General features: G+C 34.8%; 3 protein-coding genes across 3 annotated transcripts in view; 2 read left to right on the top strand and 1 right to left on the bottom strand.

Annotated features, from left to right (window-relative positions):
- The window catches only part of Grp170 (hypoxia up-regulated Grp170 co-chaperone protein), a 9,643-nt gene extending 7,073 nt beyond the window's left edge, over window positions 1-2,570 (top strand). The window contains exon 9 of the mRNA XM_073074171.1: window positions 1-2,570. This exon is cut by the window's left edge and continues 1,362 nt beyond it. Within this exon, the coding sequence (XP_072930272.1) occupies window positions 1-30 (30 nt within the window). The 3' untranslated portion in view covers window positions 31-2,570.
- Window positions 2,571-8,700: 6,130 nt separating this feature from the next.
- boi (brother of ihog) lies at window positions 8,701-95,065 on the top strand. Its single transcript, XM_073074162.1, has 16 exons — window positions 8,701-8,890; window positions 50,378-50,445; window positions 57,724-57,962; window positions 60,861-61,055; window positions 61,436-61,608; window positions 64,469-64,673; window positions 65,918-66,134; window positions 66,582-66,712; window positions 67,548-67,632; window positions 69,158-69,264; window positions 69,726-69,844; window positions 74,941-75,097; window positions 78,285-78,485; window positions 79,619-79,826; window positions 92,855-92,946; window positions 94,214-95,065. Exons 1-16 carry the CDS (start codon window positions 8,871-8,873, stop codon window positions 94,322-94,324), a joined length of 2,328 nt encoding a protein of 775 aa, XP_072930263.1. The 5' UTR covers window positions 8,701-8,870; the 3' UTR covers window positions 94,325-95,065.
- On the bottom strand, window positions 91,284-92,654 carry LOC140757722 (uncharacterized). The gene is made up of 2 exons (XM_073093606.1): window positions 92,375-92,654; window positions 91,284-91,930 (listed from the first exon to the last, which is right to left on the bottom strand). The coding sequence occupies exons 1-2, from the start codon at window positions 92,568-92,570 to the stop codon at window positions 91,284-91,286; spliced, it is 843 nt and encodes a 280-aa protein (XP_072949707.1). The 5' UTR covers window positions 92,571-92,654.
- Window positions 95,066-129,863: the final 34,798 nt, after the last annotated feature.

Genomic DNA, 129,863 nt, shown 5'->3' with positions numbered 1-129,863 from the left:
GATGGCAATGTCGAACATTCCGAATTATAATAGTGATGTGTGAAGTAACGTAATTTATTTAGTCTAATTTATTTTTTACTGTGAAACTAGGAGTCGCGTTTGCTTTTTGTATTGGAACGTTGATATAGGATAGTTGATGCACAAAACACTAGTACGTTAATGTATTGTGTCTTTACTATGTTGTGATTTCGTACATTGTTAACGTAAGCCCTGTTACTTAACAACAAACATTTCTGAGGGCTTCCTGTACAAGTGTTCACGGAGTATCCTACTCCATTGCGCATACCGCGAATTTCCTCAAAATCTATTCCTTTTATGAATGATGTTGTGAATGAACACTTAACAGAAATGCGTACAAATTGTGAACTAATTTTATTAAATGTTAAACTAAATGAGGCTTCCCTTTTCTTAACACTAACCGATAAAGTCTGTAGCTTATTAGGTGTAATGTTGAAATTACGGTATAAAGAGCAAACGCTTCATTGAAATTCAATTTAAAATCTCAAATCTGTGACCGCTTTCTCAATCTCTGACGTAATATGGACGCGATATGTAAAAGTTATAATCGATAAATAGTTTATAAAATATAACATAAGGTTCAATGTTAAATGACGTAATTTTAAAATTTATTTAATGTTGTAAATTATTATTGCAATATATTGCAAAGAAAATCGAAAAAAAATGTAATATTAGTAGCTTTTATGTGCATTGGTAAGTCGTTTCGCGTCTGATTTTCTGAACATACATTAATTTAATTATACTTATCGCATTATCTTTTTGGTATTATATTTAGTTATTTTATCTGAAGTTACGTCCCATTCTCCTAATATTACTTAATTTTGTACTTCTTCTATAAAACATATAAGATTATATTTTTACGCTCGAAAGTCCCAAATCCTTTCATCCTAACAGAATGTGCATTGGTATACATTTTGAGATTTTGAAACTGATCTTGTTATGTTTGAACTACTTTTATGAATCCATAATTTGATTCTTGTGGAATTATAAAGATGGTTGGTATTATAGATATTTTGGTCTTTTTATTGGATTGTTAAGGTTTCGCTATTTATCTATAATTATTGCAATGACCCCAAGTCGGAATGGAATGTGTATGGTATTTTGAATGTAAACATTTATGTGATATGTATAATGTATAAAATGTGTGGAGGTTTGTGAGAGCAATGTCTTTTACGATGTAGTGCCTGTAATGGTTCTAGAGCACGGATCTATAGCAATGAAAGTTAATTTCGATACTCGTCGGTTACCTATTACATCGTACGGTCTATTTCCATACTTGCACGTCGCGATATACATTCATTCGTCGAGGTATAAATGTATGCAGTCTACGATGACACCATCCTATTGCATCAAAAATTTGTAGCATAAGATCGTAAGATACTATACGCCTTACGATTGTATGTGCCACTTGTTCCACACTGCATACAAACTTACGGTCAGATATGATACATCACATACATTTACGTGTCTACTCCGACACTATCCTGTAGCATTGTATGATGGCGCAGTCATTTTCAGTTTTTTTACCGAGTCGACTGCCGCTTTTTTTGATTATGCGATCAATTTTTAAAGTTGCATTTTATGGCATATAAGAAAGAAGGTATTTCCTACGACTTCGATTGTGAAGGTTATTCGGGTGTCGAGGGTATCTTTTTCGCCCAGGCACCTCTGAAGTAGGTAAATACCTCTTGGTATTCAGTCGCCTATGACACTTGCCCATAGCGGCATTCAGAGAGAAAACAGGTGACTTCTGTTATTCAAAGTGCTCAAGGACCATGACGGGAATTATACATGTTTGTGAGCAAGATTGTTGCGTTTCCTTTTCATTCGTAAGATTAAATAGATTTAGTTACAGGCACTTCAGTACAATTAGTTACAGTTACAATATACATCTTCATCATACAACATAGCAAGTTTAATTCCTCTTTCACTCAATTTCTATCTACAATTAATCTTATTGATTTACATAGTTATACATTTAGTAATATACTCATGACTTAACAATAATTTGTATTCTGTTATGAAAATGGCCGAATGTTTTTCTGTTTGTGTGTTTTCACGGATACCATAGCTACCAGTAATTTTCAAAATAGGACTGATGCTTCTTGAGATACCACCCGATTAATAATAAACTTTTATCTATCTTGAACAAGGTACTTAAAGTTTGCGATCTTTGTTCGCGACTCACTTGTACTGTTATTGTACTTCATTCTTTGCAAGTTTCAATAGAACCATAAGTTAAGTTCCTCTGCAATCAATAAAACAGTTGTAAGGCTAATACCGCACTTGCGTTTATGCAATGCAATAATACAATAATATCATTATAACACTTCTTCCAACTATTTTATCTTAATTTTTTAAACGAAGGTATTATACGTTTGTGATAAACCTTGGGATGAAATAAAAAAAAGTATTACTTTCATAAATATAGGAAAAAACAGGCGATGAAAAACGCAATGTGGCTTTAGCCTGAGTGGTTGTTATGTTACGTCTTAAGTGAGATTTGTTCAGTACCCAGTCGCAAATGGAAATAAAATATTGAATGAAACAAAGTGTAGTTTCAATTACCAATCATTATTATTAATTAAAGAGAAGTTGCAAGTATTGGAACATATTTAAAAGGTTATATATTTGAAAAATAATAATTATTTATTATTGAAAATTGGTCTTGGTAACTATAAGTATTGGTTTCAAATAAATATTTTCATCACAGTGAATTCGACTTTCTTTCTTTGCTTATGTTTTACACAGTTACACAATAATGTTCATAACTTAAATGAAATTGAATAAGTTACTATATAGATATAGAGCAAACGAAAACTGTCTAAACTACTAAAACTACAGTTTAAATTGAAATATAAGAATAACTGAAAACTACATGATTTGTAAAGATACTTTTTTTCTAAACTTCTACAAGCTCTAATGTTCGACTTGGGAGCCACCACTGCTACATCTTTCTGCCTAATAACAGCAGTGCACTGCCTTGATGTAGTAAGGCGTTTCAATAGTCTTCAGGGTGCCAACGCATTTGTGGTCAACCTCCGGGGCTCTAAATCTTATCTGGGATTGATTCATCAACAACCCATTACGGTCCCGCTGCTGGGCACGGGTCTCCTCTCATAATGAGAAGGATTAGGCCATAGTAGGTATTATTATTATTATTATATAGTCTACCGCGTTGACCAAGTGCGTGTTGGTAGACTTAACATACCTTTGAGATTTTTTTTTATAAATCTCTCAGGTATGCAGGTTTCCTCACGATGTTTACCTTCACCGTTTAGCAAGTGATAATTAATTTCTAATACGCACATAACTTTGAAATTCAGAGGTGCGTGCCTGGGATTTGAACCTCGGACCCCTCGATCGAGAGGCCGAGTTTCTTAACCACTAGGCTATCACTGCTTATCTGGGATTGATTACAGATTTCTATAGGCGGCAGAGGCTACATATCGTCAGATAGACTGTATGCTTATATGCTTATCCTTATCCTTACTTCCTTACTAATATTATGAATCCGGAAGTAACTCTGTCTGTCTGTCTGTCTGGTTGTCTTTTCTTCACGCCCAAACCACTGAACCGATTTTAATAAAATTTTGTACGAAGATAGTCTGAGACCCGAGAAAGGACATAGGATAGTTTTTATCCCGGAAATCCCACGGGAACTAGGGATGGCGATCTAAGATCGATTAATCGCAGAATCGATCTTTTGGACCCAAAACATCGATTATTTTAATCGATCGCAAAGTTGAACGTAAGAATTTTCAGTTTTATGTATGTTAGTATGTTATATTATTTTCCTTTAAACGCGGGCGAAGCCGCGGGCAAAAACTAGTTCTATATTCTTCTCGACTTTTTTAGTCCTTTGCATTGCAGGAGTACAATAAATGCTATTTTCTACTTCAAAAATATCTTTTAAGGAATTGAAAAAGTAAAGTAACACAATGAAAAAAATTGAGGAATATTTGAATGAATTTTATTACCTGTTCGTTTTGTAAGCTGGCAATTTTTTGTTCAACTTTTGCTTGGCAAGTAACTGAAATATAATTTGCAGCAAAGAACGCGAAATTTCTTTTGTTGTATCATCATACAATTTTTATACATTTTAGGTGTTAGATGTGTCAAGAATGTAGAAAACCCCATTAATGTAGAAACTAGAGGCCACACAGAAGTTACATAAAAATAAATTTATGTTGAATAAGTAATTCAGCTACATGTCCATTTTACTCCCATATTAAAAAGGTAGTAAAAAATATATTCTTAGTTACTTGCGTAATTAGGCACGACTTATTCAACTTCCATTTGTGCAATAAACAATTCCTAACAAAACAACATAAAAAGTATCTTTCCAAGTTAAAGTGCACACCAACTAAGTGTTGAAGAAAGTACGAAGCGAGCGTAATCTTCCTTTTTCGTTGCAAAAAGAAGCAATGGTTTTCTAAGTAAAGTTGCCGCCAAGTTCATGCAAACTGCAGTTTAATCTAAACGGACAAAGTTCTGACACCCAGATTGTCCCCGCGATACCCATAGTTTCTTAATGCTTTAAGACTATGTATTAAAATTATTGAATAATCATTTTCTCAAGAACCACTCAATATTCAGTGAAAATTCGCCTAATGTGTGAATTGACTGAATTAACTTATTAACTAATAACTTAGTAGAGTCATCTACAGGTTTATCGAGCTTATAGAAGAGCCGTTTAAGCTTCTAAATAAAAATAGAGGAGACTGTAGATTGGCCTATGCGGGAATTAATTTTACTTTATAATTAGGCTCCTACTACGCGCTGATAAGTAACTGCTACTAAAAGGCTTGGCAGAGATAAAATACAAAGACAAAATAATTTACACAATAAAAAGCAAAACTTTTAAAAGTTGCTACTAACGCGAGGCACAACTTAGTGTCTAAGAATACAGACGATCGCATCTAATCTTATTTTCTTGCTGAAAAAGACTCTTCTTTTGTGTCTCTTGAACTTTTGCTGAAGTTTTGCAACTTGGCATCGAAGTACAATTTAATGTAAAGTGCCGAAGTTCACACACTTGGCTGTCTTTCGACAAAGCGCGTAGCATCAATACTCCAGGTTACGAGACCACCTGTCTGTGCATTACTTGCACATAAAAACTTGTTTGCGTGAAGAAAATGCCTGCAGACTGACGGACTGCAGTTTTTTATGAAAGTTAAACATTTCCTTTCCTTATTAGTGCGTAGGCTTTTTGATTACTTTGATATATCGTTTCACAAAGATAATATAATCAAGACTAGCGTATTTAATAATTTAGGATTGGTATTAATCCTGAGTGATTTTTAATTTAGAGCCAGTATTAGCTAAGTGTGCTTGGTCCGATTCATTTCATGTGAGGCAATATAAAAAGTAAAAATACATTCCGGATTTAAAATATCAACGTTGAAAATCGTTAGCGTTATTTAATGTAGCTTCAAAGGTTATTTCAATAAACTAGACGTGTCGTGATTGTAGCTGAGATGGAGCACAAATGACTTCACAAAGGCCCTTTGAGAAAATCCTTGTTGAAGTTTAATTAGTTTAAGATTGCTATTTACGGTAACAACAATCATCAAAGCAAAAAGTAGATTATTCCTTGAGGCACTTGACAGAATTATCACAGCGATCTTAAAATGAATTCGTCGGAGGCCGAATGCGCTGGAACTCATAAAATTACAGAGGACCATTAAAGTTACTTTTTGTCGCAATCCCATTGAGTATGCCGTTTTACATAGATTTAAATTGCAGGTGCGCCCAACGGAAGTACGGTAGCATTAAAGTTGACAACGATATTGTAAATGTTAATGTAGTGATAAAGAAGTATTATTGTAGCTCAATCTAGTGTGGTTTAATACAAATACAATAAAAATCTCATAATAATTCGCTAAGTGCAAGTCGAACTCGCACATGGATGATTCCATACCACCAAAAGTTACATTTTTTTTTATTTTTAGTACTTGTTATTAGGTACATCAGCCATTGAAGTAAATGCATTGTGAAAATCTGGAGTGTTTATTTTTTAAGGTTCAATAGACAAAGCGAACACGTCGAAAAATAGCTAGTAAGGCGACCCCCATTTTTTTTTTCAACTTTTTTTAGTATCTGTTGTTATATCGGCCATCGTTAAAAATGCTTTATTAAACAAGTATTTAACTAGTAATATAAATAACAGGAGATAGAGTCCAGTGACAGACGGACAGACAGCTGAGGTTAAGTAATAGGGTTCTGTTTTTAAAGTAACGATTCCATATTTATTATTGTAAAACGCGTAGCAATAAATTCTTTGCGAAAATAATATTAAATACCTAAACATAATAATTATTAATATTGAATCTCACAGAAAAAAAGTTCAAACATGTCGTTAAACAAACGCCATAGCGTTTACACATATAAAAAAGCGTTCTATAAACTAAGTGATTATTTGACTGACAAAACGGTGTGGTCTGAAGTAGTTCCAGCTCCACATGTAGGTACCATTAGGTTAAGTTTAATATTGTAAAATCCATTTTTTTAAAAGATGTGTGTTATGGAGTTTCTTTCGCCGCTTCCTCTCCATAACGAAACACCTTGTGAAGTGGTGGTAGTTTGACATTCAAAAAGTGCTCTGTAAAGAACCTATTTTGAATTAAAAAAAAAATGATTTGATTTGATTATGTGGAGAAGGTAGGTATGCCCTTGTTCGTGCATAGCCATAGCACAGTATATCTTTATACTGTGGCCATAGTATCTATGACATGAAAAAACTATCGTTGACCTTTCTTCGAAGACATATCCAGTAATTTAACATGACATTGTTCGTTTGCACTGCAGGATTGCATGCTGTGTTCTAAGAAACCATGCGACGATATTAAAGTTGTCATTCGTTTTTACGTTTGTGCAGATGTGCTGGCGAAAGCTAGATAATAGTGTAGAATTTGATTCATGATTCCGACTTGTCAATACTCTACCACCTGGAAAAAATATACTTGTCCATAATGCATTGCGGATGTGCCGTCGTCGAAAGAAACGGAGAAATCGGTCGGGATCACATTCTGTTGCTAGTTAGTTATTGTATCACCTGTGGCAATATCTTTCATAAAAATGTTTAAGGTGAATGCTTTCAGAATTCATAATATGGGAAATCGCGTAGGTTGATAAACTTATATAGGTACCCATATAAATATATTATGACCTATAGACGCTACTTGTAGCGTGGGTAGAAATCAGTGAGACCAATATGACTTGTCTCTAATTTCATGAATATAGATTACATTGGCTTACACATATAGATAGATAGATACATATTAGTAAGAAGTTTGTTAAGTAGTTATCTACTCACTTATTGTACTACGATACGAATAAAATTAAATTGAAATTATTAATTCAAAGTAGATTCGTTAGATAGCTTCTTAAGGTGTTTTGTTTTTTTGGTAATAAGCTGCGATATTTATACTTAAAATTTTGGAATATAAATTAATGGTGTACCTACCTAGCTACTTACCTAGTGTTGGTACCTAATTATTTATTATATTTTTAAAATGATAATTTGTAAATATTGTATGTAGCATTTATGTAAAAGTGTGTTAATAAAATTACTTGCTAACTTATAATTTCTAAAATTAATATTACTAGTAGATAATATTACAGAATACGTTTTTTGCCTCTTGCAAAACACGTCTTTAATTCAATTTTTGATGTACCTTTCCATTCCAGCCTTACATTATCTATTACACTGTTATTGAATATTTTAAGGGATTCTAAATTAAAATGTAGGTACACTTAACTTTAAAATTAACGTAACATTTTGTTCGCATAATTATTATGGATCTTCATTTCATAAATAAAGAGCAATTAAAATTGTATAGGTATTAAGCGTTACTGTTATCAAATAGAGCATCGTGAGAGAAATGGTTGGCTAGGCTGGCCCGGGTTGGCTACCTCACGATTAGATCTCTTGGCCACGCGTGGGAGTGATCGAATCAACACTTCGAAGATTAACGTGTGAACGGAATCTTTATTAGGCCGTACCTACGCTTAAATTCCTTTTATCTGTAACTCTACTTTTGACGTATATATTTTGACCAGACCAGTTTTTTTAAGTACCTACCAATCTTAGGCATTTTTATTAGTAACCGATTAATAGTTAAACAGTGCTATATTTTTATATTTAGGCGGAAGAGTTCGTTTATGCGCTAAAACAACGCTTGGTAAACTTAAGTATTCAAATTTAGATAATAAATATTTTTTTTATGAAGAAATAGAACAAGAAGGACCTATCAACGAAAAAGTCAATAACTTAAAAACCGTGACCATTTAAACAGGCTACAAAAAAGAAGGACAAACAGGGTTGATACGTATGAAGATGAGATAAAATTCCACGAGCAAACATAAAGGTTGTCGTCGCATTTCTTTCAGCATTTATCTACTTGGTTTAAAAATATTTATCAGGTAATGACACGCTTATTTTAAATTTATTTTAAATCACATAGTACTTGACGGTTGACGGGCACCTGAGGCTTCAAGCCCCATTAACTGTAACTTGTTTCAATAGAGCTTTGTTTTGTTCGAACCCATCCCGAAGGAAGGAGTCGGCGCCCGCGCAGCGCATTGGCGCCTTTCTCCGAGCGAACGAGATAGCGAAACCTGCGCCTGGAGTTAAAAAAGGATAGAACAATAGCATTCCGCGCCGGACGGACAGGCCAAATGAATCCAGTTTGGTTGTTATACGTCGGGCTTTCGGTTGTGTATGTCATTGCGCTCCGGTTTTCGGCAGTGATGTCAAACAAAAGAACATAATTTGCGCGTGTGTTCAAAACAGTTTTATGAAGTGACATCTGAAAATGTGCTAGGAGTGTGCTGTTGAGGTTGTAGTGATGGATTTAAAAGGGAAACGGTAAGAATAACTAAGAATGCAACCCATCTATTCCCTCTCCCGTCCCTCTTGGAAGAATGCAGTGCACGATGCCCGACTCGAGCGCACCTTGCGTGTGAGACTTTATCGAAAAACTGCTGAATCAATACAATTATTCCTCTGATCGATTTTATTGTAGCTTTACAAGTCAGCTTTGTCTGCACCTTTTGTACCTGTAGTCTTTTTTATGATCGGTATTTTAATTAGTAGCTTAAAGCTAATAAAATATATTAACTTGTTTTGTTTTATTTAGATACTCAAATGTGTAAATCTTTATGTATAATAGGTATTTTAGGCTATATAGTGCTATCTCTTTTAAGGAAAAGTATAAACAACATCAAGATAGGCATTCCGGTACATATTTTTGGTACATTTATTGGAGTATAAGACTACTTTTTGTAAAATATTTGTCTCCATATTGCAGGCAAGGAGCTTTTGATGATTGGATTAAAAAGAGATTTGTTGCAAAACCTAAAACCTAATGTACATCGCTTCAAAATGATTTTTGTTTTACAATAGAATCCTATAAAACTGACAAATGAGCACAAGAGTATACGTAAAACTGCTAGTCCGCTCTGAATATAAAAAAATGAATCGCGTCGTCATAGCAAATTGTATGACTACACCTGCTCGCAACAACTTCAGAGCGGACTAGCAGTTTATAACAACAAAGCCGATGGTGCTACTGTGGTCGAAGCATAAAAGTTATTAAAATTTATCCCTCTCTGATATCATACAAAATTCTTAAGCTTACTGTTTGTAATATAGCAATATGTTGTGTGCCAACATCTTAAAATTTGTCCTTTCTTCACAGGACATTTGATGTGCTTTGTACCGAAAACTATAGAAAATATATCTAGCTATCTAGGGTTCCTAAAATAAGATGTAAAACCATGCATTTTAATTTTCGCACACACCAATGAAATACCACACAAATATCACTGAAACTCAATTTCGGGTTAACATCTTAAGGCAAATGAAACACCCGGTTCCGCTTACTGCAAATAAGCTTCGCTTCGTACGAATGTTATTGAAGCTCCGATATCACATTCAGGAAGGCACGTATGACAGGCTAATGCCATAAAAAGGCAGCAAAACTACATCAGATCACATTACATAAGTGACGTCCATAGAGTTAAGACTTCCTGGAATTCTGTTGGTATACGAGTACATCCCATTTAAAAATATGATTTTGGTATATATTTATTTGAATTTGCAACTAGAAGAGTAGTCGTCAATCCATTACTGTCCCACTCGTGGGCACGAGACTCCTCTCAGAATGAGAAGGATTAAGCCACCGCGCTGACCAAGAGCGTATTGGTAAACTTCACATACTTTTGAGAACATTTTTTTAGATCTCTCATGTATGCAGGTTTCCTCACAATGTTTTCCCTCCACGTTTCCTTCACCGTAGAAGAGTATTCTCATAATATTTTCATACGAACATATTATTTCTAAGAATTCCATCATCTCTCTTTTCATCACATGGATTTTTAAATGATTTTTTAATCACGCAGTATGGTATGATTCGTTTTTATCATGAAAACAAGGTGCAGGACTATATTTTGGTTTTTAGCTGTTTCAAACAGGTCTACTAATTATGATCTCCGAGGTCAATAAGAATCGTTACAAACGCAATCGTGAGTTTCTTCTTGATCTTACTTGGTACATCATTTGTAAAGTATAATGGTAGGTATCCGTATTCCTTTAGAGTCGATAAAGCTAAAGATTTTCGGGGCCCAAAAAAATTAATTTAATTTTAAATATCAAATATCAAGTAGGAAATATCTACTTTAAGGAAAGAAATGGGAATAGATACTTCCATTAGAATGTCTCTTGATTCTTTTCAAGCAGCATCAGCTTAAGTTGAAAATCCAAATATCGTAGATAAGAAGATTAGCCTTATTGCCTTTTAGTGCACTTTAGGATTGCTCGTTGAATTGTCGAGTATTCTTAACCAGAATTCGTTTGATGCATTTTAACCATAGTACTGTACTGAGAGGATCATGATTTAGATTCCCGGGAATATGAGAATTTTAGGGATTAATTTTGATATTTGTTCTGGATCTAGGAATTGAGTTATGTTTCTGGCTAAGATGTGATCATTTTTAAAAATTATCGTTTTTCGTTTTCGTTTTCTTATCGAAAAAGAAACCTGTTTATAATTACTGATGATATTAATGTATAGTCTGTATCCCACAAATATGTACCTGCTGACTAATTTGTACTTTTCACCAAGTCACCAAGACTTTCCATTTATGAAGGTTGTAGATTCGACTCCGGCGGAACCACCACCACACCATTTTTTTCCTCATTACAGTAGTGTTAAGCGCTGCCGTTTTCTGGTTTGAAGTGTGTGGTAAGCGAGACATACTTTCTCGAGGTATTCCAGCTTAGTCCTGACCTCAGGTAGGAATATGTAATCCTTTCTTGGGTTGATCACAGATGTCTATGGGCGGCAGTAGCCACTTACCATCAAGTGGACTGCGTGCTAGTCTGCTACTCCTATATTATAAAAAAAAAACTATAAAGTTGGCGTATTCATGGTGTTTACTGGAAAACAAATTAAATACAAAGTTTATTAAAAGAGTAATAAAAGGCATATTTAAATAGCCTGCAGCTATGATCTAATCGTCAAAGAATATTATGTATCTATCGCTAGTTTTCATTAAAGCAGTTTCATATTAGTTTCGTTTGCTTGACTACGCTTCGACGTATTAATTATTTACTGTTGAGCTACAGTAATTTCTGTACGCTGATTTATAAGTTTATATGTGTGTTCTATAATATAAGTAACTATAAGTTGGAATTCCTCGGATAACCGTTACTACCTACCGCACACTTCAAAGCGGAGCACAGCAATCCGTAACACTGCTGTTTTAGGGAGAAGTAGATGTGGCGGTGGACTAACGAGTAATTCTACCACCTTCGCTAATAAGACTACAGTTATTAATAAGAATCAAAACAATTTTGGCCGTACCTTAATAATGTAACCGTATTTCTAAAGTAAAGTCAAGTACATAATGTGTTAAGAATGGTACCCATCCGGCGATTCTTCGTAATCCAACCATTTTTGGAAAGGTTGTGGTAAATTAGCGTGAAATGAACGCATAAACATCAACATCGCTAATTGTCTTGTCAGATTGTTTAAAAAAATTGCGAGTAGGTACACGAGAACTTTGGAGAACGAATGAATTTGAAATGCCAGAATATACATGTCCAGTATTTGTAAATAATGATTACCAATAAACACTGATTCCACTCAAATAGAAGAACAGTGTACTAAATTATTTAAACAGTGCAATTAAATTATTCATACCTATTAACACCGAGACTTATGACATTGAAGGTGGTAGAACCGTTTCTGGTTTGTCTCCAGCGACATCACGGCCACATCTATTTCTGCCTAAAAACAGCAGTGTTAAGCGCTGCTGTGTCCTGGTTTGAAGGGTGTGGTAAGAGAGACATACTTTTTCGAGGCGTTGCAGCTTGTTCCTCAGGGGTAGCGACGCATCTGTGGCCGACCTCAGGTGGTACTATCTATTCCTACGTGGGGTTGATTACAGATGGTCATGGGCAGCAGTAGCTACTGACCATCAGGTCGGACGCATGCTCGTCTGCTACTCCTATATAATATAAAAAGGCCATAAGTTTAAGTGGAAGATAACTGCAAAGTCATAAGCATCAAAAATCATGATGAGGTATAATAACTTGTTCGTCTAGTCTAGATAAAGTTAAATGAGTATGAACGAGCAGAAAGTAAACTCTTGCCGTGTCGAGCACGCGACTGCTGTGCTTATTAGGATGTATTTGTATGGGGACCTCCTAAGTGATAACTAATAAGGTGTAAATTACTTATCGGATGTTGGCCTGTTTACAGATGATTCTGTACTTTATGTTGTAGGAGTACCAAACGAATTTCCCGAATAATCATGTTTTGAGGTAAACACGAATCATCGTAATATTACTTACCGTGCTTTCTAAATGTCGTTTCGAGGTAAAGATTTAGTCAGACAAACATTAAGGATGATCTAGACAGTTGTTAAATTCTTGAGGCGTTTCACTGCATTCCACAAGAACTTCGTCATCGGCTTCAGACGGGATACCTATTTAATCTGAGGTGAGTGAGATCTATGTATTGCTGTGATTACTTAAAATCAAATAGAATCCGTATAATATCTAACAAGGCAATAGCGCAAGCTGTAATCTCGCAAACTGTATAAATAAATAAATAAATAACAAGTCTTTAAACTCACGAAAAAAAAACAGATCGTTAAACAAAGGTTATGTAAAAAGCGTAATATAAACTAAGCGATTATTTGACATATAAAATGGTGAGGACTGAAGTAGCTCCAGCTCTTGATGTTCAATTAGGTTAAGTTTATCATTGTAGAAGACATTTATTTTTTAAGATGTGTGGAGTGGAGTTATGACCTTTCTTTCGCCTTTCCGCTCCATAACGAAACACCTTGTGAAGTGGTAGTAGATATATTGACGTTAAAAAAGAGTTCTGTAAAGAATCTACTTTGAATACAACATTTTTAATTTGTTTTAGTCTCGCTGGTATACAAATATTTATTTTATATAACGGGAAATTTTGTATTTACCCAGAAATCATTCTCGTATTTATTTTAAGCAAAGACGCTATGTCTCTCAAATCACGTACGCATCTCCTTATCTAGCCCACTATATTATAAACAATCGTCATTCATTACCCACTTATGTGCTCGGCGAATTACTACGTTTGCGTCATAATTACTTATATCTATATCATGTACCTAATATATTTCTTGATGTACAACTCAAATTATGAAGATTAACATCTTAACACTTTTGCTACAAAATTGATTTCGTGGTTGCAAATATATTGATTGACTTAAATTAAATTAAGAAATTGACACTTAGTTCATTCTATGTTTTATATTTTCCTGAACATTGGTATTTAAATCGATGTTATATTTGGCCGAAGATCTCGAGCATTCTGCAAGCTTAATTAGACCCATCTGAATCAAATAGATATATCTCAATTGATCTGAACACCTCACCATTGAAAATCATCTCAATACGCTTAGGTTAACGAATTAGTCTATGGAAAATATAGGCTTCAAGTAAAACACCTGTTCTATATAGGATTGGTTACAGATGTCCATGTGGGTAGCTATTACAAATAATCAGGTGGGCTGCAAGCTTGTTTGTTTGAATTTTACTTGTTCAAACTTCAAATGGTGTCGTCGGTGTTTGAAAAATATGAAATAGTTAGGCAAAAATGAAACGATAAAAATCCATGATAATATTATTATCGAAAGAGATATTTGTTTCTTTCTTTATTTTATCAAAGTTAAACACTTCATAAGATGTTTACTTACATTTCATTTTTCTATAATAGTAATTTATAGTAGGCATCACACAGTGTTTTACAGAAAAGAAATGAGTGTTCAAATTCTTTACGTGTAGCTTTCAGATGTTATTTAATTAAATACTTTCTTATGTGAGTAGAACAATGCGTCCAATTACTTCAGAAAAGTGAATTAAATTATCTGTCTAGACAGTAAAGAAAAATAATATTTATCTTTAGAATGTCAAGATAACAGTAATAAATATGTTGTGTATACGCAGCTTAAACTGCGATATTGATGTTTTACAATACTGTACTATAAAAGTCGGTTAATATCCCTATGTGTCGATATTTAATATTGAACAAATTAACTGTAATAACATTAATAAGAAATAAAACTTGTAAAATGTAAATGTTTTTTCCTTCATAAGAAGAATTAAGGAAAACTAAGTCATCGAGAATTTCATCAAATAAGGTATGTGGATTTTGTTGTAACATAATTATAAAGCTGTGTTTAAGTTCTTTGAAGTATAACAAATAGAGTTACTGTCTTTACGAAGTTTATTTCCTTAATTAAAAAAATAATAATAATCAAAAATCAATACTCTTTACAAAAATAGGAAGAACTGTAAGTTATACAGGTCGTATTTTTATTAACAGTGAGACAAATAGGCCTCTGGGATTTGAATCCGGAAAAGTTTGTATTGCCAATTTTTAAAACATCAGACTTCAGCGATAGATAAGTATTATATGGTCTTTAGCATCTTACATTCGCAAGTATAGTTAATGAAAGCAGCAGTAAGTGGTTTTACAGAACACAAGTATGTAATGATTTGTACTATACCATCTATGATATAACGTACAAGACATAAGTATGAAACTGAATGAGGGCAGCAAGCGAGCTACTGGCATCCGCTCGACAACTGTAACACGATCGCTTCTCACAGCTGCGGATGATGTTTCTACATCAATTGAATGGCGTTAGTCGCTGGAAAACAGCTAAATCAGATATTTTATGAAATTTCTTTTTTTTTTAATTTAGCCTGTAACTTTAAATAAAAAATATGAATTAAAATAAGTGAGAACGTATTTGATGTTCGTTATATGTAGATATTTATGTTATATAATAGTAGCTTAGTTCCGTGGTTTGTATAGATTATAACTTATCTACTAGTGTTAGGCGCGAAATATTTTAACTTTGGATCTACCGTGCGTCACAATTATCAAGTTTACTGTTTTAATTTAGAGATTCATATAGAGTAATCGAAATAGCGAGGACAAAAAATATTGAAAAATAAACTCTTCACTAGCTTCTAGGCGGGATTTCATCTAGCAGCAAGCTTATAAGGGCTGTTACTTGGTTGGACATTTTTTTGTTATTAGTCTTTTTCCCAAAGATCCAGTTGTGTAAGAACCTACGACACAACTACCGTCTAATGGCGCATGACGTTCGTTTGTATTGCCGCTTGTCATGTTCTGCCAATACGATCCGCACGCACTATTTCAATTGAACGGCTTCAACTCCTGTTTACGTACTTCAGAAAACTATACGAAGTTCTTTAAAATATTTCAAATGACGACGACGAACTTTTGCACATTTTTTTGAAATTATGCACCTTTCTTGATCAGTGTCCAAAATTATTTATGTTTTAGATTCATTTAATGACCAAAAAAATATGAATGATCAATTTTATTGCTATGTACAAGAATACTGTCGATGGAGAAATAAAGTACTTTTGCTCAAGATACAAACAGATTAATCAAATTAATAGCTCTGTTTCTAGCTGTAGCTAACTTACAGCAATACAATTTTCGTAATTTGGGAAGTATTGGCTGGTTCGTGCCTAATCTAGAATTCTAGGCCAGCTTTCATCAGGATAATCTAGCAGCTCTTTGAGTGTTAAATACTCTTCACGAATTTACAGACGCTAAGCAGAAGCTTTAATTATAAATATCAGAATTTTGAAAATTTGAAGAAACTTTCTTCCACCCGAAAAATGTACGTCAATACAAAATATTACTAATAGCTATAGTCCTATAAGTAAAATCTTTATAGAAAGATAGTAACAATTTATGAAAAGGTAACAAGTACCGTGCTTTCAAGAAATTGAAAACGGAGTGAGGAAACAAAGATATTTTAATTAATAGATATTTTCCTAAGTAATTAATACTAGACGGAAATGGAAAGACTGTAAACAAAAGTCTAGCGGGATTATGAATACTGGGAATTAATTTTACTCTTTATTTAAAAATATGCTATTAAAATTATTAAGTTCTAGTGATCGTATTTGTTGTGGATCATGGAAAAAAAATGATAGATTTGTCGCATTAAGTGTTTTGACTTTCGATGCAGATTATACAGGTTTAAATTGCATTTAACTATCTTTGATATCAAAGTTGTTAGAAATTAATTATTCCATGTTAAACGGTGAAGAAAATATGAGCATATCGCTGCCTTGCAGCTTTTCGTAATGTTTATAAGGTAATTATTCAGTCTCCTAGGATTTTATCGCGTGGTTTATAATCGGCAAATGCTCATTCTATATTAAGCAAAGGATGCATAATAATTCAATGATCATGGTCAACAGTGAGGGAGAATACACAGACGGATTTCAGAGTGGAATTAATTGCATACAGCTGGGCTGCCAGTCGCTCATTTTCAGATTTACAAATAATTTCATCACTTGCTTTACAACGAGCATACAGTCCACCTGATGATAAGTGTCTACTGCCGCCCATGGACATCTGTAATCAACCTCAGATAGGATTAGATATTCCCACCTGAGGTCGGCCACAGATGCGCCGGTACCCCTGAGGACTAAGCTGGAACGCCTCGGAAAAGTCTGTCTCCCTTACCACACCCTTCAAACCGGAACACAGCAGCGCCTAACACTTCTGTTATTAGGTAGACATAGGTGTGGCGGTGGTGCCGTCGGAGTCGAACCACAAAGGGTTCTACCACCTTATTTATTATTTACAGAAGTTATTTTTATTTGTCTATCGCTTTATAAATTTATTTCATATTATAACTTTTTCCTCTACGATATAGTTTATATAGTACGTTTTTCAGAAACTTTATATTTCATATTTTTTTTCCCTATTTAAAAAGTGTTTAGTAATAGCACTTAAACGACCAAACAAAACACTTAAAATAAAAATAAACTCCACGTTCTGCATCGTGAAAATAAATTGACCTAATAAATCCTCACGTAATTAAATCAACGGCAATTGCAACCCATCTGTTTGTTGCTAATTGTGCTATATTGCTTCATATATTTCAATTATCCGACAACAACGGTCCAAATCCGGCGAAAAATTTCGTCCCGGTATCGCCCCGGGTCGCAGATGTCGCTCGCTTACTTTAAGCGAAAAGGTATTATTTACTAGGTGTGCTCCTGTCCTGTGCCCTTATTTACAAAGTGTCTCGTAACCTGTCCTACGTATACATAACTCACATTCTATCTATATCTTCTTAATAATAACATTGTTAAGCGTTACTGTGTTCTCGTTTGAAGGATGTCGTTAGGTAGAGACGCGTTCCAATTTAGTCTTTAGGGGTAGCAAATCATATGTGTATATGTTTGTGTGGTAAGGGAGACAGACTTTTCCGAGGCGTTCCAGCTTAGTCCTCAGGGGTAGCGGCGCATCTGTGGCCGACCTCAGGTAGGAATATCTAATCCTATCTGGGGTTGATTACAGATGTCCATGGGCGGCAGGAGCCACTTACCATCAGGTGGACTGCATGCTCGTCTGCTACTCTTATATTATAAAAAAAAAAAAAAATATATGTGGCTGTTAAAATTAATAGGTAGTTCTTGGTGGGTGTGGCAATAGGTAGTTCTCTTATTCTATTGGAATTTCATTACATTCTCGTTGGCCACTTCTATAATTACAAAATCTTTTTTATTTAAATATATCTCTCTTGTGTATAAGATATTGCAGATAGCTCAAGGTAGTTTGTTTCAATATTACCAATTTTTATAAAATGGTCTGAAACCTTTTTCATTAAATAGTCTACTAAAATCAATAATGTTTTCTCAATTCTGTCAATAATTCTAAAGATAAGCTTGTTTAAAAAATCTCTTAAGCATTGTAAAATTAGAGTATAGGTAAAAAATACTACGGTGACAATAGCATAGTAGTTCAAAATAATTTAGAAGTTAAATCCCTAAAATAGGTCGTACAAATTATACAGCACATAACTGAATTAGCGACAATTGCCGGTGAGTAATTGATTGAAATAGAATTAGCTATTACCAATATCGGCCATGCATTATTACCATTTATCAATACAGTGTAATTCATTGTTGTGTTGAATAATCGCTATGAATACGGTAAACATGTAAGTTCACTTTCGACCACAATTCTACTAGTGGTCTTAAATACTAGTAATAATAAATGATATTTGATTTATCCAGTAATAAATTACTGGATTAAATTAAGTATAAAATAAATTTTATTTAATTCGATCCATATCAAGTCACCTATTCTAGTACACATTAGTAAATTACTTCCCTGGATATGGCGACGCATACGGATAATTGAAAAGGTCGTCATTGTAATCAAACACTTTGTTGCTAATGGTTCTATATTGTTCCATTTACATAAATTAAATTGCTTTGCTATATCGCTAGATTAAATCTAGCGAATAGGGACCAGATGCTGTGTACGATTTTAAGTGTAAATTGCAAATTGCAATCAACTCTATTAATTAGCTAACTGCCCTTAGCAGTAAAATTCGTAATAAGTAAGTTAATTTATTTGAAGAATAAATAACTTTGTGAAAATTAATTCTTATTACAAAGTCGTATACTACACAAGCTAGAAGAATTAAATTATTATGAATTAGTTAATTAATTCTTATTTTCTAGCTTTAGTCGGCTATTGTTGTAACATTCAATCCTATTTAATTGACTTAAGTCATTACATCTTTTCTAATCACAATTACTAAATTAGATAAATGTCGTAAAATTTTTAATTATGTTTTTCTTTACCTTGAGTAAGTGTATAAGTCTTAAAACGCATATAACTAAAAAATGATCGTCGAGCTTCGGACTTGATGAGATTGAGAGGCCGAATGAAAGCACTATTACTGCTGTAAGTATTATGCCATACATTTCAATGACCGTGATATATCGTCTGTGTATTGAACAAGCTCGCTCGGAGCGGGCCGCAGATGTCGCTCGCTCACTTTCTGAAACGGACCGTGTAGCGGAACTGCTACATGGAAGACACAAATCGAGTAGGCATTTTATTTACGATTAGCTGTATTGGTTAGCTGTAAATGTGTGTATTGGAAACGTTTCTAGGTTTCTGCAGTAATCTATTGAACGGTTTGTAAAATTGTACCTAACAGTTGTGTGTTGTATGTTAGTTACATATAGAAACAGTTTAGGGAATTAGTTAAATGGATTTAGAACTGCAAATGAATTCATATAATAATGATAATAAAAGTTCAATCTTTGTGCGCAGAAAACAAAGGTTTTGAAGGTAGAACCCTTTGTGGTTCGACTCCGGCGGCACCACCGCCACACCTATTTCTGCCTAATAACAGCAGTGTTAAGTGCTACTGTGTTCGCTTTTGAAGGGTGTGGTAAGGGAGATATGCTTTTCCGAGGAGTACCAGCTTAGTCCTCAGGGGTAGCGGCGCATCTGTGGCCGACCTCAGGTAGGAATATCTAATACTATCTGGGGTTGATTACAGATGTCCATGGGCGGCAGTAGCCACTTACCATCAGGTGGACTGCATGTTCGTCTGTTACTCCTATATTATATAGAAAAAAAAACAAATTTTAATGTTTCGGCCGTCAAGAAAAACTTAATAATAAACGATTCATTCATTCCACTTGAACGTTCTTTGAAAATTCCAAAGCTCGGAGATGTTATTGAGAAACATTATCAGATGGAATTGACATCAAATGAACGCAATATCGACAGGTAAAAAGAAATATGCTATTGAACACGGTGTGAGTGCTCCGTCGTAATATAAGTCTACAAAAGAACTAATGAATAAAATATCGATAATTTTGTGAATAAATCATTAGTTTGTTCTGTCGACCAATAATTCAAATGTATTAAACAAGAAAAGTTTTAAACTACATAACTAATTTTGAGTCTTCATAATATTTTCTTGAATGTATTAAATCTCCACTTGCACTGGGTCGGGCCTGAATATTGTCTTAATTATATTATTTCTGAGAAGAGACATATTATGCCCAATAATGGGGCAGTTATGGGTATGTTAATATCGACTTGTATACATGAATATGCAGTCGAACACTGCCTGAGTGTCTGATGTGATGAGACGAACATTGCATTTAAATTGAAGTTTATTAGTTGCTTTGTTTCTTTTGACGACATTTGTTTTAATTTACTGCGCCAAGATTGTTGTTTCAAAAAGATAAAAATGAGGAAATATAATTTTTAATATTGTCATAGTGAGAAAAGAAAATAAATAATATTGGGTCACATCAATAATAATAAAAAATCTTAACAGCTTTACGTAGGAATACTAGCTTAACCAAGGTGTGCTTCCTCAATTTCCATCTTAGATTGTACATACACTTAATTGAGATCGACCACAGAATTCTTTTACCTTTGTTGATTAATTTGTATTAATTAATGATTGATTAATTTATTTGATTGAAATGTATCGCATAAGCCACTCCCCTGGATAGTAATAGGTATAGGAAATCTTAGGAACGTGACTAATGTTACAAACATGACTAATTCTACTAATGTGACTAATACTGGCAATATTATAATTCAGGTCTAAATCTCATTAAAAGTGTTCGAGTTCCGTTAAGATTTTCCGGGAATTTCAATTTAGGGAAAACTTCTTAAATACTGCTATTGTGTTGTAAGATTGACAGCCATTATGCCGGATTGAATGATCGGTTATTAATGAACCAATTTATTGCTAACTTGAGCTGCGTTAGGTCGTGTTCACACTAGGCGAATATTGTTCACTGTTAATTCTTCAGCGTTTTAAAAAGCGCTGTTAGATCTCTATTTTGTGCAACTCTGGATTATTTATGTGAGCCATATTTGCTCATTTTCGGTTTTTGAGTGCCCTTTTGTGCCCTTCTTACTATTAAGTAAACAATAAAAGGTTAATTATTATTTTGTTTTATTTATCTGTTGGTCATTACAACGACTGAGAGTCCGAAAAAAGTATTCAAAGCTGTTCAAAATCTACCAATTCGCACTTGGCCAGTGCGTTGGACTATGACCAAACCTCACTCTGAGAGAAGATACGTGCCCAGACGTGGAATAGCTTGAGGCCGGCGACACTTTTGTGAAATTAAAATCCAACCAAACTGCACAGTGTAATCACAGCCTTCCTTGGAAAATTCAATTGAAGTCGGGGATCAAAGCGTTTCCCTGACACTCGAGTTCGCACACAAGGCTTCATGTCCCATTTTCCTCCCATTTGATAACTCTTTGACTTAGTGTATTGATTACGATGCTTTGGTTACAAGGGTAGGGGCTTAAATTCTCACCTTACATATTTTATCATATGAAACGGTATCATTAATATTTTGTTGCTATGGCAAGTGATAATTAGTTTGCTATTTAATAACTTTTCAGTCTCGTACCATGTTGTTTTGATGTTTTTGAGTCCATACCAGAAGTCTATTGGTATATTTTGTAATACAGAAGTGGCATGATTATCGGCCACTGTCGTCCATCTGTAATCAACCCCAGATAGGATATGTCCTGTCTAAGGTCGCCTACAGATGCGTTGCTATTCATGAGGACTAATTTAAAATGCCTTGTGTATGTCTCTTACCACACAATTATACCTGTCATTTCAGAAAACAGCAGCGCTTAAAGTTGTTGATATCAGGCTAACACCTAAATATATATAACCCAAAGGTGACTAACTTACATAGTGATCTATCAACGCACAGCCCAAACCACTGGACGGATCGGGCTGAAATTTGGCATGCAGGTGGATGTTATGACGTAGGCATCCGCTAAGAAAGGATTTTGATCAATTCTACCCCCAAGGGGATAAAATAGGGGATGAAAATATTACTTCGTAACGCGAGCGAAGCTGCGAGCAAAAGCTCGTTGTTGTCATAAGAGAGAAGCTATGGCAGTCGTATCCTTAGAGTTTTTTCATGAACGGTTCCAATCCAAACTTTCAAACTTAAGTAGACAAGTAGATTTAGGGAACCTTTTAGGGAAAATCGACTATTAACGATTGCAAAGCGTCGTTAGCGTAAAAAAATAATTGAATAAACAACAAACATTAATTTGATTCTCAAACGGTTCATAGACTAATGTATTTATTCTCGGGCGATTTACCGGGTTGGATATAGTTATAACCCTCATTATTCATCAGCGACCATTCGCATTTGTATTTCAAATTGGCGTCACAAATGTAGGGACATATGTTGTTTGTCAAATTAGTTAAACAACGGAAAATAATTCATAATGAATACGAAATTATCTGTCGGTTGATTCGCTCAATTGAACGCGGTAGTGATCGGGTTAATTTTAATTAAGTAAATTTCTGTTCAGAGAATAGACAGAGAATTTAATCAAAATTCAAACACCATCTATTTTGGCCAACCCCATAAAGAACAAGTCTAAAGCTATGAAGTCATAGCCTATAGAAGCATATAGATGTAACAATGCATCATAGATGCATTGTTACTTCTAAGCACTGAGGTAGATGTAAATCATCCAGCATCCACAGCCCTACCGCCAAAATGCAGTACTGTTTCACGCTAGAAATATGAGTGACGGTGGTACCAATTAGGCCAATTCTCTATTACGTAAGGTATACACATGTCATTTTTACTTTTAACTTAATGCTTTTCACGGAATTATTTTCTTGAAACTAAGAATCTGCTTTGAAGTAGAGGTATTTTTGAGTTGCAAATATTTTTAATCAATAGTGGGTAACCTGTAGAATTATCTTCTATTTAAATTCCTTTCGGCTTCGTTCGATTCATACTATAAATTAATACCGTAATGTTCATTCAAATTTTGCTGCATTTTAGTTACATATAAATGTACCTATTATCTTAAATATGACTAAGCTTACGCTTCATAAATTTAAACATTGAACTTATTGATCTTTTATCTGTCTCTATGCCTATGTAATGTTTCATATACTTGTAAAAGTACCTATGTGTTCTGTATAATAATGCAGAGTATTGTAATCGAGCTAAATATAGTTCAGTTACTCACATGTAATCAGCTCAATATTAATCTGACACAACTCAGACTCGTCGACTTGTCTTACCGCGGAATAATGAGTTATGTGCGATGAATACTTTGTTTAAAGTCTAGATATTGAACAGTTGAAGTATTTTTGATTTCGTCATCAGCTCATAATGGTTCCATTACTGGGCATTGCATTGTTTTATCAAAATCAAACTAATGACAACCATGTCCGCCATGGTGCCAAGTTAGGAATGTAGACCTCATAATATACACTAATAACACTGCAGCCTATTATAATATTCCATATTTCGGTACGACATAAGTTATATTCACTCAAACCAGCTTTATCAGACACATTTCATCCATAATAGATCTTTTAATAAATGTGTAACAAAATACCAAATTCTGCAAGGCGTTTTTTGCTAAAGCCTCCTGTCTATCCGAATGCCCGATGGTAATTAGCTACTGCTGCATTTGTCTACATGAAATAAACTCTATTAATGGACACCTTATTGGCGATCGACTAAACATGCGTTGCTACTTGGGAAGAGGAAGTTGGATTATCTATATTAATTTCTTCTACCTTCCCACGTTACATTCATGGATGGGAACCAGGAAAGCTTACTCGTTCCTCTTCATTGTTGAAGCACTAAAGATGTTAGCGCGTTGGTGTCACATAACCCGTTTATCTATACGCAAGATAAATTATTTACAGACATCGCATCACACATACGCCGATACGCTTTAATCGTAAGTGCCTGGTAATTCAATCAACCGATGAATTAATTATTGAATACATTTGAATTGCATGTTTGGGAATTGGCGTGACGATGGTAATTTTAGGAAATTCGATATACGGAATACATTCGGTGATTATACGGCAGTGATAGCCTAGTGGTTTAATTTCGACCTTTCAATCGGGTGGTCCGAAGTTCGAATTATTTTGAAGTGTAAGATAAACTGTTCGTAAAAAAATTGTTATCTAGTAAATAGATGGTCCATTTTCTCGTTTAAAGCCGAATAACGAGACTGGCATACTGTTTAACAAATTAAATTGAAGTAAGCTTACACAACAAAATATGAGAATCATTTTAATTATTTAGTCTATGACCTAAAAAGTAATTGAGGAGACGTCCGTGACATGGGGTGACACGATTCTTTGGTCCGACAAGTATCTGTAGGTATTTTAAAATGATGTAATGAAGTTTAGGTGAGACGACTATAGGAAAAAATCTCACGATTAAAAGTAATTACATAAAATTTAATAGTGCAAAGCCTATAAACTTTGATAGACGTATGCATAAAATACCTAGCGTTTAATACGAACGTTAACTTACGTTCGAAGGCAAAATTTATAGATAGCTATTAAATTTTATTGCTAACTGGTGCTAATTCGCCAATTAGTTACGCTATGAACGTGTGAGAATTGTTAAATAATGATCTAAGGTGTTTTCAGTACGTTTAAATAATATGTAACTGCTCGGTGTAAAGGTGAGTACTCACTGATCGAGAGTCAACAGAGTGATCCGCACTTGGACTTTATTAATTATGTCCTTAACCTTTCTCATTGTGAGAGACCAGCAGTAGAATAGTAATAGCTTGGGAATGTTCCAGTTTTAGAATTCGCAATGAATTTGATCGTGAATATAACATTACGTTGGTGCACTAGTTCTAGGTATAAGATTTAATTGTTAGAAGGCATATTCGCTTTGTAACATCGGATTCAGACATGTTACCAAAGATCTGGTTACAGAATGACATTTACTGATCGGTGAACGTTCAGGTACTCTGAATACTTGACTGTAGATGTTACAAGTGGTGGGCAATGTAACGTTCAGCTTAATATCCGTGTATGCATTTACTATTTAGCAAAAAGTTCTACTGTTCTGTCGTAGTTCGTCGTCTCATCATTTGTCAACTTACATACGTACCTTAACATCGCTTCAATAAATATTCCAATCATCTCGTTTTTGTTTTAAGTACTTATCTTTATATGCAAAGAAAACTTTAACCAGTATCTATGATCACAAAAAGGATTATTTGGGTCGTTTTCATTTACATTGTTGTGTCTATATTTCATCACTTCATTTACTTCAACCCGCAGACATCAATACCATATTCATGAAATAAAAGAATGTTTCCCTCCTTAAAATTACAGTTTCCAAAAATACAGTTTAGTATTTAAAGTAGAAGAATGGATTACTTAACGATTAACCGTCGTAGAGTCAACTTACCCTGATGATGCTCTGTTTTGAAGCGAAACACGTTTTAGTGGTGGTATGTATATTGTATAATGATATATATTTTTAATATTTTGCATCTGCACGCATCCTTTGAGCGAGGGAGGGTGGTATATACTGCATGGTTTAAAATATATACCATCATACATATTTGTAGCGGATTGTAACGAAGTAGTTTTAACTTAATAGCATGGGTTTCCGCAAAGTAACGCCTGATACAATTAACTATCTAACATTCTACATGTTTTTAGGGAGAATAATTCGCAACTTGTGACTAAAACGTCGAGGACCCGAGCCTGATAAATTAGTCAGTCAGCACATTGAATAAAGGCAGGTCATTAGGGTGGGTTATACGGGGAATAGAAAACATAAACAGGTAACATGTTAAGTCAGTATTATGTTCACTGAACCGTAGGTGCGTAAAACCTGTCACCTTGCGTTAGGGATGTCGATAATATGAGATTTCGGATCAGGATAACGAGATCTTAAACCGGTTTATATTATGGTTGTGGATCTTAAAATGAAAACCATGATTTTATCTGATTGATACATTTTGAAAATAATTGTTTGGGGACTAATTATGACAGAAAAGTTATTGTAAAAATTATACAATAAACTATTAAACTCATATCTCATTAATATTTTTAAAATTCATGAATTACTTTAACCTACTTTGAAGTACCAATTAAATGATTAATAGGAAAGACCTGTGTTTACCACTGACTCAAGACACTATGGATATCGATTTTGCGATTATTTGTTCCTGGCAGATCTATATTTATGAGGTAAATGAGGGAAAAGTAAATATAAGACATGGTTAAGATTTTTTATTATTACAGTCAGTCATATTCAATAGTTTCAGTTTCGGATATTCGGAACATCCCTACTCAGTATATAGGTACATTTTAATATGATTATGCGGTAGTCAGGCATGAAGGCCGTATGCATTAAGATAGGATGAATAAAACGTTTCTTACGCAAACTTGAAAACTGAGGCTTTATTATTTCTTTTTTCCATACTTGATATACCGCTTCAAGTGTTGAAGGAGCTCTATACCTTTTTTATTACATTATTTATAAAGCGCTATGTAAATATTGTGGTTTTAGTAAGCTCAGTACTCTGGATTTAAAATTAAAATTTCTTGATATACTTAGTTTTTTTTCCGACTAAAAATGAGATATCACTTCAGTAACATTAGGCATTTTTCTTGCTCTGCTTTAAAAGATAATACAGTACTTCATCCGAATACTCTGTCAGTTTTGCAATCATCGTCTACCTTGTATATAACATCTGACATTATAGAATTACAACAAAAAAACTTCAATCTTTTGGTTGTGTACTAGGAAAAATAAATATTCAAACTCTTTTCTTCCTATTGCTCCTCTACTGCCTCTAAATAAGCATTTTTGCATTTTTTATTAAGAGGAGAAATCAGTTGAAATAAATTTCCTATCTTTAATACAAAATTACCTGTAATGGGAGGTTTTTATTATCTTTGGCTTTCGTAAATATTCAAAATAAAATTGATATCTGTTTATAAGTGTAACAATAAACCTTTAGGTAAAACGTTCATTAAATCTATCAAGTAATTTTAGTAGCACTCTAACAAACTCGAACATCATGTTTACAATAGTATAGAATGCTAGAATGCTACTTTACCTAGTTAAACATCTTAAAATTACTTAGGCAATGTGCTAAGTCTGCTTCTACGTATTAATTCTCGTTATTTACTCACCATTAGTTACATGAGCCGTGTTGTTTGCTCAGACGAAAGTAAAAGCTCTAGTGTATGGCGGAGGTAATTAAGATAATAACAAGCAAAGGTAATTAGGTAACGCGGCTGAAACTATGTTACGATGTAATGTTATATTAAGATGTTATTGTTATCTTCTTGTTATAACATTGATTAAAAGCAAATGTATGCTATATTAGATATTTCCTATCATGACTTTCAATACTCTACACATTTTCCTATCTCTACCATATGTGGTTCGTCTTTTTGGTTCGACTGAAATGCATAACAAGTGGAAGTTTCGAACGAACAAGTAGTCCTAACAGTCAATCTTGGACATCTGACAGACAGACAGACGTGCTTGGCTCTGGTCTTGTAAAGCAGTAAGGGGACATCCAAATATTACGTTACATTTACATTGAAAATGCGTATTTCGAATAATACACGAGATTAGGGAAGAGGTACACAAATATCAAGACATCCCACAGAAGGGGCAGTGGGTAGAATTTTTTTTAAATCTCCTCGAACCACAATGACTTTACCTCTCAAAATGCATTAAATCGACCGCTTAATTCACACGTGTCATGCACTTCACTGAGGAGCTATTGAGAAAATCTCGCAAATTACAAAAGTAACATTATTCAATATATAACATCCCTTAACAGTAAGGGTCGTTAGTCATACTTCCTGTTTCGTGGTGGTCTCTACATAGGGAAAGTCGAAAATAGCACGTGGATGACGAGGCGGGGTGGTAAGGGCTGAGGGCTGTTTAGTTCAAGGGCTTAGGGCTCGTACACCTTTAAGTATTGAAGGGTTGCCGGATTATGTATTCGTATGGGATGGGTTTTTGAAAGATGAGGAATATCGTAGTATCGTAAATATATCAAATAAGTAAATATAAGATACAGAAATTATCCCTTCATTATGTTAGTAAGTGTAAAATATAATTAAAAAGAAAAACAACTACCTATATTAAATAAAGTGTAATTAACCACACTTGTCACGTATAACAAAAGTAATTTTTCATGATATACAATATTCTATACATAAAGAAACAAAGAAAAAAAATAAACTTACATTTTCTTTACTTGCGCCATTTAGCATAAAACACTTTGAGAGTAGACCCGAGTCCAGCAGTGGGACAGTAATATGTTGGCGACGTGTAAGTAACATCTCTAATCGGTAACATCGTGAACAAGCCCTGAGGTCTCAAAAGGGACGCGACGGGATCAGAAGGGCACTTTGCATTATGCAATCCGCACCTCGTCTCGCTTTGAGAGCGCTTAATTAAGTTTTTGTATATTCATTTAGCTGAAGGTTTGCTCGGAAGCGTAAACGAAGTGATGCTTGAGATTTGAGGTAAAATAATACTCGACATATTTTCGTAGTGAGATTACGGAGAATGATCGTCTAGTGATTTGAACTCGGCCTTTCAGCGGTGGGACGTTCGAATCCCAGGCAAGCATCTAATTTCAAAGTTGTGTGCGAATTAGAAATTAATTATCACTTGTTTAAACGGTGAAGGAAAACTTTGTGTGGAAATTTCTGAGAGGGCTTTAAAAGAGGGTTGTCAAAGATGGATGAAGTTTACCAATTTACTTGGTTATAGCGGTGAACTATGGCCTAAAGTCCTCCCACTCCGAGAGTAGATCACTGTCCAGTGTTGGGATAGTAGCGACTTACGTATCTAAATATACTCGTACATAACTCAAAAGTGACTGACTGACATAGTGATCTATCAACGCACAGCCCAAACCACTGGACGGATCGGGCTGAAATTTGGCATGCAGGTAGATGTTATGACGTAGGCATCCGCTAAGAAAGGATTTTGATTAATTCTACCCCCAAGGGGATAAAATTGGGGATGAAAGTATTTCTTCGTAACGCGAGCGAAGCCGCGGGCAAAAGCTCGTGTGAGATATAATAAACTTTGTTACGTTGTTATGTACTTACTATCCCATTGCGCGTGTTTACCTGGTGCTTGAACCACGGACCCCCGATTGAGAGTCCGAGTTTGAGCCATTTTGCAGTTGGCAATCGTTGCTTTGTGTCTCACTCTAACATTACTCGTATAATAAATATATCAGCCGTTCACTCCATTACACGTGATAGTGTCTCCAGCCATTATGGTGACACACAAAATGTATTAAGGTCCCGAATCAGATTAGTGATGTTGTTTGTAGCAACAGGAGCGTCTCCTATAAAGCTTTTACATATCGTACATCAAGTTCATGTGTCGTGTGTCGGAATTCACGCTATTTTAGTTTCTCCTGCTTTGGATTATGAACTAAAATAGCGTGATTCTTGCTGACGTGTGCCGTATGATGTGTGGTTTGCTGTATATTGTGTTGGTCCAACCTGCTTACAGACCTTACACTACGAGAATATGACGAGGATATGGGTAGAAGAGTAGGTTTGCATTACAAAGTAAAGTTAGTTTCACAAGGATTCATAAATTAAGAATTTTTAGAAACTAATTATTTCTGTTAAAAATTGGGACAAAGCTCAAATTTTGGTTGACATTTTTGTTTGAAATACATTTTTTACATAGTAAATAAAACCTATTAATTTTAAGTAGGAATTGCAGAATTAAATACATGTTCCTTAACAAGTATACATACGACCTACATAACATAGAGAAGATAACTAAGTTTCAGCGTATACGGAATCAAATCGGTTTGTAGTGAGCTTAGTAAAAGCTTTTACATATCATACAATGCACGACACGTTGTTATGAGCGGACGTGTTCACACTAACCAAAGACTTTCGACTGTATTGTATTAAAACTGTATTTACAGTAGGAACAGTCCGTTCATGGCGAGGTACTGTGTCATCCACGACTTAACTGGTAATATCTTGTTCTAGAATATATGTATATCAAACGTCAGTTAAGCTGAGGTGGTGTCTGAAAATGTACATTAAACACGATATGTACACTCATACCCCTCATTAGGATTCCTTGTGTCGAGGGTGTCATAGAATCACACAAAGACGAATACACAAACAGCAGACCTTGATCAAAAATCTGAATTCAACATTAAAATTTCTGTTTGGCCGGAGATCGACCCCGGAATCCTCTACGCTTTGGACCGGTATGGTGACGCAGATCGTCCCAATCGTTACTATGTCCATTATACAGCTATAAGTATTTAATCTCTTTGACCCTATATACGTCGCGAGGTTTTTTATAATTTTACTAAAATATACATAGTAGTAATAGACTCATGCCATTATACGACGTCAGAAAATTTACAATTACGAATTGAACTGGCTTATTCGATTCGAATCATTGGGATTACAACGTATTTGAGGGGCATTTTGTATTCAGTAACATGTTAGCCTTATGATATACCTACTTGATTCAGATGTAGCGTTGTCCTAAAATAATAAAATAATATTGTTATGTAGGCATATCAAAGGAATCTATTTCAGGTACAGAAGAGTCGTTAAATCGTTTTTATTGTACCTTTCATGAACAAAGTGAATTAGAAACTAGACACAATAAAACACACTAGAGTTATACAACCTTTATTCAACATTGGGGTCTATAAAAGTTTGGCATTTATTTAATTCAATTTAAACGTTTATAACGAAAATGTGCAATATGATCTTAGCTTTACCATACAAACACAACTTGGAAGATGAAATTTCAAAGTCTAAAGTGCTTTATTTGACTTTAGCAGTTTTTCAGTTTCTCATGCAAATTACATTGTTTGGTTTGTACCGGGTTTAACAGTGTAGGAACCGGTACATTTGAAACAATGTGTTTTATTATTGTAAAATTAGCATGGTCGTTTCGTTCGTAGATAGCAAGAACTTGCGACGGCCGTTTTTGTGACTGCAAAGTTTGCGACAGAAATAGTGTTGGTTTGTTACTGGCGTCGGCTGACCGGGATTCAAATTGTTTTACTTCGATACTGCATACTGCAAGCCAAAAATAAGTTAAAGCAAATATACGAGCGGAGACTTTGTAGCAACATTTTTAACGTATACTGTTGTTGCTAGTTGAAAGTTAGCGTCTAACTCGAAACACTCTGAAAGTTAGTACAACTAGCTGCATCTGTGTTATCTATTGGTTACACTGCTCTACACGACACTCAGTGTCGACACACTTGCAATTCAATTGGTTCTCCTGTGAATAATATTGTTCTATTTGACACTTTTGAAAACTTTACTTTATATTGAGGTAAAAATAAATGGTTTGTCATGTTTATTTGTAAATAGATAAGGTATAGGTAAAGGATGAAGATATAAGTAATTAGAGAGTTAAATAAAAACGTTTTGTAAAATCGCACAATATTTGGATGTTCGAGCTATACCTAACTCTTTTGGGGCGTTTGAATAAATTGATCCGATTATTTAGCTATTTTCGAAAAAGTCTCTGACTATTATAATTACTAATTATTAAGGAAAATTTAGCTTCATAAGGTTTATAGAAACTATTGGCTACAAACTAGCCAATATTTGGCTACAAACTAGCCAATATTTTTCATTTAAAGTTTTTAGTTCACCGAAAGATTACACTTCAAATGAACGCATTTATGAACTTCGACACTGTACAAGTACTGCGATGAATAAACGACAATCAATAAGTTGGGTTGTTTATTTTGAAACGTGATCGCGACATCGATATTGAAGACCGACCACACGCCGGTTCCGGGTGCGTTCGGGTTACCCCGCGATTGATCGGTGTTTGCTAACGTCAGTACTGGGTTCACAAAAAAAATATAAACTTATTGACAGACCGGCTAGAAATTCATAAATATAAAAAGAAATTAGTGTGTGTGCGTGCGTGTGTATGTGTGTGTGTGTGTGTGTTTGTGTGTATGAGATATAAAGCTATATAAAAATAGGCGTTACTGGGATGTACTGTTTTAAAAGTTTCGGTAACAGTGTGCCAGGTTCCAACTATGGTTCCAAGGTACTAAATATGAGTATTTAGATGACTTCATAAGTACAAAATCATCAAAATCGGTCAGTATTTTAGGAGAATAATTGCGACATATGCGCATGCATACCTATATAAACATTATTGTTGCCGACCAACTCTAAATAAAACAGGGGTGATACCTGAAGACAATTAAAGACGCGTTACTCATGAGGACTAAGATCGCCTCAAATGTAAACAGCTCTTCTAGATTTAATTGTCATGTTACGGTACAAGTAAAATCCATGTTCATTGTGTTTCAAATTCAAAATGATGCATCTGCAATCGACGTCAGATATAGTAGTACTTATGCAGTTGATTTGTTACTACTGACATCTAAAAATTACCATTTAAAAAACCAAGTGAATTTTATACCCACTTGCCACATCATTACCATAAATACCACACTTATTATAATACACTCACGCGGTTATAAGAAATCGTTCACATTTCGATGATAAAAATTTTAAATTAAACATTTATTCAAGCAGGTAACACCTTGTCATTGTGTGGTTTTTGTTGCTAATCAATATGCAATGGCGCCATTGGCCATAGCTACGTTTAAAGTCAATTCAACTTTCGGCAATAAAATTATACTAAGCATAATTTTATTCGGGTCGTAATCAAAAGGTACTAACATTATTTCGGGTAACAATTACGGAGTAACGGTTATAAGAATTATGTCGGATATGTGTTGGTTTGTAATGCTTATTTGGCTTCTAATAAATAGCTGAAGTTTTTTATGATTTTGAAGTGGATAATGAGCATGCACTCGTCCTGATTTTAAGTTTTCACTGCTGTTCATATTTTTATAAGGTTGCAGTAGGAAATGACTTTCAGTCCACCTGATGGTAAGTTGCCACTGTTGTTCATGAACATCTGTAAGCATCCTCGCACTTCAATAGGAACGCAAGAATTGCTTCACGCTAGAAATAGGTATGGCGGTGGCACCAAGAATGTGCTATATACATATACGTAATGTTAGGTACATATATACGTAGCGAATGCAGATTAGTGTCTTAAATGGTAATTGATTAGTTAAATGGTCCATTTATTTTGTGCAACGGACATAATATGGAACTATACACTGGTTTGAAAGGAATCTCGTATGTCTCAAACTGGTTTAAGCGGCGGGACTGCCGCGCCTATTTCGGCTTTTGTAGTTATGCCATTAAATGGCTTGGATTACGTGGAATGGAAATTTGTTTTTATGAAAAGCTTTCTACAAAATTGTATTCAACTTACCTTCTTAGTTCATTTGTATGTGAGAGTCAAATCTTGCAACATAATTAAAAAAAAGTTAAAATTTGCAACATATTTAAAAAAACAGAAATTTTGTACACATCTGGTTTGGCTGACAGTTACTTTACTTATCCATGTTAGTCGATCATCTATCTATTTATATAAAAATGAATATTTTTCTATATATATTTAACAGAATCGACAAATATATTTTATTTCTTTAAAATGCGGGCAAAGCCGCGGGCACCACTAGTACCAAAAATAAGTTGTTACTTTATTTTTAAAAACCTTTTTATTTTAAATATAAATTGTATTGTCATTTTATGTTACTCTACCTGTTTGGCTAATTAATCATTTGAATGGATTTTAACATTCGTAGAAAACTGTTCCTGTAGTAACATTCTTAACCCTCTAAGGATGACACCATAAGACGTAAGTATAGGTACACTATTCTATATGGTCTTATGATTAAAACAATTGCATTACTAATTCCATGATGGCCGATACTCCGATGCAAATTCGTATCGCACGACTATTATGTTCTGGCTAATTTATGATCTAGTTTAGTGCTTGTTTACGATGTATATGTTAAACAATTATAATCTAGAGTAATATTAGATGCTATAAATTTTATTATCTTGTTGCAGTTCAGTTGTAAATCTTGTACGATTGAATAATATTGGTAGTCCTTTGATTATCTTAACATATGTACATAATAGTGTAACTTATTTAGTATTAAGTATTAAGTAAGTAAGTATTAAGTATAGTTTAACTTAACACACATACATTTGGAACCATATTATCTAAATATATATAACTCAAAGGTGACTGACTGACATAGTGATCTATCAACGCATAGCCTAAACCACTGGACTGATCGGGCTGAAATTTGGCATGCAGGTACATGTTATGACGTAGGCATAAGCAAAGAAAGGATTTTGATCAAGGGGATAAAATAGGGGATGAAAATATTACTTCCTAACGCGAGCAAAACCGCGGGCAAAAGCTCGTTCGTTTATAAAATTGTAGTATTACACAACGATGAAGTCAACACTAAGATGAAGAAAATACCTAGGCATAGATATCGTCTGATATGCAGAGGGTAGAGCATTCGATCCTCTGTCAGTAAATTATTAATTAAATTTGGATTCTGTTTAAGCTAAACCTACCCAGGAGGAGTCGTAGAACGCCAATTCCACTCCGGGTTGACGGCAGATGTCACTTACCAACAGAAAAATGGCTTCGTTTCAATTTCAATTCCATGAAAACTATGCATAACAATGGAACATATAAATAGGTCAGCACAGCTAAATTTCAACCATTCTTAAACCCGTGTAAGCATTCACAATACGCTTTTAGCACCAATAGGGCCGCAATATCCTCGTCAATTTCCCGGACATCCTGTGGCGAGAACAACAATGTGTGCCAATTTCAAGCTCAGTCGAGAATACGTTTAACTTGACATTTTAAGACCTAAATGTCTAGTGGTTACAGCCGTTTTTCTGTCCTTTTTTATATCCTACTGCCAGGGTTACTCGAAGCGGGGGAGTCTTAGACCACTTGAGGAGCGTACTCCACCATACACACGTGGTGGAGTTTTGCGCATTAGTGGGTGATCAGTATTGGGTATTTTCAGTTTAGTCATAAGGCCTCCAAAAAAGTTAAGCGACTGTTACTTAGGGTACTGACGGACTTTGATGGCTCAATACGGTTGGAAGAAAGGCGCGTAGAATGTAGTCGGCAGTCAATAGAAATTTAGTAAATCATCATCAGTCCAACTCCCGATCGCACTTAACCATTGCTTATTTCTGTAGTTTTCGTTAATATTTATATAGGCCGCGGTTATGCGCTATTTAGCCAGGCTTTCCATGTTCTAAAATTCTTACAGCAGTCAAATTAACGTGACATACAATGCTTACCTTAATAAGCAAGAGTTAAACCAGTTTAACCCGGTTAAGTTTAATATAGTGCTTGTAAGCACAAAAGGCCTGTAATGGCTTTAAGCCATAAAATGTCTAAAGTGTGTCTTTACTCTTTAAGTTTGCGAGAAGTTTTATTATTTATTATAATTTGTACTTTTACGATGTCATTATTTACTTATTATGCTCTAAAAGGCTTTTTCTTTACTTGTGAATATTAATTGTATGCTAAATAATTTACCGCAAATCCGTCGTGGATAAATGATGGAATCTGCTCCCGTCTTCGTCAATTGTAAGAAGGAGGTTGTGCTCAGCAGTGGGATATGAAAAGGGTTTTAGCGATAGCTTACACTCATATTAGGGTTTCATATGTATAACTGTATACACGGTTGTTGTTAATGAATAAGTAAGCGTAATTGGATAAGACATTGTATTAAAAAAGATAGATTATATGTTCGTTGGATGGTGACAAATTGATTAGGAATAAGTTGGTTTAAAAGGAAAGGATTACTTCGTAGTCCGGAATAATAATAAAAAAAGTTATGATGTTGAACTGGACTGTCCAGTTTAAGCACAATAGTATGGGCAACGTGTATTCAATCAACATTGTTACAATTTTGTTTTATTAAACACGCCGTTATGTTGCGTTTGCGTACGCTTTGTTACAACAACGTTATTTACGTACTTACCTATTAATTTAGTGAGGTTCGTTCCCGAGTAATACGGTCTTACGGGACCCTACTTTTCATAATTAAGACAAAGGCATATTTATTGTGTATAACTAGGAGTGTTTGTTTCTCCATTATAACATTGTTAACATGCGCTTAAAGATGCGTTCTAACTTAGACCTTACGGGCTCGGTATGTAGTACTCCTATTCTATTTGGATTCATGACAAGTGTATTTGAGTGACAGTGACCACTTAACCAGGTGGACTGCATATTCGTTTCTTACTTGAATTTCATGTACGACATTATTTTATTAATCTGTAGACGACGGCGGGTGGTAACGTTTTGCGTCTGTATGGAAGTACTTTTTGTTATATAGTATCCCTTGCAACCCAAACGAACCAACGGATTTTAACAAATCACTATTATGATGTATCGTATTCGTTTCAATCTAGAGAATGACAAAGGCTATATTTTTAAACAGTCCGGTTTTCTGTTTACCCAATAATTAATTATCTATTTTATACTCTTAGTACCAATACCATAAAATCTCTAAATATTAATCCAGCGTATTCAATATTATCACATAAAATGATCTGCTATCATTAAGGATTATATAGGCTTACCTAGAAATGGTACAATTATACAATATGTTTGGAGAATAATTAATCAGATCCCATTTAATTACTGTGGATTATAGAGATCATGCAAAACAATTTCCCATATTGTTATAATACCTGTAATTATAATTATGGTACTTAGCTATTAAAATCACGGAAAAGGTCACCACGTAAAATATGAAATTAGCCATTTTTATTAATGTTTTATTTAAATGATTATATGCAGTATTGTAACGTTGATTTATAAACATAATAATACACCTATCTACTCCCTTCTTGCTAGGTAGGCCCATGATAGAACCACTTCTTCCTTGAGATTGGACGGAACTTCAGCCCAGATTTGTATTAGGAATGACAATCAAACTGACTTCATTTATATCAAATTACACACTAATTAAAAAGTTACTCGTGGAAAACCAATCAAAGCTCCATTGTCGTATAAGTTACATAAAAAGTACGATCATAGATAAGCATACTGCTACATAATTAGCCGATGTTCAACTGAGCGGGAACAAATTGGAGCTCGTGGGGCGAGCGAGCTGCCCATTATTGACCGGCTCCGAACTTCACTCCACTCTAATTGAACACGCTCTGAACAGCCAAGTGGAAACTTTTCAGCTAGCCGCTTATCGAATGGATTATTGTAAAAAGTGATGCTTTACGTAGTTTCTATTATATGTGGTATAACTCGACACTTATTTTAATTCTGAAAGGTTTGTTTGATTGTATAAAATTAAAATATTTTCAACTAATTTTAAACCTCTCCTGAAGTTATAATTAACACTCGTAATATTCAAAAATTGAAGTAGTTACCTGATATGTTTTTCATTTCATATTCGAGTCCCCTAAAAACGTTAAGAAATAAACTTAATTTAAAAAATATTCTTTTAGTAACATCATTAATCTTTTGCTATATTTTCTGCGATACCCTTTCATTTAATACCCGTATTAAGGAGTTGCATAAAAAATAAGCGGTCTGCCATCTTGGGGCATCCGCCAAATTGGATTTAGAATGACGTCACTGTGCTAATCATGCATTGTCATCTAAACCAAATGTGTATGCAATAATTAAACTCAAACGATGACGTTAAAGTGGTTTAAAATTCAGTTGCAAGTGTAAGTTATTCAAAACTCAGTTGTAGAGTCTCATATGCATACGATCGATACAAGCTAATAAGGCAAGATAAATAAAAGTTTGTACCTAAAATTGCCAGTACTTCGTTGGTTCTTAACAATACAGAAGAATATAATAATAGAAGATGATGATATAAGAATAAGAATTAATATAGAAGAATATAATAGGTTAACTTAAAAACCACCAAGCCGTCAAGAATGTACTAAATTGCATCACTATCGGGATGAAAGGCACAAATGCAGCTTAAAGTGTGGCAGTGAAGCCTTTATGAACTCAATTAATTAATTAAAACCATAGAAGAATCACCGACAATCTGTTAAAGCCTTATAGAAAGGGTACTCATGCTTTATTGTGACGTGGTAATTATACTTCATTTGAAAATTTAGCTCCATTCATTTACCATTTTTGGTAATTATTTAAAAAAATCCAAATAAAGTTGGAAACTTTTTACAAATAAAATTTACAATATCAGGCATTTAAATAGAGGAGGCATACTTAATATGCAGAGTTAATGTTTAGGATTAGATATTTATTATATACAACCAAATTAAGCAGATTGCGTCTAGTATAATGTAGAATTGGCTAATGTTAACTGTTTATACGAGTAAGCAACTGTAAAACATTTGAGCTAAGCATCGATACTCATGTGGAAAAAAATAATCATAACATTCATAACATAACTAAGGAAATTGTAATTATGCTGGAATGAAACCGCATACAACCGTTTTTCTTTATTAACCAGTAATAAGCAAGGAATAAGCTCGGATTTCAATAGAATAATATATCAGGTCACTGGTCAGTGCGATTCATTTCAATCGTTTAGCAAGAATCAATTTGCGCGCAGTCAATTGAACGGATTGTGGTTGGATTGTGTCGTGAGAGAGTGCATCTGATCGGCTTTATGAACCCTCTTGAATTAACCCTTATTGAGCATACATACTTCATTTTTTCTCTCTTCAACCTTTATTGAGAAATTATTGGTTTTTAATGTCATGCTTTTCATATGCATAAATCTGGAAATCTGTTGATTGGGTTGAAAATTTGTTATTATATTTTGTGAAGTTGTGATTCTGATTTTAAGTTATGAATTGACCTTCTATGTTACCCAATGCTGTAGGCAGAAGCCCCACGATACGATGTTTTTTTTGATGTCAGACAGGAAATGTATCAAGTTTGCTGGATGTAGACTGTAGGCGTCTATTCAAAAACAGAGTTATTTCGTAGTCAACGCGCTTGGCAGTGCGTGTTGATGACTGCTGTAGACTGTAGACCAATAATACCAGGAGGATGTCAGAATCCGTCTCCTGAATTTAACCCCGTATTCGCTTTTTACGACAGTAACAGGAAGGGATCAATACGGCATAACCTGGCATGTACAAATTCCTGTAATTCTATGAAATTCACAGACATGTCGCATTGAATGGTTTTCTCTTCACTACCATGTTTCGGCTTAGTACTAATTGGGAAATTCCTATCGTTCTTATAGGTACACAACAGTGCCATTGGCTTAGTAATGGGTGGATGATAAACAATATTTATCTTAAAGTTTTTTGGTTTTGGCAAGAGCTTTTTGAAATTAGTTTATTCAATTAAGATTCCACAGAAATTTATCTCATCCATTCTCACAGCGTAATTTTTTATTCTTTGTCTAATTAATGTAGGTATTTTAGTATACTTTTTATTATTATAACCTAAATTAACGCCACACACCGAGACTACAGAAATAAAATACTTTAAAACCCTCCGAAGCTTGTATATGATCGTTTGTGAGAGCATAAAACTTTAACGATCATTCGCGAAGTGAGATGAATATGCGGGCATCTTTTGTTTTATTGAATGCCATGAACTTTAAGTACTTCGTAAGGACCTTGTTGTAGCCTGTGAACCGTAAAAGTTAAAATTGAAGCGATAAGAGAAAAGCTAAGCTGTATTGTTACGAACAGTATATTCATTATGTCGCTTAAATTTAATTGTGTGTGTAGGTACACTTTAAATGCCTCCTGGCCTGGAAAATTATAATAATGTCGTTGAATTAAAATAAACGAAACGAAACTTGAATATTAAATAAAATGTGATGATTTTGTCAAACTCTGATCTCCAAATCAAAATAAATTTAATTTTTAACACGAGCTTCAGATGGTAACAAATAACAGTATGGCGTGTGGAATAGATGGCATAAAATCTTTCCGTTAACAAAATGTAATTGAAAATACAGAAGACACTTTATTTTAAATTTTAAAGTGTAAATGAAACAAAACTACACAAACGCATTTTAAACTCGATTCGGGAGGGTAATGTTTTCCTAGCGTATTTACGTATATTCGTAGTGTAAATAAGGCTTCGTTGGATTCGTTTGAAATGTGGGAGTAACTTAGACTATAATTTAAAGCATCGTTTTTACAATAATTATTAGTATAATATGTATATTCTTAATCGCTTGTCGCTTACTGTCGTGTTAAGATGAATGTCGATCGTTCTCATGGAAGTTAATAGTCCTTCATGATTTAAAAATGCTTTCATCAAGACTTTTTTAATGCTAACTTAATGTCTATCCTATTATGGGAATATCAAGCTATTCAGACATCCTCTTTCCTGTATTACGCATAATAATAAGTACTTGTTATGAATATGAAAATTATGATGGTAGGTGGGCACACTGTTCATGGGAAACTTCGATGTATTAAAAATATATATAAAAGGAAGTCTAATATTGAGCAAATTTAGAAAACGGATATGCTTGAAGTAGCAAAAGATGGATTAAGATCGGGAGACAATGTCACATAGACTTAAAATATCGAAATATGTAGTTATGAAAAAAAATGATAATTTTCTTTTAAATATTAATGTATTTAAGTAAGTGGCTTATGCCGCCAATGGATATCTATGATAAACCCCAGATAAGATTAGTTTTCTATCTGAGATCTAAAAATTAACACTACTCGCTACCTCTGTGGACTCAATTCAGACGCTTCGGCTACTTACTTACCTCACCCTTAACCTGAACACAACAGCGCTTAACACTGTTTTTAATGGGCCACAATAATTGTGGCGGTGGTGGCTCTAGTCGAAAAACAAACGGATCACGTCATTCTTATTTTCTTAATTTTCTCAAAGGTTATAAAGCTAGGTTCAAACAACTCACCCAAGTTAGACTCTGAGGAGACCCAGTGCCCAGTAGTGGGACAGTGAAAATTTCATAATGAACATAATAATAAGATTGTTGTTGAGAAGTAAATACGCAGACGGAGCTACGAGCAAAAGCTAATCAAGAAGAAAATAATTTTATATTTTGTACTCCCGACGACAGCCTCGTATTACATTTTCCTTTTAAGTCTTCTTTGAAAAGAATTACATTTTCTTCGCGTTCCTTCATTAACCCCAAAGGGTTAAGTTGGAAACTTCGGACGTGGAAAGTTACATAATATTTACTTAATTGTTTAAAAGGTTTTTTATTTTAACTTTTGTTATTCTTATTACTCAAGAGACAATATGGTTTAGTGTACTACTATATTAAAAGAAATTAATGCACTATTAAAGAAAATGAGATACTCTTGGCACTTGTTTTATGCTCTTATGTAGTTCAATGCATAATACTTTGCTGTCAACATTCGATGTATTTTTTTTTATTTGGGACGTAAATAAAATTTCTGATTCTATTCCCATGGACATTTCGGCATCAAATCTATATTAAACATTTATATTGAAATATGACGTTTTTTAAAAATTTCATGTCAAACTTTCGACTTTTGCGCACCGAAACACATAAAAACTGAATTTTTACTCATAAAAATAGATGACGTAATAATCCATCATTGTTTAATTAGATACAACAATTTATTATTCTACACTTCCAATATAAACCCCTTGTTAATGTTAAATACAAGATTATACATTCCTTAAACATTGTTGTAATCCATCTTTCTCTAACATTTCATTTTAATTGGGTTGGGACGTTGACTAACTTATCAGTACTTGTTACCGTCCATAATCGTAAAATATTAAAAGTAATATCGTGCACTGTTACGTAATTGCTATATGTATGACCCTCGAAACTAGAGCAGCGATTAACATATGACCTGAGCATGTAAATGATAATGTATCATACATTATCTCTTCATTAATGCATTAGTTATAAACAAACATTTGTTATCGGAAGAGAGCTCTCACGTATTCACAAATCGAGATGCCATTCATTAGTGTGTGAATTAATGTTTGGTACAGCAATGTAACATATGCATGATCAATGATTGTGTGCGAAATAGTTGTAGAGCTTTTGGACAGAATTGTTCAGGTAAATATGAATTTGTTGTTGTTGTTATTTCTATGAATTAGGAAAATCACAAGGATTACATGTGTGTGCACACCGTCACACGAAAGCGACAGGATCAATGAAATTTAATCGTAATCTTGCGTGGAAACAGCTTATTAATAGAAGATACATATTTTATAATCTACACTAATATTATAAAGAGGGAAACTTTGTTTGTTTGTTTGTTTGGTTGTAATGAATAGGCTCAAAACTACTGGACCGATATAAAAAAAAAATCATCATTCGAAAGCTACATTATCCACGAGTAAGCTATATTATATATGAAATATATTTTGTTTTGAGGCGTTACAAAGTTTGCCGGGTCAGCTAGTTTATTCATAAACATATTCGCATAATGCAAGAAGAATTATTATTCTTTGCTACGTAAACTCAAATACATAAATGTCTATAATTGTTTTAACACATTTTTGAGCTATATTTTTTGCTTTATAGCATTAGTGTTAGCACAGCTGTGTTGACTTGTTATTAATTACTGATTAGTTTCTGTTTTATTCTTGCAATGAAAAATTCGTAACTTAGAAACATTTTCGATTGTTACCCTTTTATATACAACTAGCTGATCCGGCAAACTTTGTACCGCCTCAAAATCTATTTATCAAATATATTTCATATAAAATATGGCCTATGTTACTCGTGGATAATGTAGCTTTCGAATGGTGAAAGAATTTTTAAAATCGGTCTAGTAGTTTTGGAGCCTATTCATTACAACCAAACAAACAAACAAAGTTTTCCTCTTTATAATATTAGTGTAGAAAACATTTAGAGCTCTATATTCAAGTTCCTTTCCATTGACATGCATAGATGTCAATCAACCTTTCCCTATTAAATATAAGTTGGCATGCATCCAGGAAGTACCCTGGCTGTTCTATGAATCGCTGTAAAGTTTGGTCGCAGGTTGGCAGTGTCAATCTATAACCGTTTCAGAACATGGTATTCAAATTTAATAACGGTATTGACATAACTTAGATAAACTCGAAGTTGGATAGACTCGAAATTCAGTTATCGATTATTGGCTTCGATACTAGGAATCGACTCCTAAGCCTTTTGAGGATAGAAGAGTACTTCGAGAATAGAAAGAGGCTATTAATGACCTGTTACATCAAAAAATAACATGATTGTTGTCTCATTAGTGTTTACGAGTCTCTGAACTAGTCGAATTGATGTATGTTTACACATCTTTTAGAATAAAAAGAAATCTTATGCATATAGATTTCCGCATGATAATTTTCATTATCATATAAGGCAAGTAAAAATTTTTTTTATTTTTTTTTGTAAATCAAAAATTATGAAATAAGACGTGGCTGGGCTTGGGATTACAACCAGGACCACCTATAACAACACTTTCACTACTTATAGAAAACACGATCGTTATCAAGTCATTAATTCGCATAAACATAGTCAGTGTTAATACGATGGAGCGTAACATCTATTTAGAAGCATTAACGGTATATAAAGCTCATGATAAACAGAAACCAGTTAGAGATTGTAGCGATTATCAGGTATTAAGAAAACTGGAAATGCCGGCTGAAGTATCCGATCGCCTGTGATATTCTTGTTAGTTGCATTAAAGGTTTAAACTGGAGAGTTGTTTGAACATAGTAGTAATAGATTGGAGGTAGCAGGTGTCTTTATGGTTCGACTACGGTGACAACCTACACATATATTGCTTTATAATATGTTTAAAATCTGGTATGACATGGGACAAGTTAGGGGTAGCACCGAACTTGTAGATTGTTTAATGAAGGAAGTAGAATTTGGTATGGTATAGTACACTTTGCTAGAATTAGTTATATCTTGATTTTATCACCATCTGGAATAAACTGCTGACATTTCTATTTTCAGATAGGTGTGACTTACTGTAATCTTGTCAAGACGACAATATTCTAGACAAGCGTGCGAATTTTCAGACTATTTTCCAAGAAAATCCTTTACACATAACTTTTGAACTTTTTAATAAATTCTTTAAGATTCTTCACAAGTCACTTTCCTTCTCTGGAAGTAGAGCCAAACGGTATTCTAATAAAAGGAATCCGAGTACTAAACTAAAGCGAAAGTTCGTTTTAATAATCATTTAGATAATACCGAATCCGACTTTTCGTGAGTCCATTAACCTCTAACCTTCTTACAGCGTTTAGTTACCCAAGTTCGCCGGTAGATTATTGCTCGTCAATCAATCAATCTTAGTATCGCGTTGTGACGGTGGGTCTCTAAGACGGAAAATGGAAATTTATTTAAAACTATTTAGAGATATTTTTCTTTCTTTTTTTCTTCTACCTTAATTATTTATTTCTTTATAGCGTTGAGATAATAAATAATATTTTTATTCACCAACTTCGACAAATATCCACAAAATTTGGTTGGTTTTTGCCTTAAAAGGTGTATGCCTGAAGCTGTATCATGCAGTTTGTTTTCAAATGTAAATAAACTAACAAAGTAGGTCATATGTAGTATGCATAATATTTTTTATTCTTAATTTTATGCATAACTTACACACACGGAAGCTTTTAGCACTAAGGATATACGAGACGCATTCCCTTGTGGGATTCGAGAATCTTCAACTATGTTACGATATGACATTCGGATGTCTTCTTTAGGATCGTATGTTTACGTCGTGTGTTAAGCACTTCCAAATAGTAACCCAGTCACGTGCGTCAAAGTAACTCCAGTAAGAGTGACTCGGAGTTCTTTAAAGCAATGGTGAGTAAGCTTTTTCTAGACAGGCGTGCCTCATCTAAGAACGCGCTTTTCATCAGGCGAGATGGAGGCCGAGCGTCTATTACAAAATAAAGTTTTTTTTTGTTAGGTTCCGTTGTTACGTAATCTTCATGGAGCGTTTAATTAACATAGTAGCTATGCGGCTTAGATGATACAAAGTTCTTTAATTGTAAATTTTGATGGATCAGTGTATTAACTGTTTGCCAAATAAAAAACTAACAGCTATATAAAATTATTCTTTGTGATGTGATCCAACCCAGAGGAGATACATAACGAACAAATAAAACTATCATAGAAACGAATAAACTGTTATTGAAGTTGTATATTTTTTTAAGATTACCAAATAATAATGGATAAGAAACGTAAGAGGATTCAGTAGATACTCAATATTTATTTTAGTAGATACTCAATATTGAGACTGTTATAGCGGTCGAACAATAGGTAAAAATAGTTTTCTGTTATAATAGTTTTAACATATAAGTGACTGTTAATACATAAAAGTTGAGAGAGCGTACTTGTTCAGGAAAAACATATTTAGCTAGTTTTAACTTTAAGTTATGCGAGCGGGATTGATGCTAAGAAGCTAGTATAACAATATGGAATTGAAAGAACGGACGGTTAATTAATTTACGTCCATCTTTTAAAGAGAACTGTCACTTCAATCCGACGTGGAGGATGTATTAAATTAAGGCCGGCCCAACTGGCAGATCAGCGAGGAAACGTCACTGTGTTAAGTCTGAAATACGTCCGCGGACACGCCGTCGTGGGGAGAATATTAAATCAGTTTATGGACGCAACGGCATAAAGCATGTACGTGCACCACATTCAGCAATAAACAATCCGGACAGTGTTGATGGAGTCATTGTATGAATTAGGTATGAGCTCGAGTGAATCTGAATGGAGTTTGAGTAGGCAAGAAAAATCAGTCACTGGATTAATGATGTAGTGACGGAAACGATAACTATGGTACGATTCTAGGACAATGAATTGAGAATGTCGATAAGATCTTGTGGGATTTTGCGATTTAGAGGAGATGAATGTAGTGAAGATCGGTGATGTAATAATCTGGACAGCATCAAGGTTGTTAGATGAAAGAGGAATTTATTTAGTCCACTTTATAAATGTTTCTTTGTTATCTCTGTGAAATTTATACAAAAGTTATCCTTTAAGACCTAGGCTGTCCTTAAATCCAAAAAAAACAGAGTCACATGAAAACTATAATGGTGAATGAATTGTTTTTACAAATGCGAAAGTTTCCTTTTCTAGTTAGCAATATTTTGAAAATTCTTTCGTTTATTATTTTCGAGCGAGAAACGTTCCGTTTCTAAACGCGATTGAAAAGCAAGTTTGTCGTAAGAGTTTGCAATTAAAAAACATCGTGCCCTGTACACACATCTGTTTCGTTTCCGTATACTTTTCTCGTCTTATTTTTCGCTCAAATAACTCCACGGGATTTTAGCTTTCCATTGAAAGGTGCTGCGTTTATATCGAGAATTATTTCGTATCACGAAATACATATTAGGTGTTTCACACGTACACATAAGTTATAATAACGTTTAATTTGTCTCTAATTGGATATAGGACAAAGCCTGGCATCCATGGCATGATCATGATACGAATTCAATTGCAACTTCGATAATTGAATCGTAAATTAGGCAAACAATGGTCAGTTATAATTAGAGACGTTACATTACACTACAAAACGCTTGTAATCTTATTGTCCCTGTCTTGTAATGAAAGCATCAAAGTAGTATTTAAAGTTAGTGATCTATGTGCGAAGACTAAGATGGAATGGCTCAAGTAAATACTTGTATCTCTGTCATGCACCTTTCAATAGCAGACGGCGCAGAAGTAATTCCAAATCATTGTAGATGCAATGTAAAAGCGTAATAGTAAAGTCAACTTAATGAGAATTCCAAAATGATAAGCATGAATCAACTACACTACGAATGGTGTTGGAGCTGACATCAGAAGCGCGTGACAGGAATGACGATGGTGGAGCCCGTTAAACCTGAGCCTAATTTAAATACGAATTACTTGAGAGTTTGAGACGCAGTAAACAAACCGCTTCAATCTTACCCACGCAGATTACATCGATTATAATCCAATATTATCTAAGCTTAGTCTGTAAACAGATGGTTCTTGAATTTATAACGATAGTCTCAGATTATTTATCTAAAATCGGACAAAATTGTAACTATTTTGGAAGTTTTAGTCATCTAGATTAGAGCGATTTAATCCAATATTATCTGAGCTTATTCTGTACATAAAATATTTATAAGATGTTTATAGTATTATTCGCAAACAATCGTAATTGTATTTTTTATACTGTTACGTATTTTTATAAATTACTATTTCATCTGATAATAAATTATGTCAGCATGTTTAGTGAAGGCAAAATATTTTTCTTTAATAGTTTTTCTTAAATAGACGACAGACAAATAAACCAGTCAATCTATTAGTAGTTTTTTTGAGTCTGGTTAAAATGAGATAGGTAGATACTATAGTAAAACTATTGCCAACGATGGTGTAAGCATTTTCTACGATATACGAAAACAATATTCTATGACGGAAAACGTTTTATAAAATATTAATATTGATTGACCACGACTTTAGTAATGAGTTTAGTAACTAACCTATATAAAACAACGTTATACAAAATTAGTTATTAAAATGTCCAATACTATGCGAAATTACTAGCGATGAACTTGTGTAGTGAGGTGGGTTATTAGCTGTAAATAGCGATTGATGTGCAATTTCTTCTACATTGCCTTATTGCTTGCATTAGTGTCAGATAGTAGATATAACGTTTAAGCTGCTTTTTGCGACCCAATCGCGATATATTATAACTATAAGCTTTAATTTAGTGGGGTTTTTAAGTTTTCCGTTAATTACTTTTTTATTTATATTCTTAACCTGTTATTTTACTTTAGTAATATCTTAAAGTCAGCAATAAATACTTTACATTATTTGGCAATTTATGTCAAATGGGTTAAATATTTTTTCAAAATTAAAAATACGATAAGAACATATTGATTTTTAAGTTACACTAAATAATTTTACATATCGTCACTGGAACGGCTAAAAGTCTAACACACGAGCCTTTTGCGACGATATAATCTTCTTTATAATAAACCAATTTATGTCATATAACGTAGTATAATCATAGATTAGTAAAGATTACTCACTCCTAACAAGAAAATGTACCCAGTTTTGAGAATTGAAATAGTTGCGTAAAAAAGTTTTGCCACGTCGCCGTGCTAAAATGTCCCTAAAATATTTGAAATAAGTATTTATTTATTACGTAAATTACGCAGTATTAGTTATTTATTCGTGAATTTTCTCTAAAAATGTTTTTAATTATCAAGAATTCAAAAAAAGAACTTACTAAAATAAGACGTTTGTGGCTTCATTCAATTTCAAGGCGGCGAAGTATCTTTACTAATCTATGAGTATAATAAGAAATATACAAAATGTTCTTAAGAAAATAAGCTTTACTGCGCCCCCGTACCGTTGCAATAGAAGCGGCTTTTCTCGTTACTTGTACATGACGAGATGTTTTTGTAGTTAATAGTACCTATCAGGCGTTAATTTGCGGAAACTAAAACCAAGTCGCATTAGAATTGTCACACTGCTATTATTTTTCACAGAAAGACTTTTATGTATATTTTTCCACACTTATAAAGTTTTTTAAATTGTTAATACATAAACTGCAAGCGCGGTTAGGTTTTACAGATCTTAATATACTGTAAATTATTTTGTATCAACCTAGTGAAAACTGGAAAACTCTTCTATCTAAAATTGGTTGCAATAACTTCAGTATTCCTACTCATTGAATTAGTTTCGTTGTTTTGATTCCCGTAGTAATTAGTGATATATTCACCAACACTTTATCTTCTTATTTTAAACGTTAATAAAAGTAGATAATATTTTGCAGAAATATTGCATTTGAACATATATTTAAGAGAATGATACCAATGTGTTATTTTCGTCAGGAATACGTGAGAAAGCACAACATAACATCAATTTAAAAATAGAACGCATTTGAAATTCGAAACCGACACGTGCTCCAAGTGCAAAAATATCCCGCAGCTATAAAAATGTCACGTTAGCCCATAAATATTACATTTTTTATTTTTAATAATTTAATGTGTAATAATTTAATAAAAAATCAGTATCAGTTATTTGAGTACCTATGTTCCGGGAATGAGTCTTTGAATATATAAACGTATGTACCAGACATAATCACAATATAGGTATTATTTAAATACTTTGCAAATACTTATAACTGTGTAGTGATAATAAATACATATGTATATTGACATAATAGGGCGACTACTTTCGTGTAAAACAGGCGAAATTTTAATGCTTTAATGAAAATGGAATACGGTTTCCGGATCAATCAACAAAATTTATTATTAATCTGTATCAGAATTACAATTGTACACATAAAATCAATTACTAACGCAGGAGGCGATTAAAATTTAAATGAAATTGACAGACATAATTGGGTTCCATGTTAGACGCCTAAGCGAGATGTTGGCGAGATTGCTACATACTGCGCGCCTAATTATTCAATACATGCCATTTAAATTTAGATTAGATATTATTATGCCATAAATGGAATAGCTTAACATTACTCTTAAGCCATGGTTTCATTTATACGAAGGAAAATAAGTCTATGGGCATTGTTACTTTTTGTCACTTTTAACCATAGATTAGTAAAGATACTTCGCCGCCTTGAAATTGAATGAAGCCACAAACGGCTTATTAATAAGTTCTTTTTTTGAATTCTTGACAAATAAAAACATTTTTAGAGAAAATTTACGAAGAAATAACTAATACTTACTGCGTAATTTACATAATAAATAAATAATTATTTCAAATATTTTAGGGACATTTTAGCACGGAGACGTGACAAAACTTTTTTACGCAACTATTTCAATTCTCAAAACTGGGTATATTTTCTTGTTAGGAGTGAGTAATCTTTACAAATCTATGCTTTCAACGTTGGCAGGAAAATAATTATCTTTTTTTAAGTAATAATATTTTGACAAAGGTGCATATAATATATTAAATATTTTTGTTTTTTTTTTTTTTTTTTTTTTTTATAATATAAGAGTAGCAGACGAGCATGCAGTCCACCTGATGGTAAGTGGCTACTGCCGCCCATGGACATCTGTAATCAACCGCAGATAGGATTTAGATATTCCTACCTGAGGTCGGCCACAGATGCGCCGCTACCCCTGAGGACTAAGCTGGAACGCCTCGCAAAAGTCTGTCTCTCTTACCACACCCTTCAAACCGGAACACAGCAGCGCCTAACACTGCTATTATTAGGTAGAAATAGGTGTGGCGGTGGTGCCGCCGGAGTCGAACCACAAAGGGTTCTACCACCTTTAAACACCTTACCTTTTTTGTTACAGAAATGCCAGGATGGGGGTTACGCTGTTTCTTCATCTGTTCCTTGGAGTATTAGCACCTGCAGCAGCTGGTAAATACAATTATGTTTAGTATTTTTTATGAATTAACGTTATTATCTATGGTTATTATATGACTGTTTATAAAAGTGATCATAATTTGCATAGATTAGTAAAGATACTTCGCCGCCTTGAAATTGAATGAAGCCGCAAATGGCTTATTATAGTAAGTTCTTTTTTTGAATTCTTGACAAATAAAAACATTTTTAGAGAAAATTTACGAATAAATAACTAATACTGCATAATTTACATAATAAATAAATAAGTATTTCAAATATTTTAGGGACATTTTAGCACGGAGACGTGGCAAAACTTTTTTACGCAACTATTTCGATTCTCAAAACTGGGTACATTTTCTTGTTAGGAGTGAGTAATCTTTACTAATCTATGATCATTTGATTTACAATTAATAAATTATATTACGCATATTCTGAAATAATAGTAGTCTACAGTTTTACAATTACTAAGATATTATAACGTGTAGATATATTTTTTTCTAGAATAAGTGGAAGTAAGTCCTTGGTTTTATTGGTGCCGAGCGTCAGTTGACTCTTACAAATCCCAGCTTTAATATAGAACAAAATTAAAAAAAATGTAACACACAAACGAAGTCGCGTATCAAAGCCAGTCCGTTTTATAAATAAGCTCTTATTTCTTATTTCGCGATACGGGAAAGCTACATAAAAGTCTCGCAGTTATTACCGAATATTAGAAAATTCTAAGAATATACGAAGCTATTCAATATGTAATTGAATTCTGTAGGTTATTTGAAGTTAGGTACCGCCCTATTTGCTCGTAAACAACTCATTTCAAAGTTAACGTTTATCTTTGTCCCTACTTATTTGACTTCAAGGGAACGTTCAGAATTTACTTAAGAATGGTTTGGCTTGGTAATGTGTTGTATTATGTTTTATGTACGGGTATACTAAGCTTAATAATAAACCTATCCGCGATTACTTTTACTAGTCCCCTTTTAAGTATAATTTTTTTATAGGACGGAGTTATGACGTCACTGCTCTAGGCATATAGATTGTCAAATATGAATAACACCGCAGGAAGAAGTTTCCGTCTATTTCCTGGATCCTAATAAGGTCAATTAAGAGTGCTATTCGAAAAGTTAAATGCACCTAATTTTAATGGCATCGTAGTTCATTTGTGACTGAGTTCTCAGTGGAAGCAACGCATCTGTGGCCGATAAATCGTTACATATCAATTTTGTGGTAATATTTGTGCATATTTTTTAATGAACGACGATTGTTATTATCATTTTGCTTATTCAAATTTTTTTGGCATTAATGTATGTACTGAGCATGGTTTTCAAACAAACAAAATGATATATTCATCGTTCAGACTGGGACCAATAACACGTTATTTATTAATATTGCGTGCGATAATGAGTATTGCGCATTAAACTAAAAAGCTAAACAGCTTTTACGGTTCAAACTTTACAGACATTTAGATTATCCATTAGCCAACGCCATTTGAACTCGGTGTAAATATGCATTAAACGCAACATGGTATCCGAAACTCGATTTGTTTGCTCATTAAAACTAATTGCTAACAGAATTATTCACATTTTTAATCCCGGATGAATTGATGGGCCCTGTCTCCTTGGGCCCTCGATTACGATCTCATCTGATGGGCTTTTCACGTCATTCATTATCCACTGCTGTTGGAACGCCGCGGCTTGTCAGAGGTATAGCATAAAAACCGGCATTGTATCATTACGAAGTGGTAAGTCCGGGTTGTTATTTATTTTGGAGCGGTTACCAGGGTTGCCAGCTAAATGTCAGGGTTTGGTCTAAAAATAGCTGTAGATTTCAGTATTGTTCGAAGGTACGGTAACCTGAAATGTTTTGTTACGTTGTTTAGGTAATATAATAATTAAGTTATTGAGAATTGTATATACCCAATTAAAGGTATCAAGTAACAAGTCTAAAAATATTTGTTCATGAACTTAAAATAGCTATAGTCCTGATATCGGTCACAAATGTCATATTTTTATGAGGAACATCATAGCGTCATATTCATAACATTAATAAATTCTAGATTAACACTTACTCTGTCTTTCTTCATTGTCGATGTAACAGTAACTAATTTCTAATACGATTATAACCACAACACTAACCCCAGCTATCTTTTACGAACCTTCATTACAAGCTTTAAGTAGTTTATAAGCTCGACACGCGTTCGTCTATGGGAACTTCTATGAAATGACTGTTTAGGACAAGGAACATACTTGTTTTCAACCCTAGATTTCCAGACTGAATTCAAATATAACCAAAATTCCTACAACCTATCAAATACACGTTATGTATTATCTAATCTGTTTACGGGGTCCACGCACTATCCAAACAGCGACGGTAGCCCTGTTAACCCAAGGGTCGCTCCCGGCGCAGCGGATACGGCAGGTAGTCACACACACAAATGTGTTTATTGTTGGTAAATAAAAGCCACTAATCCGTCCCGGACTGTAGGCCCGAGAATTCCGGAGACGGAACTACTTTGAGCTATTTACTCAGTTGAGTGAGGTTACATTAATGTTATTTTGTAAATATGAGAGGTTTGACGTATGTTCGGGAATTGCGAATACGCTTGGGTATATTTTTTAATATAAAAGTGGATTTCGATGCCACAAAAATACAGAAACAGAATAAAATATACCTATGTAACTTGAATGTCGGGAATTAATAACACAAATACAAAAAAGAATTTCAGCATAGTGGAAAAAGTACTACATGGTCTATATGATTTGAAAAAAGTAAAATGCGTCAGTCAGATACGTTACTTTGTTCAATTTTGAACAAATTCGAATTTACTTGCAATTCCTAATAGTGATAAAAGAAGTAGAGGTTTACACAAATCCTAAAAAAACTACAAAATGGCCCTAATCCGTGGCTTGAATGAAAGCTACACTTTTCTAAAAACCTCGGGTCCCAAATCTTACGCGTGTGTGCAGAAGCAATTTTACAGTAAGTCGTCATTATCCTATAGTCAGAGAGCCAGTTGTGATTTTGGAGGAGATATTAAATAAGTAGTGTCGGTATTTTACCCGAATGATTATATCGACAAAATATTTTCATGATATTCGAAACTATTTGATGAAAATGGTTTTTAAATTTTTATACGTACCAAAATGTTTGTTTTCTACGAAATGATGTATCAAACTAGGTTCTTTCTTCCAAAGAATAAAATAAGCTTATATAATTATATTTTTTTTCCCATATTTTAGTCTTTTATTGTTAATATTCAATCTCAAAAATATAACCCGAGTATTGGATATATTTTATTACTCAGTAAGGGATCATTTTACTAGTCAGTGATGTACTTATGATAAATCATTTTTCTTGATAAGTCAAGTGCTGTCTCTGTAGTATCCGTGAGCTTTCCCACTACTTGTGCTTACTACTTTGGTTCTTTTTTTATAATATAAGAGTAGCAGACGAGCATGCAGTCAACCTGATGGTAAGTGGCTACTGCCGCCCATGGACATCTGTAATCAACCCCAGAAAGACTTAGATATTCCTACCTGAGGTCAGCCACAGATGCGCCGCTACCCATGAGGACTAAGCTGCAACGCCTCGGAAAAGTATGTCTCCCTTACCCTTCAAAACGGAACACAGCAATGCCTAACACTGCTATTATTAGGCAGAAACAGGGAACACTGGCTCTCGGACTATTGTCCTGTTTGTAAGAAGTCATTAGCGGAGGGTGCCGGTTTCGATTTTAACAACTTGTTAACTTGTTATATTTGACTACGTTTCCAAATTTAGATATTAAATATTATTTTATTAGAAATACTAGTGTCAATTAGTGGGAACGTTTCTTGTTATTAATCCATAAATTGCTTTACGACGATAATTGTGTCACAAATAAGGGCACTTGTTAGTAATAAATATTATTGTTGGACGTGGTTATTAAAATACGCAATTAAATTTGTACAAAAATATCTCAAATGGATCTAATTCAAATATGATTATGGTTCCTTGTAGAGAACTTGTAAGTCACGGGATTTGTAAGCCACCGGTGTAATTGGTAAACGAAAAAGTTTACGTAACATTACGTTACGTTACGTTACGTAAAAATGTAAAAATACTATTGCAGAACAATTTATAATGTTCTGTTATAAAATACTTATTTAAATTGTTCTGGCAGTAAACAATAAAAAGCTCCTGATGCTTTGAAGACTAAGAAAATTCATTTTTTACAGAATCGGAATGGTAGGCATTCCTTGTAAAAGGTTGTACACTTCTACGTATAAGAAGTTCATGTTTAAATTCATTGAAACCTTGCAAGAATTTTAATGAGAAATGAATAAAGATTCGGACGCTACATTGAATTCATTGATTGATATTTATTATGATGGAAAAAGCTAGTTCTGGAATTTCAACTTGTTAGACGGGTGGTCGCTAATAGTAACATAAATGTGTGCAATCGATAAGATCGTGGGATTACGAGATCTACCTAAATAAATAAATGTTTAAAACGTTAGAGAGCAGTTCTGGTTTAAAGTATGTGGATAGACACTTGTAAATAATAGAATAGCTCTTTTTCCGAGACGTTCTAACTTAGTCTTCAGGGATAGCAACGCACCTGTGGTCAACAACAGCCTCACATATATTAAACTATTTGAGGTTAGTTACAGATGTCCATTGGCAGAAATGACCTCTTAACATCGTATGGCCATGCTAGTTTGCTATGCTAACTTGTGTCACACAAGTTCTAGCATGTTTCTTCAGGTAAACTTATATGTTGAAACAGGAAACGTATATATTTTTATCGTTCAGGTAAAAGCCGCTTCAATTCGCCTCTTTTGCACTCCATCCTATACAAATCGGCATAACTTTAAAAAACAGCTTTTGAGCTTATAAATACGCGGTATGTTGGGATCAGAGTTTCACGTCAATTCGTATATTTGTATAGACAAGATTAATATCTGCACAGTCGGCAACTACCTGTGCAAACGGTGCTAGTGTCAGAGGCTACGGGAAAGTCATTCGTCTTGCATAATCTCTAGCTTATTTCCCTCCGCACCGTGCCATTATTATTATTACGCATAGCGGTATCTTGTCAGCCGCATATGAAGGCATATAAATAATTGTCTAATCGTGTTTCTTGGTGAGAACATTCTTGTAAGTAACTGTTAATGTTATCTGCATAAGTAAGTCAAATGTAATCAAGTTAACTCTGCACTAATAGCGGTATATCCGCGTTCTTTGAAGGAACTACTGAAAGTATTTAGCAGCAGTATTATCAAACAAGCAAAAGAAATATCAAAACACTTGTGTCCAGAAACGGATTGAAGCCGACTGAACCAATCTGACAAAAAAATCTTTCTACGTAGGCGATGTTTCTTAACATTTTTTATGTAGTTTAATCTTAGTTTATGTTTTTTTGTAGCTTATAGATTGTGGTGTAGATACGTGGAATATCGCCTATAAAGAATAAAATTAGAACTTATTTGAATACCAATCCGACTGAAGCTGAATTTAATTATAAGTATTATTGTATGTATTCAATGTTTCCACTTGGGAGCGAAGATAACCTAGTAGGCAGTAGGCACCTACCTGTATGTACATACATAGTACATACGGGGAAACCATTAGTCTTCTATAATCTCTACCTTATCTTAGCAACATATATTATCGCACTGTAGCGGATACTACTTAGTTATGTGAATAAGATCTTGTAAGGACATCACCAGATGAGAACTGCAAGATTGCGTAGTGATCTGTTGAATCATGTGTTTAGTTTCCATACAAAAAATACTTATTCCTATATACATTTTAGAAGAGAGAAAAAAAGCAAATTTCAGCTGATGTTCTAATTGATTTTCAATAAAGATTAGATGAATGTAAAAGTACCGACTAATTATATTTTCAAGTTTACGGTTCAGTTACGTCGACATTCTCATGACAACACACAAACATGACAATAGGAATGCTTGCAAAATAGAGCAAAATAAAAAACCGTTCATGCAAAAAAACAACTGACATGATCTCATCCGGCAATAATCTTAATATCAAAAGTAGTTGTCTGCATTCTGCGCGGAGTGGAGCGTTCGATTGAGGAAGAGAATTCTTAGACCACACTCCAAGTAATAGGTTCAATCATGCAAATTTAATAGGCGATCGTTTGCAAAACACGACTTTAATGACGTGAGCCCCGCGCGCTAAGAATATTTCACTTTTATGCGAGGCTTACCAAGCTTTATGAGGTGTGGCAATTGATGTAAATTACTTGGAAACAGTTAATTGCTTATATCGTGCGTCCCATGGTTTATCGACGTTTTATTTTTACTGTTAGCTCTTCCGTGATCAAGAAATCAGGCAAATTGTAAGCTTTTTCATATAATATAATCTTAATCGAAATTTATTTTTCGTTTTAAAACATGATTTTCTAAAATAGTCATCGAGCAATTTTAAATGTACACAAATAGGTACTTATTTTCATAAAAAACATTTTTTTCTATAATAATAAATAGCTTAACTGGCTCTTATGATCGTGATATCATTTAAACTAAGCAATGATTCAAGTGAGATGAAGTTGTAACGTGAGATTCTTCTGAGAGCGGCCAATGGCACGTGAGATATCTCATACATTTGTTTCAAACAATGCAAAACAATTTGTGAATGAAAACATAGAAGTACACTGGGCTTTAGCCTAACGCTTTAAGGTTCTATTTAGAGTGAGGCCGTAGAGGTTTAATCGCGGATTGAGTGAGTCATTCAAGATCAAAATGTGTGGGGAAGAGCGTTCAAGGACGTCTGGATTTATTTCTTTCATTTGTATCCTCGGCTACATGACTTTATTCGTCTTAGGTATGCAAATAAAAAGCCTCAATAAGAACGTTCCTACACCTTAATGCACGTCGCTTTATAACGGCCGCTTAGCGAACAAAGATATTGCGAGTTGCGAGCTTTCGATAAATAGTGTGGGAGCAACATGTTGCTTCGGAGCAGGTCGTTTATTTTGATGCTGTGTTTTGTCTCTTTTTGTATACTAATAAAGTCAAATGTGTTATAAAACTCAGACCAAAACTTCACTCAACAAGCTTCTGTCATAACTTAACCTTATTAGCGCTAATAACTGATGCTTTTAGGGCTAATTACTGTTCCATTTTAACCATCAAAGAGATCCGTTTATTGCAATGATTACTATTCCAGCCACCATGAATGCTCTAAATGTGGATGTACTTATATTTCTTACAAACATAAATACAAATATCTAATATATCCTTAATCGTGTAAGAATGATTGTTACTGAAGATAATGACTTTATTGTTGTTTCAGAAATTGAAATGGAATTCACAAAATACCCAGAATCGGTAATTGCGCCCGTGGGAGATGAAGTTACGTTTGAATGTGCAGTAAGAGTACCTGGAGAGAGATTGGCCTGGCGATGGAAACCGGTGGTACCCGACGACGACTGGAATGACTGGAAAGACGTCCAGGTGACCAGTGCTGCTGATAGCATATCCACAAAACTGGTAGTGGAGATCAAGGAGGACACACCGACATCTCTGTATCAGGTAGGATATTTGAATATCACTACTAGTTCTAATACAAGCGTCACTTAATTACTTGTGGATTTCCTGTTAAAAATATATGCGTTCAGAAGTTTTAGTTACTTTCAATAAGTCACAGGTAAGGGATATTTAAGAGCTGGTTTTTATGTTTTTTATCGTGTAGTAAACTACATGAACTTAGACAATAGAATATATCGTTCATACATTATTCTTGTCTTAATTGCAATTGCAGCAAAAAACAAATTATATCGATGGTGCCAGTTACTGCTTAACATCAGGTGGGCTGTATGCCCGTGCACTAAAAATGCTCATCACAGGCACAAAGTTATAAGCGTTTTCGCAAGTTGCTTACATTAAATTAAGTATTTTAGGTGCGTTTCTTGTTAAAACCCTAAGCGTTACTTATTGTATCCATTCCCAAACTTTTGATAAGCTTCTTTGTTTAAAATCTGTTTTGTTGGAATTTTAAGCAAATTAGTTTGCCGACTTCTAACTTCGGGTCCTAAATTAGCTTTGAAATGTTAGTTTAGCGTAGCTTAATCCTTAATTGAGTTTTGTTTAAGATTTATTCTTGATTTCAAAATGCATGGAATATTTTTATCAAGATCCGGTGTTTGAAATATTAGTTTGAGCGAATTAAAATCTTTGGATTAGATAGATTCTTGTTTAACAATACTAAGGTTGGAAAATTAGATTTTGTGAAACTATAAGTTAAATTTCGCAAATCCAAGATTAAATTTGGATTCTTGAGCTTGTTAATATTTGTGGCAGATATGTTAACATATTTTTGATTATTTATGGGTTCTTAATAATCATATTGTGTAAATGAATTACTACAATCAATATTGAGTTAAAATCAATGACATAATTGCATAGTTTACTTCAGTCGACCGCCCCTCACATTCAATGATTAATAAAAAAATCATATTTTATGTGGAAATATTTATGGAAGAGTTCAAGAGGCTTCAATTACTGGGCTTTCAATATAAGCTCTATGTGAGCGCGATTCGCTTAAATTGAAGTGATTGACCGAAGCCAATGATTGCTCCAACATTCGATTCAATGCGAGGCTTGCATCGATCTGTACCGAGAATGGGGGAAACACAAGACGTAAGGAATGCCCAAAACGAAATTGAACTCGAGTTTCAGAGAGAATTCTCGCAAGGAGTCCGTTTAAATAGGATATTCTGAATTTTCCACCGTTTTGTCCTGGACATGATATCCCTCTTTATTGGATTACAAGATATTCGCAATTTTGCGCCTCCGGCTCGAAAAACAAAGTGTCAGTGTTCCTACGAAGAGATCCATTTTCTAAATTACGCCTAGATGTGGGTGGTCTGGTAGTAGACGATAGTAATGATTACCCGCGTTTGTAGTGACTTTCTACACGTATAACGTAGGTAATTTAAAATTATATCTATCCATGCTAAAGTGAACGAATACTTTATTTTTAAAATCTCAGTTTTAAAAAAAACTGGTATATCTTGAATTAGTACAATTATGTACGTGATTTTAATTGTATTCAAATAAAAACATTTTAGTTTCTGACATAATTTTCAAAAAAGACAAAAAGATACATAAAGTTTGCAGAAACATATTACGACTTACTAAATATTATAATATCTACTAAATTGTAAGTGACTATTTATAGAATATTCGACATTTGACCCTAAATTTAATAATAGGGTTGTATCGATTTTCTTCCATAACTAACTTTGTAGCTTCAGTCAGCAATTAGTGAAGTTGAACGGATGTGGTTAGGGTGCTCCGTTAGGGGACATCGTGTAATAATGTAACGTTTACTACGAATTGTACTTTGCTACTAGTTTACCATCTAAAGATCAGTAACATGGATTATATGGTTAATTGGGGCTTTACAAAACGTATAATCCTTTCCTATCGATAATTCATAAACTACCAGTCAAAGGCGGAAGTGGTGATAACGAATTATATCAAGCATTCATTTCGTTTTGGTAGAATTTGGTTGCGATTTTGAGCCATAGCCTGGGAAGCGCAACATCTTTCTACTTAATAAAGACTAGTTACGTAATTCTATTGATATTGATAATATAAGGAACTCTTTAAAAATTCCGGCATCAAATTTTTTCTCGGTTTTATCAAATATTTGCTTTTGCTACTGTTTGATATTTTACTAATATCAAACAACATCGTATCTTCGCTTCACACCAACACACATGTTTAGGTATATGTCGACGTGTGTGACATAATAACACAAGTGACTACCCTACACAATTTCAGAGAACGCCCTAATACACATATGAGAAACAGTTAACTAATAGAATGGTATTCTCTCAACGCAAGGTGCTATACATCAGCCGCAGCTCAACTTAACGCGTCATTTGATTTGGCAATAGTATGCCCGGCGAAGCAAAATAACAATGCGGTTTCCTGCCCACCAACTGCGGAAGGAAACCTTATGCAATGCGTTAACGGGCCAACAGGGACATTATTTTTAGGTGACACAGAATGAGTTTAAAATAAATGGGATGAAATCAACGGGATGTTGTTTAGAAAGATGATAAGCGTTGATGATCTATGAAAGTTTTGAAGACGTCCGTGTGGATTTTGATGTTACTGTATTATAAATAAAAGCTATATCTTTTATATTAGTAAAAGTACTTTAAAGTAGTGTAGAGCGTAATAGTAACATTATTTGAATTAGACCAAAATCATTATAATAAACCATTAATGCTGAAATATATCATGCTGAAATATATTACGGTAATTCCCTGGGGATTAATATTGAGAACCTGATTTTCTAGATTATGAATATTTGATATTCTAATTTAGTTTTAGTAACCAAATAGGCAAACAGTAAGTGCTTCATAAAATAGAAAAACAGTTTTTTAGGTTTTATTATACATTTGTTTTTATTTTCAGTGCGTCGTTTGGTACGGTGGTATCAGTTTGGTCTCCATTCCCGCTAAGTTGTCGATAGCGCGGATAGACCTCAGTCGGAATACCCAGGAAAAGAGGGTGATCTCTGCTCCTCTACACAATACTGTGGTATTGCACTGTCGTGAGCCGTTGTCTGAACCACCCGCGGTACTGAGTTGGTGGAAGGAGACTGGGAAAGTGAGTACATTAGTAAATGATCGGAAATAAATTTAAGAAGATTAGCTATATTACCTACATACAGTCTTACAAAGGTATGCTTGTGTGTATTATGGATATCAAGTATATGTCCTGTCTTCCGTTTCTATTTTGTGTGCATTTAAGCTAGTCAGCTTAGAATCCTCTTAGCGAGACCAGAGACCTATCTGTATGAAAAAATATTTCATTAAGTATCTAGTTAAGGATTTAAAATTGATATGTTTTGTTCATCTAGATGTAACATCCTTTTATTGTATTAATTAATCCTTTCTTTCTTACCTTAATTTTTTCATATACTCTATTTTGCAAAGTAAGATTAGGGTTGATATTTTCTTAACTTACGTTTAAAATATATTACTCAGGGTCAAAGAAAACAACTAGAAACTCCTCACGGCGTTCTGGTGATCCACAACGCGACGGTCGAAGACACCGGCACGTACGGGTGTGTGGCGACCAACGAGCTCAGTGGTCAAACTGTGGATCTGCCTGAACTGACGTATTTGAAGGTTCAGCATGAAGGCAATGGAGGGTACAGGTTAGTTTTAGAATTTATTTATTGTATTCTGGTGAAAGATATAAATGATAATGCATTTTTTCGAGGTAGGTACTCTGTCTAGATATTTAGACAAATGTGAAAAATTTTAATGTGGTAGGACCACGATTTGTTTTATAGACTTTTAGTAGTATTGACATCTCATACCCTTACGATGTGATTGTTTATATGAAATTAATAACAAATGTGACTAAAAATTGATTCTTACCCACGACGACGACGATTATAAATCCGCTTCAAATAAGACTCGTACAAGAACCAAGACTCATAATTCTTATTACATCCTTCAAATCCAAAAATGAATAAATATGATTTTCAAATTCACTTGTTTTGGTCCGGAGGCCTCTTATGTTTTTTTAATGAATCAAATGTAGGTACTTATAAAATTAGAGATACGAATGAATGTTTGTCTTAATGATATTTCGTCTTTAAAATCTTGATGTCTCTGCTCAGAATTTCCGGCTCAACAAAGAAGATTAAAGTAAGAATTTAAAACATTATGTAGCATGACTCCGGTATTGTTTCACTTAATTACAGTTCGCGACAACTTCCTCGTACGAGGAATGGAATTGGATTTATCTAGGACACTTCGCCAATTATGGACTTTCATTAGGCTTTGTTCTACCCACAAAGTTTTTTTTAAACGAACGCGTTTTTTATACAAGTTATGTCACTAGTTAAAAGGTAGAGTATATACCATGTTTTTATTTGGCGAAAAAGTAGCGTCAGAAAAATTTTATTGCTTTTTTTTCAATTTTTCGTCTGAACTTTCAATGGCAGCATGAGGAATGGAAAGCAACATAAATTAGTCAAAGGGTGCTGAAGGGTGGAAAAAAAAGTTTTGAAAGCGTCTATAAGGCCTTTGACAACGTTGAACAATTGGCATTAAATGATAACATACGAGACCCTTAAAATATTCACTAAAGCATGAAAGGATGACATATAAATTTGCAGTCCTGGATGGAATTTCTGCTTACACCCAATAGTGCTTAACTTTTATATTAGTTACAATCTACTCAAATTGAGGGGTGGCAGAATCCTTGTGATCCGACTACGGACGCAACTTATTTCTGTCTAATTACTGGTTTGGTAAGGAACGTTTACTTCACCGAGGCGTTCCAGTTTAGTGCGTAGGGGTATCACACACATCATAGGGGGATCATAAGAGGCAGTAGCTATTTATCATGAGGTGGACTATATATTTGCTACTTCAATATTATAAAAAAAAATACTCACGAGCTATACGCGCTTCATATGCTACAAACATAAATTCGTGCAAAGTGCAATGCGGTGATATGATAGTTGCAAAGTGGGTGATCCGAGCTGCATACGTAACAAAGTTTGCAACTATCGGTCGCTACGATACTGCGAACTCACTGACAAAGTCAGACTTCCCATTAGGCTAGTTGATCATGCTTAGGGAGCGGTCGAGCTCCTTTGGTCCAAGTTTGAGCTAATTCTGGCTTGGGATACGACGTGTGTAAGATATAGAAGACAAAGTGTTTATATTATCTTTATAAATCAGGATTTTAAGTCTGTTAACGGGTTAAACTTGTGTATTTTCATCAGTTCTTGACAATTGTTCAAAATTTTGAATTAAACTGACCGTTCAAAGTGGTTAAAAATCAAGTTCAATGATTTCGTTACATACCTATATACTACATACATACACAATATACGTATATGTCAATCTAATAAAAACGGAGTAAAAAGACACGCCCATACACAAACTATACATGCTTCAAGTAATTATACAAACATATATTGGTGCAAATTGCAATGTTGATATGATAGTAGCAAAGTGGGTGATCCGAGCTGCATACGTAACAAAGTTTGCAACTATCAGTCGCTACGATACGATACTGCGAACTCACTGACAAAGTCAGACTTTCCATTAGGCTAGTTGATCATGCTTAGGTAGCGGTCGAGCTCCTTTGGTCCAAGTTTAAACTAATTCTGGCTTGAGATACGACGTGTGTAAGATATTGCAGACTTAAAGTGTTTATGTGATATCTTTATAAATCAGGGTTTTAAGTCTGTTAACAGGTTAAACTTGTATATTTTCGTCAGTTGTTTCGTCAATTGGTCAAAATTTTGAATTAAATTGACCGTTCAAATCCGCTACATAAATATCTACAATCATACAGGTCAAGCTAATAAAAGCGTAGTAAAAATACACGCCCATACACGAGCTATAGACGCTTCAAATGATTTTACAAACATATATACGTGCGAAGTGCAATGGTGATATGATAGTTGCAAAGTGGGTGATCCGAGCTGCATACGTAACAAAGTTTGCAACTATCGGTCGCTACGATACTGCGAACTCACTGACAAAGTCAGACTTCCCATTAGGCTAGTTGATCATGCTTAGGGAGCGGTCTAGCTCCTTTGATCCAAGTTTGAACTAATTCTGGCTTGGGATACGACATGTGTAAGATATTGCAGACTTAAAGTGTTTATGTGATATCTTTATAAATCAGGGTTTTAAGTCTGTTAACAGGTTAAACTTGTATATTTTGAACAGTTCTTAATAATTGTTCAAAATTTTGAATTAAACTGATCGTTCAAAGTGGTTAAAAATCAAGTTCAATGATTTCGTTACATATATACTACATACATACACAATATACATAAACGGAGTAAAAAGACGCGCCCATACACAAACTATACATGCTTCAAGTAATTATACAAACATATATTCGTGTGTATATTCGTTTCAAAATTTCAAATAATACTCGTTGTATCTGCCTAATAGAGCTTTTATGAATCGACACCAATTGCTCTACAACTTAACACTATCGACACTATTAACGTTACTATATTATGTAATTCCCTACAGGTTCCTAGAGACAGAAGACTACGTAGGAACGATAGAAGACGGCGTGTTGACGAAGCAAGTGCGCCCAGACGGTTCCCTCAGGCTGTGGTGCGGCGCGGTCGGGACTCCTCCACCCAAGTTCACCTGGACTAAAGAGGGCGGATCCAGTCTGCTCCAGAATCATGATCATCTGGTCACCGTCTCCCCGTTTATACCTGAGGAAGAGGTATTTGATTATTTTAGTTATCATTTTTTCGTTCTAGAAAGCGAGAACTGATACAGCGTTTTTCTTCCGTGTCCGTGCCCGAACGCGGAATATTTTATGTTTTGAAAAACTCACGCGTACAATATGACAATGTAGGTGAAATATAGATGTCTTTTTCAAAATAAATAGAGAGTAGGTAATTTTTAGTGTGCGCGCAATTATGGAAGAATAAGGCTTCGTTTGTGGTACGTAACGTAAGTCTGTCTTTTGGAGTTTAACTGGGTAAGTAATCTAGACAAACTTGAATGAAGCGACAATGATATTTGTTTTAAAAAGTACAATAAAAGCGAATTATAGAATTTCATAAATCGGATGAAACGAATAAAACGAAAATAATTAAAGCCGAAATTTAGCTTTGTAATGCATAATCAAACGGAATAATGCCAAAAAGATAACGCTTAAAAGCGTTTTGGCTTCAATCCAAATTCGCTAAAAAACCTTGTTCGTTGTTTATTCATTTTCCCCGATGGAGGTTTACTTTAAAAAAGGTCATTTTTAAAAAGAATTTAACATTTAAAAGTATTCAGGCTTATAATATTTTACCCAATGGTATTACGCGGAAACATAAAATGGTATCACTGTAGTTTCATCAAATTCAGGAATTCGTCGAACCATTTGTAGCAAGTTTGTTGGATTATTCATTAGGTCCATTTCAACAAAAATATGTGTTCCTGCTAAAAGTAAAATTATTATTTTTGTCGGAATAAACCAGCGAACAATATGTATCATATCTGCCTTTTTACTACTGAAAAAAGAGTGCCTAATCTGAGAATAATAATAATCATGGTTAATGATGGTGACATCAATTAAATCATCATCACGATAATCTTCTTCGTTCAATTGCTAGAAGAAAGCTTCGCAACGTTGACACATTCGACTCTGCTGTTTTCATTATCATCTTCTGCAGCCACTACCAACTGATTCTGTTGTTGTTCCTGATATCATTTGTGGTTTTTCTTTATAATTCTTGATTTTCTAACACTGTACTAAGATGGAAAATGGTAAGTAATTTAATGTAGTTGTCTAACCAACTAGATCAATGTAATCGTACTGTGGTTCCTATTTAATTTCTTTGTCTTCATTAGGTATTATGGAAAGATCTAAATCGTGCCTGTTATTATGTTCAATGGACGTATGAAAAAAAAACTAATTTTATTGTCTTACGGTGTTACTAAAATAGTCCTTATTATTGATCTTTTTCGCAGGGCATATACTCCTGCACAGCGAACGGCATTCGCAGATCTTGGAAAGTCGTAGCTCTGCAGCCTCCTCATTGGGAGGGTTCAGCGGCGAGTGAGAGGGCCAATGAGGGAGCAAGTGCACACATATCGTGCGGTATGCCGAGAGGCCAACCTCCGCCGAAGGTTTACTGGTTGCTGAACGCCGTGGTCGTCAACAACGGCAAGGGAATTAAAACAACGGGTAAGTTTATAAATGATCGTCCACATATAAGTCTATTTATTACAATTTTGCAGAACATCAACGACTTATTTGATGGTGTTTCGCTGTCAGTTGCAATCATCATTAACCCATTACTGTGTCACTGCTGGGCACGGGTCTCCTCTCAAAATATTAGGCCATAGTCCACCGCGCTGGCCAAGTGCGTATTGGTAGACTTCACATACCTTTGAGATTTTTTTTATAAATTTATCATGTACGCATGTTTCCCCACGATGTTTTCCTTTACCGTTTAGCAAGTGATAATTAATTTCTAATACACGCACATAACTTTGAAAAATCAAAGGTGCCTGGGATTTGAAGCTCGAACACCTCGATCGAGAGGCCGAGTTTCTTAGCCACTAGGCTATCACTGTTGCTATCAGTCTGTCGTGTCAGTTGCACGTGGTTGGTTAATGTTCGGTGTTGCAGATTCAGAGTTGCACATCGCCCGCGCGGAGAAGCGGCACGCGGGCATCGTGCAGTGCGTGGCGTGCAGCGCGCTGGGCTGCGCGTACGACGCCGCGCTGCTCACCGTCGTGCCCGCGCAGATCTCCGACCAGGTACACTCCGAACTAAACTGAGACAAACTGCTAATCCGCTCCGAATTTTTTTTTATAGGAGTAGCAGACGAGCATGCAGTCCACCTGATGGTAAGTGGCTACTGCCGCCCATGGATATCTGTAATCAACCACAGATAGGATTAGATATTCCTACCTGAGGCCGGCCACAGATGCGTCGCTAGCCCCGAGGACTAAGCTGGAACGCCTCGGAAAAGTATGTCTTAAGGGAGACAAACCCTTTAAACCGGAACACAGCAACGAACTACAAGCATATACTCCGTAGCAACAGTAAGGACACACTAACGCAGCTATGTACCCGCAGGCGAGGGCGAGCAGCGGAGGGTGCCGGGCGGTCTTCGTCTCTCTAATACCTACAATTTGCTATTGCGACGCGACTCGATTCTATATTCGGATCTGACTAGCAGTTTGACGCAGACTCTACCGAGCGGCCCGCGGGCCCGGAGCGTGGGTCCCCTCAGAGAGCGCCACGCTGATCGAACAGTGCGTGGCCCGCGGGCCGAGACATAGTTTTGCTTATGAACAAGTGTGCTAATTTAAAGACAAAATTGTCGTTATCATTTTATAAAACTATCAAAAATATTGTCATTGATTCATTTTAGTAAAAGTTATATGTGGTTTTAAAATATCTGATACATTGAAATGGACTACAAATAATGGTACCTAAATATCCCGTTTGCTTTATAAGTTAAAATAATCTATCTTGTTATCATACCCTACAGAAGACGTTTGAAAAATAACATCTTTAAATACGTACTCAAATCAAAAGACTTAGTAAATAAACACAATACTATAAATTTAATTTTTTTCACTGTAGGAATACTCCGCGGAAGCACCTAAGACGATGCACGTCACGCAGCAACCGAAGAGGCATCACAAGAAAGGCTCACGGAGAAATAAAGGTAAATATAATATACAAACCGTTAGAATGAATCCAGAAATATTTAACTTTTAACAAATGAAAACGGAATTACTCATTTGTCTTAAAAATAAACCAAAATAACAATTAGACACTCTACTGCAAGTGACAGAGTCTTTCAAATTGTCATGACTCTAGAATAACAACAACAATGTTAGAAACACGAGAGATAAAATAAATTAATTTCACTGTCCACATTATCATACACGTAATTACAAGCTAGGAACATTACCATAACACTACAACTAAACAAAGATTCCCACGAGCAAACGAGAAAGTTATTTAATGTCGCAAGTTTATCAACAAGTCATTAGTTTAGATCGTAATGTTTACAAAGTTGCTGAGGATTACGAGTCAGCTCAACTATAAATCAGCGTAACACCGGCAACTTTTGACAATGTTTGTGTTCTTGAAACTTTAACGATTGTTTAAGTGACTCTCGCTACACATATAAATAAGAGACATTTCCCATTATATTCATGTTTCATATTGTTTGTAAGTTTCATTTCATAAATTTTCTTTCAATATTGTTTGTAGATTTCAATTGTAAATGTGTAAGATTCTAAGAAAATAAGTCTGGATTTAATGCAATTCTACAAAAAAATATTCATTCATTAATACGTTCAGTGAGGGAGTATTTATTTTCTCATTCATTCATTATGTTTATTTATTTACTGATAGTCCCACAAGTGTAAAGTACTATAAGGTCTACATTCTACAATATTGTACACATATTTTATCAAACTATATTAAGTAATCGGTTAATATGTGTGAGTACCTCATATATGTTTCAATGTATAGCGCCAGTAGAGCTGTTTGGTGAGTTGTGACTCGGTATTAAACGACGATGCAACTATATACTTGCATTTTGTAGTAAGTTTACTCATTAGTTTCTTGTATTAGTTTAGTACTTTGAGCACATAAACTAGCGAATAATTAATTACAATCTGTCTTTTTCTATATTTATGCAGTATTCCCAATTATTGTTAGGGTGAACATATGGCTTGAAGTTTCTCCTATTCTTTAATTCTTCTGTCCATTATAAATATTGGGACAACTGATCTTTTTGCTTTTTGGTCATTTTACTCCCTGGACATTATACGTATTGGACACTTTGCCATTATTTGTATTATCAGCATTTGGCCAAATTGCTACAATAGATAGATCTCAATGATTTCAGTTAATTGTTTTTTTTATAATATAGGAGTAGCAGACGAGCATGCCGTCCACCTGATGGTAAGTGGCTACTGCCGCCCATGGACATCTGTAATCAACCCCAGATAGGATTAGATATTCCTACCTGAGGTCGGCCACAGATGCGCCGATGCACACCGTTCGAAACGGAACATAGTAGCATCTAACACTGCCGTTATTGGACAAAAATAGGTGTGGCGGTGGTGCCGCCGGAGTCGAACCATAAAAGGTTCTACCACCTTCAAATTATTATAGCAATGTACTCTATGACTCTTAATATAAAAATGTATACTAACTGGTATTTTTATTTTCAGTGGTACTGATACCTCCGTCTCGTCCGAACGTGACGCGGATGTCGGACGAGAGCGTGATGGTGTCCTGGTCACATGACAATCACGGCTTGGCCATACAATTCTTTAAGGTAAGGAAATATTGTATTTATCTCAACATTTATGTGAACTTTTATGTGACCATTATGTTGTGTGAGTGTTATATTATTGACACATTATATTTTTTTAATTTTTATGTGATTTGTTTAAATGTTCCAACTAGGAGAAGGTCTTTCGCTGAGGCGATAAAAGGAAATAATGCTAACATGTAGTTTTGGTAGAGATGCTCGAATGTATTTTTGTACGTATACAGATGAATAAGATATAAGATAAATTATACAATCAAGAAATTCATAAACAATGCATTTCATCTGATGTTTAGTTGTATCAATGGATATCTATGACCAACTCAAAATTTAACAAAGTTATATTTAAACCGAATAAGTTATTGTTTCGTTGTCATTTCTAGCACACAATATCCTTGGTCTAGTGGTCGATCTCCAACTAAGTGGTGGTACCAATTTGTTTATATATTTTATTTGAACATCCACAGGTACAATATAAAGAGGCGGGCAACTCTTCAAACGCGCCGTGGCAGACCTCCAACTACGACATACCCTCACACATACACTCACACGAGATAGACGGACTCACTCCTAACAAGTATTACAAGTAAGTTTTTATAATGTGTATTTATAGGCAAGCATACGGTTTCAGGTTCAATTAATCATGTATTAAGTATTAAGATTATTATTTTTGTGGGTCAATTTTTTATATTTTTTATGAGTTATTTTTTTTGGGTCGGCCCCTGATTGTTTATTCGTTTTTTGTATCTGTGGAACCCAGGAAACAAGAAGTCGTTGTGTGGTAAGTAACAAGCAATACACGAAATAAGAAAAAAATGTGTTATATCGGCACGCGTAACTTTGTCCTATGGTAACTCATCTGATTTCGTTAAGGCGTCATAAATTCAAACTTCCTTTACCCTTATAGGTCTAGTAAAATATATTATGTATTTAGACATCTGGCTGGATAGAACCCGGTGCTCTCAGCTATTCTAGTATGACGACCGCTCCGCCCTCGGGTCATAAATTCGCATCGATTTAGCACTACCTAAAGCTAGTAAGCTTTGTGACCGAACAAAAAGGTAGGAGCGAAAAATCCGATGTGGAACGAATTCACAGTAATCCGTTGAGAGCTTTTAAAATTCGACAGAGGATTCCACCGGCTCTGATGACCTTTAACCGGGTACTGGATCTTTACACGGGTACGTTCACGTATTAGTGCTCATGTTCACTTTTTGCGTAGTATCGATGACGTATCGAAAACGATAAGTGTTGAACAAGAACTTGGTTCTTTTATCGGTGTTTTTTTAGTATTTCAGTTTTTTTTATAATATTGGGGTACCAAACGACTATGCACCTGAAAATAGCCACAGATAAGCTAAATGTTCTCCCTGAGAACTCCTTTAAGTTTAAGAAGTAGGTGTGGTGTTGCGGTTATGCCTTCGGAGTTAAATCACAAAGAGTTTTACCTCTTTTACAGACTGCGGTAACTTGGTTAATGTAGATAATATGACAAGTGTTTAATCTACAGACTAATCTGCAGACAGCTTAACTGGCCACTAATAGTAGTTCTTTCTTAATCTGCCGTAAAGTATGATCTTAGATTTGCTCTTGGATATGTGAGAATACCACAAATTAAATGAGTGTGAGATTACTTAGTACATGAATAGCAAATATGTGTAATTAATGAACACTGTAAGTATTTAATTACGTATCTGTGGTGTTGTAGCTAGATATAAACAAATTTAAGTACCAAAGTAAATAACCCAAACCAGGTTCTAATTCCATCATTTACATATTTGCCTAATCGGACATCGAACTTACAACCCTTTAGTGAAGCAGATCGGCATAAATGTAAACATTTGAGTAGTTTAATTAAATTTGACAAAGGTGAGCAGATAAACAAGTATTTTAAATGTAGTTTAGCGTACAGACATTAGACTAAACTAACTTTATAAGCTGCTTGCAAACATAACTTCGGAAGAAAAGGGACGAGCTTGATTTACTTAAAGTTCTAAAAGCTTTAAGCACACTTTACATCGAACAGACGTCGTCGAAACTTTTGGTGTTTTCCTATAAGAGATCTGAATTATAAATATGGATCGCGAGATTTTGATAGGCCATAAAATTTTCGATATTATTTTTTGGTAAAACAATAGATAAAATAGATATTAAAATGCGTACGCTCCTAGTTTTGATTCCCATAACAAACATTTAAATTATCGAATTTTCACGTATTTATATTTTCTGTGTTGGCGACACTATTCTTTAATTAAGGTAACCTAGTTGCCTTTTTAAAATGTTCTATTCATTATGCCAAAATTAATGTAGAAATTAATCTGGAGAACCAGAGAATCAAACACTGTTAATTAATATTTGTGTTCTTGATATATTTTTTACGATCCCATAAGGAATCATCATGAGTATTTCGAATCACGTTATCGAAGTTTTACTCAGTTTCTCTCAAATTACAACCCTATTAAGTTAGTCCAAACATTAAAAGACAACAATATCAAGTAGCGAACAAACAAAGACCGTTTTCAAACCAATCATTAAAATACACTCAATCAAAATGTTTGCTTACTATTAACGCGAATTGGTCGCACAACGAACTTGTCGGTCGTATGTCAGATCAACCGCAATGAAGTTGTCCGTTAATAAAAATTAAAGCAATTCACTTTAACAGTAATTGGATCTTTATTTGCGCTGTGCAATAATAATAGTCCAAATATTTGCACCATATAAGGACCGAACGAAATGCAAGCTCGTTCAGTCACTGAAGTGGGTACTTTGGCTCGTGAATATGCAACGAATACGTAAACAGTGAAGGTGTAAGTTAACTTTAATTATTGGTATGTACATTTTACTTGACTACCCTAGAAGAGAGGTAAGCTTTTCAAATGTATACTAAATATGTACTTTGCATATTAAAAATACTAATGTACATGTGTTTGCGCTGGGCAACATATACTCTGTAGTCTGTTTGGGCACTTTATTCTATAAAATGGATTTTATGGTATCACGTGTTGTTAGAGTTATTTTCACATGAGAATTTTCTATATTTTATAGGACTGGATTCAATTGCAAGAATTTTATCAGTGAAATATTTCACATTTTTGAAACCAGACGCTACGAAATCTCGAGAGAAATAGAAGCAAGAAAATATTAGCATTTATATTAATTTATTATAAAAATGGTTTTATCAAAAATCATGTATAAATATGCTATACAATGTACATGGTAATAATTATATTTGTACATACTACAAGATAGTATCGTAAAATGATTAAAATATACACACATGCAAAAGTAAGCGTGCATGTGTGTATATTTCCTATTTAACTATTTAAAATACCGACGCACTCATTAATTAACTCTACGCACACATTAACAACGTCCATATATCAGGTTCCAACAGTCCAGTACAACCTCAAGAGAAAATAAATAACATAAAAGAGCATCAATAAAGTTACTATTTATGTAAATTGGTCGCGTCGAGCATCTGTCCGTCCGGCTGTACGTCAGAGGAACCACAGAACAGCTGTCCGTAAATAAAATTGCATTCACTTGCCGGTAATTGGATCCATACTGTACTCTGCATTCATTATTGTTGAATATTTACACCGTATTAACTGACGGTAAAGAGATTTGACAGTGATAGTCTGTTGGTGTGTATTTTGGCCTTTTTATAGGACCTGGGTTCGAATTCTAGGATCTTACTTTTAATTGTATAAAGACAATGATGACTTGCTTTTACGGTGAAGATAAACTTGAAGAGAGTCTTTATGCCTTGGTTTGATCTGCACTTGTTCAGTTTTGTGTCAACTATAGGTTAAATCTTGCTTCCTTACCAGAGCCCAATTGTGAGCCTATTCCAATTAGAACGAGAGATCTAAAGTCAATAATCTTTGTTGTTCCCTAAGAATTGAGTTAGAAAAATTTTGCATTAGTTCATCTGTCTTACTATGTTTTTCAAACAACACCTTTCCATATCTGCATTACCTCCTTTGAAACCGAATAGAAGTTTCAAAAGTATACGATAGAAATAGTTATGTTAGCGATGTCGCCGTAGTCGAAACACGAAGAGTAGGTAACAACTTTTAAAATAATATAGCCTTAAATATCAGATAATACGCCCTCTAACGTGTCCACCGCCATCTGAACGCTGCACGCATCGCTAACTACAATAATTGGCATCTCGATCTTGGTTCGTTCATTATTAACCTCTTCCATTCCGATTAACAATTACACTTCTGCTCGCGAATGAGATAGCTCAGTCGTTGATAATTGTCAGTGAATGTTTACCGCGGAATGCTGAACGCAAGGTTTAAGATTGCAGCTTATTCAGCTGTATGGTTTAATCGTAGCGGGGTCTACGAAGCTACGCTGTTGTTTTAAGATAAGATTTATAATAATGTATTTTGTACTTCATCAATTTTCTAACAATCCTCTTTATTATTTTATGTGTCAGGATAATTTATTGAGGTATATTTCGTAAATTACTTTTCAAAAGCAAACAAGATTGAATTCTTTAAAACAATAATGTTAAGCGCGGCTGTATTCTTGTTGGACTATGGGATAGAAACAACACCACAAATAATTTAATCTTAGTCTTTGAAGGATCTATGATCTACATCTATGATCATCTACGACATCAGGTAGGATTATATAGGATCTTATCCTATTTGGGATTGATTACGTATCTATGAGACAGGTCGACATCAATTTGATGGAAAAACGTTATTATCCTCTACATACAAAACCAGGCTACTATTTAGCACCAGGCTACTATTTAGCATCAAGCCTTTAATAAATAAAATAGAAAGATACTTCACCGCCTCAAACATTTACCCAATATTTTATTATGTAACGGGTACTCACGATATGCGTTTTTTATTGCCGATATTTCGACCCAGTTGCATGGATCGTGGTTACGGCGAAACTGAGGTGGAGGGGAGAAACCGTTGACAAGTACTAGTGGTAGATTAATCTATCTACCCTACGTCTAGTTCGTTTTTCTTTTCTAGGTTTCATATCACGACACACAACACTGACAATATCCTTACGCTCCGTACTTTGCACTATTTGTGACTTGCATAAACTAACCACTGGATTCCACGTTTGGGCTAACTTAAAACCATCTTCTCTATTGAAGTTCCTAGGATGTTTCTTGATCTCTATTGCTTCTCTTACTAAACGAGGAAAGTAATGACGCTCAGTGGAGATCACCTGAGGTTTGTGTAATTCAATCCAGTGGTTACAACCTGAACTGAGGATGTGTTCGGCTACCGCAGATTTCTTAGGGTCATTATTTTTGACTGCGCTGATATGTTCCTTAATGCGTTGTGATATGGCTCGTTTTGTCTGCCCAATATACTCAGTTTCGCCGTGACCACGATCCATGCAACTGGGTCGAAATATCGGCAATAAAAAACGCATATCGTGAGTACCCGTTACATAATAAAATGTCTCAATTCCGCGATAATTTTAGTCTAAAATCATATATTTACCCAATAAATGAAAATTTCAAACATTTTAGGGACGTTTTGGATCGGAGACGTTGCAACACTTTATTTAGGCACAAATTTCAATTCTCAATATTTTCCTGATAGAGGTGATCAATCTATGTATTTTACTCATCTAAGCATCAAGCAAGAAGACTATATACATTTGCAACTACATAAGCATGTATCTTTCAACCAGGTTCCGCATAGCAGCAGTGTACTCCAACCACGACAACAAGCTGGGCAAGAGCAGCAACAAGTTCTTCCTACAACGCGGCGGCTTCCAGAGCCCCTGTACTCCCGTCCTCGCTGAAGCCACGGCGCTTTCACCACATAGTATTCTACTGAATTGGACGGTAATATATTTTTTGTTGTTGCAATATTTGTTTTGTCTATTTCAGGGATATAATCTAGGCCATATGTAACAATGTTTTTTTTGTGAAGATACCCGTAAATTGATTTTTTTCTACTACTGAAATTTCTAGTAGTTTATTGCATTTACCAATAGGTGTACGGATAAGTTCTTTGTAGGGTACACCACCCTTTTTGTAGAAGAGTCTATGACTAGCAGTGAATCGTCCAGGACTGATGTGTCCCAGGAATCTATTTGTAATGTGCATATGTGGTTACCGTATGCCCATAGACATCTGTAACCAATTCTTTACAGAAGGCGATTTCTACCTGAAACCGATCTTTGATCGAAGCCGACTTCTGATGGTCTTATGATAGATGGTCCCATCATATATTTAAATATAAGTCATATACGTATTATGTATCCATTATAGCATACTTACTAACAAAATAATCATTATTGCTTAAATTTTGTAACAACTATTTAAAAAAAATCAATAATGATATGAATTACCCATAAGTACGTGTCGGTCTTTGTTCAGAAGTTAAAGTTTATAAACAGCAGAACGTGTTTTATCAAACACAGTACATGTAAAGTGATTGCCGGAGTCCCAATACGGATCCGCAAGACAAAGCCGTTCGCTTTATCTTTGCTTATTCGACCTGTCTTGCAGATCCACGGTGCACCCGCTGGGAACACACACAGGAATATTTTATTCCGTATTTTGTATTCTGTCTTGTGCAATTCATCTGAGATCAGTCACTTTTGAAATAACTATTATTATTTTTATTTGAAGTAACTACATTTTTTGGTTTTGAAACAGACATTGTTATTCGTCTTTAAACGAGACTAATTTAAATGTAAAGTGATATTACTAATGTATGATAATACACATAAGTTTGAAAAATTAGAGGTGCATGCCTAGAATCTGAACCTCGGACTCCTTAGTGATGTTATTGAAATGTCTAATTTAACCACGTTAAATTAGCCAGTTACTAAACTAGTTAATAAACAAGTTACTTTATCCATACTTATCCGCAATAGGTAGGCAATATACAAACACACACTCTACAACATAAATATCATTGTTAAAACATCCTTTATCATTGGTTATTCAAAACTCCTGTAGAACTCTTCACGGCTAGCACTCCTCCGGGAGTGAGACAAGAATATTTTATTCCGTACTGTCTATCAGGATACATCTTACATGGCTTTGAAACTTTGAACAAACAACCATTAATGTTTAACTTGTAACGGGTACTTCATGTACCTTAATACTTGCCTTACAAATACTGTATATTCGTTAAATACATATAATTTTGTTTGTAACGAAAGAAATTGAAAAAGGGGGCTTTGGTTTATTTTTCGCTATACTTTATATTATTTTTATACGGTGTGGTAAGTGAAATACACTTATAAGAGGTGTTCCAACTTAGGTCTCAGGGTTATTAACCCGTCTCTCATTGACCTTAGGTCTTTAAAACTAACTGGGGTTGATTACAAGTGTATGTGTAAGGGTAAAAACACATTACGGAGAAGTGTAAATCGAGATCGAATGAAAATTCAAATATTATCGTGTTCAAACATAGATATATCAACATTCAACATCACATAGTAGTTAGTAAACCACTAACCTTCTAAGTTAAGCGAATAATAATAACGTTTAAAATTCGAGTTGTAATATTGAACGGAAAGAATAACAAACTTTAGAGATAACACCAGACGAAAGTTGGTAACCGTGAAATTAATTTAAAAATCTAATGGTAAGTTAGCTAGCGTCTAATATTTCTACTAAACAAACTTTGGTATAACTAAAACCGAACTCAAATTACGTGCTTGAAATTCGTTACCTTCAAATTTGTTGAGATAGAGCGTGTTTTCAACGTCTATTATTGGAAACATTTCGATGTTGAGGATGTTGTTAAACATTCTCCATCTAGTTATCAGTCTAACGTTACAGCATACTTCGAAATTTCGGACAGGCTCCGAACACTTGGCAAGATTCTCTTCGTACCGGTTTAGGAATTAATAGGAGGTAACACGATCTTACGAACGTATCAGCCAACTATCCCGATCAGAATTCGGGCATTGGCCCTTTGCCATGCAATTTCTTGAATGGCTTAAGAAAAGTAATTTAGCGATCATAATTTTAAATTCTTCCCCAGATAATGAGGTTTGAAATTTTCTCGGAAATTGCCTCGAAAAATCTACACGGAAAGTCAAAGCTTCTTTGAGTTTAATAGCGTCCTAAAAGTTTTTGTTAAATGAACACCCAGTGTTTTATAGTAGGGATGTAGGTGTAGGCCTGTTTTCCTTTTTGTGGTGCCGCAAAAGTTGTAAAATTGCTTTTCGTAACTTACGTATTCATAACATCTAATGCTATACTGTGCTAGTATAAAAATGTATTGGAACCTTTTATCATGTTTATAAAGTAAATAAAAATACGATCGATTAATTTATTACGAGTAGAGCTGCTGAGGTGTCGATCTGCTAGTAAGCGAAGGGAAATATTATAGAAATTAATTGAAGACTGGATTACTTTCATATCAGATCTATTGATATTTTCAGGAGATCGCTATCACAACTTCACACAGCTCATAAGTTTTGTAGAAAAAAATCAAATTTCAATTTCCAACATCCAGTAGACACGGAAAAAATTAACTATGATATACTGACGGGATTTTTTACCCGACTACAGACGGTAATTTTTTCGAGCGTATGTATGTTTTATGTTCTGACGTGCTTCAGTTCAAACGGCTTGAATAATTTTAGCATATGATGTGTCGTTTGATTGGTTTAAATTTAACTTTAAGCTGTCAAGTTTGTTTTAATAATAATTATTCCTTCTATAAAATCAATGAAATTTTGAAAATATTTATATCCGAGGGTGGTAGAACTCTTTGCGGTTCGACTCCGGCGGCACCACCGCCACACCTATTTCTGCCTAATTACAGCAGTGTTAGGCGCTGCTGTGTTCCGTTTTGAAGGGTGTGGTAAGGGAGACATACTTTTCCGAGGCGTTCCAGCTTAGTCCTCAGGGGTAGCGGCGCATCTGTGGCCGACCTTAGGAAGGAATATCTAATTCTATCTGGGGTTGATTACACATGTCCATGGGCGGGAGTAGTCACTTACCATCGTGGACTGCATGCTCGTCTGCTACTCCTACGTTATAAAAACATGTTTTTGAACAGTGGTCAAGCGAAGGCGGTGTAGAAGCGGAAGGTTTCTACGTGTACTACCGCGCGGTGTCGTCAGCGGGAGCATACGAGAAGGTGACTGCGCGGGGCGCCTCTAGAAGTTTAGTGCTGGAGCACCTCACGCCAGACACCGCGTATGAAGTCAAACTGCAAGCTTACACGGCTCAAGCGCCTTCGGACTTCAGTAGTATACTCGTAAGTTGCTTTTTATTATAATATTTAGTGTTAAGCGATGCTACATTTTCAAGGGTTAGTGCTTTTTTATAATATAGATGCAGCAAACTAGCAAACGGAAACGCAGTAAGTTAAGATACTTCTCAAGGTCGGTTATAGATGCATAGACAATTAGACATACTTTTCCGAGACGTTCTTACTCTTACTAGTCCTAAGGAAATCAACACCTTGAACAGCCTTTGGAATTTGGATGACAGAGGTGTCAAAAGTTACTTTGCTCGTTTTTGAGCACTTTAAGAAATTTACATACATGAAGTATTCAACTTAGGCCTCGGAGTAGTAACGGCTACATTACAATGACCGACTATAAATGTGACTTCAAACCTATTCAGAGTTTATGACAGAAGTCCTGCGGTGGCAATGATGATTTACCTTTAAATAAACTGCATTCCTATGTCACTTCAATCGTATAAATTTACAAAGCAAACAAAATCACTAAACATATAAAGCGATCGTATATTTAGGTGCATTTGTGAGGCAAGCAATATATTTACAGAAGCTATCGTTATATCATGCGTAAAGTCAATACGAGCGAGAGTTTATTAGTCCACCGTAATATTTGGCAGGGTTTTGTATGCATTGGTAAGGAATATTAAATCAGTTTTGAATCAGAAATGTTATTTAAATATTTGGTTCACGTAATATTTACTCTTCGAAATGGATATAGAATCGAATTAAATGTTACAAGTATTAGTACTAGAGTATTAGTAGTCCAAAAAAGAGAGCTAAAAGAAAGACTAAGTTTATATTGTTTCCTATTGGTTTCAGTCTATGAAATAACATATTTTTTATTGTGTTATGTATTGTATAATACCTATCTATTTACTAAAACTTTATTGTACTTTAAAGAATGGTTGGTAGAAAAGGGAATATTAATTCTAGAAGCGTTCTCTAATATCTTCTTTAATATCGATCTTTTATTAATGCATCGAATCGTATCATCATTATTGTATTATTTGTATGTATTTAAAATACGGCGTATTATTTACAACAACAAAACACGCCAATCTAAGGCAACTTCTAAAATTACTTGTACTTTAATTAAAATTATTATTTTTCTGTTACAATTATTTTAAATCGTATTGTAAATGTAGGTAGCGAAAACCCATCGTCCAACGAGTGCGGGCAACTCGAGCGCGAGCGTGCCGGGCAGCACCACGAGCGCGCCTGAAGACGTGAAGTCTGGTCGCGGCGGCAGCGCCATGGTGGCCGCCGGGGGCGCCGCGGCGGCTGCCGCTGTGTTACTCGCACTTGCTGTCACTCTGCCGCTGTGCAGGCGGGCAAGACGACCTGCTGCGGACAGTGAGTACCTACCTCCATCCCACATTTGTGTGTAAACAACTGGGTATTTACCGTGATTATTCGTCGGGACTCCGCGCGGTGTATGGTTTTATTCACGAATCAAATGATTATTTATTTTTTTGTGTCCGGATTCAGACACGAATTATTCGATTAATTAATTCAATCAGTATTAAATAATGACCATACTGTACCAAACAAAGATATTGGAGTAAAGTTTAGTAGTAAATTTAAAAAAGTGAAGACCCACCGTCTAATGAGTGCGGGCAACTCAAGCGCGAGCGTGCCGGGCAGCACCACGAGTGCGCCTGAAGACGTGAAGTCTGGTCGCGGCGGCAGCGCCATGGTGGCAGCCGTTGGCTCTGCGGCGGCCGCGGCTGTACTGCTCGCACTCGCTGTGACGCTGCCGCTAAGCAGGCGGGCAAGGCGACCCGCTGCGGACAGTAAGTATTCTTAAATAGCAATGGAAACACGGAAGTAGAAATTCAAGAAGAAATAAGAAAAAAATGCCACAGTGTGTAGATAATTTATTCGAGTGTATTGGGTACTTGGTACGAGTATTCGTTGGGATTGCGATCAGCGTTTGTTTTTATTCGCAAATCAAAGGATTATTATATCTGTGGTCGAATTCAGGCAAGAACTATTCCGTAAATTCATTGCAATCAATATCAAATGGATCCAATTAGCATATTTTATCATACAAATATATAGAAGTTAAAGTTAGTAGTAAGTTTATAAAGAGGAGACCCACGGTCTAACAAGTGCGGGCAACTCAGGCGTGAGCGTGCCGGGTACCACTACAAGTGCTCCTGAAGATGTGAAGTCCGGCCGCGGCGAGATCTCCAAGATGGCAGTAAACATTCAGTATCTCTTGCCTTACTGTGACTAAAGCCGACTAATTAGGGCGTATTCGATACTCGCCTTGCTATATTGTATAAATATATGGAAGTAGAGAGCAGTAGAATCAATGAAGAGGAGACCCATAGTAACATGGTCGCTGGTTGGAATCAGAACTCAGAAAGATGAAGATGTTAAATATCTTGGATGGACGAATGGAAATGTAATGAGAATTATTATTACTCTGTGAGGAGTACTTTGTTATTAAAAATGTACTCCTCGCAGACTTGTTTTACTGAAAAGGTAACAACTATAATTTACGCACGTGAATTAATAACATCTGTGCTGAGTATTCGATTCGAAATTTCATAAGCCCTAATCACACATCACTATGTCATAACATAACAAACACGAAAAAGTCCTATCTAGGCCAAAGCCACATTTATCAGCATACGGCCAGTATCAAAGAAACACATTACCGGTACGTCAAGAACAGCGTTGCACTTCTTTGATTCAAAGCGCGACCACTACGTAATTATCTTTGTGGCGTATTCTCATTGCGAATGTTCACATTTATCCCTCAGTGATTCCTGGGGGCCTACTACCATCTCTTAAAGCAATATTATTTTAATCCTACATTGAAATTTCGTACCACGACCTCGTTAAAGTAAGATTGTTTTTTATAATATTACAATAAACAGTTTTGTATGCTGTCGGTCAAAATCATTACCGGTACGTCAAGAACATCGTTGCACTTCTTTGATTCAAAGCGCGACCACTACGTAATTATCTTTGTGGCGTATTCTCATTGCGAATGTTTAGATTTATCCCTGAGAGATTCCTAGGTATTTAAATTGGTTGCTACTCATCTTTATTTAATAGAAGTAGTTAATTGTTAACCTGTGTTTGTTTATTACTACAAAGCTAATTTATTAAAGTCAAATAGGATAGGAATTAAACTTACGGTCGATCATATACGTTCTTCCAAAGTTCGAATACTTAATCAGTAATATCATAACAACATCGTTATGTGACAGATACAACAATAACATACGAAAAAATATTTTTGTAATCTGATAGGATCGCAAAGACATATTATAATATTAATATAGCAAACGAGCATGCAGTCCATCTGATGCTAAATACCTTCGCCACCTATGGACATGTGTAATCAACCTCAGATTCTTGTCCTATCTGAAATCGGCCACAGATGCGTTGCTAATCTTGAGGACTAAGTTGGAACGACTCTTGTAAATTGGTATCTCTTACTTCAAAGCTGAACGCAGCATCGCTTAACACGGTTATTAGGCAAATACCAAAGTGTGGCAGTGGTACCTACTTCCGATGTTCAAACACTGTAAATACATTGTATAAAACATAAATAATATACATGCAGTTTCGTTCGGACCATGGATAGTTGTCACCTTTAAAACTTATTTCCCAAACTGTCGTACACGGCACCGACCAAGCAACTTTATCAAGAGATAGCTTCCCAGTTAGGTGGTTGCTTCGGGAAGGTGGGAACTTGTAAAGTTTGAACTTCCGCGTTAGTGCCAAAAACCACAAGCGCAGTCTAGTTACCAACTAGTTTAGTGTGAGCTGCCATAATTGTTTTCTATCAGGTATTTAGACCAAATAGATTTATCATTGGTGTCGATAAAACGTGTGCCAATGTGTAGCCAAGTTCTACATCCATGGGGTATTTAGTAACGCTAACGTGTGAAATAATATACCTAGTTCATCCAAATTAAACATTGCGAATTCTAAGTAACGAAAACGATCATGATGTAGGATTTTGTACGAATATACAGCTTTCAATCGATCATTGCTTTTACATTTTCTTTTGAATTAAGTAGAATTCTACGTGGTTCAACTTCAAAGGGATCATAGTCAAACTTTCTATCTTACGACATAAATGTTAGGAATGGTCGTGTTCTACTTTAAACGATATCGCTGGATGAATTCGTATAATAAAAAAGGCCACAATTTGAAACATCAGTCATGTCGGCTTTCTTTGCAGAGGGTAATCACGAACGGAGCCCAGTATAGGACCATAAATCCAAAATCCATATGAGCAGTATGAAGTATGCACCACAATATTTGTTGCTCATTTTCAGATTCAAAACGGCTAAGTCAAACCCGAAAAGCAAATCCCAACACAAATTCTAAAATGCATTCGAACGTATCATAAAATGCATGAAATATGAGCTGGAAATAACTGCCATGTTACCGCTATTCCATACAATTCTGCAGTTAAATTATTTAACAGTCGATACAGAATGTTTATGACTCGCACTGGGAACAATTGAATGAATGTTTGAACGAAGGAGAGGCAAGCAATCGAAGGGATAAACAAAAGTGGGTTATGTGAACGGATTTGCAATTCCAATGTGCGTTCCTGTTAAAGGCATGTGCTGAGTACCGACTTGTATTAACTTTGAACCGATATTGGATAATATGGTACTATATTAGAATTATTTTGCTTTGTACTAACTTTAACATTTTTTTAATTGATCCTTGAACGACCATACCGTGATCGTTGTTTCATTTTTCGACAATCAAATTTACTTTTGGCATATTTTTTCAAAAAGTAATATAAGGCGCGTGATAGCCTTCTTTTTGGTATTTTGGTGACTACCGTCGTAGACACTGAATTTTTGAAGTTGCCAATTGAAGTTATTTTTAAGTTAGTTAAGTTAGTAAGTTAAGTTCATATATTTACACAGATATTTGACGTTTGACTTTATCAAAAACATCAGGTTCATATATTTATTAAGATTATTTGGAAAGAACAAACACTATTACCAATTCTTTTATATTACAGTCAGCACCAAGCGTATATCTCATCTTATATAACGCGTAAACAATGAGAAATAAACTACGCGGGCATTTATATCTCGGTCGTAAAGCTAACCAAAATAGATGCCATAAAGTGTCAACTGTAGAAGTAATGAGGTCACGATCCTTATTTAGGCTAAGAAGACGCGACTGCATATAAATCTTGATACTGTATTTAAACCAATTCCGAGTTTTAAGCGGAATGAGAGTTGGAACTCACTCGTATAGTACATTTTGATCGTGTTAGGGATTTATACTTAATGGTAGTTATTAGGTATGTTTGCTTAATGTGCTGTTGATGAAATAAATATTTTTAAAAAATAATTATAATTAGTAGGAGAATAAACTTTACTGATACATTTTGATTCTGTACAGTGTCTAAGTTATTTAAATTTCCATTACGATAATGAAAAATTTAATAGCTAAGACTAACGTTTTAATCTCATAGCTAAGGAAGGAAGGCTTAAGGAAGTCAGTTAAAATACAAAAAGTGCTCTCCTTCAGAGCCGGGGATTCATTGTCAACTCTTTTTCTGTAGCAAATATCTGAAGACGATAGTAACTACTTTCATTAGGGAGCCTACCGTAAAGATTAGGTTTATTTATAAAACATAAAAAAAACCATTTGGGTTTTGCGATACATATCAGTTTATGTAACCACACTTATTTTTAGCGTGAAGTATTTCTTGAGTTTTGGTAAAAGGGTGCGGATGACGTCTTAGTTTCAGGAGTGGGAACGCCATCGGTGGATCGCATACTAGTTTGCTTGTCTTACAAAAATAGATGAAGGTAGTATAACCTTTTGTGGTTCGACTCCGGCGGCACCACCGCCACACCTATTTCTGCCTCATAACAGCAGTGTTAAGCGCTGCTGTGTTCTGGTTTGAAGGGTGAGCTACAAGTGTCCATGGGCGGCAGTAGTCACTTCCCATCAGGTGGACAGGTGGACTGCATGTTACTCCTATATTTAAAAAAACAAAAGTGCTTGTACTGAGAGCTAAGCCAAGTTGTTTACCTAGATCTTTGCCGGATCTCCCAATTTCGGTTCTTATCCTTTATGATTTAGTATGCAGTCTCAAACAAGATTACTTTTCTTATTTAGTACTCAAGGAGACTTAGACGCGGTTCTTGAATTTGTATTTAAATCAAGTTTAAGCTCGCCAAAAGTTTTGAGCTACTTACAGTAAACTCGTATTTGGGACTGTCGTGTAAAGATATTTAACTCGCAACGTTTTGTACGAAGTAGGATATGCATTTTATTTATTTAACTGCGGAGGGTAGGTAGTGTACGAGCTTGTGTATGTGTGCATATAAGTATGTATGTATGTTATATCTTTTGTCATGCTCTAGAACCCAAACGGCTTGACATATTTTAACATATAAGGTGTCGTTGAATGAGCCTAAATTGTGGGAGAGACATAGGACTTACATTTCCTACTTCCTTTTAGTGAATCATTTTAATAAGTTAGGTTTTATTGTTTTTGTAATGATTACTAGTTAAGTACATCACTACAATTTAATTCATATATTTTATTCAGGTATATTAAGGAGTAGGAAGGTAGGTGAAATCAGAAATATAGTGAAACCACTTATGTCATTAAAGGTAGTGAAAGAACTCTTTCTGGATTGACTATGATGGCATTCTCGTCATGCAATATTTCTGCCATAAAGTGCTATTGTACTTTGGTTAGGAGGATGAGGCAAGGGCATATTTGAATTCCATTTATTTCGAGGACAGCAATTTCTTTGCGGTGGATCTTAAGACTCCAAGCTTTCGGTTCGGTTACAGATGTGTATGAGTCGCAGCGATCTAACAGGAATTTTCATGAAAAATGCACTATTTAATATGAAAGGCATCTGCGATGAGATTTAACCATAGCGCTGGTAGCACAGTCAAAGGATAGAAGCTAGAATTCTTTAAAAAAACGTAGAAATTTATTTACTCTAAATGTGTTCAGAAAATATTTAATACAGTGTCGACTCTAGTAGAAATGGGTCACGATGCTTCTTTAACTCCAGTAGGAATAGACGAGACGGGGATAAATCTTGATTACGCATTTAAAGTTGCTTCAAGTTTATTTAGATGCTGAGTTTCATTTCATTCCTTTATCATTGAAAAGTATGTAAATCATGCGATTTACATACTTTTCGATAAGTAGAATTGAATTTATAAATATTTATGTTATAAATAATGAAAGATCTATCTACCTGTTGTGCGAAAGGGTCCGAGTTTGATCCTTGATCAGACAGACTTATGTCCATTACGAATAAACAATTTTACTCAATAAATTATTGCCTACCAATGTTCGTTCATTTTTTCTAAATAATAATTGTGAAATTTAGTACTTTTGGTAGGCACAAATTAAATAAATCAAACAATAATTAGATGACTTTTCTCCTAAGGATGTTAGTGTACTCTTAAGTATTTAACCTATTTACTTATAAGTATTTGTAATTATCTTCAAATGGAAAATAATATATCTTAGAAATAAACATCTAAACTTATTCAAGTTTATATCAAGCTTATATTTATACCTACATACCTACGTATTTCTATATGCTTTGAAATATCGTGAGACCTATACTATATTTGCCATGTCGCATTACATAAGACTTATGTGATACAGTAAGTAAATAATATTCGTAGGCGTCGCTTTACATAAGATCAAGTCGATTTAATTACTGAAAGTACGTGTGCTGCGTTAGGAGTCTAATTAGATATCTAGTCTATATTCAATACACACAAAGTGACAAGCACAGCGTGACACCGCTTGAGAAAATAATGAGGTCACGATTCTCAGTGTTAGGGATGAACACTTTCGAAAATATCGATATTTCTTATCGAAGTAGACAATGCCCCGAAAATATCGATGTTTATAACGAATTAGAAAATGACCGAAAATATCGATGTAGATAATGTAATTTCTCGTGTTATTATGTGTGTACAGGACATTTTGTCGTCGATAAAGTTAAAATAATATAAATTTTGAAGACTTTTTCGCTGAGCTAGTCCTGTTACCACGTAAAAATTAAAAGATTTTGGCAATTGATACTTAAATGTTTTTTTGATACATACTAATTACTCTGTATGAATATCGATATTTGGTTTTATACGATCGAAAATTCGATATATTTCTCGTTGCATCCCTATTTAGTATTTAGCGGGCGGTTGGATACGAATAGTCTTGATTTATATTAACGCTATGAAAAGTGTTTATTAAGTGTTTCCAAGTGAAGTGTTTTCACAGAGCGTGTTAATGCTGGACTCGGTGAAATAATTTGTTTTGTCTTTAAAATCAACGCCTCTTAATGTAAATGTTTTGTAATTACAATTATTTTTTATATAAAGAGTCAAAAATACACTTCGTAAGTTTCTTGTAGATAAATGCTATTATACAATTGACGAATTTTTGAATGATAAAAATACTGATAAATGATTAATTAATATACATAATGACTTTAAATGAGTTGGTCCGTTAATGTTTAATGTTAATATTAATAATAGTTATAATTTTCTGTAATAATATTAATCTAAATATATAAAACTCATGGGTGACTGACTGATATAGTGATCTATCAACGCACAGCCCAAACCACTGGATGGATCGGGCTGAAATTTGGCATGCAGGTAGATGTTATGACGTAGGTATCCGCTAAGAAAGGATTTTGATCAATTGTACCCCCAAGAGGATAAAAAAGGGGATGAAAATATTACTTCGTAACGCGAGCGAAGCTGCGGGCAAAAGCTCGTATAATATAAAATAATAATATTGTATGCCCATGAGGCCGGAATATGACGGATAACTACCCAATGCACACCTATGTTTTTAAACCTATGTTCCACAATAAAGTTATTTAATTTGATTTGATTTGAAAGAAACACTTCTGAGATTTTATTAGTTACACTTCTGTGATCGACTTTGTCTTAAGATTTTGTAAGGTACATCTGTATGGTTCGAGCGTGGAAGTAAAAAATATTAGGTGTATTTATCAATGGGATATTATAACGTCAATATCTTCACCATATTCACTTCTTAGAAGACCATTGTTGCACACATGTGGGATTACTTTTTTAAAAGTTATGTTTTGCGTTTATTTGCGCGTGACGTAGGTAGATGAAAAAAATCGTAAAAAGAAATACAATATAATAATACCTACTCTTGTTCATATTAATTATATGATACTAATAATTAGAAATTAAACGAACTTACCTAAGTGAAGTTCCATTTCAATTGTACGAACTGCATAGTCTCGAAATGATAATGTTGACTTGTAGTATACCGCATCCGCCAGCCTTGTGTCACGAGTATTCAGAGCTAAAAACCTCGAATTTAAATCATTTAAAACAATATACAACATACTCATAACGCCCCCTACCGATAAATGTCATTTAGTTCAGAGATCCCGAAAAACAAACAAGATGCATGTTCTTTGGCTTGATTATTTTACAACATGGGTACATGATGATTAAGGGTATTACTTATTGTAAATAAGTATGGGTGGGTGGGTTATAGTATCATTTCGAGACTATGCAGTTCGTACAATTGAAATGGAACTTCACTTAGGTAAGTTCGTTTAATTTCTAATTGTACTTCACTGCATAGTCTCTTCAATGATAATGTTGACTTGTAGATGTTTAGAGATTTGTAAAATAACAAGCAAATAAACAAATCAAAACAAGTTTTATTCTAACATTTAAATTCAAATTATTACAAGTTTCTAACTAAACCTAGATCAGTCTAAATATTTGTACTTAAACATTAATGAAGACATTTATTAATTATTACAAGTTTCTAACTAAACCTAGATCAGTCTAAATATTTGTGCTTAAACATTAATGAAGACATTTATTAATCACATGAACTTAAGATAACAGAAAAATCCTCAGAAGACATAACATCTCTGTTATAAAATTGAGCAAACACTCTAGAAGAACTGCTCCATCCGGCTGTTCTTCTAATGGTGTCTATGCTGACCCCCATACGCTTAGCTGCCGACGTAGCAGCATGTCGCGTACTGTGCGCTGAGAATATTGATATGTCAATACCACTTTTTTCCAAAGTTGCCTTAATCCAGCGACTAAGCGTCTGTGAGGTCACAGCATTATAAGGTTTCTTAAAAGCAATAAACAAATTATCACATTTTCTAATCTTACTAGTCTTGTCTATGTAGCTTAACAAAGCATTTGCCGGACAAATATTGGGATTACTATTAAAAAATGGCAATAATAAGCTAGGTTGTATGCTACCTACACGTGATGTCTTAATATGATCAGGTATTTTAATGTATATCTTCTCTGAAGTTCTTTGTATATAAGATAATTTAATGAACGACAAGGTTTGAACTCTGTGAGCAGTTATAATGGCCAAAAGTGTAATCAATTTCTTAGAGAGATCTTCTAAGGAAAGTGTACCATTTTCTCCTTTATTCGCTAAAAAACTTAATACAGTGGATGTATCCCAGGTAACATCATACTTGGGATGTGGTGGGCGAAGCCTAAACATACCTCTTAAAAAACGAGTCACTCTATCATCATTACTTATCTTAGGACCTAAAACAATGGCTAACGCTGACCTGCAACAGTTAATAGAGCTGTAAACAGCACCATTCTCATATAATTTAGTCAAGAATGATAAGATCTGTGGAACTGATGCTTCTAAATAATTTATATGTAAATTAACACAATATTCAAACCAATGTTTCAGATATGAGTTGTACTGCTTCAAAGTGTTTTCAGACAGAGATGCCAACATGATGTTCATTGTAGCGTCCGACATTCCTCGGCGAGAAAACGCTTCCCGGACAAGCGCGCGGCAACCAGGGTAAGGCGTTGACAGAAAAGGGGACTGCTGGAATAAGATTTTACTAAATTTACATGAGGACCAAAACGCAACACTTCTGAAGTAACAAGTTTCATAAATACAGGGTACCAAGGCTGCGTTGGCCAGTCTGGTACTACCAAGATTCCCCCCGACTGTTCAGAGATAATTTTTTGCAACACCCTTGCTATTAAAACAAATGGAGGAAAAGCATAAAAATAATATGGTTTCCATGAAAAAGTAAATGCATCTATCTTAGCAGCATCTGGGTCGGATTTCCAAGAAACATACAAGTCACATTTCTTATTTGCATGACTGGCAAATAAATCTATTTGAGGAACCCCAAAAGAACAAACTATTGCATTAAAATATTCATTTCCCAATTCACATTCAATGTCAGCGTGTAATTTTCTAGACTCTCTGTCAGCAATAACATTTAGAGAAGACTTAATGTATGAAGCAAAAACAAACAATTTCCTGCTCTCACAATATTTCCATATGTGTTTTGATAATAAATTTAAATGTGGGTATTGTACACCGCCCATGCGGTTAATATATGAAATGGCTGTAGTGTTGTCAATACGTAATAAAATTTCACAATTTTGAAGATTATTGGTGAACGCCTTTAATGCAAGAAATGCTGCATTTAACTCCAAATAATTGATATTTTGTTGTCTATCAATCTCGTTCCACAACCCTGCAGCCTTTTCATTACCACATGACGCGCCCCAGCCAGTTAGAGATGAGTCTGAAAATATTTCGAGTGCATAATTACCACATCTTATATTATTAACTGATGTCTCAATATGTGACAGCCACCAACTAAAATCATCCCTTAGTTTGTCCACCAGAGGCATATTCGCCTCATAATTATTATCAAATCTATTCAAATATAAATACTTTTGTCTTTCTAATTCTTTAGTATATAAAAAACCATAATCAATAGCCGGGCATGCTGAGATTAGCAGACCAGTTAAATGTGCAAGTTCTCTAATTTTACAATATCTTAAGTCATTAAATTCTTGTATTGTATTTTTAATCTTTAACCTCTTATCTTGTGGCAATGCTATAGAAAAATTTTTCGAGTCAATCAAAAACCCCAGAAACTTAACAGTTGTCTTTGGTATCAATGAACTCTTTTTATAATTAATTATAAATCCTAAACTTGTTAACAACTTTATGGTCTCTTGCACATTGTTATGACATTCTAAATAAGATCTGCCACAAAGCCAAATATCGTCTAAATATATAACGGAGACAAAACCTCTTGATCTTAAGTCTTGAATTACAGGTTTTAGAAGTTTGGTAAAAACATATGGGCCGGTGTTCAAGCCAAAAGGTAGCACTTTAAATTCATAATATTTTCCTTTAAAAACAAAACGTAAAAACTTTCTAAAGTCATTATGAATTGGTACTAAAAAATATGCATCCATTAAGTCAATAGTACTCATATAACAATTTGGTGACAATAATTTAATTAGAGTGCGAGTGTCTTCTAGTTTAAAATGTTCAGTATATGCAAATTCATTAAGACTTTTAAGATTCAATATGAACCTACAACCACCATCAGGTTTTTGAACTGTAAAAATCTTTGACAAATATTGTCCCTCTGATGGCTCACACTGAACTACGGCACCAATAATGAGAAGCTTCTTTAAACACTTATTTATGTTACAAACCTCACTTTCTGAGAATGACTCATTCCTTGGTACTATAATTTGCTTAGGTGTCCGTAAAAAGGGAATTTTATAGCCGTCAATCCAGCTTAAAATTCTAGGGTTGGATGTTAATCGTACCCACTGATCTTTAAAATAAAATAACCGACCACAGTAAGGATGACTAACCTGAGTCAATTGCGGTTGGGGATTGACCTCAGAGGTGCCTTGGATTGAGCCCGAGCCTTCTGTGATATTGGTACCTGAGCACGAGGATTCTTGTAAGTCTGGAAATACTTCTGTGGCCCGCCCTTACCTCTGACTCCTGGATGGATTTATCACCGGGCCCTTGAAGTTTAAAGACCTTCGTTGTGTCTGTTGTTGAGGTTTCTTCGCCTTGCTTATACTTATTTCTAGCCCAGACTTCTTTATAGCTTTTGCAGCTTTTAATTTTTCAGAAAAGCTTTCACCGAAAAGCCATTCATCGATCTTTGTTTCTTTTACTGCGTCTTTAGTTGTTTGATCCAAACTTTGCAAAATAAAGTTCCTTCTTGTCATGGATTCCTGGTATTGGTGATCACATAACAAGCGTCCAGCATCGTTGATCAGATTAATTGCTTGCAAATTCTCCTTGTTCTTAATAACTTCTCCAAATACTTTAGCAAGAGCTGCAAGGGCGCACCCAACTTGGTCTTGCTTATTGGCTATGGCCTTGTCCCTCTTAACTACAATATCTGTGACTGCCGCTTGAGCTTCCAAATTAAGCCTTGGGGCAGCTGTCCTACAATTTTGTGGAGGTAGATATTTCTTCTTTATTGCAGCCCTCGTTTCTCTTGCCAAACCATTCCTTATAACATCAGTCCATCTAGATGCCAACTCCTTGTGAATGGACGGCCCAAACTTACATTCCTCGGGAGCGTCACCCAAAATATTAATTATATCTTGATCCAAGGTCTCCTCTGTAATTATAATTACTTCTGTATAATTGGTTTAGGTGATATACATAATCAATCCATCTTTAGTATACTACTCAATAGTAGTGTCTTGTTATATGGGTAAATACCCAATACAGAGGGGATAAAAAGAAAAAACCCTATTTAATTATCAATAATGGATTCTTGATATCCCGTAGAAATGACCGCATCTACTTAATAGTAGCGTTTTATCTTATAGGTAAATACCCTATTAGGTATGGTGAAGAACCATTGAGGGGCTAAATAGCTCCATTGTCAATATTATTTACTGACTGACCATAATAACTAATCAAGATCGCCTAAATAGGTGACAAGCTTAGCTACATGAAAAACATCGTGCTTTATTTCTTGCTAAATAACTAAACAAAATAAGAACGCAAAACAAACAAAAAATACCCTGAAAAAACGAATACATAAGCGTAAAATTACCTTCTTGTTCTTCCTTATCGTCCTTATTATTTGAGATTGACATTTCTTCATTGGATGATAAATGTATTACATCCTCAATTGGTGTCGGCGAACGCAATGGCCGCCTGTTACGCATCTTCAAAATCTTTTTTTCATATTTTCTTATTTTCCGGTCAAATTCTTCTTTACTAATATCACTCCTACGTCTCTTAGACATTATTAATCTAGATATTTCCGATTATTTGATAATATATTATCAGTAAATTACTTATTTTTTAATTTATCAATTAAACGTAAACCACACAGGCTGCACGAAAAACGATAATGACATTTATCGGTAGGGGGCGTTATGAGTATGTTGTATATTGTTTTAAATGATTTAAATTCGAGGTTTTTAGCTCTGAATACTCGTGACACAAGGCTGGCGGATGCGGTATACTACAAGTCAACATTATCATTGAAGAGACTATGCAGTGAAGTACAATATACATTTGTTCCCAGAGGAGAAAGCGCCGGGTGAGAGTGGTGCGGGGAATGGCTACATCCCTGCGAAGGTGCCCATCACCATTACTGGCAACCCTATGCACGCTGAAGTGAGTATAAAAACTGTGGTATGACAGATTTGTTGAAGAATCCAAACTTGTCTTCAAGGGTAGCGTTTTCTGGATACAGAGGTGTTTCTATCCAGAAGGCATCTGTGGCTTATTTTAAGTAGGATTCTAATCTTTTCTGAGGTTGATTACACTATCGTTGATTACATTACTATGTCTATTTTACGTATAGGGCCACAGTAGCCACTTACCATCATATGGACGGCTTGCCCGTTGCCTACTCCAGCAATATAAAAAGTTACAGATCCCTAAACTTGATATAAAAAGTCAAACAGAAGAAAATATGTTTCCATTTTCTGATATCATGCAAATAGTGTCATTTTAGTTTTTGTACAGACTATTCACTTTACGAAATTGCTCATGTAACAATCATAGTACGAGCAGATTACTCTTATTAATCCCGTGAACTATGGCGACCGGACTCAAGGGATTTGGCGGAGCGAATCGTAAATTCTATTAACTGGAGCTCTAAGATCACAGGCTATGGAATATTCTCGCCTTCTATGCAACCTCATGATTACCCATTTGTTGTTACATTACACGATTTGAAGAGTATATTTATTTTTTCAGATAAGTACTAGTTTAACAGCTGACTGTATATTAATTGTATATTTAATGAAACAACATTTTATATTTCCTTAAATAATGAAAAAAGATTGATGTTGATTGCGTTACATATAAATCGTAGCATAGGATGGGTTTCGGGCCATTCGAGGCATAGGTTGCAATTTGCATGCTGTGTATGAGAATTGCGAACGCAACCGGAGTCCTCTACTCGTAAGTGCGGTGTCCGTGACTGGCTATGTCGAAGATGAACAATTTACGTTTCGAAATTAAATATGTAAAAATATAAATGTATTGTATTTGTATTTGCAAAATTAAATTTCCTAACGGTTGACTGTTCCGTTCGTCTGTCCGTTCGTCGTTTTGTACTGGTCTGGAGACAACAGGGCCAACATTTATACTTTACTTTATATTTAAAGATCAAATTCTGTACCACATACGTATAATAATGTTAAATGTACTATACTCTCAGAGTAACGGAATATGCGGGCGAAATTGTTTATTACAAAGGTATAGTTCGCGCCAAACTGCCAGTCCGCTTTGAAGTTGTCGCGACAGGTAGTCATACAATTTACTATGGCGACTGCGACTGCGATCATTTCTGTATTCAGAGCGAACTAGCAGTTATTCGCTGTCTAAAAGTTATACGCAGTATAAAATAATGTCAATTTTACTATCCCCTTAGGGCGGCGACGCGGGCGTGGAGATGTCGTTCCTGCACAACAACAACTGCGGCGGCGCCGGCGACGACGACGCGCCGCCGCGCAAGCCCGCGCCCGCGCGCCAGTACGTGTGAACACGCCGGTCACACCCCGTGTATGTGGCGAACTATATTATGATCTATAACACCCTATTGTGTATACTGAGGACAATTTAAGTGACTCGGTTTTGTCATTCTACTACATCCGGTGAAGCAGCACCTGCTGCAACCTGCAACAACCTGCAACTTTACATGTCCTTCTAATAGCTTTGGTAAAGGAAGATATAGAGGGGAGCATCTGAATTTTGAAGAAAAGAGTGTCCAATACATAGTCTTGGAAGAACTTTCTGTTAGGAAAAAAATCTTTTCTTCCCTGTCTAGGGATGGGAGTATATTAACTGCAACATAACGTTTTCAACGTATAATATGAAGACAAAAAATATCAATATTTGCTAGTGATTGAGTTTCGTGATTTCATCGTCGTTAACGACGAAGATGCCACTAAAATATTTACGACCTTTTTTTGTACACTACTAAGGCCGTTTTTATTTACAATTGAATGCCTTTTGACATTACTATTAAATCAAACTCAAGAATGTATCAAAGGACTGGACTTCATGTTTGCCACACTGTCCCACATACGGTAATGTACAAAATCTATGTACATTACCGTACGATGTGTGACAGTGTTGCCACATCTTATATCCTACCACTCATATATGGTAGTTTCAACGCATATGTGATAACGACTACATCGCCATATTTAAGTGCACGGACTGACAGTACAAAATTTTATTTATTAAAATAGGGTTCCGTTTTGAAAATAAGTGCATAGTTTTTAGTGCGTAGAAGGTTTTTAAAGGTGGTAGAACCCTTTGTGGTTCGACTCCGGCGGCAACACCGCCACACCTATTTCTGCCTAATAACAGCAGTGTTAGGCGCTGCTGTGTTCCGGTTTGAAGGGTGTGGTAAGGGAGACAGACTTTTCCGAGGCGTTCCAGCTTAGTCCTGAGGGGTAGCGGCGCATCTGTGGCCGACCTCAGGTAGGAATATCTTATCCTATCTGGGGTTGATTACAGATGTCCATGGGCGGCAGTAGCCACTTACCATCAGGTGGACTGCATGCTCGTCTGCTACTCATATATTATAAAAAAAAAAAAAAAAAAAAAAGTTTAATGTTTGATTAAACGATAATAAAACGATTGGGTACGAGACTTAAGTTAGAGATTACTTTTGCATTTAATTTTATCTCAAATGACTTTCTAAGTATCGTTTATATCTACAGACATTGAACGTGTCAGACACGGGTCGTGGCAGACACATATAAAATTTCCCTATACAATATGTATTTATATTTATCGTAACAGGAATTGTTTACAATAATATTGTATATAAAAATATTATTTTGTCTGCCACGGCCCGTGTTTGCCACGTCCAATGTCTGTAGACATAAACGAAGCTTTAACCTTATTGTAAATATTTAAATCGAAATTGTTTTATTTTAATCAATGTAGTTGTTATGTTAATTTTTTGTCTTAAGTTCTGTAAGATAACTTGAAAGACAAAATAGAACTTGGTATTTATTTAGATAACGCTTATTACTTGATGTTATGATCTGAACTTAGTTATAGGGTGTAAACTTAATTAATACTTTAATTTAAGAAATAAAATATTTTATCAACATAATTATATCGTTAGATATGTCTTTAAAGAATTACGACCTGGTTTTGGTAGAAATAGCGGTTATTTATACTAAAAAGTCTTAAGTAATAATAATTATTGTTGATGCTCCCTTTGTAGGAAACGGTACATAATAATACATAATCAGGTTTTAAAAAAATACAATCGGGACGATTAGCAAAGCATTGTCTCTATCATTTTTGCCTGTGTGGTATTTTGTTACACTTTTTATTAATTTGTCAGTCAGAAAAAACCTTTGAGTAAAATACATTATTGAAAAATTGGGAGATTGACGCTTTTTACATCGCTATAAGACATTTAAAAGTTATTATGATAGGACATATGTAACGATTTAAATCGATGTCAACACAACATATATAAAAATAATACAATTATTAATATGCATATTGAACAAAATATAATTTACTATAAACAAAATAATTTATGCTCAGAATAAGAATATTTAAGGATACTAAATAGTTTAGCGTATAAGATACTGTACTATAATTTATTAATGAAAAGACTGGCAACATTAACGTTGTAATTTCAAAGTTTGAACAAGAATTGGGCAATGTACTTAAAAAAATCTGTAATTATTAACCTAATTTAACTTTAATATTAAGTCGTTTTTACAATTAAGAAAACATAATTTGGCTTATTATTTTATGTTTTAATACGAAAATATAGGAATGTAACTTTTCTGAGGTTGTGAAGAACTCACGCATTTATAGAATACTTTTTAATTTTAAACTTGTTCATAATAAACGGTATTGTATATGTTACGATAACGAATAACACTGGTAATTTGTACCCTTAGTATGAGTTTTTACGTTTACAAAATTGTCTGTTTTTGTATTTATTTACGTATTTGCCCATACATTTCCAATCAGCGCCCCTAGCGGACTCTATCGGAACTGATTGGTAATATATGGAAAATACGTAAACTAATACAAAAAACAGTCATTTTTGTGGAAACTTAAAAACTCATACTAAGGGTACAGAATCATCATCACGAATAAGAATTATTGATTTTAATAGTGCGACTGTAAAACTAAAGTCTCACAGGCCCACTGCTAGTACTGTAAATCTCCTAGATAAGAAGGTTTATGACCATAGCTCACCACTTAGTTTGGTATATATTACTGCTTTTATTGCAGAGTCGGTCAATTATATCAATAGTGTTTAAAATATACCTTATGACTATGTTTACTTATTTCAAAGGTATATTTAGCCTGCACACATTTATCCAGTGTGGTATGGTATGTCCGAAACCTTCTTATCATGAGAAATTTTGTAAATCTGTAGTGTGACTAGAGACTAAAATCTAGTATAGATCTAGTATCGATTTGCATTGTTCATATACGTATACGTCTTGTATATAATTTGTACGAAGGTACCTAATTTCCATAGGTACCTAGAATCTTTCTAGTAATAATAGAAGAGGAATGAAATGTGTGTGAAGTTCATCTGATGTAAAATTTTAATGTTTATAACCCATGAATATATAACACTATTATATAGTTACTATCTTCGAAGTATTACCGGGAATAAAATATTGGTGTATTCCTGTATAACTGAAGTGTGAAAACAATTTGTATGTAAAGTGCACTTCGTAATTGAAAGCAAGCATTGTGATGTTGGCGTAAACTGCGATAAAAATGAGAATACTTTTAAATGTTAATTGGTTTGCTTGTAACAAGTAATTTAAATTCTGATGCAATAAAATACAATTTAATTAAAATATGTTGTTTTATTATTATCGTAACATTGTGTTATAATTCTATTCGGTTAATGTTTGATAAATAAAAGTTAAGTAACGTAAGTTAATTAAATTGAACAGTGAGTAGTGCTTAAATAATTAATTTATCTATCTAATTTAGAGGCTTTCAGCATTTCATAGTGTTAGCGGTTTTGCTATTTTACGAAACATTAGGGCTCTGAATTCTACAATTTTCTTAAGGAGAAAACTGTTGGTAATGTGTAAAATTAATTAACCAATGGATGATTGTTAAGAACAAACCGTAGTACCTACTATCTTAATCACTTTTATAGCGATTGGATATTTTATTGAACATTAAAATATTGTGAACCGCTTTAAATATTTTTAGGCCCTCATCGATAGATTACCCAAAGAGTTTTTTCCACTATTTAACCACTTGCCCAGGTCAATATATTTTTCTAAAAACACCAGCACGTATTTTTTCTAAAACAAAACGTATTTTTCGTGTTACTTTTAGTAAAAAACTGCTGAAAAATTCTCGCTGCGTTGCGTAACAAACGGCGCGGCGCGACCGTCCGGAGTCGCTGGACGCGGCGCTTTATTCGCAGATTAGCTTTTACGAGCTACGCTAATATGCTTGTAGAATACTAAGTTTTATTTATATTCTTTACTCTATTGTAGAGTATTCTAGTTTTTGATTTGTGGCGAGGACATACATAAACTTAGTCAAGCGCTCATATTTTTTTTTTTTTTTTTTAGGCAGCGGCAAAATTTCAGAGAAATTGGAGGACCATTTCTTTCAAGGAATTTTTACTTATTTCAGTGACTGCCTGTTAGAGAAAATTGTACTAAAGTGTAGTTTGTAATATCGGGTTATTTAACCAAAATTAGCTAAAAAAGCTTTAAATTCACTCTTAAATGTTCTTAAGGCTGGTTGATAACAATCTTTAACAAATTGCGTTGTTATTCTACATTAGCCAATGTAGAAAATGGTTTGTTTATGAAGTGCTATCTAGGTTGAGTTACAGACATCTTTAGACTGAAAAGGTAATTAATAAACGTGTACATACATAAATATGGTTATTCACAAACTAAGAAATAGCATTTATTTTTCTGCGCGACGTTTTAAAAATTAAGCCTGCGACAACACCTTTATATCATGAGTGTTTATTCGTAAAACGACATAAACGATTATAAGCAGCTATTATAAAAAAGCCAGCATAAACAGGATTAATTCTTATTTTTTATATTTACCGTAATAATGTTATTTGCTGAATTTAAGTAATATTTATGAGTGTTTGTTTACATATTTCAATGTAAAAAACTTACAGTATACAAAAGTCACCATTTTCGCATAAATTTTTTCCGAATACCTACCTAAATGTTAAAATTTTATTTTTATAATGTGCTTTCAAATCTGGCATTAAGTTTATCGTATAATCGCAACGAATTACTAAACTACACGTAAAACTGTTTCTATTTACAAAACAGTTTTTTCACAGTCGAAATACCGCATTCAAATATCCGCAGCTTACTAAACAAACAAGCAAATAAAAACCTATTTACTCCTGTACGCACGCCCTTATTTGCTTTGACGAAAATAGAAAATAGTTTTTTTCTGAAGCGTTGCTAACACTCGGCTTTTTACTAGTAACAAACTTTTATCTCCTATTTAGTTCTTTTAGGGGATGATTTTTCAGAAAACCTTTCCATTTTCCAGAATGTTCGTCTAAGTCGTATAAGAAACTAGTAGATATAGTGTTATAAGTGATTCATGTACTTGCTTGTGACTCACTCCAACAGAAAAAGTAGATGCTTTCTAGCCCTCAATTGTAAGGATATTCAGCAGTGGGACATTAAAAGAATGTTAAGTTAGCCCAATCACATCTTTTAATTACAAAGGACTCTTATAAAGCATTTTTTGTTTTGGTTTTGAAAGGCGTTGTATCCAATACGGGTTGACCGAGGAAATACCACCGTTAGACCTATATCTAGTGCTTGTGTTGCAATGAAGGGGTGTGGATGCCGTTTCACTTAAATAATATGAGGCCTTAGGTCTTAGGAGTAAAAACCGATCTGTAGACAGTTTCAGGCAGCATTCCTTGTTTATATGGTTATGGATGACCATATGCCGCAGTGACCTGGTGAACTACATGCTATTTTAATAAATGTTTAAATAATTTCCACATATTAGGTAACCGATTACGGTATTTTTAACCCAAGCCACTAAGGCTTATTGGTATTTGCTGCATAAATTCACAAGCTATCCCGAGCTTACTGTAAGCCTTCTTGATCACGGAGAGTAGTTCGCTAATTGGCGCATCGATTATGTCCATTGGCGGATTTACTCGATAGTTGAATGAACCGCAATATGAGAATTGCGAAAGGCGATTGTTAATAGTTTGTATCTATTGTTGAATAGTAGTTGTAGGGTTTAGCTGTTGATAAAATATATCGTATTTATGCCACTTAAGCGTAAGCAATGTATTTTAAAGGGAATTAAAATTATAATGATTATAAATATTAAGTTTAATTTTAAATACAACAAACATAGTTTTATTCACGCTAGTACACATAGTAATTACACAATTACACATGCCTAATATACATCCTATGGATATTTTTGTTTGGGCTTATAAATTACTTAATGCTATTATATTTATTTGATGAAAGTGGCTTGAAACTATATCAACTATTGAATAATGCAGCATTATGTTTGATAATGTATTTTTTTAATTAAGTAAAGGTAGAGTCAGACAAAGGTAGAGTAAGAAAAATATTTGATACATATTTTTTATGAACGTTTTCCACAATTATACTTACGATTATCCTAGAATAGCATTCCTGTATCGTACCCATGAAAAGTAAGTAGACAAAAACATAAACATAAAAAAAAATCTATATTTAATTTAATAATAATAGAACCCGAAAGTTTATGTACCGTTTAATATTACCGTATCATCGTAATAAACATTTATTTTCAATACAAACAGCTATTGTGAAGGAAAGTGTGAAACAGCGTATCTTTGGCTAATGAACGAGAGTGTGGTGACGTCACCACACGATCGCTCTGCGCGGCAAGTCCATTATTTACTGCGAGCCGCTACTGATTGCCGCCCAACTGCCTAATTACTTCTCGGCTAGCTCCTATTATGTTTGGTCGTGTGAAAGCGATACAAAAGGACTTAATTGACATGCGATGTAACGTCTAATGGCTTTAGGTTCGAAATATACGAGTATATTTGCGAAATTACTGACGTAGAACGTGTGATTCTGTTATTATATTATTAACCTAATTATTTAACGGTATGCGTAAATAATGGTGCCCGAAAAGCGTAAGAAAATAGTTCTGTTTACTATAATTTTTAAATAGGGCAATGTTTGGTGTTGTATTGCAAAAATGAATTGTGGTGTAAAAAAATGTATTATGAATATATTTTTATATGTCATAAATTTTTATAGGTTTTAGCAATAGGTAGTATGGTTTAAGTAAAGCTGTGCTGTCATTATCTATATAATTTAAATAAATACGGTTTAATAAGTACCTACCTACTTATGTCATCGCAAATAAGCACATGCCATTGATTTTGCTTATTTTAATTCACAGACGTACCCTAGGATTTTAATTATTACGAGCTTTTGCCCGCGGCTTCGCTCGCGTGACGAAGTTATATTTTCATCCCCTATTTTATCCCCTTGGGGGTAGAATTGATCAAAATCCTTTCTTAGCGGATGCCTACGTCATAACATCTACCTCCATGCTAAATATCAGCCCGATCCGTCCAGTGGTTTGGGCTGTGCGTTGATAGATCACTATGTCAGTCAGTCACCTTTGAGTTATATTATGTATATTATTATGTAATAGTAGTTACGTATTCCGTAATAGCAATTCCCCTTTTCCGTTCTAAAGTTCCGTTCCTATTTAACGCTTTATCGAGCCGAATGTCAATAGCGAATGTCTTGGTTCAACACAGAAGAGTAATTTCACGTCCGACGGTTCAGATGGTTAACTGTTCTGTTAAATGTCGTGTTAGTACTAACAGAGTTTACGAATGTATGAAACAATTGTAAGATATTTTAAAGCTAATTTTGGTTCGGTTTTGAACGGTTTGGTTGTACCTCTGAGGCACTCTGAGGTACTCTGGAGGCACTACCACCAAACCTTTGTCTGCCTAATAACGGTCATGTTTGAAGGTGATAGAACCCTTTGTGGTTCGACTCCGGCGGCACCACCGCCACACCTATTTCTACCTAATAACAGCAGTGTTAAGCGCTGCTGTGTTCCGGTTTGAAGGGTGTGGTAAGGGAGACAGACTTTTCCGAGGCGTTCCAGCTTAGTCCTCAGGGGTAGCGGCGCATCTGTGGCCGACCTCAAGTAGGAATGTCTAATCCTATCTGGGGTTGATTACAGATGTCCATGGGCGGCAGTAGCCACTTACCATCAGGTGGACTGCATGCTCGTCTGCTACTCTTATATTATAAAAAAAAACAAATGTTAAGCGCTGCGGTGATCTGGGTGTGGTGTGACGTAACTTTACGAGGCGTTTCAATTTTGTCTTCGGGGCCATGCATCTATGGCCAACCTCGGGTAGAAATCTAATCTTATTTAGAGTTGATTATGAATGTGCATGGGCGGAAGCAGTAATTTACTATCAGGTAGATTGCATGCTCCATTTTTGCTTCTTTAGTATAATAAATGCTACGCTAATACGCTAGAAATAAGTGTGACTGGGACACACCACAGTCACACTTATTTCTAGCGTAAAGTCGTTTGGTGAACGTGGGTGGGTGCCGGCTAACTTACATGTGAGGCGACCTTGTTTGTCCTCTAGAGTAGTAATCTGTAAGTCTGTAACTGTACTATGTTACTGTACTATGTTACTGTGCTGTAACTGTAGTGAGCTGGTTATAGACCACATATTATCACTGCTTTAATGGACTGCATGGTTGTTTACTATTAATCGTATTAACAGTACATATTTGGTGTAGTAAAAGGTATAATTCTGATTGCATTTCGTGATCGCAAAAATGCGGCCACATAACAGAAATAATATCATACCTTTATGCTTCTTTTAACTTGTACACTACTGTGTGGAAATAAGTGTAAGTGAAAAATTAAGTATGAATAAGTATAAACTAATTTCAGAAATTATTCAAGGAAAGTAAAGCATTGTTAACAAATGAAATAACAACAAAACATGTTTAGAAAGAAAAAATGCTTTTTACTTTTTGCTGTTCGTGACGACCTTATACGCGCTACGCCATTCAAAATGTATTGTTCCAGCTTTATTAAACTCATTTACAAGGACTAAATTTCAATGTACTCACATACATGTATTTTCCTTAAGTCGGGTGCTTAGTAGGAATTTATAGTAAAGTCGAGCGTTACACTGTAATAGCCAGAGTAGGGAAAAAGTGTTAGCTATTCCCAATATATGTTTTTTCAATATTACAATTGTAAATAATATGTTGAATGATTTTATATGTTTCAATAAAATAAACAAATAATCTGTTTAGCTGTTCTGTACTAGAACTTGACTACATTTTCCATTTTAATCGGACATACAAATAAAAATTGGAACATAGGAAACCATAGGATTCCAACTCCGGACCTTCGATGTCAACGTCAAAGTCCATTTGGATGAACAATAATAATAATATTCAATGATTAAAATTGTACCTGTCTGTTTTATTCCAACACAACACAACATTTCTCTTTAGTAGCGGCCTCGTACTCGTTGAGAAATTAGAGAAAATCCATTCAGAGAAAACTTATCTTTCGTTCATTTTTCAGATCGCTTCGCGTGAAAACGTGGGTAAGTAGGGGATTCCGTCAGCTGTGCAATATTCAGGTTCGTTGGTTTTAAATCTCCGTCGAAGCCTCCAGAACCCGTCAAGTGTGGAAACACGTTTCGGAGAGATTTTCCCTCAATGTCTATAAATGCTCATTGTTTTATATTCAGATCTTTTTGGAGATGTCTTGAGATCAATGTTAAGACCGCTTTTTGTAGACGGTTGAAATGAATTGTTTATTGGCTGTGATGTATTCGTAGGTATATTTTATACGTTGTGAAGATAGGTATAAATAACCACGGAACAGAATAAAAGTATAACTAATGATCAAATATCTGTGTGTGTCAATGAGTAAACATCTATGGGTAGGTACAATAATAGTATATAGTAGGTACAACATATTTTTTGGTTTAAATATTTTTGTGCGCAACAGAGGCGTAAAGCGTTAAATTATTTTGACTAGTCATTGCAATCCCGCAAATTATGCTGGATGCAGCGGAGTTGCGGGATTCGCTCTCCTTAGGTGCGGGATTGCAATCCGTAGTATTGACTAATAAGCGTAGACACTAAAAAGACATCGATTTTGTTCATCTTTATTAACTTCTATGTGGGTAGAACTAAAAAACACACTTAAATGTCAGTCATCATCGTGCTTTTGGCAAGTTTATACAGACGTTCTGTATTTGCCCGATTGCACTTTCCTTGTGGACTAGTAGTACTACCGCGAGTGCCTTGTGAAGTGAAGTGCTAAGTGAACTCCTCAAGACCAGGTCATGTTGTTTGACCTACGTGATAGCGCCGTGCATATCACCAGCCACAGTTCGCATCTGCATATCGTGGAAAGCAAGGTTAGTGATATTTTATTTTCGTTTATTGGTATTTGAATTGTCTTATGTCTTGTGTATATACACATTAAGGTTTACTATCATAAATAGAGGGAAGTCTGTACAAGTGTTATTCTGCCTAAGCATATATCAGTGGTAGCGGCGCATCCGTGGTCGACCTCAGGCAGGAATATCTAATCCTATCTGCTGTTGATTACAGATGTCCATGAGCGGCAATATACTTACCATCAGGTGGACTGCGTGCTCGTCTGCTACTCCTATATTATAAAAAAGTGTTAGCTCTTAGTACTTAGATAGTAACGTATCTCTGATCGAGCTAAGTGACTTCGCTTCTATTTATGTTGTAAGAAGTAAATGTAAAAAAATATATTTCTGAGTTATTAGGGTGTTTAAGATACTGTCATATTCCAAACAGTCATAAATCTTAAGATTTGCCAATATAAGTAGAAAATGTTCTCTGCAAATATTGCCTAAAGATAAAAGGTATGAAAAATTGTTACCTATTAGGAAAATATTTGTTTAAGTAATTCGTCGGTACTTATTTTCATTTGATTCTAATCGTGTCGTACAGAATAAATTGAACCGTGAAAATTTATGCTTCTCCTAATAAAGCAACTACTTTCAACACACCTCACTTCATTTACGTAATTCATGTTTTATTTTTTCAAATTGCCGTGATTTATGTGAAACGAATTCATGGCAATTAGCCAGCGTAACTAATTTTCATTACGGTCGTTTGATTTAATTAAATCTTTTCTTTCGTTTGTTTTGCCACAGCCGCGATGTTTTAACTACATTTTCAGACTCGCAGGGAACTATTACTATTATCGTAAAAGCTTATTAGGTATGTAAATTAATGTATTTTTATTAATCGATTATTTTTATCGTTAGTAAAATTAGTAAAAAACCAAACAAAAAGTGCATGTGGCCTATTATTAATAATCAATCTATCCAGTTTTTGCTTACGAACGTTCGAAATTTGACTAATTCTAGTACATTGTTAAATATTGATCTGGTAGGCACAACATTTGATAGATTAATTACGAATAACAGGCGTTACACACAATTAATTGAATACTGACAAGAAACTGTTACTACCAAGAATAAAGCCTCATGAAATATTTTGCGCTATCGAAATTGAAACACAATGAATTTGTAAACTCATCGATCATTAACTTCCAATTAATAATTAGCAACTAATGCTGAATGGAACGTATCACATTCAATCGCCGCTATATCACGCAGCAAATTAATTTCATTTAATTTTCTCCAATGCGTTATATTTATACTAACCAATTTTACTTTACCGCAAAATAGGACACATTTACCATGTTGGTAACAAGTGAGTGACAGTTTTGGGTAAAAAACAAAATATATAGACCCGGCAAACGTTGTGTTGCCATATAAATAAAAAAATGTTAAGGGTGAACAACCTTTATTACTTACGGGTTTGAAAAAAAGATAGAATATTTGAAACTGCGATGGTAGCGAAGTCTGTCGAATCCAATGTGAAACGTTCCAAAATCATCAACTACTTACGAATTAAAAATTAATTAAAAAAACCTTTTCCCACGGACTAAATTGTGAATCTCAATCATTTTCAAGTCCCCTTGAACACACACAACAAAATATATATATATATATATATATATAGGTATATACAGGGTGAATTTTTAAAACGGGCCTTCAGGGCCCAATCCGAAACTATAAGGATTAGCGAAAAATGCTGAGAGGAGTTACGAGGCCGATTTTGATAAAAACTAAAACTGCATCATTACTTTTTTAAAATAACTTTTTCCCTAGCGGGGAATCGAACGAGTTCATTTTGAAAAAAAATACACCCTCTATATTATTCCACTATCTGATAGTGTTGCTTATAAGGATCAAAATCTGGGAAGTACCCAGGTAGAGTACCTGAAAACGGGATGATCCCACTTAAAATGGGACTTATGGTCATATCCGTTAAACTCTGTACGTCAATAATATATTATCGTTAAACGATTCCCCTAGTTTATTTCAAAATAGTTTTCATAATTATCATACACAGCAATAAATGTAATTTATGGTTTTAATTTCCACATACATTTGATATACATACCAATGGAGTGTAATTTAGTATTTTTGTCATGATATTGTAGTAGCAAATGAGGATGCAGTCCATCTGATGGTAAGTGGCTACTGCCGTGCTTGGACATTTCTAATCAACCAATAAATAAATTGAACATGACGCTCGCCACACCATCTTGTGTGTATGACTTTATGCGGCTACACATATCGCTGTCCTTCCCGGGGTCCCTGGAAGGGCGGTTCGAGTTCCCACTCTTGCCGCCCGCCATCCACTAACTCCCCTTTTAGTAGCCTCTTATGACATGCAGGGGATATCGTAGCCCTATTCTGGACTTGGAACCACAGGGACAAAAAACCAGAACACAGCAGCTCTGAACACTTCTTATATCTAAGTCTAAGTATATCACACTACCAATTAAATGCAGAACTGCTCTACACTAGAAATAGTTGTGTGGTAGGTACATCCCCGATCAAATTAAACTGTTTCTACCTTTAACGAGTATCAGGTGGTCTACGTCACGTTATTAATAATCATATTGATTGGAGTACATGAATAACGTGTTTACGACAGTAGTTACTGTTGATCGGTGTGCAATATGTCACGTGGTGTCACTGAACCACTGCACATGTGGTTTAATTAATGAGGCAATTCCGGCTTAATGCGACAAGCCGTGTCTTGCGAGGGCTTGTAATAGCTCCTAATTAAAACGTATTATTTGTAATAACATGACGTGTTGTTGATGTTATTTTGGTTATTATTGTTTTAGGTGAGTTTTTAGGAAGCGCGCATTTTGCATATTTTGTAGATAGTAAAGTAAGACAACGTCGGACGCGGTCAGTAGATGGATGCATGACCGCTAGTGGGTAAATATCAATGGCGTGTGGGGTAAGTAAGTGAGTCGTCGGTACCATTTGCTAACATAAGATGCCAGTCATTAGACCTCCTAGGAGACCTTACAGTTGGTTGGTTGGTTGGTTGGTTGGAAAAAACTTTGGCCACAAACTCCTACCCATTATACCTACATTACGCATTGAAGCAGCGTGTAGGAGTATGCTCCAAGCGTTCCCAATCGTGGGAAAAGATTAGTGTGTGTCCCAGCACTGGTACGGGTGAAGAAGTTATAGCCAAGGTTCTATACTTTGTGTCATCTGATTGAGTAAACACTTTGTATAATTAAGAACATTCGCGTAAAATTCCTGATTACCATCACCGTACCACAATATGACGTGCAAGTCTTTATAAAATTAAGTACTGTTGTTAGATTAAATGAGATATATGTTAATTAAAACCAATCCGAGCAGATATTAAACGGGAAATAATGCAATGTGCATTTGCAGAATTGGGTTACGGCTTAACTGATAATATAGGCAATGCAGTACCTAATCCTCAGGGCAAGCGCCGCCGTCATATCTTCATCTAAAATTAATATGATGAACCAATCTGTGTGGTTATGATTAAATTTTAACGAATACTAGAAATGTTTTTTTATAACAATAAATAATAGGAGTAATATAATAATAGGAGTAGCAAATGAGCATAATCCACCTGATGGTAAGTGGCTACTGCCGCCCATGTATATCTGGAATCGACCTCAGATAGGATTAGATATTCCTACCTGAGTTCGGCCATAGATGCGCCGCTACCCTGAGGACTAAGTTGGAACGCCTCGGAAAAGTATGTCTTACCTTACCTCACCTTTCAGACCAGAACACCGAAGCGCTTAACACTACTGTATATAGGCTGAAATAGGTGTGGCGGTGGTCGAAATACAAACGGTTCTACCACCTTCAGTTTCTATTAAACCTTTGTTTTATGCTTGCGGAGAGTAACTTTTGGGTTTTCTGGCGTATGTACGTCTAATTTGGCCTTTTAAAGTCCAAACGGTTTGACTGATTTTATCATATATGAGGTGTGGTTGGATTCCAAATTGCAGAAATGACATAGGATAACGAGTAAAACTGGTCAATTGAAGTCTTATCAATGTTATGCAATCGGAGTATCAATTTAGCCTGCAATTCTCCTGATGTTAAATGGGGTATCAATAAATCTGTAGGATATCAATAACCAACTTGAGCAGATTGGGTAAATTGAACAGCACTCCTAGTCAAAATTAACCGCAGCTTGTTGAATTTGCCACGTGTAGAATATAGAAACGAAAACATCATATGAAAAGACGAAAACAGATGTAATCAAGACAATTTTTGTCGCAATTTTAATCCCAAATTCAATATTTCTATATAATGAAACTTTAGAATCTATCTTCATTCTTTCAAGTTATTTCATGTATTGTAACATTCGTCAAAATATAAATACTAAGGATAATTATAAAAATGATCTTACTTTAATATCCTTTTAAGCCTATCTCAACGTTTCATTTACGGTCGACTGCAAGCCCCATCTGCATTGAAACGTACTACGACATGCAACCCATGCAAGCCCATCCAAGCTCGTTTCCTACTTCAATAGAAACATGAGTTTCTTAGCGAATGTAGGCAATGTGGCGTATTCCTTTTGAATACGAACTGTAGATTTTTTTCTTACAACAACCGGGGTTTTATTGCTGCCTCCGCGAATTCTTGTGTGCTTTTCGTAAATACGGTTGTGCTCTAAATGTACTGTTTATTTACTGTACCCCTTAGTGAGATTTCACGTTTTTACAAAAATGACTGTTTTTGTATTTGTTTACTTATACGCCTATACATTTCCAATCAGCGCCCCTAGCGGATGTATCAGAACTGATTGGAAATGTATGGAAAATACGTAAACAAATACAAATCAGTCATTTTAGTAAAAACGTAAAAATTCATACTAAGGGTACTGATCTCAAAAATATGTAAAAGTAATTAAAGTAGGATTAAATTAACTTTGTGTTTTTGCTTTTTAATATACAAATTAATCAAATTGATAAGAAGTTTCAACGCTCGGCTGTTATTAGAAAATAAGTTATCTATATTTTATATAGTGTGAGTTAATACGACAGAATGAAACAATTTTATTTATCAAAATAATTATAATATTTTTTCTTAGCGCATATAGATACATACCAATGTATCTTACTTAAAAAAAGCTAATATAATGGTAGCAAAAGATATGGGTTTTAATTCAAAAATGTCTATATCAGGGTTTATTTTATTATTAAAATTTAAAAAAGAATGAATAAAACGCGGGCGATGACGCGAGCGTTTTCATTCAACATAATTCTAGTGTTATTGTTATAACACTTCCATTGTTCTGTAGGCACTTATCGGGGGCGTTTAATATGAAACAATGGTGAACTGACTGGCTTTTCTTGTGTACTGATTTTCCGAGCATTGCATTGTGGTTTGAATACGATATAAATATCCACGCCACATAGGGTTGGTGTGGTTGTTTATTCAATCTGTTATGCTTACTAACATACCTAATAAATAAATAGAGATTGAATAAATAGGAAACATATTCTTTAGGACATAGATATGTCTCAAACGGTATTTCAGCATTTCGTTCAATATGAGATTGTCTCTAGAGCTACATAAATAAACTTAGATACTAACTACTACTAATACTACTAACTTAAACACATATGATGTTAATCTTATATACATATATAAAATTCTCGTGTCACAATGTTACTTACCGTACTCCTCCGAAACGGCTTTACCGATTTTCACCAAATTTTATATGCATATTCAGTAGGTCTGAGAATCGGCTACTATCTGTTTTTCATACCCCTAAGTGATAAGGGTTGTTCACCCTTAACATTTTTTTATTTATATGGCAACACAACGTTTGCCGGGTCAGCTAGTAATCAATAAAAAATGAAAGTCACATATTAGTCTTAAATATTTGTTATGAATATCGCGTTTACCTATTGTATATTTTATTTCATATTTAATCATTCAACAATATTATTTTCATGATATAATAACGATTATGAGTAAGTCGATTATTACATTCAATAGTATTAAGTGTTAATATTTATAAGGATAATAATGAAAGCAGCTTTCGCTATGATTAATTTATGCACTTAATATACGTGTATTATTACTGTAGCTATTGATTGTGGTTATATAGTATTCTACTTTTTTGCAAATGATGATTTGTTTTTGTTGTATGCGACAGGGATATTATTCCCTATTCTTTTAAGAGCTCATTTTTAAATATTTCTTTAGTAAATTGTCATTCGTGTAACCTATTAATATTATTTGTAAAGGCGTTGTGAAGGAGACGTGTTACTGCGGACTGTAGCAAGTTAAATTAATGAATCTCAGTTTCGTGCATGTATTTAGTGTTGCGCGAATAAATCTTACAACCCTAAGCGCGTTATACTATTGTATTCAATGAATTACTCGCTCGTATTCGTGTAGTGTGTAGGGTTGCCACACGAACAATAGAAAAACAGGACCCCGTATAATAGAACTGATTTATATTTGACCGGATATAACCCTAAAAACCGGAAACATTATTTTGAAATCATGGCATATATTTTCAAAGTCTTTATTTGATGAGAAATTTTAAGATTTGGAAGGATAATACTGTTAAATAAATGTAATACCTAGCTACCTAAATGTATATTTTTCTTTTCCTCAGTTGTTTCTGCTTGGTGAATATCCTAACAAAAGCCGCTGTTGGATATGCAAATACTTGACAGCGGATATGGATGTATGCAAATTTTGACAGTCATGGTTGCAACCCTTTTTTATGCGCCATTGCCAAGTACGAATTTTGTTCTCAATTGGATGAAATGATGAGTATGTATATGTTGCTCTGTTGACTGGTGGGAAAAGGTACGGGTTAGTCGCCAACCCGTTTTGGATGCTTTTCAAATCGTTTGAAAGCCTCGACAAGATTTAATCATTGCTATTCAATGATAACAACAGGGATCGAGCGCTGAGCCTTCCTTTTGAAGCATGAAATTTCGCTGGTAAATCCACTATTGGTCACCCATCCAATTTTTTATTACTCTCAACATAGTTTAACTTTGTACATCGGACCGATGTACGAGTATAGCCGTTCACGATTTGAATTCGCCCAATTTGGTTTCATTTTGTAGATTGAGTACGATCTATATAAGTCAGAATCTATGTACTTTTTTGTCCGACTAATATTGAACGTCTGGTAACCCTAATGTTCATGTTCCCGCGGGAATGTTTATACATCTAAGTTGCGCTACGTTGCACATCCCGTCTCAAAACATTTCCTTACCAAGATGAAATAGTTAAGTACAAAACGTTTAGACGCTCAACATACATATAACATGTGATGTTGAATGTGGTTATGCACGTTTGCTATGTTTGTACAATGTTAGAATTGTTAAGCTTTGAAGCTGTTTACTATCGAAAATAATTCCAATGCGAAAATTAAATATAATCATTAAAAAAGCGAATTATTTCTGTGTCTTCAATGTCCGTGACTTATCTTCATAAAGGTTTAATTGGTTAAGCCGCCTGGCACAAACGGAAAATCAAACACACAGTTTATATTGATATTTAAATTTGAAAATTTTCTTCTTCAAAGTAAACCTAAATAAGATTAAAGAAACATAAACTGTGGGAGGTACAGCTATAACAAGCACGGAATAATACAAACTAGATCCGCATCTGACACACATATCCGCTTTTTATATTTAAACATTTTAAAAATGAATCTTGGATGTTTATGAAAGATCCAACCTCACAACACCATGACGACATGTTATAAGCCGTTAAACATGTTTAATAAAACTGAAGGCGCATGAGCTTCAGTAGAGCTGCAGCCGCCGCATATTTATGAGTTAATCAGGTCCCGCAGCTGTTGCGATAGTACCGCTGCCGTGTCTATCACATATCACGACTTAGTTTCAGCCTTGCGTTATGCCGCAATTTTCAAGCCGCGAACTAAGCGAGCTCGTAATTATTTAGCGGGTCTATTTACCCACCGCTCATAACCGCTGCGTATTACCTGGGAGTTGAACGACGTGTAAGCACGCGGCTATCTCCGGAAGATATTTCTTACAATATTACAAGACTGACGTGAAAACTCGTTAAGTAACGCTGTAAGTACTTCCTGTGCAGTATGTCACGGAAGCATACGGATACAAGCGGATGGAACTTCTACCCCTGAGGACAAAACTGGAATGCGTCGGATAAGTATGTCCCTCTTACCACACTCTTTAAACCATAATACGAGTACAGCAGCACTGCACTGCTGTTATTAATAAGTGCGGCGGTGGTGCCGCTGGAGTCGAACCACAGAGGGTTCTACCACCTTAAATAACCCTAAACTAAATTGCTATATCTTGCATTAAATATGGCACACGGTAACAAGTTTTATTTAGCGTGAGAATTTATTACAGAAAAACAGAAATATTTCCGTTATCAACCAACATCACAAACTAGCTCGTGATTTTTAGTCTTATTTACCGCAGCTCATACCAACGTTAAGTATTATCTGCACGAGTTATGGCTGCATGGAAAATGTCATGCGCGCATGGCGGTTTTAACAAAAATATGTAGGAAAATAAAGCATTTACCCAACTACGGGGAGAAATCTTTTCGAGTATATGTATGTATGTGTGTTTGTTTGTCTCATTCGTTGGTACACCCTGTGGGTCAAACGGTTACACGGAATTTTACATATGATGAGAAGCTGTTGTGATTTTGTCAAAATTATGGAAGTGACAAATAGTAGACTTTAAATACAGGGTGAATTTTTCAAACGGGCCTTCAGGGCCAAATCCGAAACTATAAGGATTAGCGAAAAATGTTCAAAGGAGTTACGAGGCTGATTTTGATAAAAACTAAAACTGTATCATTATTTTTTTAAAATAACCTTTTCCCTAGCCGGGAATCGAATGAGTTCATTTTGAAAAAAAAACACACCCTCTATATTATTCCACTATCTGATAGTGTTGCTTGTAAGGACCAAAATCTGGGAAGTAATAATAAATGACAAACTAAAGGAAAAGCCTCTATTTTAAGAAAATACATATTTTTTCATAAAAATTTGGCAATTAAGTTCCCGCCATTCATTAATTTAAACATTTCGCGTATTAACAATTTTTTTGGCTCAATGTTTCAAATAATTCGAAACGGACGTTTTGTTCTCCAATAATTTATATTTTTATGTCCGACTTAGTTAAGGTTATTTTTAGGACCATTATAATAGATTTAAATTGCTAAGGGTCGAGTTTCGTTTAATACAGATGTAAAGTTGTCAATTTGCGAGAATGACTTTTTCGAGTCAAATCCGAGTGATTACTAAACAAAGAGATATAGAAAATCATATTTAACGTTGAAGCGAAGTTGTAAACAACAAACAATAAGAATTTACTATTCAATCAGTTATCTATTTTTATTAAAAAATAAATCCTAAAAACGGCAGTAACTTATTTGCCAAACTATTACTTTCTCATACTAAGCCGTATGTCATGGTCATAACATCGAATAATTAGTTAATTAACGAACAAATTCTTCAATGGTATGACTTATGTATGTTTCTAAAGCTTTATACATAAATCATTTGTTATGTATAATCCTTAAGGATTAGTATGCTAATGTATGGAAAAATATGTATTTTCTTAAAAAAAAAACCTTTTCCTTTAATTTGTCATATAACATTACTTCCCAGAATTTGATCCTTATAAGCGACACTATCAGGTAGTGGAATTATATAGAGGGTGTATTTTTTTTTCAAAATGAACTCGTTCGTTTCCCGGCTAAGGAAAAAGATATTTTAAAAAACTAATGATGCAGTTTTACTTTTTATCAAAATCGGCCTCGTAACTCCTTTCAGCATTTTTAGCTAATCCTTATAGTTTCGGATTTGGCCCTGAAAGCCCGTTTAAAAAATTCACCCTGTATATTAAACAGTCGGGGTTTTTTATAATAATACTTTAATTTGAGCAAATCAAGAAATTTTTATTTGCTTTTTTTAAATATAACTATAACGTATTTCGTAAATTAAAACAAATAAAACAGAAGACCTTATTTTCTATTTATAAAATATACACAAAATTTTGAATTTATCGCTAGAAAACGATTGGGTAGTGGAATAAAATGAAACAGTGAACATTAAGTAACTATTTATTAATTGTTTATTGTAAAGAGAACACTTTTTATTCCAATTCTTAATATTTATTAAATAGACATATTATAGATACCTTTATTAATTACCCACAAATGAAATTTTCGGTCTGATACGTCATAGCACATCACATAAAAATACGTAAAAAAATTTGGCCGCAATAAAATATTAAGTTTGAAATCTGGAGGTAAGAATAAGAAACCAAGAAGAACGTTAAACCAAAGAGGTTAAGTAAAACTAAAGGCAACTGTACTATTCCAGAGTTCGTACTTAAGTGTTTACGCTTTGGTGCATATTTATGAGTTAATAACCTGCAGCTGTTATCACGCGTTAAATTATTACTGGATGTTTATGAAAAGAGGTGAAACCATAGTGTTCCTCGTTCGTTTGCTTTTTTATAATATAAGAGTAACAGACGAGCATGCAGTCCACCTGATATAAAGTACTGCCGCCCATGGACATCTGTAATCAACACAGGTAGGATTAGATATTCCTCAATCACAGATGCGCCACTACTCTTGAGGACTAAGTTGGACCGCCTCGGAAAAGTATGTCTTCTTTACCACACCCTTCAAATCAGAACACAGCAGCGCTTAACACTGATATTATGAGAGAGAAATAGGTGTGGCGAAGGTGCCGTCGGAGTCGAACCACAAAAGGTTCTACCACCTTCTTATTTTCAGCTTTTATAATAATTTACTTAGTCTGTCAATATTCTACCCTAAAAATCCACATTTTCTGTGGTCTTCAATTAAAATAATGAATGTTTACATTAAAAGGTTTATGCCGCAATGAGCGCCTGCTAAATCCGTTACATTTTTGTTGTGTTTACCGGCTCATAATTGGTTCGTATAATCTCTGCAATTAACGTTTACTTTCGGGCATTATAACATTTTTATTGTGTTTACGTACAATTACGTACTTGACCGCGATTTCGTCTGTGAAAATGATATTGCGGCCAAAAACCAAGCACGCTTGCCAAACTAGAGTGCAGTGAAATTGTATGCGGTATTTAGTAAAACTGGAAAGCTCTAAACACCGCTATTTTATGAGTCACGTAATAAAAAGTTTGGTTTACGAAGTGGGTTCATAAATAATTATGTAAAAAAAGTAGTTGTCATTTTGTAATCGTAGGAGATTTTTAGTCCGGATTAGATAGAAAAATCTCCTATCGACTTTAAAACTTACATAAGTCGTATGAAAATCGCAAAGGTGGATTTTATATAAATTACTGAAATATTTAATATTTTAGGTAAATGAATTTAAGTCTTATGTGTTTCATGTTCTGAAATATGCTTTTCTAGGCTCGTGTTTATTTAGTTGTTATTTACGGAAACTCATAACCGTGTTTATCTGCATGATTTATGGCCGCTAGCTGAATGACATGCGAGCATGCGGTAATCTTAACAACTCTGTTAGGTTTAGTAATTATTACAGGTTTCGCAAAATTAGCAGCGTGGGTTGTAATATTTAATAAACCTGGTTTACTTACTTGGCGGCGTCTTTTATATTTTACGCCTAAATACGTGTCTTTCTATAAAACTTGAAATTCTTTCAGAAAATTTTACTATTCTCCTTGAATGCCGATTTTTGCAGGATGAATTATATCGTTTTTATGTTAATTATTAGAAAGCGCATTTTATTTGAAAATGGGTTATAAAAATATGAATTAACTACTTTTAATGAATATCAAAGCGAGAGTAATGAATTTTAAGAATTTAATTAATAGTACCATTAGGTATTCATCGTGTAACGCTTAGACGATGAAAATTACTTCCTGGTTCTTAGACTGTAACGATTACACACTCAAGCAGGCTTGTGTCTATTTTGTTGGTATTTACCGCAACTCATAACCGCGCTACGTATTATCTGCACGATTTATGGCCGCATGCTGAATGACATGCGAACATGCGGCTATCTCCACGCGAGATGGTTCGAGAATTTTTACCTAAGAAGTTTGTATCAAAACTTTAAATCTTTAAATATTTTGAAGTAAAAATTTAAAAAAAAGCTGACGGTGCGCATGGTTTGGCGTGTTTACAGATCTATAATATGTAAACTAGCCTAGAAAGGGTTACAAGTTCATTCCTCGTTCAAATAGTTTATGTGGGCCTCGGTGTTTATTCATTACACATTGCCCACAACGTAATAATCTTATGCGGAAAGAAAATTATAATCATTATTAATTTTGTATGCACACCCGTTTTCATAAACACGGAACGTATTTTTGCTTTATATCATGCATAAAACGTGGCATTTGCATACGTTATGATAAATTCTGATGTTTATTAAACAGTAAACTAACAAATATGAATATTTCCTTATCTAGTATGCTTACCTCATCTCAGTTTATAAGGTACTTATCTTTATATCCGTTTCATTAAGGATTTTATTAAGCGTCGCGCCTATAGCTTTGTGGTGCAGTGTAAACGGTATAGCTGTTTATAAATTCAACATTTGGTTCTTCAATTTTATGAAGTGGAATGACATACTCATTTGTAATTAATTTGCAATCCATCGCTGTCTGTTGATCAAACCAAATAGGATGAGAGTCCTCCATGAAGTCAATTACTAATACTTCTATACTAATTAATTTGCGGGATGCCTCAGGCACATCACGGTTTTAACAAGGGTTCGTTTCTGTATTAGTGGACCTCCAAAGACTGACAGATGGATCGACTGAAGGCACACCTGCAGAGTAGCAAGAGCTATAATCTTACCGTGATCGTAAATAATACAGATCATCAAAATACAGCAACGGTACCATAGTATTTATATAGAAGCAATTTTTATGTAAAGGGTTAAACTATTTTTATCTCATAATCAATCCATTAACGTCCCACTGCGTATTGGTAGACTTCGCATATCTTTGAGATATTTTTTTATGCAGGTTTCCTCACAATGTTTTCCTTCAACGTTTAACGTTTCTAATACGCACATAAATTTGAAAAATCAAAGTTGCGTGTGCCTGGGATTTAAACCACGGACCCCTCGATCGAGAGGATGAGTTTCTTAACCACTAGGCTACCACTGCCTTTTTTAACTATGAGTCCCTAAACATTACTGGTATCACCACTCTTGGGTATGGGTATTGGAGATTGCAATACTATTAGTCACATATGTAGCTGGTCTCCAGAAACTCCCTTAATCTTTCTTTTGAAAAATGTGAATATAAAAATTTGTAAAGATAATAAAATTAAAAATAGCAGCTTTTATTTAACGAGAATACAACACAGTAAAATGGCGTATGCATGAAAATTATTCACACATTGTAGGCTTTATACCAATGTTATATTGGAAGCTTATTGTTCAAACATATTACGGTTGAATTGTTACATATTTTTGCGTTTTATTTATTTTACGAATAATGTACTTTTGCAGTAACAACTTTAGCAATGGACTCTGATAGATATATTTACACGCTGTCTATATTTGAAGAACAATTTAGCATTTAACATAACATATCTTAATAGTCAGTTCATCAAATGCTCTTAGAACCTACATAATTTAAGTCAGGCGACAACATGGCCACCTATTTGTTGGTGTTTGTATTTTTGGGATCTAAGGTAATAATATAATTTGTCCCTGTAGTTCCAGGACTAGAATAGGGCTACGGTATCCCCTGCCTGTCGTAAGAGGCGACTAAAAGGGGGCTTCCGGGGTTGCCGGCGGCAAGAGTGGGAGTTCGAACCGTCTGGAGAGCAACCCCGGGAAGGACGGAGGCGTGTGTGGTCGCATGCCGTCGTAAACACCAGATGTGCGGGAGGAGCGTAAAGTGCTCCCGCCAGGGCAGAGCCCGACCGGGGCATCGCGCTTGGAGGACTCCGGTTGTGTTCCATAGGAGATCCCGGAGTCCTCCACCAAGCGCTGAGGACGGCCACCGGGGGGGTTTTAGTGCGGTAAAAATCCCACATAACCCGGCGTCGGACCCACGTCGTCGGGTACCTTTTGAAGGTTTGCCACTCGAAAAAAAAAGGTAATAATATTATTATTTCGGGTGTTTAGTTTGTCCATGAGCAGCTATTATTGCCTTTAACCGTCTAGAAGAGCAAGTTTGTTACATTTATATTTTTCTTAAATATCCTTGAATATTTTGTGTGAGTGTAAGTTAATGCTTTTGCACAACACTAGTTATATAGTACATGTATAGACTCTACTCGTTGACATACAAAAAAGAAAATCTCGTACAAATATAACAATAAATCACATCATAACATTAACGATAACTCTAACAGAAAGACAAAGCAGGAATTATTCATACGATGATAAGTGAAGGATCTTCATATACATCAAGGATCCCTTCGATTGATTTATTGTCTCCGTAATAATAGAGATGGGCGGGTTTGTCACGAAAACCGCACGAAGATTTATTATAAGGACCCGGTTCGTCTGCAGATAAAATTTATTGAGGATCATAGATGTAGTGCCTTCAGATTGAACGAGTCATGCTTATCACACCTCTAAGTAGTGCATCATAAACGTTGCTGCTACATCTTTTGTTAGATAGATTTGATGAGTGTTTGACTGTAAGTAGTAGAACCTTTTTTAGTTACACTCCGGCGGCACCACCGCCACACCTATTTCTGCCTCATAACAGCAGTGTTAAGCGCTGCTGTGTTCGGGTTTGAAGGAAGACATACTTTTTTGAGGCGTTCCAGCTTAGTCCTCAGGCGTAGCGGCGCATCTGTGGCCGGTTGACTAGGTGTAATCCATGGGCGGTAGCAGCCACTTACCATTAGGTTGACGGCATGCTCGTCGGCTATTTCTTTACTATAAAATGTGTAGTGAAGGAGAATGTAATAAACGTTTTTATATAATAAAACCCCACAGCGCAATGCGTAAATGTCCCACGTAATAAATTTATAACTTACGATCTTTTATTGCTGGAGATTTCCGGTGTTCACGGTCCGGTATTTATTCAATCGTAATATAATACACCACATTACACATATTCTCCTTTTCCATACACGCGACGAATATAAACTGCTTTTGTGCGAGATAGTGCAAAATGGTTGAACTTTCTGCAAAATTAATAATGCAGTTAGGCTTCCCACTTTGTTTACTTATAGCATATGCTGTACTGAGGTAAAAACTCAGATAAGATATTCTGATATTGGTTAATAGTACAGATAATACATGTTTGCGATTAGTAAAGGAATTACCCCTTCGTGAGGAGACGCAAAAATGTGTTTAATAAATGCGTTAAAATGTTTTATACTAAAATAAAACCCAGACTTGGCGGGAGCACTACCGAGCTCCAAAATTAAAAATCAAATTTAGAATCAACGTTAATTTAGTTGTCGTTGGCGGTACTCAGAAACATTTATTCTAGAAGTTTTACTAGCATTCTTCTAAGAAAAGTCTACGCTTGCAAAGTTCAATTAGTTCACTTGTTACCTACACTCATTATATGTTTTTATCTGCATAACTTAGTAGGTACTTCGTTATACAAACCACTAAAACAGACAAGACACCAACCAAAACTGAATAAAGTTACCGCCTTGATTCAGCTGCACAATGTTATTTATACGTAAGAAAGTTGGCCTCCATAAATTACGTGCCGACCGAGTAAGTTGGTGGTAATAAATCTATGCGCCGCCAACAGTCGCATCCGTGACAAATCCTGCCCACTCTTTAATAAACGGGCTATATTTTAAGGAAATTAAAGTAATTTCTTTAAGAACATGCTAGGAGTAGTGTCATGCCAATAGTCAAGTCATGCCAGTTATGTCGTGACAACAGTCATTGTTATGTAAATAGTCCGTGACAAGTCCTGCCCACTCTATAATAAAGGGGCTAGATTTAAAGAGAGTTGAAGTAACTTCTTTAAAAAGTAGGCTAGGAGTCGAGTCATGGCAAAAGTCATGTCATGTTTAAAATTATTGTCAATGGTTACTTCCATGTAAACTTCTGCCCACCCTTTTAATGAATTTTCCCACTCTTTTTAAGGATTGTCAGGTCAAGAGATGGGTCATTCTATGTCATACCATACCCTTCTGGCAACCATGGCATTTCATCAGTCATGTTATGTAAAGTCGTAAGATATTCTGCTCTTTAATAAACGTTGATATAAAATATTAGATAATCTGTGTTTTTATACCTTGCCATATAAAACTCTACCGTCCTCTACAGTATTCAGTGTATACAATATAGAAAGTATTTCCACAGTACTACTTTTGCAACGATTTACCGAGCGGCAGTAGCGATCGCCGTTTCCGCTAATGGCTTCTAAACTTCACTCCGTGTCGGAGATTAACGAGGGCAAAAAGTTTATAAGAAGGTCCGATGTCAGCTCACAACTCCCACTCACTCCGACTTCCGTTCGATATAACATAACAATTTGTAATAACATTCGCTTAATATAACTTATAACAGTATAACTTTAAAATGTTATATCGGGGTGTCAACATATGATTTCCAAATTTAATGAATTATTTTATAATAATATCTCATTTTGAAAAGTTTCTAATTTGATAGACACAAAGTAACGTTTGAATTAATATTGAGTCAAGTATAAAATATCTGGGAGTCTGATGTGAGCGTTGAATAAAGATGTACTGATGATGTCTTCCATTACATTAGCGCGTCGTAAGGATGGTCATGAAATCTTCTTCATAATCTATCTTATTTCGCTTGCGATCTTTCATATCACGGGATGTGCTAGAAAAAGCAAATTCTGAACTTTCTGCTCGATCCACTTATGAACTATGAAGAAGTCATAGTGTTACTACTAACCTACTTTTATTTTATTATGTAAAGGTATAAGTCAGTAAATACAAGTTTTAGACCTTCACACTTTATCTTTAAGAAACTTTTACAAATTTCCATACTTTTATACTACTGTATTAAAAATACAGAAAAAAGGATCCTCAAAGTTATCTAGGCTGCGCTAAAAGCAAAAGTTGAATGCTACATTTTTTATAACGTTCTGGTATAGAAAGTTTCGTTAATTCCGGACTATATTTGTTCCGGTTTAAGCTAGCTTATTTTTTGTAGACCGGAAAATTCAAACTGTGTTCAAGCTGTAACAACTAAGGAAATAGACGAACAAAAGGTGAATTTGAAGGTGGTAGAACTATTTGTAGCAAGACCCGAAGGCACTACCACACTTGTATGCACTCAAACATACAGTTAACAGTGTTAAGCGCTGCTGTGTTCTAGTTTGAAGGATTTCTTTTACGAGGGTTTACTAAGTTCTCATGACTAGCATACAAGACTAGTAGTGTACAACATAAAATGTACATATACATTATTGTGTAAAAACAATATATTGTTTCGCAAAATATGAAAAATTGTCGGAAAACATTTTAATAAACACCTTTGCTTAATTTGGGTGTAGTTTCCACAAAAATATACAGTTTCATTTGCACTAACTTTTAGTTTTTATTATCGAAATTGGCTGACGCTATCAGAAATAAATATAGCAATTAAACTGGTATACGGTATTAACTATTCCGGTCATTTTCGTAGACAAATGTTATGTTTTACAAAATAAATACATGGATTTTGCTTGTTTTGCTAACAGCTCAAATACAATATATTTTTGAAGGCGTATAAAAAATTCAAACATAAAATATTTAAAGAGGGTTTATCATAGTACGTTATTACGTGCATGCAAATATTTTGCAATGCAGATTACAGTTATTCAATCCGTTCAGAAATTTGATTCGATAAACCTGTCCATTTTATGTATTGTTCAGGTTTGACATGTCAAAAGTTTCGGGTTCTTTAATTTCGGAATTTGTTTATTTTTACCTACCTACGACTCTTAAATTAAGGTCTTATTATGTGAAATATTTATTACTGTTTTGACTAAATAAATAATAAACAATAAACTATTGAAGTAATGTAGCTATGAGAAAGGTCGTAAAAGTCCTTATGGTTCACCAGCACGCCTATTACAGTCTAATGACAATAGTGTTAAGCCAGTGCTTAGACACAGCAGTCTGTGCTCTGGTTTGAAGGCTATGGGAGAAATACCCCTGAGAACAATGTTAGAGTAACTTTGTTCTCACGTGTAACAACGTATTAGTGGTCATCCTCATCTAAGCATCAACTCTAATCTGGCGTTAATTACGAATGCCCATGGGTGGCAATGTATCACCTTTAAAAGGACTTTATGTTGTAAAGCATCGTGTAGAATAAAATATACTCAGGAGATAGCCGCGTGCTTACACGTCGTTCAACACGCGGTTATGACTCGCGCAGGTAATACGCGGCGGTTATGAGCGGTGGGTAAATAGACCAACGAAATAATTACGAGCTCTGTTCGCGGCTTAAATATAGAAAACTAGTTTTTGCCCGCGGCTTCGCCCGCGGAAATAAAATAACATACTAACATACATAAAACTGAAAATTCGTATCTTCAACTTTGCTAAAGATCATCACTTGATCAAATGCATAGTTTACGATTCAATCCTTACTAATATCGATTAAAATAATAGATTTTTTGGGTCCAAAAGGTAGATTAGTTCCCGTGGGATTAACGGGATAAAAACTATCCTATATCCTTTCTCGGGTCTCAGGCTATCTTTGTACAAAATTTCATTAAAATCGGTTCAGTGGTTTAGGCGTGAAGAAAAGACAACCAGACAGACAGACAGACAGAGTTACTTTCGGATTTATTATAACTAAATGAAAATATTTATTTAAATGAAAATGAAAATGAAAATATATTTTTTTATTTGTATCAATACAGTTACATAAGTAATCCATTGTTGGGGCCTCCTTTTAAGTATATTTATACCTGTGACAGACAGACAGAGTTACTTTCGGATTTATAATATTAGTAAGTTAGTAAGGATAAGGATTGCGGCATAACCCGTTGTCGTTGGCAACCCGTTATTGTTCCACTGCTGGGCCTGTGCCTGTGCCTGTGTCTATCAGATCTGTGATCTGATCTCAAAGTGAGACGCCATACTCCACTCCGTTGACTCAGTGTATTGATAGATTTCACACACCTTCGAGAACTTTTTTCTGAAGAAATCTAAGGCGTATAGGTTTCCTCCCGCTGTTTTCTTTTATTAGTATAGCAAGTGACCATTATTTTCACATGCACATAAAAAACTTTGAATGCCCTGACTAAGAGGATGAGATTAACCTTCTAGGCATTTTTTTCTGCGGCATAACACGATGATGAAACTATGTCGTGATATGTGATAGACACCGCAGAGGTACTGCGTCGCAACAGCTGCAGGACCTGATTAGCCCATAAATATGCGGCGGCTGCAGCTCCGCTGAAGCAGTTCATGCGCCTTATGTTTAACGGCTTCATGTTTAACGGTTCATGTTTAACGGCTTAGAACATGTCTTCTACGTTGTAGTGAGGTCAATAACTTCTAGATGAATTTGAAAAAATTATAACCACACAAATGTTTTTTGGTGATATCAAATTTGAATCTTTTTTGTTTTCATCTAAGTTTACACAAGTTAATTACGGAAATGGTCTTATTAACTTTGATGAAATTTTCAAAGGAAAAGTTTACGGAGCATATTTACGGGAATAAACATTAAAACTGGGTATGGGGGTGCGTATGGCAAGGGGTAAAGCTGATTGCTTTGTAAAGTATCCTATAAAGCGTCAGTGGTATGAATTCCGGTCTATCGTATTCAGGGTTCAAAACCCTGGACTAGTACGATATTGGAAACATGTTGGGAACTGTAGCCTAAATGCTACTCATTATAAGAAATCCATGACCAGAACTAGGATAATAATGGATAGTTGATGAGATAGAACTATTGGTATTAGTCCCTTATTTTACAAGGTGCAGTTTTAATCGAAAGATCCAAAAATGTTAATTAAGTGTTATAAATATCACAATAGAAATCTAAATTCATCATTCGTATTTGATATCTGCCTCACCGAGGATCGAACCCAGAACCCACTGCGCGTCTACCGTTATGACACTTCACATCAGACTAACATTTCACTACAATTTGAGAATGCACGATTCGACGAGGCCGGTATTAAACCTGTACGTTTACTGAGCTCAATATTGGTGGACTACTTGAAAATACATTATTCATGATCCAATATCAATAGATTAAAATCCCAATCGAATAGATCAAAGTCGATTAAAATCGAAAAGAGACAAAATTCGATCGCGGCGCAATTTGCGTGCGTCGAATTTAATAAAGAATGTCGTTTCAATCAAACACTCGCTCGTCCACTGTTTTGTTTGATTGGTTTTTGGATAACTTCATAGAGGCTATTGTTTATTTTTTATTTTTATTCGTGCGTTAGCGGATATGGGGAGAGAGGATATTTAGGAACTTTACGCGCAATCTCATATGTTCTTTTAAGTGAATGCGACGTAATTTGCGTGCGTCGAATTCAATAAAGAATGTCGTTTCAATCAAACACTAGCTCGTCCACTGTTTTATTTGATTTATTTTTGGATAACTTCATAGATGGGCTATTGTTTATATTTTTATGTATATTCCTGCCTTAGCCGTTATGGGGAGGGGTTTTAAGGAGCATAAGCGCCGCCTAAAGTGCTCTTTTAGGGGAAAGCAAATTATTAAAAATAGGAGGACCACTTTGACACGGATTTACAACTCATTTTGGTAAATGCATACCAAAATAAATCGAAAATCAGTAATGCATCTCTTCTTAAGCCTTAAATACATCGCTACTTTTCCACACTGAAATATTTTGGGAATCCGTGGTAGTGTCAACTACTCAGATTTTATATAGGAATCTTTTTTTTACTTTCTCTGGGTATCAATTGGTCTTGAACTTAATTAAATTTAATAATATAATATTGTATATAAGTTATAACCTACAGGTATAAATTTTGGCCACCTATGCTGGGGTCCGCAGTTACTATGAACGCACCTCCCATTTTTCAAAGTTATGTGCGTATTACGAGTAGAAATGAATCTCTCTCTCGACTCGACGAAGAAACTATCTTGAGGAAAATACATTTCCAACAACCGTTTTTAATATTCAATCTATCCATTTTTTGCTTAGCAAGAAACGATAAATGACAGTTTCTCAAATGATTCATTAGGCAGATATTTAATTTTTTTATTAATGTTAGGAAAAGCAGTCGATAGACTGATTATAGCTGGCATTTGAGTTCTTAACATGTTCAAAAGCATACTTGCCTAGTGGACAATCCTCATTATCGATACAACCGAGTCCAGCCGTGGGATAATAAAGCTTAATACTAGTAGTGAACGAGCATAAAAACTACCTAATGTTATAATAAGTCACGCCTAGAAAAATTATTGATCAACTCCTGAATCTGAATTTGGTCTTCTGAAGCGGACACCGGAAGAACTTTACGAAAACGTAAAATATTTTCCATATAACGGGGATCACGAAAGTAATACTTACGCTTAAGTTTATCTTGAAGCTCGGAGAACGGTGAAAATATCTTTTAGTGGAATTTTATTCCAGCGTGTATGTAAAGGCTGCAACATATTTTCAGTAGACTTTTCACTCACGAATATTCCGCTCGAAAATTGGTACGTAAATTGACGAAAATAAATTTAATACAGGACGCGAGCTTGACCGTGCTGTTACAAAAATAATTTTTAAGCGCTTTGTTCATATTTTTTTTTTGTATATTTTTTCGTTTTATACTTGTTTTGCCTATATGAGTATGTTAAAGCCTTTTGTTATTTTACGCGATACATGTCATTTTTATTTTGTTTTTCTTCCTTTATAGGCCTTATGGGAAGACATACCTATACCATGTAATAACAGCGCCCTTTTAGGGAAATTATCTTTTACTACAATGTGAAATTCATTGATAAATATTTTGGTATAAAAGTAAGAATAAATTGGACAGTTTCAAGTTGTAAAAAAAACTACTACTATTTTTCAATTTCCATACTGGATTGTGACTTCCTTTAAATGAGCATCTTAAGCCGTCACCGATTTCACCAATTTGAACCGATTAGTCCTGGTCCTTACACTTTAAGAGAAACGGAAAGAAGAATAAGATAAAGAAGGATAGAGTGAGAATCAACATAGAGGGCGAAAGGTAAAATGAAACAAAAGAAAAAGAGGCAAGAACATTAAGAGAAATTAGATGAATAAAATCACAATGTATTGTTAATAACTCACAAAGTTCTCAATCCCATTACGGGGAATACATGGAAATTCCTCACAAAATGAGTATGTGTATTAACGTTAAGATGTCTAAGCGTGTTTAATAATTTCATGCTGCGCGAAATGTGTTTTCGGATGGGATTTGCAAGCGCTAGTAACATGTTAACTTATTCCTCGTTAACGGCTAACCCATAAACCGATAAACGATCTTCGTGCTGATAAAATGAATTATAATTTGCTGGGTTTTGTCAAGGAAAATGTGTAAAAGGTGGTAGAAAATGGATAGTTCGACCGGGGAGGTATCATAATTACCTACGCCTATTTTTATCGTAAAATGGTTTTGCGTTTTTGTGGAGGGGAGGTCGGTCTCTGGATTGGTAACTTATGCTCACTATGTCATCTGAAGATAGAAAGTTTCTTCTATATGGAGTCACTTAGAGATGTCTATCCTACCTGGGGTTGATGTTCATGGGCGGCAAGCCATCAGGTGTGCTGCAGGTTCGTCTGGTAGTCCTATATAAAAAAATCTTAGCTATTTTTCTAAAAAATGTAATTCAGCAAACGTGAGTGTATTTTCGTGGAGTTTTTTGTTTTGCAAGCCATTTTACTTAACCTAACCTTATTAGTTAACTCAAAACCCAGCTTTTAAAGTAATATGTATAACGTTAGATGGGTTCTGGTCAAACTTATAACGGTAACTACCCCAGTTAAGAATTCCCCGAAGTGCACTGAGTGGGAAGTAACGTCGGCCGCAAGCTGACGACATACGCTAGAGAACGAGACTGGAATACCATGGGTGAATTTTTAGAAAATGCACTTTGTTTGTGTGTAGCGAAATAGTGAATTCTTTTTAGGCAAGTATACCCTTTATTACATTATTTTATTCATTTGGATCCGGTGTGATTGCGGTTAAAGAGTGGCTTAGTACAATAAATATATTATAACTTAGAGGTTAGAAGGTTATGTAGATGGTAACGTATCTATGAAGTAATGCGGTTAATTGATAAATATAGGGGTTTTTTTCATTCTTTGGAGAGCACTTTTGTTTATCTATTAGTTGTAAGGATAGTCGTAATTAGAGCTTTTTGGAGGCTTTATGATTTTATGCGGACACTAGTTGTCTTAACTTATTTTTCTCTACCAATCATTGAGGCGACATGATCAAGAACGCTCAGATTAAAGCACAAAATTTTAAAGAATTCAACTACCTCATTTGTTAAAATCCATCAAGTGTTTTGCCTGCGGGGTTTGGGTTTAAGACATATGTATATATCAGCTATCACTGCCCATGTGTACATGGGCAGTGATAGCCTAGTGTTTAAGAAACTCGGCCTCTCGATCGAGGGGTCCGAGGTTCAAATCCTAGGCACGCACCTCTAACTTTTCAAAGTTATGTGCGTATTAGAAATAATTATCGCTTGCTAAATGGTGAGGGAAAACATAGTAAGGAAATCTGCATACCATATTTATTAAAAAAATCTCAAAGGTATGTGAAGTCTACCAATACGCGCTTGGCCAGCGCGGTAGACTATGACCTAATCCTTCTCATTATGAAAGGAGATCCGTGCCCAGCAGTGGGACAGTAATGGGTTGCTTGCTATACATACACACATACTTTCTAAAACATTACTGTCGTGTGCATTACAGTCGTGTAAAATATACTCGCCGAGCTAAAACATTTAAATACCTTGATCATAATATACAACTCGTAGCTATTAATAACATTAGTTTGATAGTAAACCTAAACTTTACACGACGACGTGACGTCAACCAACACAACTCAAAATATAACAAGTTTAGACGTGAGGGGTAATTTTAGAAGCATCTAGAGAATCGGGTGCACGCCATGCATAGGGTGCGGCAACCATTAGTCATCCTTAAGTACTCTGTGGGGATTTCTCAGTGGTTGCAATTTCCCGTAACTTCCTCCGTTCACGGTTATTTCTTTTTCATAGTAAATTATGCTGGTTTAATTTTGTAAGGTTACTCTTATCATAGTGATAGACTTAAAAGGTTTGAAAAACCCTTTGTGGTTGGACTCCGGAGGCGCCACCGCCACAACTATTTTGTCTAATAGCAACAATGTTAAGCACTCCTGTGATTTACTTTGAAAGTTGTGATAAGGGATACATACTTATCCGAGGCGTACCAAGTTAGCCTTCAGGGATAGCAATGCTTCTGTGGTTAACCAGAAGTGAAAATCTAATCTAATATGGGATTAATTACACATGCCCATGGGCGGCAATAGCCACTTGCCAATAAGTGGATTTAAAAAAAAAGTCAGATGTTCTATTGACACCGAACACAATATTTCACCCTTTAACAAAAAATTGGAATACATCACTGAGAAAACTCACAACGTCACCCAATTTGCTAATGGGAGGCTTTCAAATTACCTCAGGAATAGTTTTGTTCCAGTGATCGGTCTTATTTATAAAGCAGCGTTCGGCATATTTGCTAGTTCGAGTTTAAAAAGAAAATTGTATTACTCTGTACTTAGGAGCTTGAGTTTGGCTTGAAATAAAATAGCTAAACTCGAGGACTAAGTGGGAGTGTTTCGTCTGGAATGTTGCATACGAAACCCTTCAAATCGGAATGCAGCAGCGCTTGATACTGCTGTTAGAGGACAAAAATAGATGTTACAATAATGACTCTGAAATCAATCCACAAGAGGTCAACTCAAGCCCCTTAAATATTGTTATAGCTGACCTGAAGCCGTAACGGTACGTTATAGGCTAAGACGCCCTGAGGAGTGCTCTTGCTAAGATCTAATGGAAGCCACTGGTCGAAGTTCCTCATAAAATATTTAACAGCCAACAACTATCCTTTCTCTTGTACCGTAAACCCCTCATCTTCGCTTTATGGATGGATATGGAGACAATTCCTTTTTAGTGACAACTACTTTTATGTTCGACTGCTGGGCATAGATCGTTTTTTGGGATATGGAGACTGAAGAACTCATATTTTTCTTTTATGTTCTAATGCGGATTTTTTAAAGATTGAAGTAGCATATAAACATATAGTTCACTTGATGGTAGAAAGTCACTGTCTCCTGTGGAAATAATTATGTAATCAATTCCATATTCACCAGGGCTTCTATGCAAAGCCGATCATCTGCATTGCCATTCCTGATGACATATATAAGTCGCCTTAAATGAAAGTCAGCCAGTACCCGATTAAGTTACACAAGATTTCTTATAAAATAAAATTTACTTGGTAATTAATCCTAATTCTTCGGACTTAAATGACTTCATTCTTAATCAAATATGGTGTTCTATAGCCAATAAAATCTATGACAGCGAAATTATTTTTATGCGTTATATGCATTTCTAATGAAATAGTTTCCTGAGAAGTACCTAGTAAAAGTGTGTTTTTTAAACATTATTTAATTTAAATTTATTTTCGTTGAATAAGTTTTGTCTTCT

Source organism: Epargyreus clarus, unplaced genomic scaffold (genome assembly GCF_041222505.1).
Source record: "Epargyreus clarus isolate Ecla_fem2 unplaced genomic scaffold, WU_Ecla_fem_2.2 ptg000001l, whole genome shotgun sequence".
NCBI classification, from domain to species: Eukaryota; Metazoa; Arthropoda; class Insecta; order Lepidoptera; family Hesperiidae; genus Epargyreus; species Epargyreus clarus.
This window is presented reverse-complemented; position numbering and strand designations above follow the sequence as displayed.

Excerpts from the sequence above, each read along its gene's own strand:
- LOC140757722 (XM_073093606.1), bottom strand. The coding sequence starts at position 92,570 with ATGTCTAAGAGACGTAGGAGTGATATTAGTAAAGAAGAATTTGACCGG. Across the intron at positions 91,931-92,374 it reads CGATAAGGAAGAACAAGAAG|AGGAGACCTTGGATCAAGAT; the intron begins GTAATTTTACGC and ends TTATAATTACAG.
- boi (XM_073074162.1), top strand. The coding sequence starts at position 8,871 with ATGGATTTAAAAGGGAAACG. Across the intron at positions 61,056-61,435 it reads GGTGGAAGGAGACTGGGAAA|GGTCAAAGAAAACAACTAGA; the intron begins GTGAGTACATTA and ends TATATTACTCAG. Across the intron at positions 78,486-79,618 it reads CGGACTTCAGTAGTATACTC|GTAGCGAAAACCCATCGTCC; the intron begins GTAAGTTGCTTT and ends TTGTAAATGTAG.